The sequence below is a fragment of the Periplaneta americana genome, chromosome 1 (assembly GCF_040183065.1).
Source record: "Periplaneta americana isolate PAMFEO1 chromosome 1, P.americana_PAMFEO1_priV1, whole genome shotgun sequence".
Lineage (NCBI taxonomy): Eukaryota > Metazoa > Arthropoda > Insecta > Blattodea > Blattidae > Periplaneta > Periplaneta americana.
Genome location: NC_091117.1, coordinates 7,070,585 through 7,214,763, shown reverse-complemented (window position 1 = coordinate 7,214,763; position 144,179 = coordinate 7,070,585). Strand labels below are relative to the sequence as shown.

The following is a 144,179-nucleotide window of genomic DNA, read 5'->3' as shown; positions in this document are numbered from 1 at the left end:
CATTTGAAACTGTGCTGGTCTGGACGTCAAAAAAATATATATATAAAATTACAAACCACTCCAGTCGATGCACAGCAGTTTCAAATATGACTCGCATTGGTATTCAAGAACAAGAATTAATAAAAATCACTGATCATACCTATGCATCTTCTGAAATCCGATTTACGAATAAATGAAGAGCACCATTCGGAAATCCTGAATAAGTTGAATACACCATGTAGGCCTAAATCAACGAGTTCCACTTCTATTATGCACACGTCCAATATAACATCAGTTGAACCACCAACCACATTCAAATTTGAAAATTGTACATTCAATAATTATTCCTTTTAAAATTATTCATGTTTATTTTTTATGTCATCGTCGTTAATTAAAACTTTTCTAACACTTGTGTATATTAGTTAGGTTATGTTATAGCTTCTGCTCTGAGAGGATAAAAAGAAGTTCTGCTATATGATATTATGGATAGTCACGTATCAGAGATTGTTTAATATTAAGATTTATTGAATAGTAATCATTACAGTGTCTGTATAAAGACACTACTGCCATCTAGCATGCATCTAGCGTAATATTTGTAATGTTGAGATGGTACAATAATACATTTGAAGACAGTTGTATTTTCGTAAGTCAATTAATATTTATTGTATTGGAGTACTTCCTTACTTGTAATCTTTATATACTTTCTTCTAATCGTGTAATAGTCAATTAAATCCCATTCGAGTTTTGATTTTCTCTAGATAAATCAAAACCTCTAGTGAGATTACTGTTGATAATGCCGGTGAAATGAGTCCGGGGTCCAACACCGATAGTTACCCAGCATTTGTTCCTATTGGGTTGAGGGAAAACCCCGGAAAAAACCTCAACCAGATACCTTGCCACGACCAGGATTCGAACCCGGGCCACCTGGTTTCTCGACCAGATGCGCTAACCGTTACTACACAGGTGTGGACTTTTACATTCTAACATACACATCAGGATATTAGTGACGGTATTAAAATAATGTAAGAAAAAGTGGGGGCCTCATCTTTAAAAACGTTGAAATGAATTTATCTTAATTCAATTTAATTGAATTTCTGCAGGGGTGCAGTACGATCTATTGCGCTAACTCTCAAGTTAGGTACATTCCCAAATCCATACCGGTTGACTACACTAAGGTTTGCTGCGTACACGGGTTTCGAGGAGGCAACCTCCTCGTCCCTAGGCCAGCCGGCGTTCAGGGAGTGCTATGGAATGATGACGAAATGGAGAAATGACGACGGAATGATGTAGATGTCTATATGGGTAAACGGGAGAACCCCGACAAAAATCCCCAACTGCGACCTTGTCCGCTACAAATGACATTACGGATTTTTCAATGAAAAGAATCGAACCTGGACTACCTGCGTGAAAGGCTGAAGGTCTGACCACTCAGGGATTTTAAAAATGTTGAGAAATTCAGCTCTGGAACATCAAGATTGAGTTGAAGACGGTATCCATTGTTTTGTTGGGATATATCACACAAACTTATTCCTTATACTGACAAAACGCCTGCACCTGTGTTCTCTGCATCCCACCAGAGCTGGACTAGTTGCCTATCTTGACCTACTAACACTTTGCAAGGTCGTACATAACTGTCAGCCTCCATCACAATGCATGAATCATGCTGTTACGCCATTCACATGTAAGGCGCAAATACACATTAGTTTCATTACCAATGTCCAGGCAGCGGTTCAAATCCAGGGGAATGCAATATTCTGCAGCTCCTTACAATCAGTCGATTCCTTTTTATCACGGCTATGTTAACGTCCAGACAAATGTAAAACGAAATTTTGACATAAAACATCTTACATTTCAAACTTTTATTTCAAATCTCAAACATCCTTACAATATCAACCACGCTCACAATAACAATCACGAACAACATAAACGTTGCATGGAATTCGAAGAATTTCTGTCACTTTTAATTAAATTTTATTTAATGTATCAATTCATCGGCTATAACTTACTTACTTACTTACTTACTAGCTTTTAAGGAACCCGGAGGTTCATTGGTGCCACATAAGCCCGCCATCGGTCCCTATCCTGAGCAAGATTAATCCAGTCTCTATCATCATATCCCACCTTCCTCAAATATATTTTAATATTATCCTCCCATCTATGTCTCGGCCTCCCCAAAGGTCTTTTTCGGAGTACTTAGAACAATTTCATGTTGTCAGACAAAATACATTTTAATATTAGATCAATGAATGAATGAATGAATGAAGAAATAAATATTCAAATAAACAAGAAGTAAATAAATATATCAACAAATCAGTATATAAATAAATAAATAAAACAATAAACAAATAAATAAACAAATAAGTAAATGGATAAATAAATAAATAAATCAGTTAATATATAAATAAATAATAAATAAGATACAAATAAGTAAGTAAGCCAGTAATAAATAAATAAACAATTAAATAAATACATAAATAAATAAATAAAATAAATAATTAAATCTCTAAACAAATACATAAATAAATCAGTAAATAAAAGAATAATACTAATAATAACTAATTTAATTAATTACAATTGATAAATAAATAAATAAATGATAAATGGATCAATAAATAAATAAGTAAATAATTCATGAAATAAATAAATAAGTAAATACATAAGAGAATAAACAAATAAATACATAATAAATAAATAAATGGATAAATAAATAAATCAGTAGGTAAATAGCTAATAAATAAGTAAATAAATAAATAATAAATAAATAAGCAAATAAGCAAATAAGCCAGTAAATAAATAAGTAAGTAAACAAGCCAGTAAATAAATAAATAAACAAATAAATAAGTAAATAGATAAATACATAAATAAATAAACAAAATAAATAATTAAATAATTCTTTAAATAAATACATAAATAAATAAAGCAGTAAATGAATGAATAATACTAATAATAAATAATTAACTTCATTAACAATTGGTAAATAAATAAACAAATAATAAATGAATCAATAAATAAATAGATGAATAAGTAAAGAAATAAATAAGTCAGGAATTGGAAAGGTAGATAAATAAATAAATAAATAAGCCAGTAAATAAATACATAAATAAGCAAATACATAAATAAACCAGTTAATAAATAAATAAACAAATAATTAAATAAATCTCTAAATAAATACATATACATTTCAGGGTTAACCCATACGTGCTACACGCAAAAGTCTGGATTTAATGTTCCTAATTATGTCAGGTGAAGAATACAATGCGTGCAGTTCTGCGTTGTGTAACTTCCTCCATTCTCCTGTAACTTCATCCCTCTTAGCCCCAAATATGTTCCTAAGAACCTTATTCTCAAACACCCTTAACCTCTGTTCCTCTCTCAAAGTGAGAGTCCAAGTTTTATAACCATACAAATCAACCGGTAATATAACTGTTTTATAAATTCTAACTTTCACATTTTTCGAGAGCAGACTGGATGATAACATTTTCTCAACCTAATAATAACAGGCATTTCCCATATATATTCTGAATTTAATTTCCTCTCGAGTGTCATTTATATTTGTTACTGTTGCTCAAAGATATTTGATTTTTTTCACCTTTTCAAAGCATAAGTTTCCAATTTTTATATTTCCATTTCGTACAATATTCTCGTCACGAGACATAATCATATACTTTGTCTTTTCGGGATTTACTTCCAAACCTATCTCTTTACTTGCTTCAAGTAAAATTCCCGTGTTTTCCCTAATCGTTTGTGGATTTTCTCGTAGCATATTCACGTCATCCGCATAGACAAGAAGCTGATGTAACCCGTTCAATTCCAAACTCTCTCTGTTTTTCTAGACTTTCTCAATGGCATATTATTTATTTCTATATCAACGTACATAATTTTATCCTTTCAACGACTCTTTTAGTGTCAAAATTCGTGGCAATGGGTTACGAAAGAGGGATAACCTTGATAAATTCAGTACAACCTCATTAAACGTCACAAAATAGTAACTCAGGATTCGAACCGCGAACATCCGTGTCGAAACTAGTTCATCGTCCAATATGACCTTCAGTTCGTATGAGAGTCACGGTCATGAGTTGTAATCGTGTTTAGAATCGTCCATAACTCTCTACCGCCGTCCAATATGGCGTCCACGCCTCGACCTATAGCCGCACTTAAACCGCATTAAGAAATTTCTCCGCGGTCTGCGAGCTGATGAGAAGGCCGGCGTGGGCGATGCGATGTAAGGAGAGACGGCTTGTTTGCCTTGTTGCTATGACAACTGACGTGGCCTGCATCAATCAATTCCACGGCAAGCATTCATCTCTCTTACGTGCTATAATCTGAGACTTTCTGTGGCGACAAACTGAACGCAACAGGCGGATGTCTATCATACAGATTGATCAAAACTTCGCTATACCACCACCCAGAAAATTTTATGTCCGTCAATGTTGGTGCATCTGCCGAAGGAAAATTCTTGTATAGTGGCATAGTGAAGTTTTGCGCTAACACATTTATGACTTTGGTTCTGTGCTTTCCTGCGTCATGTACAACATATTAACAGATTTTCCTGGTGTTTGTGGATGTGTAGTGTTGGTGCGTGATTCCGCAGAGATGGAATACGTCACAGGTTCTAGAATTTGTAATTGGTTTAGAAACAAATATAACTGGTTATTAACAAGTTCAAAATTGAATGGTGCGCAATTTGTGGAATCTGTTTAAAGATTAATTATCTACCCACCTTCGTTTGTTTTCCGTCTTATAATTCTTTCCTCCTAACTTCATTCCATTAATATTCTTATTCTTCTTTTTCTGTTATCCTCCAGGTCACCTCGTACTACTAATATCTTTCTTTTCTTCACTTATTAATTAATTCATTTATTTATTTATTCATAACTGATTAACTAACTTACTTAATGACATACTTTTTACTTATTTTTTATTTATTTATGTTCTTATTTATGTACTTTATTTATTTATATATGTGTTTATCTATTTATTGATTCATCTATTTATTTATTGCTCCAATTATTATTTATTTGTTTTATTAATTTATTTATCAATTTGTTAATTAATTTACTTAGTCATTTACGTTGTACTTATCGGTCAATTGGTTCATTGGTTAGATTGTTGGTTATTAGTTATTATTAGTATTATTAATTTATTTACTGATTTATTTATGCATTTATTTAGAGATTTATTTAATTATTTATTTGTTTACTTACTAATTAAATCGTTTATTTATGCATTTATTTACTGGGTTATTTTCTTATTTATTTGTTTATTTATTTATTTATCTATTTACTGACTTATTTATTTATTTACTTATTTATTTATTTGTTTATTCACGTACTTATTTACTAGCTTATTTATTTATTTATTTAATGACTTATTTACTTATTTATTTATCTATTTATTTATTGATCAATTTACTATTTAATTATCAATTGTCAATTAAATTAGTTATTATTATTATTAATTTATTTACTGACATTTATTTATGTATTTGTTTACAGATTTATTTAATTATTTATTTTGTTTATGTATTTATTTATTTACTAATTTATTTAGTTGTTTATTTTATTATTTTATTTACTGGCTTATTCACTTATTTATTTTTACCTATCCATCCATCCATCCATCCATCCATCCATCTACCGACTTATTTATTCATTTACTATCTATTTGTTTAGACACTTATTTACTTATTTATTTATTTAATGACTTAATTTACTTATTTATTTATTCATTTATTTATTTATTGATCCATTTATTATTTATTTATTTATCAATTGTTAATTAATTAAATTGGTTATTATTAATATTATTCATTTATTTACTAATTTATTTATTTGTGTATTTCTTTAGAGATTTAATTAATTATTTATTTTTTTTATTTATTTATTTATTAACTGGCTTACTTATTTCTTTATCCATTTATTAACTGGTTTATTTATTTATTTTATTTTATTTATTTATCTATTTACTTATTTATTTGATTACTGATTTGTTTATTTATTTATTTATTTGTTTACTGATTTGTTTGTATATTTATTTACTTGTTTATTTATTTACTTCTTGTTTATTTAAGTATTTATTTCTTCATTCATTAATTCATTAATCTATGTGGGCCTATTTTGTCCGGCAACATGAAATTCATTGCTTTGACAGTTTACGATTCATGAGATCTAACCCAAAAATGTATTTTGTTTCACCACATGAAATGGTTGTAGGTACTCTAAAAACCGAATAACTTACCACTTTAAAATATATATTATTTATTAATTATTACTGCAGTATTTATTTACATTAATATAATTATTTATTCATTATTTCAAATTCCAAATAACACTATCGGTAACTAATAACATTCGTGTCATGCAGTTTCGTGAAAGGCAACCGAAATCCTGAACATAACAGAAATTAAACTGAAGACATGAAGTAGGAAGGCCTGGACTGTGATTTGATCCTTCTACAGTTCATTTTTCCGCTAGTCCTCTTAGCTTCTAAACTACAACCACACTGGATGCTCAATATGTATTATAAATCACTTACCTTGTTATCAGAAATTTCGCTTACATTATTTCGTTAGTTTGAATGTATTACTGAAATTAAATATCTTCTGTTCAAAACTCTCGAAAAGTAAGTAACAGAAGTTAATATTGTAACATTTTGTAGCGATTTCAGGATGATTTGCTACTTCAAAACTGGCTACATTACCTTCCCAAAGTCCTTCACAAGTAACAACAAACTTTGGAATTGAGTAGCTTCATTTCAAGTACAAACTGTTGCTATGATACCGCTTCCCTCCTCTCAGAGGCAGCTGTTCGAAGTTCCAGAAACTTGTGACTCGCTGTTGCTAGGGTTGAAGAAAGAAATAAACTTGCGAATTGTGAAGGCCTTTCGATAGGGAATTGTACCCTTAGAAAACACACGACAACCCACGAAACCAACGTTCCAATTTTCAAAGTTAACATAAATTTTATTTGAATTTATATTAATTAAAAATTGTGAAAAATTAACAACTAAAAGGATAAGTAAAGGATGCGTCAGAAAGAACGGATGGATTTCAAACTATCGATACGCAACGAGGAGAGAGATATAGTGAGGGGGACCACGACTGTTGGGTCAGCCATAGAATGCAGTTTCAGTTGAGAATATGGTGTTGGTCTGGTGTACAACGTGCTTTCATCGTAGAGACATTTTTGAAAAATGAAGAGTCTGTGATCGCCACTCAGGACTCATTTCGACATCGGACGTCACGCTAGGATTCCAACTCGGAATACAATTTTGCGGTGGGTGGCTTCATTTCGTATCACAGGTTCAACATTAAAGAAGAAATCACCTGGACGAAATTCTATTGCACTGAGATTGTCCGAGGCTACGGTAAGATCTCGCGCCCTGCGACTTCTTTGTTTGGGACCATTTGAAGGCGTAAGTTTGTAAACATCGATCACATACACTGGACGAACTGAAGACAGCGATTCGTAAAGAAATCATGGCAATTGCACCAGCTATGACTGTGAAAGTGATGGCGAACATCAGAAAACGCCTCGATGCCTGTATTGGAAGCCAAGGACATCATATGGATAATGTTGTTTTCCATAAATAAACTGCATGTATTGGTGAATATGTTGATAACAATAAATTTTTGATTTGATGACTCTTTACAATTTTCTTGTCATGTGAAATCCATCCGATCTTTCTAACGCACCCTGTATTTTTTCTCAAAAATTAATTGGAAAAATATGAAAAGCATGTGTCAAATTTTACGTACATCTATCTATATTTACTTTCTGATCACGACCTTCAGTAACCCTGAAGATGGCTGCAGAGTTTGCAGTCGAAAGTTTGGAACATTTCAATGGCTTAAGGCAGTGATGTCAAAGCAAGCGCATTTCTCTGACCTTGACGTCGTGCGCGGGCAGCAAGCGCTAAGTATGGAAAGAGGAAGGGTTGTGTATATGAATAAGCAACCTGTTGGATTAAGAAAACAGTGGTGCACAAACTTCAAACGGAACGTGAAATTTTATGTCGTTATTTTTATATGGCTTCTTTCTGTTAAATATTATCTATATTGTCTGTAAAACAAAAGTACTAACACTGATTTCTTAATATTGCACTTGTGTTTTAAATCTTAATAACATAATAGAGAGTTAAGAAGGAATATTCACTTAAATTCCATAGTAGTATAATATTATACTGTAATGTGGATGAAACACATCATTCATAAAGAAAGTGATATTCCAAAGAAAGAGATTGAGTATGACATGATAAGTTGGAATTTATATTGATGGTATCTTTAGCCTTACAAAAGTAATCAATAAACTAATCAAAACAATATTACAGTACAAAGCAAAGTTACCTAGGTGCTGTATCTGTTTTAAGTGTAACTAATATTACATAACAAAACTCTTATCGCATTATGCTTTTAAGGTGATATTTGTGAGCAACTTCCTATCATCAGAATATTAAATTATTTTCTCGAAATCTGCTGAAGCTATAGAGCTGACATTTTTACAACACATGGGCACGTATCTTTTGCTTATGTTGTAACAGTAGTTGCTTTGTTAATTCATTTCCTTACAAACAATTTCCATGCGAATATTTTCAAAAGTTTCAATACACTATCTTCAGTAATACGTATATACGGTATATTAGATTTACGAAAACATTCTGTAAGGCTACTAAATAAATAGGCCTATACCTGAAAATTTCACTTTTCTATACGAAAAGTTGAGAAAATATTTCTTTTGAAAAAAAAAAAATCAAACTTGTGAAAAATGAGCATTAAAATTGAAACTTACATTCTTATAATGCACTTATACTTCTCAGGCAAATCTAAAAATTACCATGGATACAGTTTTAATAAGTTCTCTTCCCTTTATCTATTGAATCAGTGCTGGCCATCCCTGAATATAGCTCGACCAAGCGGCATATACCATCTTTTTCCTCTGTCTCCTTTCCGCGGTAAAGCGCTCAGGCTCTCCTGGGCTCTAAAGCGCGCGCTTGCTCCTGTGGGCATCAATTGGCATGCCTGCCTTAAGGGGTTAGGTACAGCTTACAGCAATAAAAATTTTATTAATATTCAACATTTTTTTTTTCCTCCATTACTGTATCTTGTACAATAATTAAATTTGGTAGGTGTAAAACACTGTCCTTCTGCTATATGAAAAAAATTATGATTTAGAAAAATTATATATATATATATTTTTTTAAATTCAAAATGGTGGCAGTGCACTGTGCAGTGATGAAGCGTTTCCCTCATAACTCATAAACTTGTTAACTTTTAATGTTCTCTCTCTTTTATTTTATTGCTGAAACTCATGTTTATAATATCATGCTCTTTCAACTACTTTCCTTAATAAATAATATTTTTTTTTTATTTTGTGTTACAAGAAAGTGTTGATATTTGACAATTTTATATGAATTTATTTTTTATCAGACAATCTATCAAAGGTATAGAAGTGATCTTGCATCATATTGTAGATATGACATGCGTAAATACACACAAAAAATTAATCACAGAATGTTGGATAGTTTTTTAGTTATGTGGGAAAATCTTCGTCACTGGACAGTGAACTGAATTTTGAAAAAAAAAAATGTAAATATTTTTTTAAACGTAAAAATATTTTTTTATTCATATAGCAGAAGGACAGTGTTTTACACATACTAATTTTCATTATTGTACAAGATACAGTAATGGAGGAAAAAAAAGTTGAATATTTCCAAAATTTTACTGCTGTAAGCTGTACCTAACCCCTAACTCGACTGACAACCCGTAAACCATTATAGTGAATTATAATTTTGTCCCAATTTTCAAAGTTTACATAATATTTATTTAAATTTATATTCAATTTATTCCTGATATATGTATGTAAAAATATGACACATACTTTTCATATTTTTTCAATTACTTTTTGGGGAAAAAATATTTACCCTTTTAGTTGTTAATTCATCAATTTTTAAAATTTATCACATTCTCATCACATGGTGATATGAATACTTTCAATAGAAGAAGAAAACACATATGTCAGTTTACTTCACATGTTTTTGTGTACGTCTGTGCAAACTTTTACTGAGATTGAAGAATTTTGAATGTTACAATATGTTGAAAATCAAGAAAACTAGTATCAAAATACAGCATGTATATGATATATAATATCGATATATCCTTCCTTCCGTCCACACTTGTGGAGTAACGGTCAGCGCGTCTGGCTGCGAAACCAGGTGGCCCGGGTTCGAATCCCGGTCAGGGCAAGTTACCTGGTTGAGGTTTTTTCCGGGGTTTTCCCTCAACCCAAAACGAGCAAATGCTGGGTAACTTTCGGTGCTGGACCCCGGACTCATTTCACCGGCATTATCACCTTCATATCATTCAGACGCTAAATAACCTAGATGTTGATACAGCGTCGTAAAATAACGCAATAAAATAAATAAAAATAAATCCTTCCTTCCTATACAAGTCTACCACACACATTTTTCTCGTACATAGAAGCGCGAAATATGAACTGGATGAAAAGTAAAATCAGTTAGGATGAAGAACAAAATCTGTCAGATTGACAGCTGAATGTCAGTTTAAAGGGCTGCAACTCCACGCACATGCTGACCCTTAAATTCGCAAAGTATCCTATAGGATACAACAGGTTAATAGGTTGTATGCTATAATTTTAATAGAACAATAGAAAAAAACTGGTAAGAGAATTAAAATTTCACAATACTATAATACTGTACGACAGATAAAAATATGGACATTGCGATAGTTGTTTTCTTTACGGTCCGACACGGTTTAATAAACTAGTGTGAGAAATGAAGTTTTGACAATAAGGGTTAAATTTAAATTTCATATGACCAAAATAAGTACAAATTTAGAAAACTGAAACATTATTTTATTTTCAGTCATCATCATCATCATCATCATCATAATCATCATCATCATCATCATCATCATCAGGTATTAGGCCTCTCCAAGAAATTGATCTCTCCATCTCTTCGTAGGCCTTCCCCTGTCTTTCTTGCCTTTAGGTTTGTACTCTAGAATCTTTTTAGGAATACGGTATTCTGGCATTCTTTGTACGTGTTCATAATATTTATCTTGGTATTCAACACGCAAGTAAAGCGATCGGTTTGGAAGTAAATCCCGAAAAGACAAAGTATATGATTAAGTCTCGTGACCAGAATATTGTACGAAATGGAAATATAAAAATTGGAGATTTATCCTTCGAAGAGGTGGAAAAATTCAAATATCTTGGAGCAACAGTAACAAATATAAATGACACTCGGGAGGAAATTAAACTCAGAATAAATATGAGAAATGCCTGTTATTATTCGGTTGAGAAACTCTTATCATCCAGTCTGCTTTCCAAAAATCTGAAAGTTAGAATTTATAAAACAGTTACATTACCGGTTGTTCTGTATGGTTGTGAAACTTGGACTCTCACTCTGAGAGAGGAACAGAGGTTAAGGGTGTTTGAGAATAAGGTGCTTAGGAAAATATTTGGGGCTAAGAGGGCTGAAGTTACAGGAGAATGGAGAAAGTTACACAACACAGAACTGCACGCATTGTATACTTCACCTGACATAATTAGGAACATTAAGTCCAGACGTTTGAGATGGGCAGGGCATGTAGCACGCATGGGCGAATCCAGAAATGCATATAGAGTGTTAGTTGGGAGACCGGAGGGAAGAAGACCTTTGGGGAGGCCGAGACGTAGATGGGAGGATAATATTAAAATGGATTTGAGGGAGGTGGGATATGATGATAGAGACTGGAATGGTCTTGCACAAGATAGGGACCGATGGCGGGCTTATGTGAGGGCGGCAATGAAACTTCGGGTTCCTTAAAAGCCATTTGTAAGTAAGTAAGTATTCTTTTATTTTATTATTTAAGTTGACTATGTTCGGTTCGTCTCTTATCGTTTCATTATATTGTCTGTCTTTTCACAGTAAAAACAAAATTTCCATTTTTTAATGGATTTTTCGTTATTCTCACCGATCCATAGCCTTAAGTGAAATAGTGACCAGTACAATATCTGGGCTAGCCCACAGTTCCCCACTCCTCTTTATGCGGTTCGACCAACATTACAGCTCCCAGCTTGTATGCACTGCCCAGCTCTCCTACTGATTAAAGTTTGAATATCGCACACGCCGCTCATCTGTCAAACCAGGTTCTTCAACAGCACGCGAAGCTATAATTAGAGATGCCAAATGTTCGCGCTGCCCAGATCTTGCACACACACGGCGTGGAGGGGTAAAGAAGCCAAGGTGCATAGGTCAGAAACTCTGTGCTATTGTTACAGTTTTGAGTCCAATAATTCAGACAAGAAAATCAGCCAACAAACTAAATCACTACAATGAGAAAATCAGTCCAGCGATTCAAGGAAATACATCAATGTAGTTAATTGAATCAACGAACTAAATCAATACAGTGAGAAAGCTAGTTCAGTCAATCAACATACTAAATCAGTACAGTAAGAAAACCCACTCAATCAAGGAGGTAAATCAATACAGCAAGATAGTCTAGCCAATCAACAGACTAAATCAATACTGTGAGAAAATTCACTGAATCAACTAACTAAATCAATACAGTAAGAAAATTTGTCCAGTCAATCAACAGACTAAATCTGTACAGTAAGAAAATCCACTCAATCAACGAAGTAAATCAATACAGTGAGAATGTTGGTCCAGTCAATCTAGAGATTAAATCAATACTGTGAGAAAATTCACTGAATCGAAAAACTAAATCATCACAGTAGGAAAGTTGGTCAAGTGAATTAACAGATTAAATCAGTACTGTGAGAAAATTCAGACAAACAAGCTAAATCAATACAGTAACAAAGTTAGTCGAGTCAATTAACAGACTAAATCAGTACAGTAAGAAAATCCATTCAATCAACGAATTAAATCAATACGGTAAGAAAGTTACTCCAGCCTATCAAGAGACTAAATCAATACAGTAAGAAAATCCACTCAATGAACTAATTATATCAATACGGTAAGAAAGTTAGTTCAGTCAATCAACAGACTAAATCTGTACAGTAAGAAAATCCACTTAATCAACGAATTAAATCAATACGGTAAGAAAGTTAGTTCAGTCAATCAACAGACTAAATCTGTACAGTAAGAAAATACACTCAATCAACGAATTAAATCAATACGGTAAGAAAGTTAGTTCAGTCAATCAACAGACTAAATCTGTACAGTAAGAAAATACACTCAATCAACGAATTAAATCAATACGGTAAGAAAGTTAGTTCAGTCAATCAACAGACTAAATCTGTACAGTAAGAAAATACACTCAATCAAAGAATTAAATCAATACGGTAAGAAAGTTAGTTCAGTCAATCAACAGACTAAATCTGTACAGTAAGAAAATCCACTCAATGAACTAATTATATCAATACGGTAAGAAAGTTAGTTCAGTCAATCAACAGAATAAATCTGTACAGTAAGAAAATCCACTCAATCAACGAATTAAATCAATACGGTAAGAAAGTTAGTTCAGTCAATCAACAGACTAAATCTGTACAGTAAGAAAATACACTCAATCAACGAATTAAATCAATACGGTAAGAAAGTTAGTTCAGTCAATCAACAGACTAAATCTGTACAGTAAGAAAATCCACTCAATCAACGAATTAAATCAATACGGTAAGAAAGTTAGTTCAGTCAATCAACAGACTAAATCTGTACAGTAAGAAAATCCACTCAATTAACGAATTAAATCAATACGGTAAGAAAGTTAGTTCAGTCAATCAACAGACTAAATCAATACAGTAAGAAAATACACTAAATCAAATAAGTAAATCAATATAGTAAGAAAATACACTAAATCAACTAAGTAAATCAATATAGTGAGAAAGTTAGACGAGTCAGTCAACAGATTAAATCAATATAGTAAGAAAATCCATTCAATCAACGAATTAAATCAATACGGTAATAAAGTTAGTCCAGCCAATCAGCAGACTAAATCAATACTGTGAGAAAATTCACTCAATCAACAACTAAATCAACACAATAAGAAAGCCAGTGTAGGCCAGCAGACAAGTAAATTAACCCAATAGATGAATTAGTCAAATGGGCCAGTCTTTGTATTCAGTCTAGCAAGTCTCTTCGGTACAAGCAATATGCTCCAAGCTGTCAACGAAGACAGAGCTGTCCAAACAGAGATCCATTGCAGGTGCTACCGCGTTATTCTTCCTGTTTGTCGCTGCATATAAGACGCCCGATACTTTGAAGTTTCATAAATCGTCGTCTAAGCGAACCGCACGCGAGCATGTCTTATGTATTATGCATTGCACAACTAAAAAATACTCGGAGGTACTTCCCTTCCATTGCACAATGTAATGATAAATTATATTCTTGCATTTGCCTAGTAACTCACTTGCCACTGTGACAAGTTCAAGAGGGATTTACAAGGAAGAAAGAGTAACGGATTGTCTGCTATTGACCCCAAATAACGATTTTCTTTCTTCCTTCCTTTAATTCAGTGATTTCCGAAGTGTGCGTCCCGATCGTCTGGGGGGTTGTGTAAAGAGCGGAATGGATCAAGAGATGATTTACAATATAGCCCTACATCAAAGACACCTTACTGACATACAATTATTTCATATTTAAAAACTTAATATCCGTACTAATAATAAATCTGTAGCCAAATTTTTCTGGTAATTTTCGATTTTCCAAAAATTATTGGTGTTAACATGTATAATTAACCATCCTGAAACCGAAAATCGCTTTTTTGAAATTTTTGTTTGTCTGTCTGTCTGGATGTTTGTTACCTTTTCACACGATAATGGCTGAACCGATTTATATGAAAATTGGAATATAAATTAAGTATGTTATAACTTAGATTTTAAAACAGTTATATTACCGGTTCTTCTGTATGGTTGTGAAACTTGGACTCTCACTCTGAGAGAGGAACATAGGTTAAGGGTGTTTGAGAATAAGGTGCTTAGGAAAGTATTTGGGGCTGAGAGGGATGAAGTTACAGGAGAATGGAGAAAGTTACACAACGCAGAACTGCACGCATTGTGTTCTTCACCTGACATAATTAGGAGCATTAAATCCAGACGTTTGAGATGGGCAGGGCATGTAGCACGTATGGGCGAATCCAGAAATGCATATGGAGTGTTAGTTGGGAGACCGGAGGGAAAAAGACCTTTAGGGAGGCCGAGACGTAGATGGGAGAATAATATTAAAATGGATTTGAGGGAGGTGGGATATGATGATAGAGAATGGATTAATCTTGCTCAGGATAGGGACCAATGGCGGGCTTATGTGAGGGGGGCAATGAACCTCCGGGTTCCTTAAAAGCCATTTGTAAGTAAGTAACTTAGATTTTAGGCTATACGGCATTCAAAATACTTTATTTAAAAGGGGGGTTATAAGGGGGCCTGAATTAAATAAATCGAAATATCTCCCTTATTATTAATTTTCATGAAAAATGTTACATAGCAAAAGTTTCTTTAAAAACGATATCCGATAGGTTTGATTCTATACAAAATGTTGATAGGACTGATATTTAATGAGATAAATGAGTTTTAAAATTACTATAACAACGCCATCTAAGGCGCTGTATTGAAATAAAAACGAATGACTTCGTGTATAAGGGGCCTTGGACAACAACAATCGAAAGCTATTAAACTTAGCCTACAGAGAATGTTTCTGTGTTTGTATGAAGTAATATCGAAAGCTAATTAATTGTTTAATTATTATTTCACCTTTGGAAAGTGTAGTTTCTCTAGATGGACATAATGCTATAATGTTATTACAGTAACTTATGAGTGAAATTTAAGGATATACAAGACTTTTAAAATAACAATACAATACATTTTCACCGCCGCCTCAGATTGTAGCCTTATTGTTCCTGCAGTAACTCCTATGTGCAAAATATAAAATTTTTAAGTAGGAAGAAAGAACACATTTATTCATTCCATGGCAATGGTACATAGGAGATCGTGAATTCTTACATTTTCGAAAGAAAGAAATATAATTACATATCACTGTTTATGCTGTATCACTATTTAAGTTACTTGAAGGGTTCAGAACCATAGTGGGCCAAGCGCCATTTACTGAAGACGTAGAAAACAAGGGTTAAAATTAAGTTATTATCATAATTCAATGGAAACATATAGCAAGTAATATAAAGTATACACATTAAATCTAAATGATATGGCAATCTTCATTAAACTATGGTTGCATGTAATAACAATTAAGAAACATGTTAAAGGAATTGTCATTGCACCAAATGAGTGTCTCTGGATCAAAATGATCGCATTTTAATTATTTGGATGCAATTTAAATTAAGTAACATATTAAACGACTTATCCTTATATCAAACACGAATGTTCCCTGGATCAAACGTCCTATTTTAATTATGTAATTACTTTATATTTATTTCTAATGGGTGCAGCGGAGCGCACGGGTACGGCTAGTTGAACATAAAATTAAAAAAAAAAATCAGTGGATGACGTGAATATGCTAGAAGAAAATCCACAACTAGTTGCGAAAAAACAAGAATTTTAGTTGAAGATAGGTTTGGAGAGAGCTTTGTTAGTTGCCATGGTCGACATTAGCAACGGGCTGTTGCCCTATTGTTTGAATGGAGATCCGGGCTTCACAGGGACGCCGCTCTGACATATTATAATGAATCGATGCTTCTCGAAGGCCTGCGCACATTGGAGTGCATCGGGGTTGGATATGCATACATTGCAATGTGAACAGCTGTCAGGGGCTGTCTGCCGACTATGAAAAGAATGTGAGGAGGAAAGGGATAATGCAAGGAGGACAAGATGAATACAGAGAGAACGAGATGAATACAAGGACAGTAAATGCAAGGAGAACAAGGGGAAGACAAAAAGAAAAAGAGAAGACAAGGAGAAAAAGGGGAAGACAAGAAGAACATGGGGAACACAAAGACAAAAGAGAAAGTTAAGGAGAAAAGGGGAAGACAAGGAGAAAAAGGGGAAGACAAGAAGAAAAAGGGGAAGACAAAAAGAAAAAGAGAAGACAAGGAGAAAAAGGGGAAGACAAGAAGAACATGGGGAACACAAAGACAAAAGAGAAAGTTAAGGAGAAAAGGGGAAGACAAGGAGAAAAAGGGGAAGACAAGAAGAAAAAGGGGAAGACAAGAAGAAAAAGGGGAAGACAAGGAGAAAAAGGGGAAGACAAAAAGAAAAAGAGAAGACAATGAGAAAAAGGGGAAGACAAGGAGAAAAAGGGGAAGACAAAAAGAAAAAGAGAAGACAAGGAGAAAAAGGGGAAGACAAGAAGAACATGGGGAACACAAAGACAAAAGAGAAAGTTAAGGAGAAAAGGGGAAGACAAGGAGAAAAAGGGGAAGACAAGAAGAAAAAGGGAAAGACAAGGAGAAAAAGGGGAAGACAAGGAGAAAAAGGGGAAGACAAAAAGAAAAAGAGAAGACAAGGAGAAAAAGGGGAAGACAAGGAGAAAAAGTGGAAGACAAGGAGGAAAAGGGGAAGACAAGGAGAAAAAGGAGTAGACAAGGAGAAAAAGGGGTAGACAAGGAGAAAAAGTGGAAGACAAGGAGAAAAAGGGGAAGACAAGGAGAAAAGGGGGAAGACAATGAGAAAAGGGGAAGACAAGGAGAAAAGGGGGAAGACAAGGAGAAAAAGGGGAAGACAAGGAGAAAAGGGGAAGACAATGAGAAAAGGGGAAGACAATGAGAAAAGGGGGAAGACAAGGAGAAAAGGGGGAAGACCAGGAGAAAAGGGGGAAGACAATGAGAAAAGGGGAAAGACAAGGAGAAAAGGGGAAGACAAGGAGAAAAAGGGGAAGATAAGGAGAAAAGGGGGAAGACAATGAGAAAAGGGGAAGACAGTGAGAAAAGGGGGAAGACAAGGAGAAAAAGGGGAAGACAAGGAGAAAAGGGGGAAGACAATGAGAAAAGGGGGAAGACAAGGAGAAAAGGGGGAAGACAAGGAGAAAAGGGGGAAGACAAGGAGAAAAGGGGGAAGACAAGGAGAAAAGGGGGAAGACAATGAGAAAAGGGGAAGACAATGAGAAAAGGGGGAAGGCAAGGAGAAAAGGGGGAAGGCAAGGAGAAAAGGGGGAAGACAAGGAGAAAAAGGGGAAGACAAGGAGAAAAGGGGGAAGACAAGGAGAACATTGGGAACACAAGAAGAACAAAGTTAATACAATGAGAACGAGGGGAAGGCACGGAGAATAGGGGAATACAAGGAAGAGAGTGGGAATAAAGAAGAACAAGGGAAATACAAGAACAGTGAGGAATACAAAAAGAACAATGGGAATACATTGAGAACAAGGTAAATACAAGGAGAATAAGGATAATACAAAGAAAGCGAACTATCTACTACAGACCATAATGAAATACAATATAATAAACTAAAATAGATACATTGAAGTAATTTTATAAGACGGGATTTGAACTTCTTTCTTAGGCTTTCGAAACATATAGCCTACTTTTCTTTAAAATTTTCAACTATTGTATTTAATTTATCTCAAATTTTTGTTATTATAAGGTTGATAATATAATAGTAATGGCAAAAAAAAAGTTTCAAATATAACGTTTCACTTTATTATTTACTTATTTGTTTTGTTATTCACTTGCTTAATGACTTATCTGCCTACTTATTTTTACTTATTTACTTACTTTTTAAATAAGTTAATTATTTATTTTTTTAATTATTTAATTATTTACTTACTTAATTATTGACTAACTTAATTATTTATTTACTTAATTCTTTATTACTTATTTATTTAATTATTTACTTATTTATTCACTTGTTAGTTCTTTACTTAGGCCTACATATTTACTTACTAATGTATTAAATAACTGAGTAAGTATTATTTTTGCGAAAATAAATAAGCAAACATATAAGTAAATAAGTAAATAACTAAATAAATAAGTAAAAAAGTAAATAGGTATGTAAGTAAATAAGTGAATAACTAAGTAAATACATATTTAAGTAAAGAAGTAAGTAAATAAATAATAAGTAAATAAGTATGTAAATAACCAAGTGAATAAATAAGTAAATAACTAAGTAAATTAGTAAGTAAATAAGTAAGCAAACAGGTAAGTAAATATGTAAAAAGTAAATAAATAAGCAAATAACTCAATAAAGTCGCCCTCGGTAACGCAGTCGGCATAGCGCTGGCCTTCTATGTTCGAGGTTGCGAGTTCGATCCCGGCCAAGGTCGATGGTATTTAACTGTGTTTAAATGTGACAGGCCCATGTCAGTAGATTTATTGGCATGTAAAAGAACTCCTGCGGGACAAAATTCCGGCAGATCCGGCGACGCTGATATAACCTCTGCAGTTGCGAGCGTCGTTAAATAAAACATAATTTAATTTAACTCAATAAATAAGTATGGAACTAGATAAATAAGTACATAAGTAAATAAATATGTAAGTGAATAAATAACTAATTACGCAAATAAGTAAATAAATACATAATACACAATTTAAAAATAAATAAGCAAATAGGGAAATAAATGAAGAAACATGGGCATTATGACTAAGCGAATAGAAGCATTTGAAATGTGGATATGGAGAAGAATGGAGTGTGTGAAGTGGGCAGACAGAATAAGAAATGCAGCTGTGTTAGAAAGAGTGGGTGAAGAAAGAATGATGCTGAAACTGATCAGGAAGAGGAAAAGGAATTGATTGGGTCACTGACTGAGAAGAAACTGCCTACTGAAGGATGTACTGGAAGGAATGGTGAACGGGAGAAGAGTTCGGGGCAGGAGTAGATATCAGATGATAGAAAACATTAAGAAATATCGATCGTACGCGGAAACTATGAGGAAGGTGGAAAATAAGGAATTTAGGAGAATGCTGGGTTTGCAGTGAAAGAACACTGTAAATGAATGAATTACTCCAGTAATACTGAGGGATGATTCCCTCTCCTTAGCTGTCCGCACTTGTAAGTTATGAGCGTGAGGCAATGAGGGGGGAAAAAACTGAAAATTGAGTCAGAAATTGTAAATATGCTTTTCCCTTTATTTATAACACTTCCATCGCCATGTTGTAACATAAGCTCACAGAGTGGAAAAAAACACCATAAAGTGACAGCAACCCCAAGAAAATTGCAGCCATAACTCAATATAAAAGCTATACATAACACAGGTCAGCCGACTGAACCCCAATAATGTTTACTCTTTGTCCCTGCCGCCAACAGTCTTGATATCAAGATACAATAAACACAAAACATGTTATAGAGACAGTAACAATGCCTTAGAAATAAAACAATAATACTTTGTACTTAGTGACGATGTTATCTTACTACAAAATGCATTTAAAAATAATTTCTCATTGATAAAATTACATGAAGCATTTGTCTTTATATTATCTGAGCCCATTGCCGTACCGCTGTTGACTGTTGCCATGGAAATAAAAAAAATTGACTGCTTTACGTTGCAGAAAATAATTATACCGTAGCCTACGAAATATACGTAGAAAGCTGAGAAAGATAAGATAGTTTTAGCTAAAAAAACCGTTCCTACTGGGTTCGTACTATCGCCGCCAGATGTCAGGACATTGACCTACAGGGCGTGGTTCTGTTCCAACAAAGTTTGTACATTTGCCACCAGACTTCAGGATATCAACCTTTAGTCAGTGTTGCCAATACAGAGATTTTGTTGCTAAATCTTGCGATTTTGAACTTTTTTTAGCGACAATTTATTTTATCTTTTCTATAGCTTACATAGGGATTTAGCGAATTTTTCAACACCTTCTAAAATAATTTTTTCTCTATTGATAATAAGGAATCCAGTGGCTTTTGAAGTATTATTTGGCGATTTTCCGAACGTTTGTGTTGGCAACAACACTGCCTTTAGCGCGTTATTTACAATGTGTTAACATAGGGAACAGAAGTTTTCGTTGTTTATATATCAAATCTTCACACTACTGTTATCGTTTTAAATAAGATTTATGTACCTAATTCTCTACTTTTTTTTCGGAATTATAGGTATAGTTTATCAGATTCTAGCCAAAATGGAAAAAAAAAAGTGAATTTTAATTTGTTCCCCATAGATCCGGTTTTGAAATAAAAATCCAGAAATTGATATTCCCAATCAGTTTGAAAGGTTCCTTTTTGTTACCTTACGTAATAAACCCATTTATTGTTCGCAATTTACATTTTATAATATCTCATTTGATTTTTAAGCACAAAAAAACGCACAACGGCTTCCGAACAGAGTTTCTGATTGAGATACAAAATCGAATAGTACTACGCTATCCTTCAAGAATTTTTAGAGGGGGCATTTTAGATTTCGTGTGCTGATACTTAAATTGTTATGACGTGTACATCTAATTACGAAATTCAAAGTTAACCGAAACATTTAAATCTGACAACAGTTTTCAGTATATATTTACTGATATTAGAACAAAATAAAACCAATTCTTTATAAATAAACACGCAAAATTCGATGACTTCATAAACAATCTACAACGAAAACTCTAAGTAGGGGTACGTTAAAGATATGAATAATTTCAAAATTGATGTTAAGCTGTCTAAATTTTTCTATTCATAATAACACCGTGTTCAATTTTGAATGGAAGTTTCCGGCATTTATTTTTACGTTCATGACGTCATAGGTTTGTTTGCCGAGCCTAGCCAAAGGCAGACGATTTTACCGATTTAATAATTTTTGGTACTTTCGAATGTCTGAGCTCTTTGCACTTCGTATTTTTTAAAATTTTGTCCGTTTTTTAAAATATGTATTATTTTTTCTCGTGAACAAGAAAATATTGAATTTACCTTTAACAATTCTGAGAAGTTTTCGGCGACGAATTTGCCCGAATCGTGGCCAATTGGCCAGAAATTCATTCGCGCAAAGATCAACAACATGGCGATACTAAAACTTCAACAAAAACTCCTATGCAGAAGTAAGTTAAAAGAATAAATCTGTAATGCTCTGTAGTAACATTCATTTCGCCCTTTAGAAACATTTAAAAAAAACTAAATGAAGTTTGGTTTAACACTTATAACAGTAACATGAATAACATTTTATTTCTTGATTTTAATACACGCCTTCATTTGTTGACAAAACAAAAGAACGATACCCAATGTCAACAACAGACATGGCCTACACAGTTTATTATGCCTTGGTGTTTAGACTCGCTCCGTGATAGTGACCGCATGCATAATATTTATACAAACAAATTCCGAAAGCTCCCGAAACACGGAGTACAAAATTGAACTATAGAAGTTTCGCTTAATAAATTAACAAGTTCTATACTATTGTTTGATCTCAGCTTTTATTTTTTACGTGTTTTGAAACCAACAATTGTTATTTCCATGTATGTTGTCATATAGGCTACTGATTGATACATAATTTTGATAGCTCTTGCGGACTCTTATGTAACTACTTGGACCCTCAGATAAAATTGTTTCTTCCGGCCTTTCACAGACAACGGTATTCATACAATCACGAAACGCTTCATTTATATCTGTGCTCATTGTTGTAACGATATTGAATGTAGTAATGGGGAATAGTAAAAAAAGTGACTGCTTCATGCCACGTTAAATAAAAATAACCAAGAAATTATACACAAACAAATCACCAAACCCGCTGCCAACGTAACGGAAAAATAATAAAGCATTAAATACGTACCTATAAGAAGTATAATACAAAAATATGTTCCATCTGTTTACAAAAGGTGAGCAACCTCTCTCATTACATGATTATCTTTTCACGTATGTAATTATCATGTTAAAACTATGAATGTCATTTTCTTAACGCTTTAAGTGTAGACATTGTCCAGCCATGTTTATGTCACTTTCGTTTGTTTATTATTATTCTTCAGTTATTTATAGCAACATACAGAACCTATTTCCTCCAAAGAAAATCATATAACTCCATTTTTGTTTCTGAATGACTGCAGGTTACACTAGACTTTATACATATTTTGCCAATTTGTAAAAATAATTTACATCAATTAATATTATGTATGCTTATTGCGCATGCCCATATCTCCTAGCAACGTAATGTTTATTAGTCACAATCAACAAAATTGGATTCTTTCGATAATGGAATGTAACTATCAAATAATCTATTCGATAGTTATCAATCGATTTTCATTTCTTTATTTGCAAATCAAATTAATTCGATTATTTTCAGAGTATCGAAAAATTCGATAGTTTTAAATAATCAAATTTATTGCACCCTTTTTATATCATAGCGTTTGTTGTAGCACAAACGTTCATGTTCAAATATGCCAAAGACGATTTCTCTGCTGTGAGTTGAATTAAAGTCAGTTTATGTACATAATTAAAGTCAGTTTGTAAATGAAACTGAAGTCAATTTATAAGTATAGAAGTCAGTGCACAGATATATCAAGTTTATAAATTAAAATAAAGTCCGTTGTAACTTATAAGTAACACTCATAAGCGGAATTAAAGTCATTTAATAATATGAATTTAAGTATATTAGTAACTGAATTTTAAGTCAACATAATTTAACTGAGTAAGTAAGTAGACTTCAAATTACTTAGAAATTAAAATTTGTAACAATTTTTGTAGAATTCAAGTGAATTTGTAAGTATAATTCAATCATTTTGTAATCAGAATTTAAGTGATTTAATAAGTGGAATTTAAACCACTTTTATGTGTAATTTAAGTCAATTTGCATGTGCAACCCAAATCACTTTGAAATCAGATTAAATAATATACTGTTAAGGAAATATAAACCATTTTGTAAGTCAGATTTAAGTGAATAAATTCGTGAAATTTTAAACCAATTTGTAATTATAATTATTTAAGCTTATTCGTAAGTCAAATTTTATCTACTTTCAGGTATAATTTAGATGAAGAAGTAAATAAAACTGAAAACACTTTGTAAATAATATTTAAGTGAATAAATTTCTGGAAATTAAATGAATTAGCAATTAAAATTTATATGTATTAATAAGTGAAATTTAAGTGAACTTCTTAAACTGAATTTAAGTTAATTCCTAAATATGATTATGTAATAATTTTTAAATATATTGGTAATAAAATTTAAGTCACTTTTTAAATAGAATTTAAGACAATGAATTCGTTGAAATTAACCCAATTTATAATAATATAATTAATTTGAATCTAGTTTTAGGCATAATTTTAGAGAATTAGTAATTTAAGCAAGTCCTAAATTAGCAACTGGAACTTAAGCTATCTTGTAAGTAGAATGTAAGTTATTTAGTAAGTAGAATTTAAATCAGAAAGAATGTAATTTAAGTTAATTTGAGAATATAATTTAAGTGCATTAATAAGTAGAATTCAATGAAGTTTTATGTAGAAATGAAGTTAATGTGTGCGTACAACTGTATCAAAATTTAAGTAATTTTGTAAGTGAAATTTCAGTATACACATTAATGAAATTTAAGCCAGTTTGTAATTACAATTTAAATGCATTCATAAGTAACATTTCAACCAGTTTTAAGCAAAATGTAAATGAATTCGTAAGTGAAACTGAAGTTACTTCATAATCTAAATTCAAAAATATGTATGTGTAAGAGAATTAAAGTAATTTTGCATAGACATTCTAAGCGAATCAATTCGTGGAATTTAAGCCAGTTTGTAAATGTAATTTAAGTACATAAGTAAGTAAAATTTAAGACAGTGTTAAGTAGAATTTTAGTGAATTAATTAATAGAATTTAAGTAAATTAGCAACTGGAATTTAATTCATCTTGTAAATAGAATGTAAATTGCTTAATGAAATTTAAATCGGTTTTAGTACAATTTAAGCCAATTTATAATAATAATTTAAGTTGAATCCAGTTTTAGGCATAATTTCAGAGAATTAGTAATTTAAACAAGTCCTAAATAAATTAGCAACTGTAACTTCAGCTATCTTGTAAGTAGAATGTAAGTTATTTAGTAAGTAGAATTTAAATCAGAATGAATGTAATTTAAGTCAATTTTAAGAGTATAATTTAAATACATTAATAAGTACAATTTAATGCAGTTTTAGTTAGAAATGAAGTTAATGTGTGCGTACAATTGTACCAAAATTTAAGTAATTTTTTAAGTGAAATTTCATTATACACATTAATGAAATTTAAGCCAGTTTGTAATTATAACTTAAGTGCATTCATAAGTGACATTTCAACCAGTTTTAAGTAAAATGTAAATGAATTCGTAAGTGAAACTGAAGTTACTTCATAATATAAATTCGAATATGTGAAATTTCAACCAGTTTTAAGTAAAATGTAAGATAATTAAAGTAATTTTGCAAAGACATTCTAAGCGAATCAATTCGTGGAATTTAAGCCAGTTTGTAAATGTAATTTAAGTACATTAGTAGGTGAAATTTAAGACAGTGTTAAGTAGAATTTTAGTGAATTAATTAATAGGATTTAAGTAAATTAACTGGAACTTAATTCACCTTGTAAATAGAATGTAAATTGCTTAATGGAATTTAAATCAATTTTAGTAAAATTTAAGTCAATTTATGAGAATAATTTAAGTGAACTAATTAAGTATAACTGCAGTCAATAAGTAGTATTTGTAAATACGTCAGTATACGACAGTTCTAAGTCAATTTAAGTAGTATTTAAGTTACGGAGTATAAATAAAGTTCAGCAGTGGAATTTAAGTAGGATGGTCAGTCAGTTGAGGTAGCCGATGACGCCGCAGCAGACCATGGCCCCCGAGTTGCCCGTCACGATGCTCTCCTTGTCGTGGCCTCGCCCCAGATCGTCCTGGCCGGCGTGTACCACGAGCGTGCGCCCCACGATGCCCCTCGGACCCCCGGTCAGGCTGATGATGGGGTCCAGGAACTCCACCCTGGCTACCCCGTCGTCACCCGCCTTGATGTTTCCCAGGTCCCCCACGTGCCTCATAGGATCTTGAGGGGCGCCGTGTCGATGCTGTAACACGTTGCCATTGCTCATCATGGTTGTAACTTGTGTATGAGCTATTCCACATGAAATCACTCAGTAAAAAACCTCGCATTTTTTTAATACTCTAACTTCTTCCCTATTTATATAAGGTGCTGAGAACAGTGCATTTCCAAAAATATACTATCGAAAGTCAAACGGTTTTCGTACTATTGAGCGACAAAATTTACCGCATTTTATAAAAACAAGCCTCTTTCAGCGCTCAGAACTCTGGAACCATTTACTGCAGAACATTGAACGAGAGCTCATTTTGAAGCTGACATTTGGTAGGTTATGATAAGAAGTAATCCTTATTTTTATTGTATACAGAGAGACAGATAATCTGATTTTACTTACTTTTAACCTTTTAGGCCATTTGTAAAAATGTAAAAAAATATTGAGAAAAAACCTTGCATTATTAAGAGGGATTCGGCATTGTTTGCTTAGTGGCTCGGCAATAAGTTTCGAGGGTATTAAATAAATTATTTTCACACCCCTAGACTTGAACGGCGCAGTACCGAACGCACTGGCCGAGAGCTGAAGATAAGCGAGCATTGGGCGTAATTTTACTTCTGTGTTTATGAAAACTTGTGATAAAGCTAGCCCAGCTATGCGCTACTAGACGAAACATCACGTATTTATGTCTCCTGGCCTTGCTTGCCTCGGCTAGCTCCCGCCTCACAGTCAGCTGGTTACTTCACGCGCGTACTATTCATTTTCTTCATTTGATATTTTCAATACTTTCTTATCAACGGTGCACCAGTAAAAAAATGTGTGTTTATTTGTACTTTCAATGCGGAATCTAACCATATAATTTAAAAATATTTTTTCGTGGTCAAAGGCGTCTTAATGAAGAAAAATCTAAATTTCTATATTTCCATAAGAAGTAATAAAAACTGTTTACATGTCAATATAAACTTTAATTTCTCAGCATCAAAATAAACCATGATTTTGATCATTGGGTGAAAGGGTTTCGGAGCCACAACAGTTTAAAGTAGCTAATTTTATGAAAATACGATAAATTTAAATATTTTTAATTTAAACACTATGAAGTTCTGATGTCTCAAACTTTGCACAAAGCATTGTATCACAGTTGTCTACGGACAGAAAAAGTTTCATTGTATTTAAAAATTGCAAGGTCAATTTTCTCTATATTTCGGTCGATTTGAGATGGAATAGCCTGTATGTAGACAGTCTCGTATTACTGGGTCAGTATCATTGTATAACATGCTACATAGCCTGGATCCCACGCAATCCTGTGATTCTGTATTATCATATAATTTCATATGTCATCCATCTATCTCCCGCGACAAACGTGCCATCTATCCGAGAAATATCGCGGTAGTAATAGTACCAGTAGTAATTTAATAATAATAATAATAATAATAATAATAATAATAATAATAATAATAAGCTAACATAATAATAATAATAAAGAGATAGGTTTGGAAGTAAATCCCGAAAAGACAAAGTATATGATTATGTCTCGTGACGAGAATATTGTACGAAATGGAAATATAAAAATTGGAAATTTATCTTTTGAAGAGGTGGAAAAATTGAAATATCTTGGAGCAACAGTAACAAATATAAATGATACTCGGGAGGAAATTAAACACTGAATAAATACGAGAAATGCCTGTTATTATTCGGTTGAGAAGCTTTTATCATCCAGTCTGCTGTCAAAAAATAGGAAAGTTAGAATTTATAAAACAGTTATATCACCGGTTGTTCTTTATGGTTGTGAAACTTGGACTCTCACTTCGAGAGAGAAACATAGGTTAACGGTGTTTGAGAATAAGGTGCTTAGGAAAAAATTTGTGGCTAAGAGGGATGAAGTTACAGGAGAATGGAGAAAGTTACACAACACAGAACTGCACGCATTGTATTCTTCACCTGACATAATTAGGAACATTAAATCCAGACGTTTGAGATGGGCTGGGCATGTAGCATGTATGGGCGAATCCAGAAATGCATATAGAGTGTTAGTTGGGAGGCCGGAGGGAGAAAGACCTTTAGGGAGGCCGAGACGTAGATGGGAAGATAATATTAAAATGGATTTGAGGGAGGTGGGATATGATGATAGAGAATAGATTAATCTTGCTCAGGATAGGGACCAAGGCGGGCTTATGTGAGGGCGGCAATGAACCTCCGGGTTCCTTAAAAGCCAGTAAGTAATAATAATAATAATAATAATAATAATAATAATAATAATAATAATAATAATAATATAGTACCTAGAGAAGAAAAAAGAAATACATGTAGTATTTGCGGAGTTAGAAAAGGCTTTTGACAAAGTGGATTGGAATAAACTGATGGGAATCCTAAAGAAAATTGATGTAGATTGCAACGAGAGAAAGCTGTTCAATAATCTTTATATGAAACAACGAGTCAAAGTCAGGATAGAAGAAGAAATGCCAGAAAGAAGTGAAATAGGGAGAGAAGTACGTCAAGGATATTCTTTATCACTAACCCTGTTCAACATTTACTTGAAGGAATTAGTGAAGAACGGTTTTCAGAACATGGGAGGAGTGATAGTAGGAGGAAGAAGAATAAAGACTGTAATATTAGCTGATTGTGAAGTAATGGTTAGAATGCCTGGCCGTGAAACGAGCGGTCCCGGGTTCAAATCCTTGTTGGGACAATTACCTGATTGGGGTTTTTTCCCCTCAACTTATTAAGAGCAAATGCTGGGCGACTTTCGGCGCTGGACCCTGGCAATATCACCTTTATTTAGACGCTAATAATCACAGCAGTTGATAAAGCGCCGTAAAATAACTAATAAAAAATCTATCGCATAAGAGACGATATAGAGGGTTCAGGCATCTTTCCAACGACATGAAAACTCAATCAATGCTCCCACGGAAAGTAGGTCAGATCGCAAGGCAATTTAACTGCCAGCATCAAAACAAAGAAAGAGATGTAACAACAACCATGAGCTACATTAACAAGGAGTGCTGGGATAGAAACAATTGCAATACGAAACAACGGAAGATACGTATTCATTTTTTTTATGATCGTGTTTATTGTTCACGTCTATGCTTTCATTAAAAGAATTATTCCAGTCGCAGACAGTTTATGAGTTGCTATAGAAACGCAGTCTTAACAAATTAATTTAAAATAGTGTTTGTTGCACGTAAAATCGATGTTTCTGCGTAGCCTACATTATTATATTTGTGCTAGATCGTGCGTATTTGCTTGGTTTCCGCACAAAACCAATCCGCGGAAAGTCTAAAATTCCACATTCAGTATTCTCAACCTAACACACATAACAATTTCCCTCTTGCAAATCAAGATTTTCAGGTATAACTCCCTGTAAAGTTGATTTGAATAATTTCGAGGGAAAAATTGTTCCGGAGCCGGGTATCGAACCCGGGACCTTTGGTTTAACGTATCAAAGCTCTACCACTGAGCTACTCGGGAACTCTAACCGACACCGATCCAATTTTTCCCTCTATATCCACAGACCTCAAAGTGGGCTGACAACCGTCAAGCAACCAACTTCGAGTGCACACTAACTCCGTGTGACTTAAATTGTGGTTTTCTGTTAACGAACAGTGTCGTGTATTATGCAAATCGGTGTCGGTTAGAGTTCCCGAGTAGCTCAGTGGTAGAGCTTTGATACGTTAAACCAAAGGTCCCGTGTTCGATACCCGGCTCCGGAACAATTTTTCCCTCGAAATTATTCAAATCAACTTTACAGGGAGTTATACCTGAAAATCTTGATTTGCATAATACACGACACTGTTCGTTAACAGAAAACCACAATTTAAGTCACACGGAGTTAGTGTGCACTCGAAGTTGGTTGCTTGACGGTTGTCAGCCCACTTTGAGGTCTGTGGATATAGAGGGAAAAATTGGATCGGTGTCGGTTAGAGTTCCCGAGTAGCTCAGTGGTAGAGCTTTGATACGTTAAACCAAAGGACCCGGGTTCGATACCCGGCTCCGGAACAATTTTTCCCTCGAAATTATTCAATTTCCCTCTTCTTACCGCTTAAGTGACATATTCATTTTACTGCTTTAGGCTTTTAACATACTGTATTATTTTTAGAGACGTTCAATATAGTAATAATTATAAATTGGAAACTTACCACTGCAATTTCACCTAAATTGCAATGTTAATTATTGTTTTTAAATATTTGCAAAAATTAAGTAAACTCTACAACTCCACTAAAGTTACTGCATTCCTGATGCAAGTAACATTAAGGAAGCCGTGAAAAAATCAACAAGATTCCAGACTCATCATAGACTGGGGGGGAAAAAAAGACAGACGTACTGTATATCACGGCCTGCTGGAGTATAGTAAACACAGAAAACATTTTAAAGCAACAATGTTGAAGATAGATATTTTTGTTTTGCAAATTTGCCGTCATTGAACAGAAACCAAGATGGAGATTTCATTGCAATTAATTAGAAATTCCTCTTTCAGGTAAGTAATAAACGATCTTCGCACAAAATAATGTACGATACACGAGCGGTATGTTTGTTTTCATGTTCTCGGAAATTAAAAAAGCTCAACTACGTTTTGCTTTTTCAAACTTTTCCTCGAACATGAAAACTTCAACATACCGCTCTTGTAACGCATATTACTATTACAAGCAGAACTCTTATTAGATATTTTAGCTTTAAGTCAAGGAAACTTCGGCGGTTATAGAATATAGAAGGAATGGGAATAAAACGTAACAGATGTTATTTCATATAAAGCGTCAAAATGGCAACAGAACTTTTTTTATTCTCGTTGTACGGAGAATTAAGAGACAGTCTTGAGATGTTTAAAACGAATATTTCTAGACATTAATGACAATATAGAGTATCTATTTTTTAATTGAAGAGGAAATAATAATATATTATTATTACTATTATGACCACTCTAAGGGAAAGAAGACAGAGGACGGACAGTGGAAAGTTTTCTTTTCTCAATCGTACTATCAGGGACTGGAATGCTTTACCTGCAGACTTACTAAAGGCTTTACCAACAACCAAAAATTGTATTTAAAAATACTCTTAAGGACTTTACTAATAGACGGTAATTATACACAGTATTTAAAAGGTGTAAATGATATGTTGTTATTGAAGTGTTGTATCAGTGAAGAATTATGTTGTGTCAGTGAAGTGTGTTGTGTCAGTGAAGTGTGCTGTGTAAGTGAAACGTGTTCCTGTCAGTGAAGCTTTATAGTTTATTGTGACAGTGCGAAGTATTTGAACAGTGAAATGTTTTTGAAGTGTTAGTGAAATCAGGATAGAATCAGTGAAATGTGTCGTAGTTCCAGTGCAGTGAGTGAGTTGACAGCGAAATGAGTGTAGTGTTGAAAGGTACTTGTGCAGATGTGAACATATCATACTCGTGAGTCTTAGTTCGAACTTAGGTGTAAGATACAAATTAGATTTATTTTAAATGTTATTTTAACCGAGCGGGCTAGCGGAGTGGTAGAGGGCATTCGGGAGGTCCGGGGTTCGATCCCAGGGGCCGGCAATCCTAACTGAGGTTTTTCATGGTTTCCTCAGTTATTTCCAGGCAAATGACGGGATTGTACCTCTTGAAAGTCCGGCCATGGACGGCGATCCTTCCCTTAATCCTTTCATATGTGTGAGTGAATGCTGTGTAATGTCTTAAATGTTTGTGTTGTATCGGAGGTGGCCCTGGCATTGAGCTGATCCCTCATCCGGGGAGGCCCTCCATGTCCTTGTGTGGTCAAAAAAGTATGTATGTGATCCATAGATTAATTCCTCTCCCGACAGGTCGCGGCCCTGTAAGGCCCGGGTGGCGTGGGTCGTGTAAATGAACCTACAAGGGAGAGGTTAAACCGAGAGAAAGAAAGAAAGAAAGAAAGAAAGAAAGAAAGAAAGAAAGAAAGAACGTTATTTTAAGTGATCATGCTTCATTTAATTTAGGATATTCTCTGTTTCTGTTATTATTATTATTATTATTATTATTAATTATTAGTATTATTATTGTATTTTTAATTAATTAGTTTATTATTGTCATTATTGAGTGTAATTAGTTACCACTGCCACCGGGTATATACCCATTGCAGTGTGAATAAATACATACATACATACATATTATTATTATTATTATTATTATTATTATTATTATCAGTTGGTAGAGCAGCTGGGTACGGACTGAAGGTCCGGGGTTCGATCCCAGGTGGTGACGGGATTTTTTTCTCGTTGCCATACTTTCAGAACGGCCCCGAGGTTTACTCAGCCTCGTATAAAATTGAGTACCGGGTCTTTCCCGGGGGTAAAAGGCGGTCAGAGCGTGGTGCCGACCACACCACCTCATTCTAGTGCCGAGGTCATGGAAAGCATGGGGCTCTACCTCCATGCCCCCCAAATGCCTTCATGGCATGTTACGGGGATACCTTTACCTTTACCTTTTATTATTATTATTATTATTATTATTATTATTATTATTATTATTAAGCCATTTATCCTTACACTGAAAACAGATGCTCCCTGGACCAAATGATTTATGTGTAAACCATAATAATCAACATATTAAAGAAATTATCATTGCACTAAAATGTATGTTTCCTGGACCAAAATGATCGTATTTTAATTATTTAAATAAAATTGCAATCAAGACATGTTAAAAGAATTATTTTTGAACCAAAAACTAAAGCTCTCCCAACCAAATGAAGGTATTTTAATTATTTAATTATTTCATACTTTTCATCTGGTACATCATGAGGTTATGATTGTGATATCTACACTTAAATGTTGTTTTTGTTTATATAACAATAGACAGTGTTGCCAACCGTATGGCCTGATCGTACAAATGCGGTAATTTGGTATTATGTACGATCCAACCCGCGCATACTACGCAAAATGTACGATCCTGTCGACAAACAGGGTAAAACATGTCAAAATGAAAGGATTTTAAACATTTATTACAATTTACGGCATTTGAAATTTTATATACACACTTCTGCAGTATATACATTTTAATAGTTTCTGCATGAAGCACTTCTGCGTTACAAGTACTGTACAGTCGACTGTCGCAAAACATATTTCTACAAACATTGTCTCCAGCTCCAGGTGACATGACATTTTGGATCAAATTTCTGCATATTTAAAGGACAAAACTAAAATTCTTTCCATGACTTCTTATCAAAATACAGTGCCCTTTTAAACTGAATGAGTATACTGGGAATTGAATCAATAGATTTCCCACAACACGCTAGTGTAAAGTGTTCCATATTAGACAATTATTATCTCGAAAAGGAAGCAAAAACGAGCAAAACTGTACTCAATTTCTTTATTTGAAATATCTCCTAGAATAACTCCCTGAAATTAATTACATTGCTTACGGTTCATCTTGTACTATAATAAGGAAGTATATATCGATTTCGTTTCTCGTAATTTTTAAGATAATCAAATTCGCTGTTTTCATTACAAGAAATTCTTTCAACATAATATAACCTACTTACCCTTCTAAAAATGCAGTAAATCATCATCATCATCATCATCATCCTGTCAAGTACTAGTCCCAAAAGAACTGTTACGGCCTGAAAAAGCGATTTTCTTGCCATCTTTTCATAGGTCGACCAAGTGACCGTTTCCCGTTTGGACGATACTTCATTATTGCCTTAGGGCTATACTACACTAACGTTAAAAATGTTGCGTTGACAGGCGTTGGTAACGCATGAAAAATGTATAAACTATACATTGCGTTAGGGACGCTGTGTTTGGTTTCAGAACTGCAATGGATGCCATACAAGTTGCATAATGGTAGCTCTACTATGTGTTAAGTCTGTCTAAAAAAAATAAAAAAAAGAGGAAAAGGAGATGGCGAATTCATCCCGCAAACATTAAGAGACTTTCGACAGGAAAGTTTTATACTGTACTGCATTTGAAAATCACCGACAGTATCTCGACAAGTTTTTTCTCTATTACAGAATGTCAATAAAAAGTTTTGATGATCTTTTGAATTTAATTTCTCATAAAATTAGGAAAACTGATATTGTAATAAGGAAATCAGTTCATCTTGTCGAAAATCTGGTTGTAACATTAAGGTAAGTAATAAAATTTGCCTTAATTTGCAATGATTATATTTTTATTTGATGCAAAATATGTTGAAAATTAAGAACATTACAAGCCGCAGAAAATAATTATATTTTTATTTTATGCATAATATGTTGAAAATTAAGAACATTACAAGCTGCAGAAATCAGTATTGACTGAAATTAACAATGAATTCAGAATAATTTGAACCATCGGCAATAACACTCAACGGCGACATATCTGACGATTGGGACATTCTTGATGTTGCCCGTTGCTCCACAAGCAGGTTTCAGAAACTTTGAAACGGGCTTCAATTGGAAGCTCTGGATTTTGACAAAAGATAATAGGAAAGCTTTGTTTCCATCCTTGTCATTCTCTCTGTCTTGTCTTTGTATGACCACGCTCTCTGATAATATATTTGTAATATCCCTTGTTGCAGTTACTAGAATATTTTCATATTTTTCTTTTCTTCCTGTCCCTGTCGAGCGAAGAGATGGTCCCGATTTTGTTTGGGTATCGTTTACATTACTCTCATGACCCGAAGTAGCCTGAGAAATAACACCATCCGGTATGTCTTCTTGTTTAGGTGGAGGTATATTCGAAATGGTTTCATTCTCACCAAGAGTAGGTAGTAAAAACTGCATTTGCTTGACAACATCCAGTCTCTTGTTGAGGTTGCGTTGGTGACGCACATGTAGTATGAATACGTTTGCAAACGATGGCGTTGCCAACGCAGACCTATGCGTTGAAACTTCTCAACGTCGAAGCAACGCAACCAAATGCAGCACTTTTAACGCTTGTGTAGTATAGTCATGCAATTATACAAGAGATCATATTACCAAAAACTAAATTCCTATAAAAGAACGTTGTCAACGCAACGTTTTTAAAGTTCGTGTAGTATAGCCCTTAGGGATCCCGGATGAAACCATTCTTGAGACGTGTTCCTTCCAGTTTAACTGATATCTGGAGATATAGTCCAGTATTGATGACACATTAAGTTCTTGAAGGATATCTTCATTTTTCTTCCGATCCCATTTAGTGTAGCCAGCTGTTCTCATCTCGCAAGCTGTTAGTCTGCTTTCATCTTTTGTCCTTATAGTCCACCCTTCACTCCCATAACATAAGACTGGTCGAGCTATTATTTGATAAAGACGAATACGAGTTGAATTTTGTACTAATGAAGGTTTAAAAAGTCTATTAATTATACGATGAAAGAGTAATGGAACGGAGAAAAATTCTCTCCGGCGCCGGGATTTGAACCCGGGTTTTCAGCTCTACGTGCTGATGCTTTATGCACTAAGCCACACCGGATACCACCACGGCGTCGGACAGAATCGTCTCAATTTTAAGTTCCAACTCTTGGGTTCTGTCCGACGCCGGGGTGGTATCCGGTGTGGCTTAGTGGATAAAGCATCAGCACGTAGAGCTGAAAACCCGGGTTCAAATCCCGGCGCCGGAGAGAATTTTTCTCCGTTCCATTACTCTTTCAATCGTATGATGACGCAGAATATCTGCATGGAAATATCATATGTACTTCGGTACATTAAATAATATATATCTATTAATGATGCTCATTGATTTGTTGAATTTTACAATTTTCTCTGGTAAATCCAAATTTTCAACAAAAGAAAGTTTATACCCTAAATAATTAAACTCATTAACTCTTTCCAAAATTGTGTTATTTAAACAAATTTTGCTTGGTATTGGGTATTTACCACAAAAGGCGATTATTTTTGTTTTGTTAATGGATATTTCCATTGAATATCTTTGAGCTATTAAATTTAAATTATGTACTGACCATTGCAAATCATCTTCTGATGTGGCTAGTAAAACAAGATCATCTGCAAATATTATTATATCTAATTTTAAATTTCTGTTAATAGTGATATATCCGTGTTTTGTTTCTCTAAAATCTTTCACAGTGGCATTCGTATAAACGTTAAAAAGCAAAGGAGAAAGGCCACAGCCTTGTGTGACTCCTGAGTTTATTTCCGCCCAATGAGTTATTTTTTCTTTTATTTTTACTGCAATAAGGTTATAATTAATATTATATATGATCTGCTTTGGGATCTGATCCTATGTTAAAATTTCGAATGCAATAAATATGCCGTTAACTGTTAAAAAATATGACAAAAACTTTCTCTTATAGCATAACACTGTCTTGGATAAGGGAATAAAATAAAACGTTAAAAACAATTTAAAAACTAACAGCTATTCAACTCTTCTTCGACTACAAGTAAGACTCAACATATCACATCTAACTAAGCATAAAAATTCGAACATTCATTTGTCACATTATTGGTCGTTAAGTAGAGAGAGAGAGAAAAAGCTCATCCGGCCTTCATCAAGGATGACCACGAGGATCCGGAAATGAATAGCAAACAAATACAATTAATTAAATATGAATATTGTTATAAAAATAAATTGTAATAATTAAGCGCCATTGATTATCAATTGTAAAATAAAATCTTAGAAGATGACTAAATTATACTGATAAAAAAAACATTTTATTTAAAATTAGCATATCCTTAATTAAGGCCTTCTGAGTGATATAAATGAAATTGTATAATCTGCAGGGAATCTTTGAGAATTTGCGAGATGATTTTTTGAATTTCAAAAGATGATACTGATAATTGTTTTAAAAAATGATATGTAAATTTTGAGACCACGGTCTAATTAAAAAAAAAAATCGCAATGAAGTACGAAGTACACACACACAATAGCAGATGGCACTACGAAGCGTACTGGTGTCGCCATCTACATAGCGTTCCCACACTGCCATCTCGTATCTGTTTCTAAAACACGAAGGATTCTGCCAAGCTGGCGTATTTATTTATTATTTCGGTATATTTATACAAAATAACACGCTAAAACAAGCATTTTAAATGAATTTACGCTATTTTATACATCGTAAAGTATTAGTATCATTTAGTGAACTGATACTGTCATCACGGTTATTGTTCAGTTGTAAGTTGTAACCTATTTACGAGTATAAAACATTCGTAACCACTAATACTGAATTACGATACTCTAGATGGCTAAAAAGTGTTTCTTGTAACGTCTGTAGCCCATCTGTTATTAAAAATGTGTGCATTTATGTTATTATATCGTGCGAAAAAGACTTCCACATCATAAAACTTTGTTTATTTCACATGAATTATAAAAGCGCGACCATTACAGACGGTCCGAAGGTTCTGCCATCTTGTATGTGTTTGTGGTAACATGATATCATTCTGCCAAGCTGGCGTATTTATCTATTATTTCTATAAAATAACGCATAAAAGAAGCATTTTGAATACATTTACGCTATTTTATACACAACAGAGTATTAATAAAGTAACAAAATAAGCTTTATATGAATCGTAATGCAGATCCTAACTTTAGAAGACGAACATCAAGCGAAGTTTGATGGCTGGGAGTCGTGGCGTGCTCCTGTAATCCAGCTACCAGGAAGCCGGGTGTTGAGGATGATTTGAGGACGGGAGTTCTGGTGCGCAGTGACTCACGTTGACTGGGCGTCCGCACTAAGCTCGGCATCAATATGGGCACCCTGGGGGAGCCCGGGGCGGCCAGGTTGGCTAACGAGGGACGAAACGGGCCAGGGGGGAAACCCAGCAGCCAAAAGTCCCCGTGTTGAGCAGTAGTGGGATCGCGCCTGGGAGTGGGAGCTGTGTGACAGCCCGACCAATAAAGTTAGACCAGCATCTTTTTTTCTGTTTTAAATCCTCTATCAAAATTATCTTTTAAATCTTCCTCCACATTACAGTAAAATTAAACTCGTATCGATTTTAATAACTATACATAAATGTTTCATTATTTCCCAGACGATTGAATATACATACTGTAACTTTTAGCAGAGATATTGACGTCACTTCACTTAATATTTTACTTCTTACGTTGGTAAATATTGATACTACCTTTTTTATCTACAGGTTATAGTTATGTAAACTGGTTTAGAAACTATTTACCAAGATATAAAATTGTCTCTATGAAGTAAGGAGTGTCATCAGCTGCTAAACTTCAAGATTTCTAATTTATTATTATTATTATTATTATTATTATTTTGGCCACTGGGTGTTGCACAGCACATCTGGTAATGGAAATTACGGGAAAACGGCTGAACGGATTTTAATAAATGACGCCTCATTTTGAAGCTTGGAACTCAAAGATTTTCAGAAAAATAGTAGTTTTCAGTGAAATGTCAATTTTTCAACATAATTTTCGTATTTTTCAAAATCCATCTGTCGCAGGTTTTGAGAACTACGCATTTCAGAATAAAACAAAACACACACTACAGTAAACAATATTACACGAAGGCCATGATCTGCAAGAATGCTGACATATTAGAGCTCAAATTAAATTGGTTATTAAAAACTTAACTTACTGGTTCGATTCTATGGTGTGTAATTTTCTGGGTACAGCTGTGTATTGGATATTAAAAACTACAAAACTTGAGGTGGTTTGATGACATTATTACCATTAAAAATGAAATATTATTGTAATTAATGCCATGATATGACTATATTCTATTAATTACAGATATTAATGCTATATTGATGATATGAAAGTGAAACGTTTTGGGGTTATATAAGTAGATGTAGAGAATAACTTAATTAGATTTTGATTTCTATATTTTACTGAGTGGCGGCTATATAGTATATGTTACTGAAAGCTATAAAACTTACGTAAGATAATAATATTATTAAAAATCAAATATTTTTATAGTTATTAATCAAGTGGGGTTGGGTCTTTTTCATATATTTAATGGCGGTGTGGTGTAGATATTTATATGCGTGGTTCTCTTCAGTATTGGCTCGAGAGAGAGTATGTTTCATTATTACGGAAGCAAATAACTTTCAGAATGTCTGGTATTCTTCGTTGAAAATAAATCTGAAAAATGTTTATTTGAACGTCTAATGAACTTAGTTTGCAGCATTTGCTGCACAAGCCACTGGTTAAATATAAATATAAATAAATATAAATATATTACTACTACTACTACTACTACTACTACTCAGGGCCAGATTAGATATAATGCCGCCCCTAGGCAGTTCTAAAATTTGCGGCCCCCAACTCTCACAAACAGTTTATGAGCAGCTATTATACAGGCCATGTTTAGTTTAAATTAGTTTTGAATGAAATGTTACAATTCAGATAACAATACAGGAATCAAAATACATGCATCTTACTTACTTACTTAACTTACTGGCTTTTAAGGAACCCGGAGGTTCATTGCCGCCCTTACATAAGCCCGCCATCGGTCCCTATCCTGAACAAGATTAATCCAGTCCCTATCATCATATCCCACCGCCCTCAAATCCATTTTAATATTATCTTCCCATCTACGTCTCGGCCTCCCCAAAGGCCTTTTTCCCTCCGGCCTGCCAAATAACACTCTACATGAATTTCTGGATTCGCCCATACGTGCTACATGCCCTGCCCATCTCTGGATTTAATGTTCCTAATTATGTCAGGTGAAGAATACAATGCGTGCAGTTCTGTGTTTTGTAACTTTCTCCATTCTCCTGTAACTTCATCCCTCTTAGCCTCAAATATTTTCCTAAGCACCTTATTCTCAAACACCCTTAACCTATTTTCCTCTCTCAAAGTGAGAGTCCAAGTTCAACAACCATAAAGAACAACCGGTAATATAACTGTTTTGTAAATTCTAACTTTAAGATTTTTTGACAGCAGACTGGATCACAAAAGCTTCTCAACCGAATAATAACAGGCATTTCCCATATTTATTCTGTGTTTAATTTCCTCCCGAGTATCATTTATATTTGTTACTGTTGCTCCCAGTTATTTGAATTTTTCCACCTCTTCAAAGGATAAATTTCCAATTTTTATATGTCCATTTCGTACAATATTCTCGTCACTTGGATATATATAAAATTCAAATGAAAAGAAAATCCGAAAAAAAAAAAACTCAGAATATGAAATTCGCTATAAAACGACGCAATAGTAATAATTCGCGAATGTGTTCATATTTCGCTATTAGAACTCTATTTCGCGATTTTTCGCGATTGTTTTATCCGCATATTATTAATCAGAATCACTTAATACTTAAAAATTAGTAGAAATCTATTGTATATCTATTATGTCGTGATATTCGCGATCTCCAGAGATACCTGATCCTGTGCATGGACGATGACAATCTCCAAGGCATTCAAACAATAGCCTGCAATAGTTAATTTTTCTCTTCACGGCCAGCGTACTGTACCATCGTAGTTCAGTAAGGCGCCACTAGAATGTGCAGTATGTATCTTGGCGCGTTTCCCGCTGTTTGTCCTCACAGCTACTTCTCCTATCTTCCGACAGAGGTCACATGGCTCCAGTTCCGGCAAAACCAACGAGCACAGAATATTCGCATTTAACAATATTAAGAAAGCTTTTGACCTCATCGACAGGGGAATCCTGGTCAAAAAACTAGAGCAAATGTTGGGAGAAAATGATCACATCACAATATTTATCAGAAGCATCCTGGCAGAAAATAAAATCACAATAAACGACACAGTGGCAACATCCAAAGAAATAACACAGACAAATGGGGTGCTGCCCTCTCCTTTTCAATATTGCCACATCAGACACCGTATCTGCACTAAAAGACACACCCATCACCCTCTACATGTATGCCGATGACATGATACTGGGGTCAAAGGACCCCCACAAACTTCAGAAAGCTTTAAACAAACTTTCAAACTGGGCAGGTATAAACAGTCTAGAAATAAATTAAAACAAAACTGTACAAATGATTTTCAGAAAAAAGGAGGCAAAATAGCAGAAAAAGAACACATCATGCTCGACGGAAAGAAGTTACAGATTGCGAACCACTTCAAATATCTAGGAATGACTCTTCAAACCACCGGCACATCCTTGCATATGCACACAAGAGAAAGAGCAATTGCCGCTACAAAAGCAGTATATGACATCACACAACTACAGAGCTTATCCTTGGAAACTGCAATGGCCTTATTCACAGTAAAAATCTTACCAATCCTGACTTATGGAATAGCAATAACCTGGACGCACCTCTCCAAAAAGGCCCTAGAAATCATAGAAGCAACAAAGGCGAGATTCCTAAAGAAAACTCTAGGCCTATCTACACACACACCATCGCGCCTAGTATACGAGCTTGCAAGGGAAACCTTTCTCATTGAGGATCTACGTTCGAAACTACTCCTGCCATCAACAGAAAAATCAGAAGAAGTTCTACACGATCGACGGAGAAAGAGAGACGAGATCTGGGAAGACTTCAGATGCCATGGTCGATCGCAGCTGGACAGACCAAACCACAGTCTACTATATACAGTCGCGAAGCTCAATATGTAGTAAAAATGCAAACATGGGTAGTTGGCCACCACTAGGATCGCTACTATCGCCTCATCATCGCAGATCTCTCTCCTAGCAGCCGACAAAATATGTTACACTTTCGTTGTCGTGTTCTTTTGGAAAAATTAACACCTTCCTTCCATTATTGAAATATTAAATGCATAAAGTTAATTTATTATTTTAATGAAGTATATTAAATTCCACCATAAACTCGAAGATACCTGCAAGAAATAAGTTAATATAATTTTTGTTTGTGCAAAACGAACTGAAATTTACTATAATAGCTTCACTCATTCAAGATTATAGCGATAATTAACTATGAAACCAATAAATATTAATTTGCATTTCTCTTTACAACAATAATAATGGAAATATGAATTAATGGAGTAACTTACGTGTACCTGTACTTGTAGTGTAGGCTTACGTAGTTAACAAAGTGGGATGAGGTTAAGCAATAATAATCACACCAGAATTGGAAATAAAACGTGATCAATAAATTTTATTGTACCAGACTTTTTCTACGTCTCTAGTAAAGCAACAAATAAAAATAACAACAAAATTAACAGCTATAATTAAAAACATATCCTTTGAAGAAAAAGGTAGGACTAAGCAATAATAATCCCACCAGAATTGAAAATAAAACGTGATCAATAAATTTCATTAAAACAAACTTAATTTTTCTACGTCTTTAGTAAAATAACACATAAAAATAATAACAAAATTAACAGCTACAATTAAAAATATATCCTCTGAAAAAAAAAAGTAGACCTAACCTTTATTTCTCTGGAAATTTAGCAGCCTAAGTGACAGAACTTTAACCGGTATCTAATGTCCTTTCGGTTAGACTGAAACATTTCATTGTGAAATTTAAGGATATAATGTATTCTAACAGTCACAAAGAACTTCAAATTAACAGTTTTGTTTCTGCACAGCATTCTTGTGGAAACCCAGGAACCTTTCTGAATCTTTCGGAAATCGGAAAAAGGATAACTCTGGCCTCTTTCGCTTTCTGTTGCTACAATTTATAGCACTACAAACGTCTCCTCCTTGTCCCATATTATTATTCCAATTATTATATTTTAGCCATTAACATTTTCATTATAACCAATAACGAACATTTCACAAGCATCAATGTGAAATACGCAACGAGCTAGCACTCGATAGAAATACGACACAGTCCAAAGTCGACCATGGACAGTCTATTGTTTCTAGTTGCTAACCGCTTGGAGCGCTTTATCACGAGATTTGCAAAAAAACACCTCAAGCTTCGCGACTGTATATAGTAGACTGTGGACCAAACCAGGAATTACGCAGCGCCCCACAGTAAAGGCAGAAGAAATAGGCGGGTTTTTGGTCTTGTGCGGAAACGACTCACTCCACACTTTCTCTAGCGGTTTATTGCCTGAACAGAGAGACCTTCCTGTCGCTGCGTTCGAATGCTAGTTGTTGACAAGTGCTCGTCTGTGATACTATTATGTTATCGCTTGTTCTCAAATATATATATCATAATAAACAATATTTCTGAATACTAATCACTCATAATTTATTTTTATTTTTATTTTATACTAATCATCCAAGTAGTCGCTATCATGTCTCAGTCAATCCCTGATGTCAGAAGTCATACTAAAGGCGTTATTAACCCTTAAGTAGTCGCGTCGGGTCTATATGACCCGAGTGTTTTTTCTTTCCTCTGTTTTCTTTGCTGGAAGGTAATATGAAGAGTGCCGGTGGTGTGTAATTTCTTCTATTGTTGAAATCTTTGAAACCGTCTGGCTGTAGTCATTGTTGAGTTTATCATTTAGCGCCAACAGCTGTTTATATGTGATTTGTCCCGACGAGAGTGTGTGCGTTCTTCTGAAAGACAGGAAGATTTTGTGAATAACTGAGGAGATTTCTCTATTTACGCGTAAGTATTGTTTGATGTAAGCTTTGTATTATATTCTTCCCATTTTCCGCGTTCATTTCAGCTGTATATGCAGCTCTCCTTATTATTATTTTCAAAGAATGTCAAATAAAGTAATAACAGACGAAGAAATTGCAGAGAAGTCGAAGTCGAGGGAATTACTAGTAACAGACGAAGAAATTGCAAGGGAGTTGAATACGATTCTCAGTAATGCACTAATGATAATGGCGATGGTGAATCTGTGGGGGAACTTTCTGAGCTTGACGATGTCATAGATGAAGACACAAGTTCCTCCAAAAAGCCAGAAATTGTGACGTTTTATAACTGTACCAAGGGTGACGTTGATTCATGCGACCAATTGTGTAGTAACTATAGTGTTGGACGTAGAACAAGAAGGTGGCCACTGGCAATGTTCTTCCATTTCATAAATGTTTCAGCACTAAACTCATATGTTGTTTATTATAATATGAATACCAGAGAGAAGATACAAAGAAGAATATTTCTGAAGAAACTGGCTAAAGAACTTGTTATGGAAAACGTTGTCAGGAGAATGAGTAATCCTCATGTATCACGCAGTCTCAGGGCAAGAATAAAAATATTCCTAAAGGAGAGAGGCGATGAAGTGCCACCGAAAGAACAACAAAATCAAGAAACAAGAAGTGGACCAGCATCTCAGAAAAGGAAGAGATATCATATCTGCCCTAGCATAAATGATAATAAGCATTCAACACGACGTGCTGCTTGTTTCGGACACGTATGCAAAATTCACTGCAAAGTTGTTTGCACAATATGTGGAGCCAAGAAATGAAGCACTGTTTTGTTTTACAATGTCTGATTGAAAAGTTTTAAGACTGAAGCCAGCAGTGCTTATTGGTTTGCGGTGACATCTTAGGAATCGATGTAACAATTTAGAATGAACCCCTTTGAAGGGCATTCACTGCAGTAGCCTTTAGGTACAGTGATTTTTTATTACAAATCCAGTCAACATTTTTCAAGAATGTTTCCAAATCTAGGATAATAGTAGGAGTTTGTGTATTCCTCCAGAAGAGGACTGTGGTAGTCTTTAGGTACCATTATTATGAACCTAACCTTATTTTTTTTCAATCGCACCTCGTAAAGAAACAGTATGGTTACAAGATTTCAAAGTCATGTTTTCACTTTTCTTTAGTTGAGATTTACAAATTTCATTGTATTTGATTATGTTCAATATAAATAATCTACAGTTCAGAATAAAAATTCTTCATTTACTTCAGTTCAAATATTTTTATTTACCCCATAATTTTGCCATGAATCCACATCCACATCTTAATTTGTGTCAATGGGTCAAATTGACCCGACGCGAGTGTTTATGTAACTTTCTACCAGGCGAGTACTTAAGGGTTAATCACGTTTACTGTTTCTTAAAAGAACTTAAAGATTGTGAGGACTTCAAACGTGCCCTATCATCAATGCAGTCACTGTCAAGGCGTGTGGTGTTTCTCTACGATCAATTCAAAGAATTTGTGCAGAACGATTTTTAGTCATATTTATTGTGTTATTTGTTTTGTTAAGCTATGTCATTCTTAAGTACGCGTCTAATACGTAAATATTTTTATCCATGACCATAACGAAAAACATGCCTTTACTAAATACTTTTGCGTTTGTAAAGTAGGCTTTTATTCAACATTACTTTATTCCACTAGTGAGATAAAGACTTTACCTCACAGTTTGAACTTTATCTCACAGTTCATTAGTATTTTCCTAGTACCCGGATACACACGTATACTTTTCCATTCAACTATTACTCAAGAAGTTAATATATTAGTTACTAGATGTCACTACCTCTACTTCTTTATTACCATTTCTTAAATATACATACACTCAATCTCCTTCTCTTTTCTCTATCTGCTACGTCGTAATTTGTACATTACATCCATATCTAATATGCATCTTTTTAAAATTTTGTAATAATTTAACTTTTGGGATGCGAGGAGACTTCAACCTACGAAGTTTGGTTTATAAGATTTTAAAACAACACGCGTTAGCCAACTGAGTTAAACAGACACGATGAGTAATTAAGTTTTAATATTCCTCTTAAGTTTACAGAAGTAAAATGTGAAATTATTTTAATCACATTAGTTCCGTGAACACTTTTAAATAATCCCTGAAACTTCAAAAAGACGAAAAATACACGTTTAAAGTGAAAAAATATATATTAAAATTATATAATTAATTATAATTTGTTATTTATCCACCGCCTTAGATACCATTCTTCACTAATCATGGCCTCCTACATCATGACCTACCTAGTAACGTATCGATTCTAAAATCCATGCCATAGTATGTGATTACATGAGGACTTATTTTCAACATATTTTCTTTTATAAAACATAATTTTTCGTTATGGTCATGAATAAAATTACGTATGGTACTTGTGAGCGTGATCTTTATTGCGCTCGGCTCACGCCTCGTGCTTAAATCTTTCCACTCGTGCAATAAAGATGCACTTACCTCACAAGTACCATAAATAACTATTGTATTACGAAACTCGTTCATATTATAATAACGTGTATATTTTCTATACACAGTAAAATTATATTGTATAATTTTTTTGCACCTTAATTTTCTTAGGATTCACAAAGTTAATAGGCTAATTGTATAACAATTATTTAGTATTTACTATTTCAATACAATATTCTGAAAACACATAAAAATAATATACTTGTGTGTAATGCTAAATATTTAATTTCTCCTATTAGGTTTACATTACATTATAATAATTATTACATTTGTGAAATGGCTAACTTGCGAAATATTATAAACGATAATATCATCTAAAGCCTGATTAGTGTAATATGTTACTATTCAGCGATGTATGCAATGGAGGGGGAAAGAAAACTGGCCACCATAATCCATTATCTCCTGACTTAGTTACCTCATGAGTAATGCGTTATTGTTGTCATTTATGAATTTCAGATCTGTGTTCGGAAAGTTGAGTAAACAAAACAACAATATTCAGTAAGTCAGGTGTTTGTACTTATTAGAAATCACTACAGCAGTGCAAAGGGAGCAGTTTTTCGACACAACGGCAACAGGGCAAGGGTTGTAAATTCTCCTTGTGTACCCGCAGAGATCTGACTCTGCGGTACACAGGATAGCTGCAAGCAGTAGGTACAGCTTAGTAAAGCAAACGTCAATACTGAAGGAACATGAGAACAGTTCGGTTCTAGTGTTACGATGCCTGAGGGGGAGAAAATTCGTTCGGCGAAGTTTAAGAGACTTATTTCCGAATATGGTGATATTTTTTTGTTGCAGCGAAGATAAACTATTCTGCAAATTGTGTAAAATATCAGTTTCAGTAAATAGAGCATGTAATATTCTAAGACATGTAAATAGGGATGTACACAAACGTGCCCTCATGAAGTTGAAAAAAAAAAAGCGAAAAATGTGAGCAGGGTCATAGTTCTTCATCCGTGTTCCATGAAGAAATGCGTGATGCGTTTTGTTAAGCATTCAAGAAGATATGTCCTGGTGTATCTCTTCCTCCTTCTCCTATACTTACTCGATGGGATTCCTGATTGAAGGCCTGCATTTATTACTGTAAATATTTCGACCAGGTCCAGAATGTTATTCAATCATTTGATGTGAAAGATGCATTTGCAATACCACTAGCCCAACGTCTGTTGGTTGATTCAAGCATAAAACAACAATTGGAATACACTGAATCGAATTACGGGTTTATTCGTGATTGCATAACAGCTTTAGAAAAGTCTGGTACAAAACTGGTTGATCTGATTTCCCTACTGCGAAATATCTGGAAGGAAGTGACTCAAGTAGACGATAAAATTGTTAAAATAATATCTGCGAAAATAACAAATATGTTGAAAAAAATGGTGGATATTATAAACTTTGCAAGATTAGTGACAGTATTTCTGGAGATAAGGATTCCTTTGAAGAACTAACAGAAGTTTAAAAAGATGTTGCACAGGATTTTACGTATGCCCCAGTTGTTTCAACAGACGTAGAAAGAAGCTTCTCCACATATAAGGCCATGCTATCAGATAGACGAAAATCGTTTTCTGTTAATAACTTACAAATGTCATTTGTTGTGCACTGTAACAATATTTGGAAGAAACGTGATAACGTATAACAAGTGGATTAATAACTCACACTCATTGTAAGGAAAAGAAAAAGACAAAAAACAATAGTTCAAGTTCTTTTGCGAATAGAATATCATGAACCCGTTACAAATAAACAGTGATTTTGTTTGCGTTCTGTATGAAATCATACATGTAAAGTATATATTATTTGTTTAGGATGAAATGGTTAATTAGTTTTGCAATTTTGATATCTTATTAAAGTATCTGTAGAAAATTAATTGCAGAAACGTTAGGGAACTGTGTCATTTCTATTGTGTCGTCTGTACGTCAACACATCGTGTACATGACTTGCACACAGGGAACACGCCGAGTAACGTCGGAACCCTTGCTATGATGTCATTCTGTCTGTCATGTGCTCCGTCTGCACCGCTCTAGAAATCACGTTATTATTTTATTCTTTTAAGTTTTTCTATAGTGCAAAACATGTGAATGGAGGAGTAAGTTATTTGGGACAGGACCATACACCAAGCAGGTCCTGAGAGTATAGGAGTCGGGGTAGTGAATGAGGGGGTCGCCATACCCGCCTATTCCTTCTGTCCCTCGTATAACAAGACTGTCGGTACCAGCGTTGCCAACCGTGGCCGAATTCGGCTAAACGTAGCTTAATTTTTAGTCATGTAGCTTGTAGCATAATGGTCGTAGCCGAATGTCAAAATGTAGCCGAATTGAGATTCGATCGAGCGACCATCTGTGAATACTCAAATTTTATTTGTAAACACTTTCTTTTAACAAATGTATTTTCTCATACTAATACCCACCAGAATTTCCTCACTTCCTCATTAAAATTACGAAAACATACCGGTAGAAGCTTTGTGTCACAGACTGAATTCTGAACAATGTGACCGGCATTTATGGCAAGGATAGCATTGCTATTTTCAGTTTTATTCTCCTATTATGTGAATAGCGCCTATTACCTAACAGACAATTTCTGTACTCGTGAATTTGCAGACACCCGTCAGGCGGTTTATTAGGGGTCGCCAACCCAACAAAAGTAAACCAGTAACCTGACAGTTCCTCTGCTTGTGAACTTCCCGGCACACAGCAGAGTTTTTATTAGGGGTCGCCTACTCCGCAAAATTAACCGTACTCCGACTTCAAAATAACAATGAAACTTATGCCTCTTAGATTTTAAAAACTGGCCCTTCCCACGCAAATCTATCCCATTGTCCACTTGCTGGGACACGTTGTCGAAAACATTGTAAACATCATAACATTGATCGTCGATCCTATTTATTACTCAATAACTGTACCTATAAATACGTATACCTTATTTTATTTCAAGGAGTGCAGTTCGGTGGCTCCTTTGAACACCCACTTACAGATTTATGACTTCCTACACAAACAACTCTGACAATTCCGTCCTGTCCCCTCGTCCCAACATTGCACAGTTGCCATAATCCTGGTGACCTTCGAAATTATGCAGTGAAACTGACGGGATTCTTGGAATTCGGAAAAGATGCGGCAACTCTGCCTCCACGTGGATTTGACGGGCACCTGTCAATTCTTCTGAACGAGGGTTGTGATTGGTTACTAACAAGAGAAGACAAGATTTCCGTCACAGTAAGGAAGACATTTATTTATGACAACCAATTAGTAGGGGGCAGTAGAAGGTCTGTCGGCAAAGTCCTTTCTATGAAACTGCACTCCATGAAAAAAAAATAGAGTATAGACAAATATGTATAAACACATGGGCACTGTGACTTTTTTGTATACTTATGTTAGCAAGTGTTATCAGAAGGATCAACTAGATTTCATTAGGTGAGTTAATAAATACTTTCCCGTTTTTATATTGCTGCATGGTTTGTAGATTGGGTTGAGCAACGCTTTACCAAACCTATAGAAGTGTGTTGATGCTTAGGCCTATGTATTGATTTTTCGGTTTGTAAGAAATAATAATGATTATTATAAATATTAACATTAATAACCCCATTAATAATAATAATAATAATAATAATAATAATAATAATAATAATAATTGTATTCGTAGCTCTTTCGAATTATTTTTATTAAACTAATATAATGGGCAATGAAATCATCATTAAACGCAGCACATTGAACAACATATACGCAAATTCTTCAAGTTTTGAGCGTAGCTTAATTTCAGTCTTTGTAGCTGAATTTCGGGATGTTTGTAGCAGACTCGCTCGTGTTCAGGTTGGCAACGCTGGTCGGTACATGGTTTCCACCACAAGCTGTGCATCAAACAAGGATATCACGAGCCAGCGGACAATTGTGTGTATCCTGTGCGGGAAACAACGTGGACGATACCACTTCTCGATTTGCACCAAAAGAACACGATTCCTGACAGAGTATAGCAGGGAACAGTAGATAACCACCACATCAATGCACATTAGTTCGCTTTCATTCATTTATTTTATAATATTCGTATTTTGTATTCTGTGCTTCTTGGGCAAAACGGTCATTGTTAATGTTTTCCCACTAAATATATACTTATTTTTTTTAAGATAGGACATGACAGGAGCGTTGCGATCGGAAAAAAACTGAATGTCTCATAGCGTAGTAGGCCTGTTGCTATGGTAACAACGGTTGAGTTGCCAAACTTACAGTTCCCACGTGGCGAGTGCTCAATCGCTCTCTTGGCGACATTTATTGTAGTTGACTCCATACAAAATAGTCCATAGGATTAAGATCTCGTTTGAAACTCCAGCGGAAACCATCAGAGAATCTGAGAAATGCGATCTTTCACGCAATAATCTCTCAGGAGGGATATCATGTCCGTGTCTTGCTAATCAATCGTTGTACACTTGAAACAGACCATTCTCGCTGGGCGTAGTTCCTTACAATTTGACGGGCAGATAAATTATCATATTGGTGCAAATGTTTAATGAAAATCTTGTCTTCGTTCGTTAAGCGACCCATTATTCACTAAATGAGAACTCAAAACGGAAGAAAACAAATGACGATAGCACAACAAACGGCTTGGCCTGCTGAACTCGTCAGACCATAATGCTTAGTTCGGCATAAACGATCGATTTTGCACTGCCTTACAAAAAAATAAAAAAATAATCTATACTAATAATAAATCTGTAGCCAACATTTTTGTGGTAATTTTCGATTTTCCAAAAATAATTGGTGTTAGCATGTATAATTAACCATCCTGAAACCGAAAATCGCTTTTTTGAAATTTTTGTTTGTATGTCTGTCTGTCTGTCTGGATGTTTGTTACCTTTTCACGCGATAATGGCTGAACCGATTTGTATGAAAATTGGAATATAAATTAAGTTCGTTGTACTTACATTTTAGGCTCTATGGAATTCAAAATACTTTATTTAAAAGGGGGGTTATAAGGGGGCTTGAATTAAATAAATCGAAATATCTCCCTTATTATTAATTTTCATAAAAAATGTTATATAACAAAAGTTTCTGTAAAAATGATTTCCGATACGTTTCACTCCAAGCAAAATTTTGATGGGACCAATTGCACCAAAAACGGATGTTCTCTGAACCAAATGATCATATGTATTGTAATTATTTGCATGTAATAACAATTAAGAAACATGTTAAAGGAATTATCATTACACTAAATGAGTTGTCTCTGGACCAAAATGATCGCATTTTAATTATTTAAATACAATTTAAATTAAGTGACATATTAAACGATTTATCCTTCTATCAAACACGAATGTTCCCTGGACCAGATGTCCTATTTTAATTATGTAATTACTTTATCATTATTTCTAATAAGTGCAGCGGAGTGCACGGGTACGGCTAATATTTAATAAATGGTAAAAATTAAATATTAGAGTACTTTCTCGGTCTACAAGGAATGTGAAATTTGCGTGTGAAATAAACTTTCAAGTGAAATCATTAGCTAGTGAAATATAACTATTTAAATTTTGTGCCGTTTTTTTTGCCCACTATGTATATTTTATAAAGTTTTTAGGCCTATAAATAATGTGGCATATCTTTTGAATGGTTCAAGATAAATAATTTTGGTACCGGTATGTACATCATCCCTACGTAGGCGATTATTTTCGTAAAAGAAGGTTTATTTTTTTAGTAGGTTATTTTACGACGCTTTATCAACATCTTAGGTTATTTAGCGTCTGAATGAGATGAAGGTGATAATGCCAGTGAAATGAGTCCGGGGTCCAGCACCGAAAGTTACCCAGCATTTGCTCATACTGGATTGAGGGAAAACCCCGGAAAAAACCTCAACCAGATAACTTGCCCCGACCGGGAATCGAACCCGGGCCACCTGGTTTCGCGGCCAGACGCGCTGACCGTTACTCCAAAGGTGTGGACAAGAAGGTTTATCCTGGGTCAATTTCTCATGGAGTTAGGTCGGTCCAAAATTTTATTATTTTTTTTATATTTTTTCTTTGGGCCCCCAAATTCGATTTTCAAATTTTAATGATATAAATTGCTTACTTTACACCCAAGAATCATGTCACTAAAGTTTGAAAGACATGAATGAAAAAATATGGATTTTTGTCCTAAGAGTCAATTAATATCTTAACAGTTTCTTCGACCTATCTCGTAGAAATCACAATTTACATTTCTGACTATCCTGCCTGTAAGAAGAGAAACCGCTGTAACGATGAAGTATACAGCTAACATATATATCATACCGTTAACAGCAAGGTCGCCAGCGTCCTATGTAAGACATCTGGGATAGAATCATCTTGTTACGTAACACAATCATTCCAGTTTCATTACAAAACACTAGAAGTCCTTAGTTAGCATCTTCTTCGTTCTCAAAAAAAGAAAAAAAAATTATTTTGAGGTTTACAGAATTTCACTCTCTCACAATCACGGATTTTGAACTTGTAATAATTTCATTACAATTTTCAAGAAGAGGTAAAAGAAACTTTGGGAGTAGGAGTTGTTGGTTGACTGCGCAGAGTTGATAAAATATCATAATACTATATTCTTATTTCGCCGTTCTAACACGAACCGGATATCCGGATGAAAAAAGTGACAGAGGGTTCATAGAATCCCTGTAATTGCATGAAACTTTTATGCTGTTCGTGATTGTTATTATGAGTATGGTCCTCGTTGTCTTTTTCGTAATCATTATTGTGGGCCTTATTATGCCCCTTGTCTTTGTCGTGGTCCTTATAGTGATCCTTGATTTGTCCTTATCATGGCTCTTTTCTTGTCCTTCTCGTGGTTTTTGTTGTCTTGTAGTGGTCCTTATAGTACCGTGATCCTTATCGTAGATATTATTATGATCCTTGTTGTCTTTGTCGGGACCTTGTCGTAGGTCTTATTATGGTCCTTGTTGTCTTTGTTGTGGCTTATAGTACCGTGGTCCTTATCGTAGATATTATTATGATCCTTGTTGTCTTTGTCGGATCCTTCTCGTAGGTCTTATTATGGTCCTTGTTGTCTTTGTCGTGGTTCTTATAGTACCGTGGTCCTTATCGTAGATATTATTATGATCCTTGTTGTCTTTGTCGGATCCTTCTCGTAGGTCTTATTATGGTCCTTGTTGTCTTTGTCGTGGTTCTTATAGTACCGTGGTCCTTATCGTAGATATTATTATGATCCTTGTTGTCTTTGTCGGATCCTTGTCGTAAGTCTTATTACGGTCCTTGTTTTTGTCGTGGTCCTTATAGTACCGTGGTATTTATCGTAGGACCTCATTATGGTCCTTGTTGTCTTTTTCATGGTTCTTATAGTACCGTGGTCCTTACCGTAGATCTTATTATGATCCTTGTTGCCTTTATCGTGGTCCTTATAATATCGTGGTCCTTACAATATCGTGGTCCTTGCCGTAGGTCTTATTATGGTCCTTATTTTTATCGTGGTTCTTATAGTACCGTGGTCCTTAATGTAGATCTTATTATGATCCTTGTTGTCTTTGTCGTGGTCCTTATAGTGCTCCTTGTCTTTGTCGTGATCTTTATCGTGGTCCTTGTCGTTGTCTTGTCTTTCTCGTGGCCCTTAGTTTGGTCTTTGTCTTCGTCATAGCCCTATAGTACAAGCCACATGGCCTAACACTTATGTAGAAGAAAAAGAAGATGATAACAGGTTTGTACTTAAGTTTCCATGTGAAAGTAGCCTTGTAAACTGTTCTGCCAATTAGCAATAATCAGTAAAGCATATAAAAAACAGTCTATTCATGATAGTTTCAAGTAATAGTATCATCTTCAAGTCACACGTGCACCGTCTGTGTAAGGAGTGGACAGCTACGAAGAATTCGCGGAACATGCTACAATACAATTACGTTTGAACCGTTAGATTCAAGACGCACACCTGGACAATAATAGAAACACTCCTCTAGTTTCTACATAAATAACGTCACTGTGAGGGATTGCATTTTACATGACATGTTTGCAGTTATACTCCAACTTTATTAACTTATTATTATTATTATTATTATTATTATTATTATTATTATTATTAATTGGCCATTAGGAAAGTCCAGGATAACAGAGAGGGTTTGGAATTGAACGGGTTACATCAGCTGCTTGTCCATGCGGATGACGTGAATATGTTAGGAGAAAATCCACAAACGATTAAGAAAAACACGAAAATTTTACTTGAAGCAACTAAAGAGATTAGGTTTGGAAGTAAATCCCGAAAAGACAAAGTATATGATTATGTCTCGTGACCAGAATATTGTACGAAATGGAAATATAAAAATTGGAGATTTATCCTTCGAAGAGGTGCAAAAATTCAAATATCTTAGAGCAATAGTAACAAATATACATGACACTCGGGAGGAAGTTAAACGCAGAATAAATATGGGAAATGCGTGTTATTATTCGGTTGAGAAGCTTTTGTCATCCAGTCTGCTGTCAAAAAATCTGAAAGTTAGAATTTATAAAACAGTTATATTACCGGTTGTTCTGTATGGTTGTGAAACGTGGACTCTGACTTTGAGATAGGAACAGAGATTAAGGCTGTTTGAGAATAAGGTTCTTATAAAAATATTTGGGGCTAAGAGGGATGAAGTTACAGGAGAATGGAGAAAGTTACACAACGCAGAACTGCACGCATTGTATTCTTCAAATGACATAATTCATTCATTCATTCATTCATAGTGTTCTGCCCAAGGACAGGTCTTTCACTGCAAACTCAGCATTCTCCAGTCTTTCCTATTTTCTGCCTTCCTCTTTGTCTCCTCATATGATCCATATATCTCAATGTCGTCTATCATCTGATTTCTTCTGTCCCGAACTCTTCTCCCGTTCACCATTCCTTCCAGTTCATCCTTCAGTAGGCAGTTTCTTCTCAGCCAGTGACCCAGCCAATTCGTTTTCCTCTTCCTGATCAGCTTGAGCATCTCTTCGCTTCTCTTCACTTCGTCGTAATGCCCATGTTTCTGCCCCATATAATGCTACACTCCACACAAGCCACTTCACTAGTCTCTTTCTTAGTTCTAACTCCAGAGATCCGCAGAAAATGCTCCCGTTTCTATAGTACGTATGGACGTATCCAGAAATACATATAGTGTGTTACTTCAGGCCGAATGGAAAAGACCTTAGGGAAGGCCGAGACGTAGATGGGAGAATAATATTAAAATGGATCTGAGGGAGGTGGGATATGATGATAGAGACTGGATTAATCTTCACAGGATAGGGACCAATGACGGGCTTATGTGAGGGCGGCAATGAACCTGCGAGTTCCTTAAAAGCCATAAGAAAGTGTTAATTGGTTATTTTACGATGTTTTATCAACTGCTATGGTTGTCTAGCGTCTGAATGAGATGAAGGTGATAATGCGAGCGAAATGAAGTCCAGGACTCATCGCCGAAAATTACCCAGCATTTGCTCTTAAGGGTTGAGGGGAAACCCTGGATAAAACCTCAACTTTGGACCAGGGCCCGGTCGTTTCACGGTCAGGGAAGCTAAACGTAATTTTAAAGCATTTATTATAAGAATAAATTATTGTATTCAATGGCAGAATAGACTTATATCATTGCTTAGTCAAACGGTTGCGACAGTAAATATAGGCCTAATGAAATATGCCCCTGTCGCTTTATTTCTGAGATACCCTGTATAGCATCTGGAACATTCACTAAGACAATTGCGCCAAGTAATGAAGTATTGACAAGAACTCACCAAGTAGGGGTTGAAGTGAGGACCCGCGGACTCGCAGCCCATGCGCATGTCGCCGCGCAGGTGCACGTGGAAGCCGTGCATGCCTGCGGCGAGCCCCGTCACGTTGCCCATGACGAGCACGGGCGCCCCCGGGCTGGGTTGCGTGAAGACGATCTCCCCGCTGCACGCCGCACAATCAGCCTCCCCCCCGCCGCACCCCGCTGACAGCACCGACAGCGCCTGCAGTGGCTGAAGATCCTAATTACGGCAAACCAGTCGTTTAGTCAAGGCCTCGTTCCCAGAACTTGCTACAAATACGTGAGAAGTGAAACTGTATTACATCCTACCACTGTAACGTTTACAGATAACACTTAGACAAGATAAAAGGCTGGTTCACAATAAACCGGAAACGAGAATCGGAACGAAAACGAAAACGGCAAAATTGTTAAAATGTATACATTTAAATGTGAGCATTCACAATTAACGAAAAGCTTGCCGGAGCCCGGGATCGGGAACGGAGACTTGGCCAAGTTTCAACTTTGCCATCTAAAAGCTACTTTGTCGTCGTTGAGAGAGGAACATAGGTTAAGGGTGTTTGAGAATAAGGTGCTTAGGAAAATATTTGGGGCTAAGCGGGATGAAGTTACAGGAGGATGGAGAAGGTTACACAACACAGAACTGCACGCATTGTATTCTTCACCTGACATAATTAGGAACATTAAATCCAGACGTTTGAGATGGGCAGGGCATGTAGCACGTATGGGAGAATCCAGAAATGCATATAGAGTGTTAGTTGGAAGACCGGAGGGAAAAAGACCTTTAGGGAGGCCGAGACGTAGATGGGAGGATAATATTAAAATGGATTTGAGGGAGGTGGGATATGATGATAGAGACTGGATTAATCTTGCTCAGGATAGGGACCAATGGCGGGCTTATGTGAGGGCGGCAATGAACCTTCGGGTTCCTTAAAAGCCATTTGTAAGTAAGTAAGTAATATTTTGTAGCAAGAAGACCGTGACATAACCTATGCATTATTTTGTTCTGTGCTGTGCATCATGGAGCAAGTTTTATTTGATGAGATTCTAATATTGAGTGCTGAGGAAAATTCTCACTATTACGATTAGCGGCGGGCCTCGTATAAAGATGAGAACATGAAGGAGAATACGTGGCTTTCAATAGCTGCATCTTTGAACACCGATCGTAAGTGAATCATATTTTATTACTGTATTAGTTGTATTACACACTACATATTCATGCTTCAATTCAAGAACTACTGTTATGTTCATTTTTGTTCTATTACAAATGTTTCTTCTCTAATTATTTTGCGGTATGGTAGATTTAAAATAGGTTGTGATAATAAAGATGCATGGGCATATTTATAGTACCGTTGAAATTTTGAAGTTGGTTAACCTGTGTTTATGTTGGCTGTCTTGTACACATGAGAGAACGCCATTGGTCAATTATACACAAATAACATCAGAATGCGTAATATCGACTTTACATATCATTATTGACATGCATATCGATATGCATTGTCGTCTACGTTCTCGGTATATTGTGAATCAAAAATTTTCATATTCACGTCCTCTGCTTCTCGTGTTCACTCTGGTTCTCGTTCCTGGTTTATTGTGAACCAGCCTTAACTCTTAAAATTCAGTAGATAACTCTTTAGAAAAAAAATCTCTCCTATTATTTGGGTAAGAAAGAGGATAGATAATAAGACCCATTTATCCGTTTCGTAGGAATTTGGTGTACTTGTATATTCTAACATACGCACGTGACCGTCATATGAATCATAATTAAATGTGTAATCATTGACCTTGAGAAAGAGTATACAGGGTGATTCAAGAGCAAAGTGCCATGGTTTTTGGGGTGATAGTACGGATGATTCTAAAGTAAAATAATAATAATAATAATAATAATAATAATAATAATAATAATAATAATAATAATTTATTTTAGCTGGCAGAGTTAAGGCCGTAAGGCCTTCTCTTCCACTCAACCAGCAAAAAGTATATATACATATGCATGAACTTACAAAGAATTCAACAATTTGATTTAGATGAGAGTTACATGTATACAAGAGTTATTTACGAATTAAACAACAAAATACTATGAACTATTAATTAAACACTGAAATACAAACTATGTAGCAGAATTAAGCTAAAATACATAGAATGTTAATATGTTTCAAATAATGTTAGATAATAGAAAGAGATTATTATGAGACAATTTTGAAAATACAGCACAATCAGGATGATATCTAAAGGAAAGAAGTAACAATGTAGTCAGTAATATTTTAAATGAGTATGATTGGAGTGAAATGCTAATAAGGTTATGTTTTAAGCTGTTCTTAAAGGTGTTTGTTGTCTTGCAGCCCCTAATACTTTGTGACAAGGAATTCCATTGACGCGAGGTGGTTATTGTAAAAGATGATGAATAACAAGATGTTCTATGAAGAGGTATACTTAGCGTGCCACAGATAAGTGATCTGGTATTTACGTCGTGGTTAGAGTATAGATAAGAGAAACGAGACGAAAGGTAATTTGGTGTTGAGGTATGCAGAATTCGAAAGAGTAAAGACAAAGAGTGTAAAGTTCTACGTTCTTTAAGTCGGAGCCACGAAAGACTTGCGAAGGACGGTGATATGTGATCATATCGTCGGATGTTGCACACGTATCTGACGCACATATTCTGAGCTCACTGTAACTTGACTGACAGTTCAGAACTTAGGTCACTTAACAAAACGTCACAATAATCGAAGTGCGGCATTACTAGGGTTTGTACTAGGGTAAGTTTTAGTTGCTGGGGCAAGACAGGGTGATCGTTTGGGTATGGATAAAATAAAAACACCGTAAAACATTTACTACTTAACTTCATTTGTTGAAACTTTGTGCATACAACACTGAAAGATGGGAGATTCCTCAGAGCTCAACATGACCCCCATTGCGCACCCTGCACAACTCATAACGGTGATGCAATTCAGCCCATGTCCGTTGTAACATAAGAGGGGTGATTTATTGAAAAGCTTGAGTAATTTTTACTCTCAGATCATCAATGTTCCTGGGTTTCTGTGAATAGACAATGTCTTTAACAAAACCTCACATGAAGAAGTCTGAAGGGGTTAGATCTGGGGAGTTTGGGGACCAAGCCAAGAGATAGCTGCTTCTCGTACTGGGTTTCGCAAGAGACCTCCTGCATGTTTGTTTAACACAGAACAAATGTTCGATACCACAAAATTATGGAATCGTATTTAGGTACATTACGCACACCATACTCACGTCCTAATTCTCTTTGAACTCTTTTAACACTCTCAAATTTAGCATACCAAAGAACACATTGTGCCCGCTGTTGGTTTGTAGTAGCTATAGCAGCAATAGTAGTAGCTGTAGCAGTAGTAGTAGCAGTAGCAGTGGTAGTAGTAGCGGTAACAGTAGCAGTAGTAGTAGTAGCAGTAGTATTGGTAGTAGTAGCAGTAGTAGTAGTAGCAGTAGTAGTAGTAGCTGTAGCAGTAGTAGTAGTAATAGTAGTAGTAGCATTAGCAGTAGTAGTAGTAATAGTAGTAGTAGCATTAGCAGTAGTAGTAGTAGCAGTAGTAGTAGTAGCTGTAGCAGTAGTAGTAGTAATAGTAGTAGTAGCATTAGCAGCAGTAGTAGTAGCAGTAGCAGTGGTAGTAGTAGCGGTAACAGTAGCAGTAGTAGTAGTACCAGTAGTATTGGCAGTAGTAGTAGTAGCAGTAGTAGTAGTAGTAGCAGTAGCAGTGGTGGTAGTAGTAGTAGTAACAGTAGCAGTAGTAGTAGTAGCAGTAGTATTGGTAGTAGTAGTAGTAGTAGTAGCAGTAGTATTGGTAGTAGTAGCAGTAACAGTAGCAGTAGTAGTAGTAGCAGTAACAGTAGCAGTAGTAGTAGCAGTAGTAGTAGCAGCAGCAGTAATAGTAGCAGTAGCAGTAGTAGTGGTAGTGGTAGTAGTAGCATTAACAGTAGCAGTAGTAGTACCAGTAGCAGTAGTAGTACCAGTAGTAGCAGCAGCAGCAGTAGTAGTAGTAGCAGCAGTAACAGTAGTAGAAGTAGTAGTAGTAACAGTAGCAGTAGTAGTAATAGTAGCAGTAGTAGTAACAGTAGCAGTAGTAGTAACAGTAGCAGTAGTAGTAACAGTAACAGTAACAGTAGCAGTAGTAGTAACAGTAACAGTAGCAGTAGTAGTAACAGTAGCAGTAGTAGTAGTAGCAGTAGCAGTAGTAGCAGTAACAGTAGTAGTAGTAGTAACAGTAGCAGTAGTAGTAACAGTAGCAGTAGTAGTAACAGTAGCAGTAGTAGTAGTAACAGTAGTAGTAGTAGTAGTAACAGTAGCAGTAGTAGTAACAGTAGCAGTAGTAGTAACAGTAGCAGTAGTAGTAACAGTAGCAGTAGTAGTAGTAGCAGTAGCAGTAGTAGCAGTAACAGTAGTAGTAGTAGTAACAGTAGCAGTAGTAGTAACAGTAGCAGTAGTAGTAGTAGCAGTAGCAGTAGTAGCAGTAACAGTAGCAGTAGTAGTAACAGTAGCAGTAGTAGTAGTAACAGTAGTAGTAGTAGTAGTAACAGTAGCAGTAGTAGTAACAGTAGCAGTAGTAGTAGTAACAGTAGCAGTAGTAGTAGTAACAGTAGCAGTAGTAGTAACAGTAGCAGTAGTAGTAGTAACAGTAGCAGTAGTAGTAACAGTAGCAGTAGTAGTAGTAACAGTAGCAGTAGCAGTAGTAGTAGTAACAGTAGCAGTAGTAGTAACAGTAGCAGTAGTAGTAGTAACAGTAGTAGTAGTAGTAACAGTAGCAGTAGTAGTAACAGTAGCAGTAGTAGTAACAGTAGCAGTAGTAGTAGTAGCAGTAGTAATAGTAGCAGTAGTAGTAACAGTAGCAGTAGTAGTAACAGTAGCAGTAGTAGTAACAGTAGTAGTAGTAGTAACAGTAGCAGTAGTAGTAACAGTAGCAGTAGTAGTAGTAACAGTAGCAGTAGTAGTAACAGTAGCAGTAGTAGTAGTAACAGTAGCAGTAGTAGTAACAGTAGCAGTAGTAGTAGTAACAGTAGCAGTAGTAGTAACAGTAGCAGTAGTAGTAGCAGTAGTAGTAGTAACAGTAGCAGTAGTAGTAACAGTAGCAGTAGTAGTAGCAGTAGTAGTAGTAACAATAGCAGTGGTAGCAGTAGTAATAGTAACAGCAGCAGTAGTAGCAGCAGTAGTAGTAGTAGCAGTAACAGTAGCAGTAGTAATAGTAACAATAGCAGTAGCAGTAGTAGCAGCAGTAGTAGTAGTAGTAGTAGTAGTAGTAGTAGTAGCAGCAGATGGTGGTAGTAGTAGGTACTTTAAGGGACGTTTTCAACTGGCAACCGAACATGTTCGTAAATTAATCAGTAAAATCAAAAACTTTTTGCGGCATTATCTATGATTAAATAATTTTTATGTTCAAGAAATGAGTATATAATTATATGTTTATCACTTTGTAAACGTGAGATTGCAGTACGTGTACGAGATTTGACATCATGAGAATATTTGCTACAAACTTAACTTCATCCGCAGCCAATGCCTGTGACCAAACGTGCCAAGATTAACCGGAAATGAGAACAACTATACTAAGGCAATTATATGGTACACACTGTATAGTTATTAGGCGCAACTATTCAATATTCATGACGTCTCGCTGTTCATGGATGCAGAGTAATTCCGGGACTCGCGATTAAGACAGAAGCCTTGTCAGACGTCACGAATTATTCTAGACACATCCCTCGCATTCTTTGGGAGTGGAAAGTTGCATTTTAAAACCGAACGGTACTTGCGAATCTGACGACAAATAAGGACTGCGACAGACAGAAATCTGGGCGTAAATGTTTAATTGAATTCCACAAGTTGTGAAATATGGCGAAAGTAAGGTCACGTGAGCGTAAATGCGCACTGGAAAGTGATCAGAATCTGGGGCGACCTTGCCGATCAGATGCGGCCGATCTGCTCACGGCGCCCACCGGTAGCTTCCACATTGCTTCTGTCATTTATACAGGATGAGCCGTAAGTAATATCATTGATTTGAGGGGGTTATTCTTTGAGATATTTCAAACCAAAACGTTTAATACAGTTTTGCTCGTTTTTGCTTCCTTTCAGAGATAAAAATTGTTTTATATTAAACATTTCATAGCGTGTTTTGGGAAAGCCATTGATTTAATTCCCAATATGCTCAGTCAATTTAAGAGAGCAGTGTATTATGATGATGAATGATTGAAAGAATTTTAGTTTTAGCCTTTAAAAGTGCAGAAATTTGATTCGAACAAATGTAACATTGTAGAATTCCTTTTCAGAATAAAAAGGTAGCTACATTTGTTCAGATGAAATTTCCACTCATTATAAAATCAATGAGTCCATCCATCCGACAAACGATTTGCCCATTATAAAATTAATAAATTCATCCATCAATCCAACAATCGATCCACCAATTATATAATCAATAAATCAATCCATCCATGCGATAATCGATCCACCCACTATACAATCAAGAAATCCATTCATCCATTCATCCATCCATCCATCAATCCAAGAATCGATCCACTAATTACACAATCAATAAATCCATCCATCCGATAATCGATCCACCTAATATACAATCAGGAAATCCATCCATCCAACAATCGATCCACGCATTATACAATCAATAAATTCATTCATTCATCCATCCGTCCAACAATCGATCCAGCCATTATATAATCAAGAAATCCATCCATCCATCAATCCAACAATCGATCTACTCATTATATAATCAATAAATCCATTCATCCATCCATCTGACAATCGATCCAGCCATTATATAATCAAGAAATCCACCCATCCATCCATCAATCCAACAATCGATATACCAATTATACAATCAATAAATCCATCCAACCATCCGATAATCGATCCACCCATTATACAATCAAGAAATCCATCCATCCATCCAACAATCGATCTACTCATTATATAATCAATAAATTCATTCATCCATCCATCCATCCATCCATCCGACAATCGATCCAGCCATTATATAATCGATAAATCCATCCATCCTATAATCGACCCACCCATTATACAATTAAGAAATTCATTCATCGATCCATCCATCCATCCATCCAACAATCGATGCACCCATTATAAAATCAATAAATCCATCCATCCATTCATCCGTTCAAAGTGAAGCTGTTAAATCTTACACAACAGTAACAATGCAATTATTTAACAAGTTTAGACGTTCTGCCATTGGCTGTTTTCAAATTATTTAATTTTAAATGTTCCACAATTATATATGAACAAGGCTTATATGAATTGCTGTTAGTTTCGTAAATTGTTCTCCTAAATGAAATTTGCAGTTCGCGAGAAGAGAACAGCTGCTGAAGGAACCTATTCTGCGCCATGGGAGGATATATCTTATATTCTATCCGGTTTTTTTTCAAGCCCATAGACTGATCTTACTTCGATAATAATAATAATAATAATAATAATAATAATAATAATAATAATAATAATAATAATAATAATAATAACTTATTATGATGTAAAATTTGCGAGCAACTGAACGTCATACTGCGTTGAATTGATTTCTTCTGTTCGCCGCACATCACAACGATCTCGCGGCCTTCCACAACAGCACGTGTAAGGGGCAAGGTCAGGGCTAGCAGCTATAGTTGCATGCAAATGATTGTTACGGTGTTGTGAAACGCCACACAGGTGGGCACCGCTCAGACGCACGAAGCGACTGGAATGGACGCAGGGCTGAATAAGCTGTATTCATACAATCACCAACAGATTAGAATACGACTTTGCCTACATAAATGAACTCACTATGACGATGTAGGCTTTCGTTTATTCATTTAACGTACTGCAGACACTGCTGTTTCCATGGTGACATGAGACTGAACTAGAGATGTTGAAGCTGTCTGTTCAATCCCCATATACAGGGTGTTTCCGAGGTGGTGTTACAAACTTTCAGGAATGATGGCGAAGGGAACATGTATCAATTTGAGATAAGGAACCATGGTCCGGAAATGACCGAGTCGAAAGTTACAAGCAAAAATAGTTGTGTGGAAATGAAATAATTTTATTCCTCTGTACACCTTATTTATGTGTATTTGTCTGTACATCTTACACATACTGTATTCATCTGACGTTGTTTACGTTGTCTACTTACAGTATTCCATTCAGTGCGCTGTCTGAGAGATGGGGACAGGAAATTACACTAAATCAATGCAGATAGCGTAATGTGTAACGGACATGGTCGGTCCTGATATGCACGTCTGTAGACAGCAGTGTATGTGTACAAGTTGCAGTGTCCAGTCGATCAGTCCTAGTGAAATGGAGGAGTACACGAGAGAGGAATAAGCAGACCTGATTTTCGAAAACGGATGAGCCAATGGGAACAGTAGACAAGCTTACAGATTGTATCGGGGCAAGTACCCACGTAGGAGACATCCGGCCCATACTATTTCTCCACGACTGTTCCAAAGGTTAAGGGAAGGAGGGCACGTGGTGCCAAATGACAATTCCATTTCCACACAACTATTTTTGCTTATAACTTTCGACTCAGTCATTTCCGGACCAGGGTTCCTTATCTCAAATCGATACATGTGCCCTTCGCCATCATCCCTGAACGTTTGTAACACCACCTCGGAAACACCCTGTATTTACGAGTAGAGAACACAAACATAACGTCTTCCTTTTTTTTTTAATTGGGTTATTTCACGACGCTTTATCAACAGCTTAGGTTATTTAGCGTCTGAATGAGATGAAGATGATAATGCCGGTGAAATGAGTCCGGGGTCCAGCACCGAAAGTTACCCAGCATTTGCTCATCTTGGGTTGAGGGAAAACCCCGGAAAAAACCTCAATGCGTCTTCCTTCTAATTTAAAATAAGACTTAGCACCCTTCTCTACCAGACCAATACCCCATTTCAATTTTGAATAGGAGCTTCGGGCATTTGTTTTTAAATGTGTGTCCATGGCGTCATCATCACGGAAAGAGTTTAAAAATAATTAATACTAAAAGCATAGATAAACGATGTAGACCATGTCTGTTTTGTGAACAAATGAATGCAGCCGTATACTAGAAATAAATGTAATCCATGTTATTATTACAATAATTATTTATGTTTTACTTAAAGGCGAAATTGTAAATGGTTATTATAAGTCATAACTTACTTATAAACGGCTGAGCAAAGAATGGCGCTTTGTCACGATAATTTATGCACTCCCTGTACCCAGGACATGTAATTTCTCCCGACAGGCACTTAATACTTAATCCCCGTGCATTCATTACAGCGACTGTCAACACAATAAGAGCTAACGCCTGTTACATTATTTATAATTAATACACTGCGAAGGATTCCGCGCAGGTCTCCACATCGCATCCTGACAACTCGGATGAATCGCTCATTCATTACAGCTCGGCGCAGAATAGCCCAGTTAACGGACCACAAGGCCTTCTTACTTAAGCCTTACGATAGCTTTATGTTAATTGTGAGGTTCTTTTTCTTCTGTGATGAAATCGAGTTTGCTCTGCCCCCTGCCTGCTAGAGCTGCTACAATTGTGATACATTACTTCAAATCATTTACTTTTTTTAAATTCCACACATATTCGAGATATCTTTATAGCTGCTCTTCTGTTTACCTTCATCGTTCATTCCGTTTTTATCCTTGTATATCTTACCTCCTCTCTTCTTCATTTATTTTTTCTTCCTTTTCCCTTTCTTTCTTTATTTTTCCCTGTTTCTTTTCTTTCTTTTTCTCTCCTTTTTCGTTCCCTTCTTTTTACTTTCAGTTTGATTTCTTCCGTTTTTCTTGCTGTTCTCTTCCTTTCCTTGTCATTTCTCTTTTTCATTACTGTTTTCCTTTCTTTCTCATTCATATAATTTTTTTTTGCTTTTCCATTTCTTTTTTCTTCCCTTTTCCCTATCTTTATAACTTCCTTTTCTCTCTCTTTCATTTCTCTTTTTATTTTATCTTACCTTTCCTTTCCTTATTTTTTCCTCTTTGCTTTTCCTTCCTTTCTCCTTTCTTGCTTTTCCTTAACATTTTTCTTTCTTTATCTTTTTCCTTTCTCATTCTTTTCCCTTCCCTTTTACCTTCCTTTCTATTTTCATCGCTTTCCAATACCTTCTTGTTTCTTCCCTTTTCCTTAATTTCTTTTTTCCTTTTGCTTTTATTTTTCTTCCTTTCCTTTTTATTTCCTTTTTGCTTTTTTTCCTATTCCTTTCCTTTTTCTTTTTCTTTCCCTTTCTTTTCTTTTTTTCCTTTCTTTCCTTTTTCTTTTCTTTTTCATTTTTCCTTTTCTTTTTCTTCCTTCCCTTTTTAATTTTTATCTTCCTTTTTCCGTTTTCCTTTTTTTCTTTCTTTTTTCTTTTTTTTCTCCTCCCTTTTTCTTTTCTTTCTCATCTTTTTTCTTTTCTTTGTCTTCCTTCCCTTTTTAATTTTTATTTTCCTTTTTCCTTTTTCTTCTTCTTCTTCTTCTTCTTCTTCCCTTTTTGTTTTCTTTTTCATCTTTTTTTCGTTTCTTTTTCTTCCTTCCCTTTTTAATTTTTATTTTCCTTTTTCTCTTTTCCCTTTTCTTTTTTCTCTTTTTCTTTTCTTTTTATCTTTTTCGTTTCTTTTTCTTCCTTCCCTTTTCAATTTTTATTTTCCTTTTTCCGTTTTTCCTTTTTCTTTCCTTTTTCTTTTCTTTTTCATCTTTTTCATTTCTTTTTCTTCCTTCCCTTTTTAATTTTTATTTTCCTTTTTCCCTTTTTCTTTCTTTTCCTTTTCTTTTTTCCCCTTTTTCTTTTCTTTTTCATCTTTTTCTTTTCTTTTTCTTCCTTCCCTTTTCAATTTTTATTTTCTTTTTTCCGTTTTTCTTTTTTCTTTCTTTTTCTTTTCTTTTTCTTCCCTTTTTCTTTTCTTTCTCTCCCTTTTCTTTTTACTTTTTATTTCCTTTTTTCCTCTTTTTCCTTTTTCTTCCCTTTTTCTTTTCCCTTTTCCTTTTTCTTTTCTTTCTTTTATTTCTTTCCCTTTTCTTCCCTGCCATAAGAAATGCACAATCGTTTGTTTCAATAAAACCATATGAAAATGTATTTGTCATTCATTAAAACAAATTTGCAGATGTGGCAAAAACCATTGAGAGTTTAAACGAGAATTATTCAAATGTCTGATGCTCTTCGGCTTGTAAGAAGAACTTTATCATAAAAACTGATAGAGCAGCTCCTGGGCCGTTCTTGAGACAAATCCTGATCATGCCGTTTCTTAGTCTCACAAAACACTCTCTACTTTTGAACATGATCTACAATATTTCTGCAAATCTAGCTTTCAGATATAGCACCCTGTGAAGCTGATTTAAATAATTTCAAGAGAAAAATTGTTCCGGGGCCAAGTGTCGAACCCGGGACCTTTGGCCAAGGCTCTACCAACTGAACTACCCAGGAACTCTACCAGACTCGACCCAATTTCTCTCTTTATATCCCAGACCTCAAAGTGGGCTGACAACTGTCAAGCAACCAACATTGAGTGCACACAAACTATGTGGAAACTTCAGTGGAAGGTTACACCTGCTTTACTTGGCATCGTCGTTACTGGACGTAAAAGTCTTGTAGGTTTCTAAAATAAAATTAACAAGAACCATATACAGTTACTGTACGGCATACAAATATCAAATAAACTACACAGTATCATTTCTTTGCTGTGTTATCACGTGTACTCTACACACATTTAGGTTGCCTGCCGCTGGAGCGCTACTGTCGCGTCAGTTGTCAAATATTGGCATATTTTATACCAGGCATGTCAATTGATGCCCACAGGAGCAAGAGCGCTTTAGAGCCCAGGAGAGCCTGAGCGCTTTACAGCGGAAAGGAAAGAGACAGACGAAAGAGCTGGTATATGCCGCTTGGTCGAGCTATATTCAGGGATGGCCAGCACTGATTCAATAGATAAAGGGAAGAGAACTTATTAAAACTGTATCCATGGTGATTTTTAGATTTGCCTGAGAAGTATAAGTGCATTATAAGAATGTAAGTTTTAATTTTAATGCTCATTTTTCACAAGTTTGATTTTTTTTATTCAAAAGAAATATTTTCTCAACTTTTCGTATAGAAAAGTGAAATTTTCAGGTATAGGCCTATTTATTTAGTAGCCTTACAGAATGTTTTCGTAAATCTAATATACCGTATATACGTATTACTGAAGATAGTGTATTGAAATTTTTGAAAATATTCGCATGGAAATTGTTTGTAAGGAAATGAATTAACAAAGCAACTACTGTTACATCATAAGCAAAAGATACGTGCCCATGTGTTGTAAAAATGTCAGCTCTATAGCTTCAGCAGATTTCGAGAAAATAATTTAATATTCTGATGATAGGAAGTTGCTCACAAATATCACCTTAAAAGCATAATGCGATAAGAGTTTTGTTATGTAATATTAGTTACACTTAAAACAGATACAGTACCTAGGTAACTTTGCTTTGTACTGTAATATTGTTTTGATTAGTTTATTGATTACTTTTGTAAGGCTAAAGATACCATCAATATAAATTCCAACTTATCATGTCATACTCAATCTCTTTCTTTGGAATATCACTTTCTTTATGAATGATGTGTTTCATCCACTTAATACAGTATAATATTATACTACTATGGAATTTAAGTGAATATTCCTTCTTAACTCTCTATTATGTTATTAAGATTTAAAACACAAGTGCAATATTAAGAAATCAGTGTTAGTAGTTTTGTTTTACAGACAATATAGATAATATTAAACAGAAAGAAGCCATATAAAAATAACGACATAAAATTTCACGTTCCGTTTGAAGTTTGTGCACCACTGTTTTCTTAATCCAACAGGCTGCTTATTCATATACACAACCCTTCCTCTTTCCATACTTAGCGCTTGCTGCCCGTGCACGACGTCAAGGTCAGAAAAATGCGCTTGCTTTGACATCACTGTTTTATACGCATGAGTTGCGCGACTGTATGTATTAGACTGTGGTAGCATACTCACGAAATGGTAGGGGTGCATGGGTATCTCGTAGATGTTGCTGCTAAAGCCATTGATCCCGGGGATATTGCGGACGAAGAGCGACCTGTCCTTGGGTTCGAAGGTTTCCACGTCTTTAGATGGTGGGGCGTCGTCCGCAGCGGTCGCCAACGACGCCAGCGCCATCAGGACCAGGAGAAGCGCCATCTTGTCAACACAATCTGTAACAAACAAAAATAAAATGCTTCAAACTGTTGCCTTATACAGAAAAATTTGGAGAAAAAGAAGCAAAGTAAAGTTAACAGAAGCAGATAGACGAAGACAATATCAGATCACGCCGTCAGCTACATAGAAAGCAAAACTAGACACTTATATGATTATCAGAGAAAGTTTGTATTGAACTGTTACATTATATGAGCTTGGACTATACAGGACATAGGGTAAGGTTGCCTAATTCCGTGACATATTTAATAAAGACTATATTTATGCCAAACTTGTACTACAAATTTTCAAATAACACCGAAATCACGTTATTTGGACCTTGAGCTACAGTTTTTACAACATTCAGTGTCAACAGTTTCAGAAGTTTGGTATACAGGGTGTTTAAAAAATATGGGGCATAATTTCAGGTATGTATTTCCCACATGTAGACAATCAAAATAGTTCATTACAACATGTGTCCGGAAATGCTTCATTTCCGAGTTATGGCCTTCACAACATTGAAATTCACCGGAACGTTTTTCTTTCCGCAGGTCGTTGCCGTCAAAGCAGACATTAAGAGGGCACTCTGACAGTTCATTCCGAGGCGAAGGTTACATTCAGTGTTGTGTAGGCGTTAGACTGTGCGACATGTATTCAAATCAAGAGCTGGCAGAGATGCACTTCATGTACGGTAAGGCGGACGGCAATGCTGCGCTGGCTCGTCGTTTGTACCAGGAGAGGTACCCACAGCGACAATGTCCAGATCGGAAGACATTTGTACGTCTCCATTACCGTCTGTGCGAGTATGGAAAATTTAACTCTCCTGGTTTGGGAAGGGGACGACCAAGATCTACAACTCCAGAAGTACAGGAGGAGATTCTGGAGGCTGTGAACACGACTCCTTCTATCAGCACACGAAGGGTAGCGTTGCAAGTCAATGTTCGTCATACGACTGTCTGGAGACTGTTGAAAGAGTATCAATTGTATCCTTATCATTTGCAACGTGTACAGGCCCTGTCACCAGCAGATTACCCTGCAAGAGTTAGGTTCTGTCAGTGGTTCTTGCAGCAGTGTGGTGTAAATCCGAACTTTCCTGCCTTAGTATTATTTACAGATGAAGCACAGTTCACACGAGATGGCATAACAAATTTCCACAAACAGCATGTATGGGCGTATGAAAACCCACGTGCAACTGTTCCATCTCATCACCAGGTGCGGTTCTCCCTCAACATGTGGGCCGGTATCATTGGTGATCGATTAGTTGGACCCCATGTACTTGTAAACAGACTTACGGGGCAGGCGTACACAAACTTCCTGGAAAACACTATACCTCATGTTTTAGAAGACACTCCACTGATCAATCGTCAATACATTCACTTCTTGCATGATGGCGCTCCTGCACACTTCAGTCGTACGGCTCGCCGGTACTTGGATCGAAAGTTTCGTGATCGATGGATAGGTAGAGGTGGCCCAATTGCTTGGCCTCTACGCTCACCTGATCTGAACCCTCTCGATTTCTACTTGTGGGGCCATTTAAAATCATTGGTTTATTCGTCTCCGGTGCCTGATTTGGAATCCCTTCGGAATCGAATTGTGGCATGTTCTGAGGACATACGCAATACTCCTGGAGTTTGGGATCGTGTTCGCAGGTCAATGAGACATCGATGTGAGGTCTGTATTCAAGCAGGAGGTGGACATTTTGAACATCTTCTGTAATGACAACGACCTGCGGAAAGAAAAACGTTCCGGTGAATTTCAATGTTGTGAAGGCCATAACTCGGAAATAAAGCATTTCCGGACACATGTTGTAATGAACTATTTTGATTGTCTACATGTGGGAAATACATACCTGAAATTATGCCCCGTATTTTTGAAACACCCTGTATAATATATGATTGTTCATTGTTATACAGTGGCTCCTAAATCCGTGACAGGGATCCTAATTCCGTGATACTAAAATAATCCTCATTAACTGCTCAGAAAACAAACGCATATTTAGAAAAACACATTAAAGTCATGGTATACTGTTTTAATATGGATTAAGCAAGAAATAACAATATAGAAAAAGGGCCTAAGTGACAAATTTCATAGAAAATACTTGTGTAACTACAGGAATACATATTAATATTATAAACAAAATAAACTAAAAGTTAAATTCAATATAAAATTAAATTTGAATACATTGAATTATAACACATTTATTTCTCATTATTTATATTCCTAACAACAGCAGTAATAAAGTTAAATATATGCCCTATTATTTTATTATAATTACTAGCCGTACCCGTGCGCTCCGCTGCACCCGTTAGAAATAAATATAAAGTAATTACATAATTAAAATAGGACATTTGATCCAGGGAACATTCGTGTTTGATAGAAGGATAAATCGTTTAATATGTTACTTAATTTAAATTGCATCCAAATAATTAAAATGCGATCATTTTGGTCCAGAGACACTCATTTGGTGCAATGACAATTCCTTTAACATGTTTCTTAATTGTTATTACCAATTATTTTTGGAAAAGCGAAAATTAACAGACAAATTTTGGCTACAGATTTATTATGTTTATATTATATTATGTAAAAAGTGTGTTGATAACGGATGTACTCGAATTAGAAAGTTTTTAATTTGTTGTGGGAGCTCTTGAATCTCAGGAGGAACAACTTTTACAACAGCGCAACATAATCTGCTTGGCTCATTACCCAATGTTTTTGCATTGCATTTATTGCATATGTATTTTATGTATTTTAACACGATTCAATTGAGCATAGTTAAAATTTGAATTATAAAATAATGGATTGCTAAGCTAACGTACTATTACTGCATACTAAATCAATACACTCTCGTTGTTCGTTAATTCTCTGAGATAAAAATGAATATGTTCATAAACATTATTATAAGAAATACAGGAAATGAATATACAGAATAACCTATCAAGTTTTCTGTGCATAAGAAGCTATTTTAATCTTACCTGTCCTCAATTCACTCACAAGTTACTGTAATAACATTATAGCATTATGTCCATCCAGAGAAACTACACTTTCCAATGATGAAATAATAATTAATTATACAAATCGGTTAATTTAGCTTCCGATATTACTTCATACAAACACAGAAACATTGTCTGTAGGCTATGTTTCATAGCTTTCGATTGTTGTGTCCAAGGCCCCTTATAGACGAAGTCATTTGTTTTTTATTTCAATACACCGCCCTAGATGGCAGTTAATCGGTTAATTTAGCTTCCGATATTACTTCATACAAACACAGAAACATTCTCTGTAGGCTATGTTTCATAGCTTTCGATTGTTGTGTCCAAGGCCCCTTATAGACGAAGTCATTTGTTTTTTATTTCAATACACCGCCCTAGATGGCAGTTATTTTAATTTTAAAACTCATTTATCTCATTAAATATCAGTCCTATCAAAATTATTCAGGGAATAAAACTTATCAGAAATTATTTTTAAAGAAACTTTTGTTATGTAACATATTACACAAAAATCAATAATAAGCGAGATATTTCGATTTATTTAATTCAGGCCCCCTTATAACCCCCCTTTTAAATAAAGTATTTTGAATGCCATATAGCCTATAATCTAAGTTACAACGAACTTAATTTATATTCCAATTTTCATCGAAATCGGTTCAGCCATTATCGCGTGAAAAGGTAACAAACATACAGACCGACAGACAGACAGACAGACAAACAAAAACTAAAAAAAAGTGATTTTCGGTTCCAGGGTGGTTAATTATATATGTTAGGACCAATTATTTTTGGAAAATCGAAAATTACGAGAAAAATTTCGGCTACAGATTTATTATTAGTATAGATAATTGATGTTTTTCTATAACTTATTTCTATTAATAATTACACGAACTATTTCCTTTCATAAACATTAATTTTCACAATTTAGCGTTGGCATCACTGGTCGAGTGAGCCAGGAAGGACAGATATGAAAATAAATCCGAAAATGGGAAACCTCCTGTAGCATTGTTATTGTCTCACAATGTTTAAATAATCATACACATTGATTCAGCTGACTATAATCTACAGTAATATATCATTTTTATAATGCTATATTAATTCTCACCTCAAATATAAAATGTTTCTTCAAGAGCGGTCACAAGAGAAAGAAAAACTTACTGGTCAACCACCTTTCGCTGAACAAAAGTTTCTGCAGTCGATTGCTTTTATTCAAAAGGCGGGTAGTCAATAGAATTGAAAAGAAGACATCTCCTGGCATCTGTTACGTATTTCAAAAACTTAAAAGTCAGAGACCACAACTCCATGGCAGTCAATTGAAATTTTATCACGGGATTAGGGGTATCACGGAATTAGGCACCTTTACCCTACAGCTTGCGTATGCGTTTGTGAGAGGGATGGCGAAGACAACGGAAAATGTAAACGATAGATAAAAACATAACACAAACAACTGTATTTAAAGAAAGTTGTTTTCTTGTATGTAAGATTACCGGTGACTATCTTAAAAATCAAAGCGGGAGGGAATTATTTCTAAATTGGCTGAAGAAAGTGCTTGCAGTAGGTCGAAGGGAGTTTTTGAAATCATTAACTTGATTTTTATAACAAAAAAAAATATATAGTTTTTCTTATTGCCTGTGTTCATACTTTTCATTTCGTTCGTTTTACGTAAAATAAGCATATCGTATTTTCTGTTTTTCCCTGTGGAGTTTAATATGTTTTAAAATTTCCTTTATAACATGAATTAACCCTTAAATTTATTCACAAAGTATCCTAGAGGATATAACAGGTTAATAGGCTATATGCTATAGGCTAATTTTAATAAAACAATAGAAAAAAATTGGTAGGAAAATTAAAATTTCACAATGCTATAATATTGTACAAAATATAAAATATGAACATTGCGATAGTTGTTTTCTTTACGGTCCGACACGGTTTAATAAACTAGTATGAGAAATGAAGTTTTGCCAATCACTAGGTTTTCCTTCTCTAGATCATTCAATCGAAATTGAAGCATGGAAATATTTCTTAATCTTTTTCAATTTAGTCACAAACGAGCAGATCTTATTGTCTATGTTCTCTGAACATTTAAATAAAATTAAGTTGTGAAGATTATTATAAATTTTCGAAGTTCCTTTCTTCAACGTGAAATGAACACTCTTCAATTTCCGTCCTCTAACACAATTTAAACACAAACATTATAAGGTAATATCATCTGTATTTTTTTACGATTTTAAAAACAATATACACGGCAATGACCTTCCTACAGATGAAGGGATTGTCCATAGCAGCACAACAACCTACTGAGTATTCCGTACTGATTACAGCGTTGGACGATCGCACAATTCGTGACTTTTAAAATGCAACTGGAAAACTATTCGAAACACAGCAAAATATAGGCTACTATTTTACTTTTTTTATTTCTCTTTACTAAAGGAATCATACACCAGAAAAAATGACATTATTTACAGTTCACCCTGTATATCACTGAACTAATACAGTATTCGTTTTGTTAGATCATATTTTCACATTACATAATTTTGGGTTAAATTTTTGTTGATTTGTTGATATATGACTAGCAGAAAATCTTGAAATATTGCATTGAATTTCGTGTGATTGGAACACTCAAATTCTGTCATATTAAAAACCGCTCACTAAACTCCACAACTCCACTGCAGATGTTAGCACGTATTAAAATTGCTTCTCTACTACTTACTGTAGATGCTTTCATTACAATTTCTTATTGTCTTCTTGTCTCTCACGACAAAAATTTAAATATTTATTCAATAGAAAGGTACTGTGTTCCAGGAGTACTGGATCCTTGAATGATAGAGTTGAGACTCAAATGTCATTGGATCCTCTCCTTCAATGTCCCTCGACACACCTCGCCTGCCTCATGACTCCCCTTTAGAAAGGAAGAGCAATCCTTCTTCTTGTACGACGTTCTCAAGTTGGGTAATCATTTTCTGTCATGCATTTGTCATTATTCCAATCCGTGTCGATTAGAGGTGAGAGGCAAAAGGATTGCAGATTCAATAACAAACGTTCGTGACGTTAGTTACGGTGAACCACAACACACACCTAGAGTATCGACGTTCGTTTCTAGGTAACCTCCATAACTTTAAAAGAATCGTTTAGTAAAGATTTTCAATTCATATTACAATCTTTCCATTTACGAATAGATTCCAAAGTTTAAAAGGAACGTAAAATATAGATTTACAATTACAAATATCATCTTATCGTCTATGAATAGCCTCTGTAGTTTAAAAGGAACGTTAATAAAGAATTACAATCACAATTATCATCTTATCGTCTATGAATAGCCTCTGTAGTTTAAAAGAAACGTTAAATAAAGAATTACAATTATAATTATTAACTTATCGTCTATGAATAGCCTCTGTAGTGTAAAAGGAACGTTAAATAAAGAATTACAATTACAATTATCATCTTATCGTCTATGAATGGCCTGTGTAGTTTAAAAGGAACGTTAAATACAGAATTACAATTAAAATTATCATCTTATCGTCTATAAATAGCCTCTGTAGTTTAAAAGGAACGTTAAATAAACAATTACAATTAAAATTATCATCTTATCGTCTATGAATAGTCTCTGTAGTTTAAAGGAACGTTAAATAAACAATTACAATTACAATTATCATCTTATCGTCTATGAATAGCCTCTGTAGTTTAAAGGAACGTTAAATAAACAATTACAATTACAATTATCATCTTATCGTCTATGAATGGTCTGTGTAGCTTAAAAGGAACGTTAAATACAGAATTACAATTAAAATTATCATCTTATCGTCTATAAATAGCATCTGTAGTTTGAAAGGAACGTTAACTAAAGAATTACAATTACAATTATCATCTTATCGTCTATGAAAAGCATCTGTTGTTTAAAAGGAACGTTAAATAAGGAATTACAATTACAATTATCATCTTGTCGTCTATGAATAGCCTCTGTAGTTTAAGAGGAACGTTAAATAAACAATTACAATTATCATCTTGTCGTCTATGAATAGCCTCTGTAGTTTAAAAGAAACGTTAAATAAATAATTACAATTACAATTATCATCTTATCGTCTATGAATAGCCTCTGTAGTTTAAAAGGAACGTTAAATGAAGAATTACAATTACAATTATCATCTTGTCGTCTATGAATAGCCTCTGTAGTTTAAAAGAAACGTTAAATAAATAATTACAATTACAATTATCTTATGTTTCGAGAAAGCTTTTACGTATTATGATGAAAGTGTAATAAAGTTACAAGTTACTTAACAGAAGTGTGATGTTGCATGTGACGTTGAATCAATCCGTACTCGAAGTACGAAGGATTCCAGCTGCGACCTCAACCGCTAGAGTAATTTTTCACTGCTTCAAAGCCGTTAGGCATTCACTCCGGCATCAGCAGCCGACAGTCGTCTGTTAATTATTGTGTGTGGTTACTTAACACGGACAAATAATAAGCTATTAATAACCGGCGTGGATAAACTCTGCACGGGCATTTCCATCGATTAATCATTGGCTGTGGGATCCTTATTGCTACACAATGGCTGCATTAGCATACCAATACAGCGAGCTAACTGTTCACACTAAACTTTCAACAGACAAAAAATTACAAGACTTTCTCGATACAACGTAGTTTCTATTTTCAGAATGTTCCTACTTTGCTTATGAGCAATATGAGATACTTAGGTGAATAGGCTGAACGTTTATCGAGGGGGTCCGGGTTCAAATCCTGGTTAGGACAATTTACCTGATTAAGTTTTTTTCCAGGGGCTATCGCTCAACACATTAACAGCAAGTCCACACCTGTGGAGTAGCGGTTAGCGCGTCTGGCCGCGAAACCAGATGGCCCGGGTTCGATTCCCGGTCGCGGCAAGTTACCTGGTTGAGGTTTTTTCCGTGGTTTTCCCTCAACCCAATATGAGCAAATGCTGGGTAACTTTCGGTGCTGGACCCTGGACTCATTTCGCTGGCATTATGGCCTTCATATGAGCCATTCAGAGCAGGAGTGGTGTAAGTCAAAAATGGGTAATGAGGGTTAAAGTAAACATTCTGTAAAATACAGCGCAAAGTAGCAATTAATATTCAATTTATTTAAACTATTAGTAGTCAGTGGTTAGCACGAAGGACATATTAATTGCTACTTTGCACTAAATTTTACATAATTTTTACTTACACCACTTTTGCTCTGAACGGTTCATATAATTCAGATGCTAGATAAAGTTGATACAACATCGTAAAATAAACCACTTAAGGAGACACTCCACAAAAACTGACAACTTTTTCGTAATATTTCTTTTCAACCGCATTTTGAGAACATATTTACTATGTAGGCTAAACCACTACCAAAATCGAAGTTTTGAACACTCAAATGTTTTTGGATTTATTAATTTACTTATTTACTTATTTATTTACTTAATTATTTACTTATTTACTTAGTTATTTATTTACTTATTTACCTATTTATGTGTTTACTTATTTATTTATTTTATTTATTTATTTACTTATTTATTTATTTCCTAATTTATTTATTTATTTACTTATTTACTTATGTATTTATTTATTTACTTATGTATTTATTTATTTACTTATTTATTTATTTTACTTATTTATTTATTTACTTATTTACTTATGTATTTATTTATTTATTTTACTTGTTTATTTATTTACTTATTTATTTATTTAATTCATTTATTTATTTACTTATTTATTTACTCATTTATTTATTTTATTTATTTACTTATTTATTTATTTTATTTATTTACTTACTTATTTATTTATTTTATTTATTTACTTATTTATTTATTTTATTTATTTATGTACTTTATTTATTTATTTGTTTACTTATTTATTTATTTATTTACTTATTTACTTATGTATTTATTTATTTACTTATGTATTCATTTATTTACTTATTTATTTATTTTACTTATTTATTTATTTACTTATTTACTTATGTATTTATTTATTTACTTATTTATTTATTTATTTATTTTACTTATTTATTTATTTACTTATTTATTTATTTAATTCATTTATTTATTTACTTATTTATTTACTCATTTATTTATTTTATTTATTTACTTATTTATTTATTTTATTTATTTACTTACTTATTTATTTTATTTATTTACTTACTTATTTATTTTATTTATTTATGTACTTTATTTATTTATTTGTTTACTTATTTATTTATTTATTTATTTACTTATTTATTTATTTTATTTATTTACTTACTTATTTATTTATTTTATTTATTTATGTACTTTATTTATTTATTTGTTTACTTATTTATTTATTTATTTATTTATTTACTTATTTATTTATTTATTTACTTATTTATTTATTTACTTATTTATTTATTTATTTTATTTATTTAATTATGTACTAATTTATTTACTTATTTATTTATTTAATTCATTTATTTATTTACTTATTTATTTACTCATTTATTTATTTATTTTATTTATTTACTTATTTATTTATTTTATTTATTTATTTATTTATTTTATTTATTTACCTATTTATTTTATTTATTTAATTATTTATTTATTTACTTATTTATTTATATATTTTATTTATTTATTTATTTACTTATTTATTTATATATTTTATTTATTTATTTATTTATTTATTTATTTATTTATTTATTTATTTATTTATTTATTTATTTTATTTATTATTTATTTATGTATTTTATTTATTTATTTATTTATTTATTTATTTATTATAAATATTTCAAGTTTTTAGTAGAACATCTCAATTTTTAAGCTTCCCTTTTTTTGGTTACATTCAAAAGACATAGAGAAATATTTCTATGCATTCAATGTATGAAATACCTCATTTATTCAGTTTAAAAATGGAATTTTGAACGTGAAATTTTCCCTATAATTCATTAAAAAATATTAATAAACTATTAGCATTTCTCACAAAATAAATGTATAGAAACATGCAGCTACCTCATAAATACTTGCAGTAAAAATTTCATCCAGATTCATTAATATTTGGCATAAGAAAGTTGGTGTTGAACTAAGAAAAATAAACTTACGGAAAAAAGGATTTGAAAATAAAATAAATATTTATGTAAATCATACCTACTAAAATTCTCCTTCGCTACATTCATCTAGTAACTTCAGGGAGCCAACTTTAGAACAAAAAGTTAGATCTACTAGATTTGTAATCAGGAATTTCTAAAAAAAAGAATTTTTTGTTGAAAAAATAATTTAGACAGCTCTTTAATTGCCACGTCCCCTTAAGCCTTAATTTTAAAAACAATTTTGTACATATTTGTAATCAAAATTGAGCTAAGTCCATTTGGGGTATGAAAATACAGTATACATTCTAAAGACGTGAAATATTCAAAAACAAGTATTTCATAACTTAGAATTTATTTCTCTCCTAAATGACGTATTTGTCTGCCTTCGTCCTGGCTACAGTACACAGCCATTTAACCATCGACCTCATATCGAACACACACTATACAGGGTGATTCAGTATAAGCGTGCAAGAATGAAATATGAAATAGACTAACAGAGAAAGCTTTACAGGACATTTTGAGATATAGGGAGCATGGAGTCTGCAAAGTCAGATTAAGAAGATATGAGCTTAAACATGTCTATCGATATCGCTTACTGTTCTACACAGTATCTACATTTATTGTTTACATTTACTGTATTTACACTCATGATAAATGTTTGTTAGAGAATAAGGTGCCTTGGAAAAATATTTGGTGTTAAGAGAGATAGATTTCAAAAAGGCATATGACTCGGTTAAGAGAGAAGTTTTACATAGGCTAATATTCTTATTGAATTTGGTATTCCTAACAAACTAGTCCGATTAATTAAAATGTGTCTCAGTGAAACGCAAAGCAGATTTTTTTCCAATTCACTGTGGGCTAAAGCAAGGAGATGCATTATCACCTCTACTTTTTAACTTTGCTCTAGAATATGCCATTAGGAAAGTCCAGGATAACACAGAGGGTTTGGAATTGAACGGGTTACATGAGCTTCTTGTCTATGCGGATGACGTGAATATGTTAGGAGAAAATCCACAAACGATTAGGGAAAACACTGGAATTTTACTTGAACTAAGTAAATAGATAGGTTTGGAAGTAAATCCCGAAAAAAAACAAAGTAGGCCTATATGATTGTCTCTCGTGACCAGAAAATAGTACGAAATGGAAATATAAAAATTGGAAACTTATTCTTTGAAGAGGAGGAAAAGTTCAAATACCTTGAAGTAACAGTAACAAATATAAATGACACTCTGGAGGAAATTAAACGCAGAATAAATATGGGAAATGCCTGTTATTATTCGGTTGAGAAGCTTTTGTCGTCTAGTCTACTCTAAAAAATCTGAAAGTTAGAATTTATAAAACAGTTATATTACCGGTTGTTCTGTATGGTTGTGAAACTTGGACTCTCACTTTGAGAAAGAAACAGAGATTAAGAGTATTTGAGAATAAGGTGCTCAGGAAAATAATTTGGTGCTAAGAGAGATGAAGTTACAGGAGGATGGAGAAAGTTACACAACGCAGAACTGCACGCATTGTATTCTTCACCTGACATAATTAGGAACATTAAATCCAGACGTTTGAGATGGGCAGGGCATGTAGCACATATGAGCGAATCCAGAAATGCATATAGAGTGTTAGTTGGAAAAAGACCTTTCGGGAGCCTGAGACGTAGATGGGAGGATAATATTAAAATGGATTTGAGGAAGGTGGGATTTGATGGTAGGGATTGGATTAATCTTGCCCAGGATAGGGACCAATGGCTGGCTTATGTGAGGGCGGCAATGAACCTCCGATTTTTTTTAACCTGTAAGTAAGTACACCTCTAATACGCCACTGAATTCCGTGAAATTATATTCCCCGCAAACCTTCCTAACATCAAATAATGAGACAACTGAATTCTATTATAAATACACCCACACTCGAGTAATATTCCAACAAAAGTCAGGTGTTAAATGCATAGAATTCCAAACAAGTTTGGCGCTCAGAAATATAGACAACTGCCTGTCGGTTATTATATTAAATTGTGCGGTGCATACCGATCGCTAGCTGTTTATTGCGCCAGCTCTCATAAACCGATGCATTACACAACTGCGGATAGGTTGCTATGGAGACCATAAAACATATGACTTTGAAACTAGCATTAAAAATAAACGTGTACTGACTTCTAAAATTTGCATGACTCATTGAATCTACATAATTAATGTATCTGAAGATATTCAGGCGATTGCATTGGTATGCATATTGTTGCCTATTTACAAAAATAAGCTTTGTAAAAAGTACACTAGAGGTTTATTATGCCATTATGAGACCCCGACGAAATTCTTTCATTTTAATTTCAAACAGTTACTTGGAATTTAAATATTTCATCCTCGAGTAACAAATGTTTTTACAACAGATCTAAAAATATCTCCTATAAATAATGTACAAGGATATTACATACTTGGTCATCGCAGGAATTCAGAATAATTCGCAAAAAAAAAATTGCGATTAATTCATCACATGTCCATAACAATTTCGTCGGGACAAAGGTGTTTAATCCGTCCAATAGTTTAATAGAAATCGCTGTACACAGACAGACTAGTACTAAAATTATTATATTTCATGTACATCATTCCCTGATAAATTGACTCGTAGATACTGAATATGAACAAAATCCGTCCAATAGTTTAGTAGAAATCGCTGTACACAGACAGACTAGTACTAAAATTATTATATTTCATGTACATCATTCCCTGATAAATTGACTCGTAGATACTGAATATGAACAAAATCCGTCCAATAGTTTAGTAGAAATCGCTGTACACAGACAGACTAGTACTAAAATTATTATATTTCATGTACATCATTCCCTGATAAATTGACTCGTAGATACTGAATATGAACAAAATCCGTCCAATAGTTTAGTAGAAATCGCTGTACACAGACAGACTAGTACTAAAATTATTATATTTCATGTACATCATTCCTTGATAAATTGACTCGTAGATACTGAATATGAACAAAATCCGTCCAATAGTTTAGTAGAAATCGCTGTACACAGACAGACTAGTACTAAAATTATTATATTTCATGTACATCATTCCTTGATAAGACGACTAATATTACAGGATGATGTTTTCACAAAGGTCCGGAACGACGAATTAAATATTATGTAAGTTTTGGATGCGATATTATTATAATACGTGAGTATATAGATAACCCACTCTCCTTTACCTCGTAGTATATCTAATGATTCTCGACTCTAATGACGCGTTAAGATGGTTGAATATGAAACTTTGTTTTCTCGGAGTTGGGTCACGCGATGGAGCAGCTCTTTCGCACGTTATTTCCAGAAGCTCTTGAAACAAATTGATAGCTAGTCGATAGCTTTCATATTCAGATGGCTTTAAGATAGGAGCATAAAATTCCATTACCACTACAACAGGACACGCTATAAAGGCTGAGGTACAGGATTCAATTAGGCCTTCAATGAAAGAGATTCTTCTGTGTTTGACTTTCATTTCAGTCATGAAAGAATACATTACTTAATTAGCCCTAACGTTCGTTGCTCTTTTCTGTCATCATCGACAACTATCACTTTAGGGGGTTTTTTTGTATAGGATTTCGAGTTTTGAGCGAAAGAGGACTGTTAACGCTGATATCGCAACGGTACTGAAACTCTTTTGGGACAAAAACAGGGAACGTAGAGAATGGATTAAAGGTAAACGCTGGATTCTCTGTTCTTACCACAGCTTTAGTGAGATATGATGCTTTCAACTCCTTTCAGTTTAGACCAGAGGTCAAGAGCTCGACTATTTACCAGCGCCGGGTGGTTTAGAGAGCGGAGAAATGGTTTCAGCAGTATCACCACCTCCACCACCACCGAAACTACTACTACTGCCACCGGCATAGCTCTGCCGATAGCACGATTGTCTGCTGATCCGCAGTTGCGGTCGGGTGTGGGTTCGATTCCCGCTTGAGCTGATTACCTCGGTTGATTTTCCGAGGTTTTCCCCAACTGTAATACGAATGTCAGGTAATCTATGGCAAATCCTCGGTCTCACCTCGCCAAATACAATCTAGCTATCACCAATTCCATGGACGCTAAACGACACGGTAGTTGATACAGCGTCATTTAATAACCAAGCAAAAAATTATTACTATCACTACCACTACTTTGAGGAAGCTCTAGTAAATAAATAAATAAATAATTACAACTAATAATCTTTTACACATTTTTCTAAATTATTCATTGAAATGTGAGAAAACTGAATGGGACATGGAGTTGTTGAAAGAAAATTGTAACTTGTAATATCGTTCGTAACACGATAAAATAACTGAATTTCGCAAAACCCATTTTTGGGAAATAAATTATGTGGATGCAATTTACATGGTCTATTTTTAAGCCCCTAGATTTTGTCATTATTACTTACAAATGCCTTTTAAGGAACCGGATGTTCATCGCCGCCCTCACATAAGCCCGCCATCGGTCCCTATCCTGTGCAAGATTAATCCAGTCTCTATCATCATATCCCACCTCCCTCAAATACATTTTAATATTATCCTCCCACCTACGTCTCGGCCTACCCAAAGCTCCTTTTCCCTCCGGTCTCCAAACTAACACTCTATATGCATTTCTGGATTCGCCCATACGTGCTACATGCCCTGCCCATCTCAAACTTCTGGATTTAATGTTCCTAATTATGTCAGGTGAAGAATACAATGCGTGCAGTTCTGAGTTGTGTAACTTTCTCCATTCTCCTGTAACTTCATCCCTCTTAGCCCCAAATATTTTCCTAAGCACCTTATTCTCAAATACCCTTAACCTCTGTTCCTCTCTCAAAGTGAGAGTCCAAGTTTCACAACCATACAGAACAACCGGTAATATAACTGTTTTATAAATTCTAACTTTCAGATTTTTTGACAGCAGACTGGATGATAAAAGCTTCTCAACCGAATAATAACAGGCATTTCCCATATTTATTCTGCGTTTAATTTCCTCCCGGGTGTCATTTATATTTGTTACTGTTGCTCCAAGACATTTCAATTTTACCACCTCTTCAAAGGATAAATCTCCAAATTTTTATGTTTGCATTTCGTACAATATTCTGGTCACGAGACATAATCATAGACTTTGTCTTTTCGGGATTTACTTCCAAACCGATCTCTTTACTTGCTTCCAGTAAAATTTCCGTGTTTTCCCTAATCGTTTGTGTATTTTCTCCTAACATATTCACGTCATCCGCATAGACAAGCAGCTGATGTAACCCGTTCAATTCCAAACCCTGCCTTTTATCCTGAACTTTCCTAATGGCATATTCTAGAGCGAAGTTAAAAAGTAAAGGTGATAGTGCATCTCCCTGCTTTAGCCCGCAGTGAATTGCAAAAGCATCAGATAGAAACTGGCCTATACGGACTCTGCTGTAAGTTTCACTGAGACACATTTTAATTAATGGAACTAGTTTCTTGGGAATACCAAATTCAATAAGAATATTATATAAAACTTGTCTCTTAACCGAGTCATATGCTTTTTTGAAATCTATGAATAACTGATGTACTGTACCCTTATACTCCCATTTTTTCTCCAATATCTGTCGAATACAAAAAATCTGATCAATAATCTATCTATTACGCCTAAATCCGCACTGATGATCCCCAATTTTGTTATTATTATTAAGTCTTATTATTATTATTATTATTATTATTATTATTATTATTATTATTATTATTATCAGGGAAAGGATTTATATGTAAATACATATTTACTTATAAAGCTAATATAATTTATATTTTGCATTATCTTTATGTTTCACAATGTGTAGGGTTGAAAAATCCTACTTTTATTTTCCATATTTTTCCATATTTTAGAGTTTAGTACATATTTTCGTTAATTTCCATATATTTTCCATATTTCATATAAAACAGTCCATATTATATTAGGTTTAACAATAAAACAAAACAAAATTCCATTAACTTTTAAAAATACATTTCAACAATAGAGATTTAAACACATGTTCAGTAATCCCTTTAACATCAGAGTTATTTGAAAATTAGCAGTCCTATCAACAATGGGAAAGTAAGTTACAAAACTGTATTAATTTAATTTAAAATTTTTAACAGACTTCAGTTGTGCAGCTCAACAGTTAAATGCCAGTCAGAGTACACATAGGTTCAGTTTTGTAAATCATACTATAAAGACGGTAAATATGCCAAAAGTACGTCATTCAGTCAATTTAAAATCAAAACTAACAAGTTACATTTCAGAATTTAAAGAAGATGGTTTATCAACTGACAATAAAATATTATTTTGTAATTTGTGTCAGTGTGCAGTATCATCTACACAAAAGTTCCTGGTGCAACAACACATTACAACTAGTAAACATCAGGCCAACAAACAACTAAATTCCAAGCAGAGACAATTGTTTTTAACACAACCAACAACATCGAATGTAAGATCTGAGTTTAACATCGACCTGTGCCGTTCTCTCATCTCTGCTGATATTCCTCTCTACAAACTAAAGAATAAGGTCTTCAGGGAATTCCTTGAAAAATATACTCAACATACAATCCCGGATGAGTCAACACTTAGGAAGACGTATGCTCCATCCATCTACGATGAGACAATACAGAAGATAAGAGATGAAATTAAAGATAGTTCAATTTGGGTTTCCATTGATGAGACTCCCGACAAAGAAGGTAGACTTGTTGGTAATGTAGTTATCGGTTTGTTAAGTGAACAATATTCTGAACGAATTCTTTTACATTGTGATGTTCTAGAAAAGTGCAATAACAAAACTATAGTTAAACTGTTCAACGAAGCTATGGGTATCCTGTGGCCAAAGGGTATTATGTACGATAATGTGTTATTCTTTATTAGCGATGCTGCCCCTTATATGGTCAAAGCTGGACAAGCATTATCTGTTGTATATCCTAAATTGACTCATTTTACTTGTGTGGCGCATGCATTTCATCGTGTGGCAGAAGTGGTCAGAGACAATTTCCCTAAAGTAGATTTGTTGATTTCATCAGTGAAAAAAGTATTTCTCAAAGCTCCCAGTAGAGTTAACGTGTTGAAAGAAATGTACCCTGAAATTCCATTGCCACCAAAGCCAATTTTAACTAGATGGGGTACATGGCTAGAAGCAGTTGAATATTATGCCGAACATATAGACTCTATTAACAATGTTCTCCTTGCATTGGACTCTGAAGATGCAGTCTCAATTGATACTGCGAAAACAGTTACCTGTGACATAAGTGTGAAGAATGACTTAGCTCACATTCAGCATACATTTTCATGCATCATAAAAACGCTCAAAAGTCTCCAAAATAGGCACCTTTCACTATCTGAAAGTTTTGAAATTATAAATAGTACTGTGGAACAACTGAATCGTGGTAGAGGTAAAGTTGCAGATGCAGTAAGAGCTAAGGTGGACACTGTACTTTCAAAAAACCCTGGATATGAAGAACTACAAAAGGTTGTTGCTGTGATGAGTGGTGAATCAACAGTGAAGATTAACTTGGACTTATCCCCAGCAGACATTGTGAAATTGAATTATGTACCAGTTACTTCTTGTGACGTCGAACGCTCTTTTAGTCAGTATAAATCTATCCTCAGAGACAATAGAAGAAGATTCACTTTTCAGCACTTGAAAGAAATGTTTGTAACCTATTGTTATGGTAACAGACAATAAAAATTGTGTTTTGTTGAAACTACATTGGAAGATAAGGTACGTCCATTATATTTTTTGTTTAGTTTGATTAAAATGTACCAATATTTAACGTACATAGTCATTTTTTTATAATTTTAAGTCCATATTTAATTCCATATTTTGGTAAAAATCCATATTTAATTCCATATTTTAGCAAAAATAACTACATATATATTTACATATTTCATATATTTTTAGTCCATATAAATCCGTTCCCTGATTATTATTATTATTATTATTATTATTATTATTATCATTATTATTATTATTATTATTATATGTTAGAAAGCATTTTCCTTTACTTTTCACGCATATATGCAACATGATAAATTTGACTTACTGTAATTTGCAAAATTGTGGTTTTTATTGATGGAGTGGGACATCCCAGCAATTAAAACGCCAACATTTTGCCCGTTAGGTTACTAAAAACGTCTGTACACAATAGATATGTTACAATATAACCTGTAATTATAATGAGATCATGTTTCCAGACGTAATGTATAGGTTACAACTTAATCTGCAGGTTTACCAACATATTTGTCAGCCTGTCTTCTTCCTATGCAATTACTGTTGCACATCACGCCAGCTGAGTGAAATATGAGCCTTTCTCCAGTGATTACCTCAGATAAAAATCACAGGAAGCAATCGGAAGGTCTCTGACTCAAAGATCGTATCTCTCCCTTTGGAATTATTGTTATTTTATCATCATATTTTGGAGGAAGACCTGAAAGATGACATCAAAACTCTTAAAGTCTGTAATTGAGAAACTTACTGTTTATAAATGCAATGAGTGGCCAGTATAACTTAATAAAGCATGACGAAAATACCCTACAAAGCTTGTGCTTAATAACAGATTGACGTGTAGCATTTCTGTTTCCATGGCAATAAGGCTTGTAAGAAATTTGTTTGGCATTTGTTATTTTAATGTCACAGTATATTGTATTACTGAATACGTCTTGAATTTTTTCAATTCCTAAGAAAGTTTCTGTTAATTGTGGGCTGAAGAAAATGAAGTATGAAGTATAAAAACTGATATTTTCGAAATATTCTTTTGTTTGTGTTTAACCAAGAAGTGAAGGCATCCTTAGGCGCTAGAATCATTTGTGCCGTTTATGAGGAGAAAGCCATCGGGGAAAATACGGCACGAAGATTGTGTCCTTGCTTCAAAGGGTCATATAGCGACGAAGATAAAGATGGCGACGAAGATAAAGATGGCGACAAAGATAAAGATGGCGATGAAGATAAAGATGGCGATGAAGATAAAGATGGCGATGAAGATAAAGATGGCGATGAAGATAAAGATGGCGATGAAGATAAAGATGGCGAGGAAGATAAAGATGGCGATGAAGATAAAGATGGCGATGAAGATAAAGATGACGATGAAGATAAAGATGGCGATGAAGATAAAGATGGCGATGAAGATAAAGATGGCGACAAGGATAAAGATGGCGATGAAGATAAAGATGGCGACAAAGATAAAGATGACAACGAAGATAAAGATGGCGACGAAGATAAAGATGGCGACGAAGATAAAGATGGCGACGAAGATAAAGATGGCGACAAAGATAAAGATGGCGACAAAGATAAAGATGGCGACAAAGATAAAGATGGCGACAAAGATAAAGATGGCGATGAAGATAAAGATGGCGATGAAGATAAAGATGGCGATGAAGATAAAGATGGCGACGAAGATAAAGATGGCGACGAAGATAAAGATGGCGATGAAGATAAAGATGGCGACAAAGATAAAGACGACAACGAAGATAAAGATGGCGACGAAGATAAAGATGGCGACGAAGATAAAGATGGCGACGAAGATAAAGATGGCGACGAAGATAAAGATGGCGACGAAGATAAAGATGGCGACGAAGATAAAGATGGCGACAAGGATAAAGATGGCGATGAAGATAAAGATGGCGATGAAGATAAAGATGGCGACAAAGATAAAGATGGCGATGAAGATAAAGATGGCGACAAAGATAAAGATGACAACGAAGATAAAGATGGCGAGAGGAAGATAAAGATGGCGACGAAGATAAAGATGGCGACAAAGATAAAGATGACAACGAAGATAAAAATGGCGACAAAGATAAAGATGAGAACGTAGATAAAGATGGCGACAAAGGTAAAGATGGCGACGAAGATAAAGATGGCGACAAAGACAGAAGTGGCGACGGATGCAAAAATGACTACAAAGATAGAGATGGCAACGAAGATAAAAATGACAACGAAGATAAAGATGGCGACAAAGATAAAGATGGCGATGAAGATAAAGATGGCGACAAGGATAAAGATGGCGATGAAGATAAAGATGGCGATGAAGATAAAGATGGCGATGAAGATAAAGATTGCGACGAAGATAAAGATGGCGACAAAGATAAAGATGGCGACGAAGATAAAGATGGCGGTGAAGGTGAAGATGGCGACGAAGATAAAGATGGCGACAATGATAAAGATGGCGATGAAGATAAAGATGGCGACGAAGATAAAGATGGCGACAAAGATGAAGATGGCGACGAAGATAAAGATGGCGACAAAGATGAAGATGGCAACGAAGATAAAGATGGCGACAAAGATGAAGATGGCGACGAAGATAAAGATGGCGACAAAGATGAAGATGGCGACGAAGATAAAGATGGCGACAAAGATGAAGATGGCGACGAAGATAAAGATGGCGACAAAGATGAAGATGGCGACGAAGATAAAGATGGCGACAAAGATGAAGATGGCGACGAAGATAAAGATGGCGACAAAGATGAAGATGGCGACAAAGATAAAGATGGCGACAAAGATAAAGATGGCGATAAAGATAAAGATGGCGATGAAGATAAAGATGGCGATGAAGATAAAGATGGCGACGAAGATAAAGATGGCGACGAAGATAAAGATGGCGATGAAGATAAAGATGGCGACAAAGATAAAGATGACAACGAAGATAAAGATGGCGACGAAGATAAAGATGGCGACGAAGATAAAGATGGCGACGAAGATAAAGATGGCGACGAAGATAAAGATGGCGACAAAGATGAAGATGGCGACAAAGATAAAGATGGCGACGAAGATAAAAATGACGACGAAGGTTTAGACAGTCAATGGCGTTACTCAGGCGGTATCGCATTTGCCTGCTGATGGGGAATGTGTTCGATCCCCGTAGAAGGGCGACAATGAATCTCCGGGTTCTCTAAAAGCCATTTGTAAGTAAGTATACAGCTGAACAGAACAATATATTCCTCTGGCTTTGAAGATTATAATAAGATGATTTTTGTAAAACCAGGGTTGAACTTAAAGTAGGCTATACATAGTGCAAGTGACGTAACTGTGGATATTGAAGCGGCCAGTAGAAAGCATTGAAATAAACAGAAAACCTGTTACACGTTTCATAATTAAGTACATGGTTAAATACAAAATTAGGCTGAATGTCTGAATAGTTTGGCAACAGCGCAACGCTGGGTCGCATACGAATAGTAGCATTCCGTCCTATAGCCACTGCAGCAGGGTTGCCAGGCTTCCTAATGGCAAGAAATAACGTTATGTGTTAATTTTTTCATTTAATTTGCTACAAAACCGTCCATTTTATTTAAAAACTGCAAAGGGATAAATCATTTCTTGTCACTTTCTCTAATGATGAGAGTAAAAATCAGAATCGTACGGATAAACTTACTGAGTAAAACAGTGTTAACATTTAGGATCAGCGCGTCTGGCCGCGAAACCAGGTGGCCCGGGTTCGATTCCCGGTCGGGGCAAGTTACCTGGTTGAAGTTTTTTCCGGGGTTTTTCCTCAACCCAATATGAGCAAATGCTGGGTAACTTTCGGTGCTGGACCCCGGACTCATTTCACTGGCATTATCACCTTCATCTCATTCAGACGCTAAATAACCTAAGATGTTGATAAAGCGTCGTAAAATAACCTACTAAACATTTAGGAGAATTTTTGTTAGAAAAATATTCATTTGGGACTAACATGGTATTAGGTATTTTCTTTGTTGTATCACATCCAAAAAAATAACCTGTTAAAATCTGTACGATTACATTACATCCACCCTCTAGAGTCAACCATCACTTGTCTTTATGACTGTTACAATAAAAAAAAAAAGAGCATACTGGAATTTGTGAAGCGACCTATTAGTCTGTACGAATACGTGTATAAGAAACATTATCAAAACAATTATTGTCTTCGTAAAACATAAGTCAACACAGCTAAATGCTTAAAAACTTATTCTTAAATGCTAGCCAACAAATAACACAACAAGCACAACACCACAAACATGTACAACGGCACGTAAGCATATTACATGATCCAATCAGCTGTGACGAATTTACTCGTAGGTGTATTACAGCTAATTTACTGTCTTGCAGTAAAGACAAATATATGAGAAAAACATCCTGCATGTTGGCATGGCAACGCTACAGCGAGGCTCGCTTGGGAAACAAGTGAGCGTTCAAAACGACGTTTCAAGGAAAAGTAAAATATGTATAAGCCTACGTATTTCATAAGATATTTTATTTTTTGTTGTAAAATAAACAGCTGACTGCACAAAACACGTTTAGAGTTTTTTAAAGGGATATGTACAATAAACTGTGGACAAAGATCAAAGATTCCTAGTGTTCAGGTAAATCCTATGGCGCGTTTAACGTCCTTGTGGCCAAACACTTTGAAGTGACAGAAGCAATATTTGAAAATCTTTCAAATTTGACACTTAAGAGTCGTAGATACTGAATATGAACCAAATCCGTCCAATAGTTTAGTAGAAATCGCTGTACACAGGCAGATTAGTACTAATATTATATTTCATGTACATCATTCCCTGATAAATTGACTCGTAGATACTGAATATGAACAAAATCCGTCCAATAGTTTAGTAGAAATCGCTGTACACAGACAGACTAGTACTAAAATTATTATATTTCATGTACATCATTCCCTGATAAATTGACTCGTAGATACTCAATATGAACAAAATCCGTCCAATAGTTTAGTAGAAATCGCTGTACACAGACAGACTAGTACTAAAATTATTATATTTCATGTACATCATTCCCTGATAAATTGACTCGTAGATACTGAATATGAACAAAATCCGTCCAATAGTTTAGTAGAAATCGCTGTACACAGACAGACTAGTACTAAAATTATTATATTTCATGTACATCATTCCCTGATGAATTGACTCGTAGATACTGAATATGAACAAAATCCGTCCAATAGTTTAGTAGATATCGCTGTACACAGACAGACTAGTACTAAAATTATTATATTTCATGTACATCATTCCCTGATGAATTGACTCGTAGATACTGAATATGAACAAAATCCGTCCAATAGTTTAGTAGATATCGTTGTACACAGACAGACTAGTACTAAAATTATTATATTTCATGTACATCATTCCCTGATAAATTGACTCGTAGATACTGAATATGAACAAAATCCGTCCAACAGTTCAGTAGAAATCGCTGTACACAGACAGACTAGTACTAAAATTATTATATTTCATGTACATCATTCCCTGATAAATTGACTCGTAGATACTGAATATGAACAAAATCCGTCCAACAGTTCAGTAGAAATCGCTGTACACAGACAGACTAGTACTAAAATTATTATATTTCATGGTACATCATTCCCTGATAAATTGACTCGTAGATACTGAATATGAACAAAATCCGTCCAATAGTTTAGTAGATATCGTTGTACACAGACAGACTAGTACTAAAATTATTATATTTCATGTACATCATTCCCTGATAAATTGACTCGTAGATACTGAATATGAACAAAATCCGTCCAACAGTTCAGTAGAAATCGCTGTACACAGACAGACTAGTACTAAAATTATTATATTTCATGGTACATCATTCCCTGATAAATTGACTCGTAGATACTGAATATGAACAAAATCCGTCCAACAGTTCAGTAGAAATCGCTGTACACAGACAGACTAGTACTAAAATTATTATATTTCATGGTACATCATTCCCTGATAAATTGACTCGTAGATACTGAATATTAAATGCGATTATTTTGGTTAAGAGTATGTCTTCAGAACAATAGTTGAAGAAAATGATATCATTGACAGCATCATAAATGAACTGCATTGTTACGAAATACGCAAGATGTATTAAGACAGCAAGTATCACTTTCTTGACACACATTCTTGACAGTTGAACGCCTCACTTTCCGAAGCCTCCACAGGTATTCTCCATGTGGCCAGGCTCACAAGGACAGAGGGCCTTGAAAGAGACAACGACGTCTACCGGCAACCCTCATGTTACATCATGCCCATTACCAACACCAGCTTATAAATACGAACATATTTTTACGCCGATGACTCACAGGGGATTCTTTTCAGAATACGTGGGCAAAACTTTAAGTCATATGCCAGCAATTACTGTATGTCTTATGAAATGAAGGAGAAAGAATCCGTCATCACATACGTCATGCAGAGATTTTATAAACGCATACCACATAGTCTAATGCTTTTTATACAGTACAAAGGACAAAAAAAAAAAATGTTTTGTGCGAGATCGTGCGTATTTGCTAGCTTTCCGCACACAACCAATACGCGGTAAGTGTGAAATACCACATTCAGTATTCCCAACCTAACACACATAACAATTTCCCTCTTCTTACCGCTTAAGTGACATATTGATTTTACTGCTTTAGGCTTTTAACATATTATTTTTAAAGACGTTCAATATAGGAATAATTATAAATTGGAAACTTACCACTGCAATTTCACCTAAATTGCACTGTTAATTATTGTTTTTAAATATTTGCAAAAATTAAGTAAACTCTACAACACCACAAAAGTTACTGCATTTGTAATGCAAGTAACATTAAGGAAGCCGTGAAAAAATCTACAAGATTCCAGACTCATCATAGAATGGGGGAAAAAAAGACAGACGTATATCACGGCCTGCTGGAATATAGTAAACACAGAAAACATTTTATAGGAACAATATTGAAGATAGATATATTTGTTTTCCAAAGTTGCCGTCATTGAACAGAAACCAAGATGGAGATTTCATTGCAACTAATTAGAAATTCGTCTTTCAGATATGTAATAAACGATCTTCGCACAAAATAATGTACGATGCAAGAGCGGTATGTTTGTTTTCATGTTCTCGGAAATTAGAAAAGCTCAACTACGTTTCGCTTTTTCAAACTTTTCCTCGAACATGAAAACGTCAACATACCGCTCTTGTAACGCATATTACTATTGTGTTAATGAATAAAATTGAGGTTCTATTTGTTATGAAAAATTGAACTGAAACATTCTAGTTGCAAGCATCTTAATTAGATAGGCTACATTTCTAGAGGCTGTGGTTGTAAGTTTTAGTGGTTTCCATAGTAACATTTTACAAATGAAATGAAATGAAAATCGACTTTTATTTTGTAATTCTGTTAATTTTGTATGAAATTTTAAAGCAGTATTATAACTTCAGTTGTGCGTAACTCACTTGTATGTAATTCTGGTTTTTGCGCAATTATGCAGAAGTCCTGGAAAAAATTACACCCCCCCCCCCCGAGATTTCTGACTTTTTCAAAAACAAGTAAGGCCTACGTAATATGATTTACACAGAAGAATGATTATCTATTCATTTTTACAATGTTTTAAGTAAAAGTATTAACTTTTTTTTTAATTAATGTCTGTATTTTCGAAACCTACCCTGAGAATGAATTCACTCTCTTTCAGGGGAGTCCTAGAATTTTGTACATTTACAATTGTTTGTATATTTTTCTAGCAATATTCTTATTCTTATTATTATTATTATTATTATTATTATTATTATTATTATTATTATTATTATTATTATATTAACATTTAACCCTTAAATTCACAAAGTATCCTATAGGATACAACAGGTTAATATATGCTATAAGCCTAATTTTAATAGAACAAAAGAAAAAAATGGTAGGAAAATTAAATAACCAAAATTACACAATAGTCTAGTATAATACTTACTTACAAATGGCTTTTAAGGAACCCGAAGGTTCATTGCCGCCCTCACATAAGCCCGCAATCGGTCCCTATCCTGTGCAAGATTAATCCAGTCTCTATCATCATACCCCACCTCCCTCAAATCCATTTTAATATTATCCTCCCATCTACGTCTCGGCCTCCCTAAAGGTCTTTTTCCCTCCGGTCTCCCAGCTAACACTCTATATACATTTCTGGATTCGCCCATACGTGCTACATGCCCTGCCCATCTCAAACGTCTGGATTTAATGTTCCTAATTATGTCAGGTGAAGAATACAATGCGTGCAGTTCTGTGTTGTGTAACTTTCTCCATTCTCCTGTAACTTCATCCCTCTTAGCCCCAAATATTTTCCTAAGCACCTTATTCTCAAACACCCTTAACCTATGTTCCTCTCTCAGAGTGAGAGACCAAGTTTCACAACCATAAAGAACAACCGGTAATATAACTGTTTTATAAATTCTAACTTTCAGATTTTTGGACAGCAGACTGGATGATAAGAGCTTCTCAACCGAATAATAACAGGCATTTCCCATATTTATTCTGCGTTTAATTTCCTCCCGAGTGTCATTTATATTTGTTACTGTTGCTCCAAGTCTACTATAATATTGTACAATATATAAAATATGGACATTGCGATAGTTGTTTTCTTTACAGTCCGACACGGTTTAATAAATTAATGTGAGATCTTTCTCATTTAATGTGTAGCGTACCTGCTTGAGCACGGGTAGAAAGTTCACAAGAACAAAACTTCCACGAAGAAAGGAGAGAGGATGTCCGATCTTTAATGAAGCCATGGTCGAGAATATCCACAAGGCGAGGTGCTCCCCATCGGCAACATGAAGATCAACTCTATGTCTGAGTTACGACGGCTGGCCGGCGTCAAGAGCATGGGCGATGCGGAATGCCCCACGCGAGATCTGCAGCGAGCAGGACGACCCCAGGCAGCGCCCCAACTTCGGCGTCAAGTGCAAGATCTTCGAACTGGACGCTTGCCAAGGCATCGGAAAGGTGTGTCTGGTGTACCTTCACAAGAGCGAGTGCGAATCCGATCTAAAACGAGAGGACCCCAAGATCTGGCTGCTGGACAGAAGTTTCGAGTGGCACTACCTGGCTGCAGACTTCACGCAGTACTCCCCCAGTGGCAGTTCAAATTCACGCCCATGGACCATTATTATGAAATTAGTTTACAATGTTATACTTATCGCATGAGCTAATATATGATTAGCTAATATATAGTATCGAATTCGTTTAATATTTGTATATAATATTATATAGGTATATCGTTTTACTTCTCGTAAGAGTTTTGTTTTTCCATTTTCAGCGCTATCAAATCATTACATATTTTAATTGTTGTTGGGGTCAACGTCTCAACTCTCATTATGTGAGAAATTAAGTTTTGCCAATTTAAGGTAATAATATTTTCGATTGCTTGTAAGATTCATGTTCTGGGGATTATAAGTTAATTAAGTAGTAAAATATCGCTGCAATCGAAAAGTTTTGGGAATAAATTTGAATAAGGAACAAAAAAAAAGTTTCCTTCCCAGGCAGGATTCGAACCACGAAAGTCTTAGTTACCAGTCTATCGTGCTCTGAGTGAACAAGGCTCTGAAATCAGCTACAAGGGTCGGTCCGGTTTTTTTTTGCCACTACTGTACACATACATGCATATGAAATCGATCAGTAAAAAAAACTAGCATTTTTTTAATACTCTAATTTTTTCCCTATCTATACAAGGTGCTGAGGAGAGTGCATTTTCAAAAATATACTATCGAAAGTCAAACGGTTTTCGTACTATTGAGCGACAAATTTAGCGTATTTTAGAAAAACAAGCCTCTTTCAGCGCTCAGAACTCTGGAACCATTTACTGCAGAACATTGAACGAAAGCTCATTTTGAAGCTGACATTTGGTAGGTTATGTTAAGAAGTAATCCTTATTTTTATTGTGTACAGAGAGACAGATAATCTGATTTTACTTACTTTTAGGCTTTTTGGCCATTTGTAAAAATGTAAAAAAATATTGAGAAAAAACCTTGCATTATTAAGAGGGATTCGGCATTGTTTGCTTAGTGGCTCGGCAATAAGTTTCGAGGGTATTAAATAAATTATTTTCACACGCCTGGACTTGAACGGCGCAGTACCGCACGCACTGGCCGAAAGCTGAAGATAAGCTAGCGTTGGGCGTCATTTTACTCCTGCGTTTATGAAAACTTGTGATAAAGCTAGCCCAGCTATGCGCTACTAGACGAAACATCACGTGTTTGTCTCCTGGCCTTGCTTGTCTCGGCTAGCTCCCGCCTCACAGTCAGCTGGTTAGTTCACGCGCGTACTATTTATTTTCTTCATTTGATATTTTCAATACTTTCTTATCAACAGTGCACCAGTAAAAAATGTGTGTTTATTTGTACTTTCAATTCGGAATCAAACCATATATTTTAAAAAATTTTTTTTCGTGGTCAAAGACGTCTTAATGATTTTTTTTATTTTATTTTCATTTTATTGGGTTATTTTACGACGCTGTATCAACATCTAGGGTGTCTTAATGAAAATGTTATGTTTTATTTAACGACGCTCGCAACTGCAGAGGTTATATCAGCGTCGCCGGATGTGCCGGAATTTTGTCCCGCAGGAGTTCGTTTACATGCCAGTAAATCTACTGACATGAGCCTGTCGCATTTAAGCACATTTAAATGCCACCGACCTGGCCCGGGATCGAACCCGCAACCTTGGGCATTGAAGGCCAGCGCTATACCAACTCGCCAACCAGGTCAACGTCTTAATGAAGAAAAATCTAAATTTCTCCATTTCCATAAAAAGTAAGGAAAACTGTTTACATGTCAATATAAACTTTAATTTCTCAGCATCAAAATAAACCATGATTTTGATCATTGGGTGAAAGGGTTCCGGAGCCACAACAGTTTAAAGTTGCTAATTTTATGAAAATACGATAAATTTAAATATTTTAAATTTAAACACTCTGAAGTTCTGATGCCTCAAACTTTGCACAAAGCACTGTATCACAGTTGTCTACGGACAGAAAAAGTTTCATTGTATTTAAAAATTGCAAGGTCAATTTTCTCTATATTTCGGTCGATTTGAGATGGAATAGCCCACATACATACATACATACATACATACATACATACATACATACATACATACATACATACATACATACATACATACATACATAGCTACTGTATGTGCATTATAAACTCGTCTGTTACTTGGATATTCAGCCATGTAGAGCGTCTAGCAGCTCAGAATGAACAGATAGAGAGAGATCGTAACTGAGAGAGAAAGAGAGAGAATCTATTGTCTTCTCTCTTTCGCTCCACTGCCCCTATCAGCAAAACCATTCAGCAGAGGAGGATCTGTCGGATAACCCATGTTCATACTGTAGGTGTTTTGTACATGGCATAGAATGAGTCAGACGTTTTAAAGGCTCTATTAGAAGTTATATCACAGACAATACTGGTTACTCTTAGCACTTATTTAATACGAAGAACATCTACTATCTATGAATATAAACCGGTATTAACGAACGTTAACATCATGCGTAGGCTATTTTTAAATTTCGGCTCTTTTCTGTTTCATTTCGGTGATATTCTGAAACAAAATTTGTTGAAATTATAATTAATTGTAAATAATTTCTTGATATTAATTAATAATTGCTCCATGAAACCAACTCTACCTAAAAATCGGTGTTAAAAATGTGTTCTAAATTGAATTAATTACGTAAAATATGAGATCTAGATTTCATCACCCTTCTTATATTAAACAAACCTTGTCTTATTAAAATATTTAAGATAATCGATTTAATGTAATACTGCCATCTCTATTTGTTATTGTTTAATATTCATTTTTATATTTACATCTTCTATTATATCTCTATTTATTTCTTATTCATGTTTTTTCCGTCTCTTCCATTGTCTTCATTTCATGACAGAGGTGACAATAATTTTGTACTGTCTATTGTAATTGGGACTTTCCTCTGTTATAGACAAAAATAAATAAGTAAATAAATAACCAAAAAAAGTAAATAAGTAAATAAATAAAAAATTTAGATATGGTGGACTATGGCATTATTGTTAATCTGTATTGACTTTCGTTGTGTACAAAGAAGCCAATTCCACAAAAATAAATATAATATAATATAATATAATATAATATAATATAATATAATATAATATGAAATACAGTTAAGTCTAACGAAGTTATGAATTCGTGTTAAAAGTATTTAAACTCTAATTATGTGGCAGATAGCAAAAAAATAATAAAAATAATAATAATAATAATAATAATAATAATAATAATAATAATAATAAAGTTTATTTTATTCCATGAAACTAAAAGGCCAAACTACAAACTTTCATGTTTATGCTTACGTGATTTTGAAACAACACACAATCGTATATCGCTGAAGTATACAACAGAATACGATAAAATGACTTCGTTGTTATGTTTCCATAGTTACCAAGAATCTTTGAGCTTATGTTTATGTTCCCATCGTAAATGATTTGATATGAATTTTTAATTTTATGATAACGTTTGCATTCAGTTAACGCTAACGTTTTCATTGTGATAATAAAAATTGAACATAAACGTAACATAAACACAGAATTTTCTTTTTACTATTCATGTTTTGATTTTCAGATAAATCAGTTATTAAATACAATAATTAATGTTAAATGTTTAATATTATGACTTATCAATTTAATATAAACGTTTTCGCCTTTTACGACATCTTCAAATTGGTGTTATAATAATACGTAATAATGACCCACGACTTTTTTGTATTTTACTTGTTGGAAAAATTTTTAGGTTATCAATAAGCCTACAATGTATAAATAATTATATTCTATTTAGTATTGGAATACATAAAACTCATGTTACAATGGTTTCAGTTATGTGTGTATTTTAAATTGTCACAATTTTACATTCAAATACGTTTTCAAACTTTATGTTTAAATATAAGAACATTGTGTTTGTAATGTATAGCTCAGTTTATTTATGCAAAGCTTTATTGATGTAATTTACATCTTCATTTTATATTTGTCATACTTACTTACTTACAAATGGCTTTTAAGGAACCCGAAGGTTCATTGCCGCCCTCACATAGGCCCGCCAGCGGTCCCTATCCTGTGCAAGATTAATCCAGTCTCTATCATCATACCCCACCTCCCTCAAATCCATTTTAATATTATCCTCCCATCTACGTCTCGGCCTCCCTAAAGGTCTTTTTCCCTCCGGTCTCCCAACTAACACTCTATATGCATTTCTGGATTCGCCCATACGTGCTACATGCCCTGCCCATCTCAAACGTCTGGATTTAATGTTCCTAATTATGTCAGGTGAAGAATACAATGCGTGCAGTTCTGCGTTGTGTAACTTTCTCCATTCTCCTGTAACTTCATCCCGCTTAGCCCCAAATATTTTCCTTAGCACCTTATTCTCAAACACCCTGAACCTATGTTCCTCTCTCAGAGTGAGAGTCCAAGTTTCACAACCATACAGAACAACCGGTAATATAACTGTTTTATAAATTCTAACTTTCAGATTTTTGGACAGCAGACTGGATGATAAGAGCTTCTCAACCGAATAATAACAGGCATTTCCCATATTTATTCTGCGTTTAATTTCCTCCCGAGTGTCATTTATATTTGTTACTCTTGCTCCAAGATATTTGAATTTTTCCACCTCTTCGAAGGATAAATCTCCAATTTTTATATTTCCATTTCGTACAATATTCTGGTCACGAGACATAATCATATACTTTGTCTTTTCGGGATTTACTTCCAAACCGATCGCTCTACTTGCTTCAAGTAAAATTTCCGTGTTTTCCCTAATCGTTTGTGTATTTTCTCCTAACATATTCACGTCATCCGCATAGACAAGAAGCTGATGTAACCCGTTCAATTCCAAACCCTGCCTGTTATCCTGAACTTTCCTAATGGCATATTCTAGAGCGAAGTTAAAAGGTAAAGGTGATAGTGCATCTCCTTGCTTTAGCCCGCAGTGAATTGGAAAAGCATCAGATAGAAACTGACCTATACGGACTCTGCTGTATGTTTCACTGAGACACATTTTAATTAATCGAACTAGTTTCTTGGGAATACCAAATTCAATAAGAATATCATATAATACTTCCCTCTTAACCGAGTCATAAGCCTTTTTGAAATCTATATTTGTCATAATTCATAAAAATAATTCGTAATATTACGTTAATATCATGGTGTCTGTTGAGATGTGTAATGATTCTACGTAACATAAAATGAAATTTGTGCCTTCTGTTTGTTATTTTTAACTTTATTTTGTGCTTGATGAAATTAGTGTGCTATTTAGTCATTCTTGAATATCTGCAAAATATATACGTTTATTTTAAGTTGAAACAGATTAATTTAATAATATTTTGGTTATTTGGATTGAAATTATTTATATTTAACATTGTATAAACACAGAAGTTTGCTGTCGTCTTATTTAATGGAATCATTCACAATCACATATCGCTGAAATATACAACAGAATATGATGAAAAGACGTCGTTGTTTTATTTCCATGGTTACCAAATTATTTATTTATTTATTATTTTTTGCTAATAATTTTAACATAAAACATAAAATATACAAAGAAACTTTAGCTCGCCCCTGAAAGAGTAGAACTCGTGCTCAGGGGCGGATTTCTTAATTGAAATTAATAATTATACAATACAATTAAGGTCCGGGGTTCGATCCCAGGTGGTGACAGGATTTTTTCTCGTTGCCAAACTTTCAGAACGGCCCCGAGGTTCACTTAGCCTTCTATAAAATTGAGTACCGGGTCTTTCCCGGGGGTAAAAGGCGGTCAGAGCGTGGTGCCGACCACACCACCTCATTCTAGTGCCGAGGTCATGGAAAGCATGGGGCTCTACCTCCATGCCCCCCCAAGTGCCTTCATGGCATGTTACGGGGGATACCTTTACCTTTACAATACAATTATAATTAATAATTATACAATACAATTTGCAATTATAGTATATAAATTTAAATTTACAATTTTTCAATTTTTATAAAATCCATACATAACTTTTAAAATTTAATACTAGAACTATTCGAATTGACAAGATTAGGATATTTAAATATAAATTTTTTATATATTCTTGGGCCTAAATTACTACTATGATTAAATACTGTAACAGTGTTCCATTTTGGTTCAAACAATCTTAAAGAATTCACACCTTTTGTTTCATAACTATGAGAATACAATTCAAAATTATTTCGATTTTTATGTATGAATTTTATTAATACAATATAATAAATTTGTCTTACGTTAAGTACATTAAAGTTTAGAAACAAATTTTGAGATGGAAAATCAATAGGTTTATGAAGACATATTTTAATTATTTTCTTCTGTAATAAATAAAGTGGATTAAAATTTGATTTAAATGATCTACCCCATCCTATAATTCCATACATAATTACCGATTGAAATAAAGTTAAATATATTGTGCGTAATAAACTTATTGACAAGTAATTCCTCAATAAAACAAAATAATATACTATTTTACGTAATTTATTACAAAGGTAATTAATGTGTAATCTTTGAGGTTATGTTTCTGTTCACATCGTGAAAGATATGAATTTAGGATAACACTTAACGTTCTTATTGTGAGTGTGGCAATTCGTAGCAGTTGCTAGGTGATGTAGATGTTATGTTAAAATAATGCTTATAAAACTTTGAGTACAGTGGGCCATGATAAAACCAAAGTCCCCCTAAAACGCAGCAGATATTAATACAGGGACATCATTTTATTTTTACTTGCATTTTTATTGTACCTGCATTTCTGAATGTACTTCACTCCCACCCCTTCACTAATGTCCTTGCTCCCGTCAGACACACAAACTTACGGCCGCTGTTGCATTCGAAGTCTTCAAGCAGTGAAGTAAACACTGCAGTGTATAGTGTGTTTCATAAATATGGTTGCGTTTTCTATAGAAGAAAGAACCTATATTAATAATATCGTACTAAAAATTATATTGAAGAAACGATAAATTCAATTTCAGAGAATATGCTTCAAAATGTTTTTAATAATATGCGTAAAGAATTGAAGCCTGCATTGTAATGAACGGCAACCATTTTCAGCAACTTGTTTAAAAATTCAGATTAGCTTATTTTGAATTGAGGTGGCTAGAAGCAAAGGAATGCTAGTGACATTTGTAATAACATGAGTTACGTGCATCCAGTGTAAGCTAAAGTATCTAAAATTGTAGTGGCAAAGGGATATTTTAATCGCATCACACATTAAAATTTAAATAAAAATTTCACCGATTTTACGAAAGCTTAAATATTTAAACCCCATTTTCTCAAAAGTAACTTAAGTGCACTTACAGCCCTTTACTTATGACCCCCTCAATTTAAATGCACTCTCTATATTGTATGTTAGCACCAATAATTACTTACTTTTACTTTTGAGGGTTTTGGAATGGTCACCTCATGGTAGAAGGAAGCGGGGTAGGCCAAGAACAACCTGGAGAGGACAGATCCATAGATTGATGAGTGACAGGTCTCTGGAAGGAGATGAATGGCTTGACCGGGAAGATTGGCGAATGGGAATACAGGGTAACACCAATAATTAATATGCTAAATAAAGTAGACATTACATAACGGACATAGCCGCCTGAAAAGTTGAGTTTTTGAAAAAAAAAAAAAAATGTTACTACTCTACTGTATTTTGATAAATTCCGTAAAAGTGATAATCAAACTGAAAATCGTAATATCGTATTTTCCCACAACATAAATGGATACAATACTTTTCTCTCCTCCTATACCTAGTAAAATGATTTGTTTACATATTGCACTAGTAACATCAAACACCTGTAATGGAAGGGGGCAACTGAGTTTCCGAGTATAGCCAGGTTAATGTTAAAAATGTTGATAAAAATAAAGTGATGTCCTGTATAAGTAAACAAAAGAAGCCTCTTACCTCTTACTGCTTGTCAACTGTCGCCGGCTGAGTCGGGACGCACACTTGTGCCCGGTTTATGAAGTAATCAGACATGTTGGTCGATGTAGAGCGGGGATGTGCGTGTTCCTATCCAAGAGGAAACTTAACAAATAAAGAAAATTGCATCTCTACTCAACGTATACTTTGTTTTATAGTTATGTGTTCATCACATCTTCTCAGACCTTGAAAGCCGCTAGCACGACACACAGTACGCTACAAATTGCATAGGCGGTCCCGTCATAGACGCATCTAACTCTGTAATTACAGCTTCTCAGTCTATTGGCTGCTGCGGTGGGAGGGGAAATAGGGAGGGAACCTTCCTTAAATGATCAGGAATTACAAAACAAAAAAAAAATAATAATAAACAACATAGGGAACAAAAAAAAAAGAAGAAAACGGTGAATTTTTAGTCATCGTATTACTTCTTGTAATGGATTTAATGTACCTTCAAGGACACGAGAGTCGTCCCGTTTCTTACGATATAAAAACACCGACAATACGTCACACATCTTAAGTGCATGTGTATAATAAGTAATTCTATTACAAAATAAAACACTATGAAATTATAAATGATAGGAGAAGAAGAAGAAGAATCTTTCAGGGTCGCTGAATTTTATTGTTATTGCGCTTCTGAACTTCCGGCACAGTGTTTTGTTTTATAATCGTAATGTACAGTTTATTCAAGGTTAGGAGGATGCTACACTGTATACCTACGGGAGTCATGGAAGCACGAAGTCATTACAAATGCCATGTGACATTGTTTAACCTGGTTTCCACGGAAACTGTTGCAACATTGTTGTTTATAATAATAATAATAATAATAATAATAATAATAATAATAATAATAATAATAATAATAATGATTTATTTTAGCTGGCAGAGTTAAGGCCGTAAGGCCTTCTCTTCCACTCAACCAGCAAAAAGTGTATATACATATGCATGAACTTACAAAGAATTCAACAATTTGATTTAGATGAGAGTTACATGTATACAAGAGTTATTTACGAATTAAACAACAAAATACTATGAACTATTAATTAAACACTGAAATAAACTGTGTAGCAGAATTAAACTAAAATACATAGAATGTTAATATATTTCAAATAATATTAGATAATAGAAAGAGATTATTACGAGACAATTAAAATACAGCACTATCAGGATGATGTCTAAAGAAAAAAAGCAACAATGTAGTCAGTGATAGTTTAAATCAGTATGATTGGAGTGAAATGCTAATAAGGTTATCTTTTAAGCTGTTTATCAGTCGCTAGTGATTGGGAATGGGCTCTGATCGAGCGAGGTTCGATCACTGTGACGTCAGAATTCGTATTTATTTACATTTCATTGTCTGACTGGGCCATGAGAAGACTGACTCATATTTTTGTCTGTTCCCCAAAATAATATGAAATCTTCGTGTATTTTAGGACTGAGACTGGCCATCAGTGTTGCCAACTTAGTCAACTTACAACTAAATAACCTACTTTAAAATATCAGTACAGTTTTATTCCTCTGTACACCTTATTTATGTGTATTTATCTGTACATCTTACACATACTGTATTCATCTGACGTTGTTTACGTTGTCTACTTACAGTATTCCATTCAGTGCGCTGTCTGAGGGGTGGGGACAGGAAACTACACTAAAGCAATGCAGATAGCGTAATGTGTAACGGACATGGTCGGTCCTGATATGCACGTCTGTAGACAGCAGTGTATGTGTACAAGTTGCAGTGTCCAGTCGATCAGTCCTAGTGAAATGGAGGAGTACACGAGAGCGGAATAAGCAGACCTGATTTTCGAATACGGATGAGCCAATGGGAACAGTAGACAAGCTCACAGATTGTATCGGGACAAGTACCCACGTAGGAGACATCCGGCCCATACCATCTTTCCACGACTGTTCCAAAGGTTTAGGGAAAGAGGGCACATGGTGTCAAATTACAATTTCATTTCCACACAACTATTTTTGCTTATAACTTTCGACTCAGTCATTTCCGGACCAGGGTTCCTATCTCAAATTGATACATGTGCCCTTCGCCATCATCCCTGAAAGTTTGTAACACCATCTCGGAAACACCCTGTGTATATATAAGGGCCTAGACCGACCAGCCGGCTGCTGGCCTCACGCCCACATGCCGAAGCAGAGGTGTAAGATCATCCAACCAGAAGGAAGGTATCGTGTGGTTAGCTCGATGATCCCCTCAGCCGTTATAGCTGGCATTCGTAACCGGATTTCGCTACCTATCGTAGCTCCCCAAGTGCATCACGATGCTGGGTGGGCACCGGTCCCATACACTGGCCGAAATTTCATGAGAAAATCTCTTCCCCCATGAGGGCTAGAACCAATGTGCATTCCGTACCGCGAGTCCCAGACAGATGCCTTAGACCACGACGCCACGGCGCGGGACATTATATATTGGGAATATTCCCAATGACAATAATCCATCACTAATCGCAGACCCATTCTTTGTTTTTATACCTTCTGTCACGAGTTGAACTAGGCTACATAGATCATATTCCTAACTTGAAGCGACTATCTTGAACTCGTTGTACGAGTATATATCAACTCAATTTGAGGCAACAGAAGCAAAACCACAAAATCATTCAAAGTATTTTCTCAATTAAGCCCTCTCGGTTCTTAAGTAAGACGTCCGACACATGCGTGGGTTGCAACGCTTTGTCGTGTGAGAGCCTCCATTGCGAAACCCTGGAATCCCGCTAGCAGCAATTTTTCGGTAACGACGTCTGTAATAGCCCCGTGCAGGCTAGCCTTGGGCGCTGTCAGATTTTGGTAAGGCCGGCCTCCATAAGTCAGCGGTTTCGTGTTGCGACATTCCGAGAGCGTCTTCAAATGCTCTCAACATCCACAGGCCAGTCCACACCTGTGGAGTAACGGGCATCGCGTGTGACCGCGAAACCAGATGGCCCGGGTTCGAATCCCGGTCGGGACAAGTTACCTGGTTGAAGTTTTATCCGGGGTTTTCCCTCAACCCAATACGAGCAAATGCTGGGTAACATTCGGTGCTGTACCCCGAACTCATTTCACCGGCATTATCACCTTCATTTCATTCAGACGCTAAATAACCTGAGTTATTGATACAGCGTCGTAAAATAACCCAATAAAATAAAAAAATCCACAGGCCGTCCTCTGAAACTTATTGAGAAGGGGAAGAATAGATTCCAAACACACGTGGAATTCAGGCATTCTTTGTCAGGTGTTAAAGAATAACAGGGAATTCATGAAATCCCTATAAATTGCGTCGAACGTTTTATGTTCTTCGTGATTGTTATTGTGAGCATGGTTGGGATTGTAAGGATGTTTGGGATTTGAAATAAAAGTTTGATATTTCTTTTCATTTCTGTCTTCATACTCCCCGCATTTAAATTTAACAAGGCGGAGCCTTCTCGTTAACTACTTCATAATCGCTTCCTCATTCCAGGAGGCCTAGTCTGCAGACAACAATGCAATTGATAGTCGAAACGATTCACACATCAATATGACGCCAATGAGTTGTTTGAAATCTATAGGCTATACATAATTTGAACTGGTAATGGAAATTACGGGAAAACGGCTGAACGGATTTTAATAAATGACCCCTCATTTTGAAGCGTGGAACTCAAAGTTTTTTCAGAAAAATAGTAGTTTTCATTGAAATGTCAATTTTTCAACATAATTTTCCTATTTTCTAAAATCCATCTGTCGTCAGTTTTGAGAACTAGCTAATTGCATTTAAGAATAAAACAAAACACACACTACAGTAAATAATATTACACGAAGGCCATGATCTGCAAGAATGCTGACATATTTAGAGCTCAAATTAAATTGGTTATTAAAAACTTAACTTACTAAAAATAATATACAGGTTCGATTCTGTGATGTGTAATTTTCTGGGTACAGTTGTGTATTGGATATTAAAAACTACAAAACTTGAGGTGGTTTGATAACATTATTACCATTAGAAATAAAATATTATTGTAGTTAATGCCATTACTGTATGTGACTATTTTTCATTAATTATACATATTAATACTATATTGCTGATATGAAAGTGAAACGTTTTGGGGTTATATAAGTAGATGTAGAGAATAACTTAATTAGATTTTGATTTCTATATTTTACTGAGTGGCGGCTATATAGTATATATAGTATATGTTACTGAAAGTTATAAAACTTACGTAAGATAATAATATTATTAAAAATCAAATATTTTTATAGTTATTAATCAAGTGGGGTTGGGTCTTTTTCATATACTTAATGGCGGTGTGGTGTAGATATTTATATGCGTGGTTCTCTTCAGTATTGGCTCAAGAGAGAGTATCTTTCATTATTATGGAAGCAAATAACTTTCAGAATGTCTGGTATTCTTCATTGAAAATAAATCTGAAAAATTTTTATTTGAACGTCTAATGAACTTAGTTTGCAGCATTTGCTGCACAAGCCACTAGTTTTAATATAATTATAATATTTCATTATAGAGAATTGGATTCATTTGGAAAATTATTTCTGTCCCTATATTTCCCGCATTTATTTCTTACTCTATTTCGTACGAATAACAGATTTAGATGAATTTGAAATTCAGCGTAATATTTCGTTAAGCTTTGACACGTAATACTTAGACATCGGATTTTTAGGCACTAAAAATTGCAGTTTTAGGCGCCTAAAATAAGCTCAAAATTTGTAAAATTAGGCTCTATTTTAATGAAAATAGGCATTTTAGGCACATCAAGGTATCATACTTATTTCTTTCACTGAAATTTTTAGTTATACACTAAAATGCGCACAAAAAAGTATGTTTAAACATTAAAAAAGAATACTATATTATATTTATAAACAGAGCTGCACAAATTTAATATATTGAAACTAATGAAATAATGATTATTGATATCAAGATTACTCATTTTAAGTTACTGAAATTCAGTTCCATGCTCAGACTTTATTATAATTATCTGCACAGTACACCACCAGAATTTTTTTCTAAATTCTCCACAGTTAACCTTTGCCTTTTGTCACTGAGAATCATTTTGAAAGCAGGCGCAAAAATACAAAGTTCCACTTATTGTTGCATTTCCTGGTAGTGTTAACACTAGGAGGTCCATTCTTTTAAATATTTTGTAACGGTTTACCCTACTAATTCGCAGTTTTACGACTTTTCATAAATATTTCAAAAACACTCTTTCTCCAAAAATTGTGATTTTATGACACTCTGAAGGGCAGTACAGCTAATCGGTTTCAGACCGAAAACAGTCATTTTTATAGTATAGTATATCTCTGAATCGGTAGCAGCACATGTTGTGATTGTTGCCTGCTTCAAAACTAAGGTTGGTTCTTTGTCGGCATTTATGCCTCCAAACATGTTAAATTCGGTGAAATCTATTGCGAGTGTCGTGAGATTCAAAACATTTTGTTTCCTTTATCAATGGTTTCATGGCCGGTATGAAGCGAACTTTCCACTTTTTAAATGCCTTAAATTTCGCAGTGAATGCATGTATAAATTATAAAAAGTAAGAGTAAAATGCGAAACTTTACAGTGAGTTAGGCATTTTTAGGCGAATATTAACAAATTAGGCTCTAATAACCGTTTTAGGGCATTTTAGGGCACTATAAAACTCTTTGAATACCTTTCAATTTCCATGAAACACAAATATTAATAATTATTTTTACTTTTCTCCTAATGAAACAAAATAGGCATTTGCCCTAGAATCCGATGTCTGGTAATAACCTTTCATGTGAATCTTTTCCAAGTCCATCTGATACCGAAATTACAGATCTACAGCAACTGTTTTAACACGGCCCCCTTGTATAGAGATATAAATCACAGAAATAAAGAAGCATCAAAATACGTTATTCATTTATTAATTAATACGTCATCGTTATTGTTGGAATTGCCTATATAAAGAGAAGACATCCCGGATGGCTGGGTGGTTTCTTTCAGGAAATGCTGTGATACACATAACCTCTTAAAATGTAAAAACAAATGAGGATGGATCCGCTTACGTTAGTAGCAGTAGTAGTACTTTATACAGAATGTTTCAGAAATACCTTGACAAACGTTGGGGGACATGTTCCTCACACCAAAACAAGAAAAAAAGTTCATATAAACATATGTCCGAAAATCCTTAGCATTTTAGTTATTAATGAAAGAACATAGAGAAAAATCCACAAACAATTAGGGAAAACGCGGAAATTCTACTTGAAGCAAGTAAAGCGATAGGGTTAGAAGTAAATCCCGAAAAGACTAAGTATATGATTATGTCTCGTCACCAGAATATTGTACGAAATGGAAATATAAAAATTGGAAATTTATCTTTTGAAGAGGTGGAAAATTCAAATACCTGTGAGCAACAGTAACAAATATAAATGATACTCGGGAGGAAATTAAACGCAGAATAAATATGGAAAATGCCTGTTATTATTCGGTTGAGAAGCTTTTATCATCCAGTCTGCTGTCAAAAAATCTGAAAGTTAGAATTTATAAAACAGTTATATTACCGGTTGTTCTATATGGCTGTGAAACTTGGACTCTCAATTTGAGAGAGGAACAGAGATTAAGGATGTTTGAGAATAAGGTTCTTAGGAAAATATTTGGTGCTAAGAGGGATGAAGTTACAGGAGAATGGAGAAAGTTACACAACGCAGAGCTGCACGCATTGTATTCTTCACCTGACATAATTAGGAACATTAAATCCAGACGTTTGAGATGGGCAGGACATGTAGCACGTATGGGCAAATCCAGGAATGCATATAGAGTGTTAGTTGGGAGGCCGGAGGGAAAAAGACCTTTGGGGAGGCCGAGACGTAGATGGGAAGATAATATTAAAATGGATTTGAGGGAGGTGGAATATGATGATAGAGACTGGATTAATCTTGCTCAAAATAGGGACGAATGGCGGGCTTATGTGAGGGCGGCAATGAACCTCCGGGTTCCTTAATAGCCAGTAAGTAAGTAAGTAATGAAAAACATAATGAAACATGTGTTAGATATTGTCAGTTTGGTAAAAAGTGTTACAACGTTAATGCATCCAGAAACGCATAACAAATTTAATGTTCAAAATGCACATAAATGACAAATGACTGTAGTAAACAAGTCTCCTTGGCAATACATAGCCATCTAGGATACAATGGGTGCATCAGCAGACTTGTATCAATAGCATCATTCGATTATCTAACAAAATGAATATTATTATTATTATTATCGGTTACAAACTGAAGTTAAGTTGTTGGATTGTACCTCGAAACACGTTGAACGTAAACTTTCATTGTTATGAGTTTGAATTGATTAAAGTTGCAACACTTGCTGCCAAGCTGACAATATCTAACAGATGTTTCATTATGTTCTTTCATTAATAACTAAAAAGTAAGGATTTTCGGACATATGTTTATATGAACTTTTTTTCTTGTTTTGATGTGAGGAATATTATGTCCCCGAGGTTTGTCAAAATATTTCTGAAACACCCTGTATTATAACGACCCTTTCAGATGCAGAGCTTATCCAGTGTCGAAATTCAAAGTGAGTAAAAAATAGCCGACAAATTTTGACTGGAGCCCTCTATCCCAGGACAGGATTCTTTTACGAGCAGTAAGTCACGATGCAAGTAGAATTTAATCATTCAGTCATCAAGTTATTCTCTCGTCAGCCAATAATGCAGTCTGTAGATCAATCATTCGGTAAAGCAATGTAGCCAGTCTGTGACAAAGGAAGTACGAGACTTTCAGAAGATTCTCATTTCAAAATCTCCGTGTTGGGCTTGCCCTGTCCTTCCAGTTCTAAATTTAAACACAAGCTCCTTCCCGCCTGATGACATTATCTGGAAACAAAGAGACGGGGCGGATACGCCCTGCCGGCTATCAGATAGCGAGAGGGGCAGTCACGCAAACCCAGCGTACGTGCGCCTTGGCGTTCTACACTAGGCATTAATAACTGCACTTTGGAGTCTTACATTTCGGGGGAGGGGTTCGCTACGTCTTCATATTTATTTCTATTCAATTATTTAAGGGGTAACATACACCTTTAAGTAGTTTTAAGTACTAAAAAGTGGTAAAATTCAATATTTTTTTCCTCAGTAATGAATAAATCTGTTACCTTGAAATTCCACATGCTCAATATACGCCATTTCTGCTTGACCAAATATGATATAACAGAATTATTTTGGTTACATTATAATTTATAAGTAATTGTTTTAAGAGTTCTGTGTAGTATTAATCACATTCAACATGTCACACTTTAAGGCGTTCCAACCCCGCTGTGTGCCAATGATTTGAGAGAGAGAGAGAGAGACAGACAGACAGACAGACAGTCAGAGAGAGAGAGAGTACTAGGATTTTGTAAAATGATTTGAGGGTAGAGTATCAGGATTTGATGCAATAATTATTACAGGAAGAGTATCAGAAATTTATCGAATGATTTCAGAGAGAGTGTAGGGATTTTGCAGAATGATTTGAGGGACGAGAATCAGGATTTGATCGAATAATTACAGGAAGAGTATAAGAAATTTGTCGAATCATTTCAGAGAGGGTGTTAGGATTTTGTAGAATGATTTGAGGGAAGAGTATCAAGATTTGATCCCATAATTACAGGAAGAGTATCAGAAATTTATCCAATGATTTCAGAGAGTGTTAGGATTTTGTAGAATGATTTGAGGGAAGAGTATCAGGATTTGATCGAATAATTACAGGAAGAGTATCAGAAATTTATCGAATGATTTCAGAGAGGGTGTTAGGATTTTGTTGAATGATTTCAGGATGAGTACTAGGATTTTGTAGAATGATTTGAGGGAAGAGTATCAGGATTTGATCGAATAAATACAGGAAGAGTATCAGAAATTTATCGAATGATTTCAGAGAGTGTGTTAGGATTTTGTTGAATGATTTCAGGATGAGTACTAGGATTTTGTAGAATGATTTGAGGGGAGAGTATCAGGATTTGATCGAATAATTGCAGGAAGAGTATCAGAAATTTATCGAATGATTTCAGACAGTGTGTTAGGATTTTGTTCAATGATTTCAAGGAGAGTATTAGGATTTTGTTGAATGATTTCAAGGAGAGTACTAAAATTTTATTGAATGATTTCAGGGAAGTGACAGGATTTTGTTGAATGATTTCAAGAAGAGTAGTAGGATTTTGTTGACATGATTTCAAGGAAAGTACTAGAATTTTACTGAATGATTTCAGGGAAAGTGTTAGGATTTTGTTGATTGATTTCAGGGAAAGTGTTAGGATTTTGTTGATTGATTTCAGGGAAAGTGGTAGGATTTTGTTGATTGATTTCAGGGACAGTGTTAGGATTTTGTGAATGATATCATGGAGAGTACTAGGATTTCGTCGAATGATTTCAGGGTGAGTACTATGATATTGTGGGAAGACTTGAGGGAGGGCAGTAAGATTTCTCCAAAGAACTTGTAAGGTACTGACATTTTGTCGGATGAATTTGATAGAAACAGAAATTTTTTCAGAATACCTGTACTTCAGAATAGATTTCGGGCGAATTTATGAAGCTAATGGGGTAGTTTAGAAGGATCTAAAAGTTGATTGTACAAATAAAATAGCACACATATATTAAAATAAAACATAGACTATAAGTATGTACCGTACAGTACAGAAACATAATGTGGGTGTCATTTCAATATAAATTCTTACGTATTCAATTGGAAACGCACAAGAACACGGAAAACCAATTCTACTGCGCACATATTTCCTGACAATTGCGTAATATTAACATCATTCTGTAGCCAACCTGTCACGCGACAATAAATAAGCCGAGTATCGTCAGATGACGGTGCTTTCTATTGGCTGTACACTCGATAAACCTTTGAGTTATCAAGGACGTCTCCCAGTGATCAGTGGCGGTACTCAAGCACTGTATTCATACTTTTCTGCAAACAAAGAAATTTCATACATTTTGCAGTTAATTAATTGATTTATTGTTTTAATATATGCTCTCATGTTGGCTATTTTCCTAGCTGTTTAAAAACAGCCAAGGTAACTGCTGTTTATGAAAAGGGCGATAGAAATTCTACGAAAAGTTATAGTACGATTTTTGTAATTCTCATTTTCGCCAAAATTTTTTAAAGTGTTCTTTTAAATCCAGAGTGACTTTTATATATAAAACATTATGCATCTTTGTTCTAGTAATAAATTATTTATTATTAATAAAAAATTAACTTAAAATATTACTTTGATATAATCTCATGAGCATTTCACTGTATAGATTTTGTCCTAGTCGATATACTCTGAATTCAATTGATAATTTCGTATCCACCGTCTTAAAAATGTTTGAAGGAAAGGCTTTTACTGGGGCTATTCTGTTCGATCTAAGTAAAGCATTTGATTGTGTTCATCATGATATATTATTAATGAAGTTAATGTTTTATGTTATTTGTAATATCGTAAATTTAAATCTTATTTAATTGGTCGAAGCCAACAAGTTAAAGTTAATGATTTTTATTTGCCTAATGTGGCTTTGTAAATTACGGAGTACCCCAGGGCTCAATTTTGGGCTCCTGTTTTGCTTCTCATTATGATTAATGATTTATGTGATAAAGTTGAAGTTCAATCAATAATAATTTATGCTGATGATTAAACTTTTTTTATCAACTCTTAACGATTATAATGAACAATTTCAATTGCTTTCGAATGTCACCCATAGTATATACCGTAGATTCCAAGTTGAAATGGAGTAAATCTATTGCTAATTTTAGCAAAAGGTTATCCAGAATATTATTTTAATGAGAAGTCTAGGGAATAAAATTCCTATGAATTTTATGAGAGATATTTATTTTGCCTTATTTCAAAGTAATCTTCATTATGGGCTTTTTATTTAAATAATAATTTTTTCATAAATGAAATTATTTTATTGCAGAAGAAGTCTTTAAGAATATTAAGTAAGTCTTCTTGTATAGCATCGTGTAAACCTCTCTTCATAAAAAAGAGAGTTTTCAGCTTATGTATTTGTGAGATTTTAATATACATTAAGAATAATGAGTAATGTTATTCAATTGGCAATAATGTGCATAATATATTATGAAACAAGGACTGTCCTTTACTTGTAATGTGCACTTGCATAGACCAACGACGACTCATAATAGCTAACTGGTTTCTAGATTTGTAATATGCTGCCTGTACTATTAGACATTTGACTATACCAGCATTCAAGCATAAAATTTAACAATAGTTACTTTCTACATCATTTGGGATCCCTATAGAATATATCAGACAAATTCCTTAGAAAGAATCCAGTATAGGGCAGCGAAATTTGTTAAAGGTAAAAGAGAAGATGGAAACGATACGATAAAAGAAATTAAATGGGAAACTTTGGAAAACAGACGTAAGAAAACTACAATAACATCATTGTATAGAGCACATCTAGGTCAGAAAGCATGGGTAGACATAACGGCTCGGTTAGAAAAGCCAACGTACTATGGTAGGAACGATCATGATTTTAAAATCAAATGCAGGAAACAGAAAACGGATGTAGGTAAATTCTCATTTTTAAATAGAACTATAAATGATTGGAATGACCTACCTGCAGCGGTCTTTGAGGGCTGTCCTTCCTTAAGGAGATTCAAGAATAACTTAAAAAGTTGTGTATAAAGTGCAAATTAAAATTAAGGTGACATTCAACATTTAATTTTTTAAGGTGACATGTATTTATCTAGCCTGACGAGTTTACTTCCTTGGTTTGAATTGTAAATTATTTAAAAATAGCGTGTAAGAAGTCTTAGACTAGAAATGTTTAGTTTAAATGTAGTTCTGTTTATAAGTATGCATAAGGGTGTAATTATTTGACTTATTTGAACTGTTGTATCAGTGAAGCGAGGTGAGTCAGTGAAGTTATGGTTTTACAGTGCAGTGAATAGTTCGGATCAGTGATAATCTATAGCGTCAATGAAATGTGTTCTATAGTGTCAGTGAAATGTGTTATAGAGTGTCAGTGAAATGCGTCATAGTGCCACTACAGCGAGTGAGATGAGAGTAAAGTGAAAGACTATTGAAACTTATGTAGGACCTATACATAATTATGTAGGTTGTATTGTAAAATTAGGTATTTTATTTATGTTTTATTATTATTGGGTTAAATTGTATTGTGTATTCTTATTGTATTGTATATAATTGTATTGTGTATTGTAATTTTATTGTGTATTGTTTATATTGTGTATACCACTGCCACCAGGTGCTTGCCCACTTGCAGTGTAAATAAATACATATATTTTATTCTTAAAAAAAATGTTTTAATTCTTTTCATCTTTAATCTTCCATTGTTTCAATTGACGAAACCGAATGTATTATATTTAATATGTAAGAGTTAATAATAATAATTATTATTACCAGGGATATTATTATTAATATTATTATTAATTTATTTATTTAATGCAAAGCTTTTGAGCTTAAAATTAGCCACGATTAGAACAACTCTACAACAACAAAACTACAACAATACAACACAAATACAAATAAATAAATAATAATAATAATAAAAATAATAATAATAATAATAATAATTATTATTATTATTATTATTATTATTATCAAAGACCGAAACTTTGGCAGAATGCCTTTTTAAATGTGTTAAATCTATCTTCATTTTGAAAGTAAATCTTTACGAATTATACCTTTGTGATTGAAACGTCACAGTTTTATGTTACCCTTTTCTGCCTTTTTTTTTAATATAAATGCCTAATTTACAAAATAAATGCTTTTTTTGCATTTATTTGATCATTTATCTATTATTTATTAATTTATTATTAAAATTGCCTACAGGTATATTTTAATTTATTTCTATAACCGCTACAATGAAAGTGACTTCACCGAATGTATATTATTGTCTTTCAGTCAGTTCATATTCTCTTTGCAACAATGAATGCTGCCGTGCAAAAATGTATAACAGTAAGCGTTTTAATTATCGCTTGTGTTTATTTGACAAGGCAACAATGAGTGCGGGTCTAACGTTATTTTTCTTTCAGTTTTCATTGCGACGTTGTTGTAGCTAGCTAAATATTTCATATCGCAACATATCAGTACAACCAAACACAAAAATGCAGTTTCCAAGGCTACTGGGAAGAAGATTTCTTTGCTTCCAACAGTAATTGCAACATCGAGTCGAAAATCTCAATTTGAATTCGACTTATGTAAAGCTTTTCTTGCTGCCGAAATCCCTTTGTGGAAAGTGCAAAGTTGTGGGTCTAGTGCAAGGTTTTTGTAATTGCCTTTCATTGCGTATTTTAGCTATTTATGATGCCTTTTTGCCTGCCTATTTTAGCTATTTATGATGCCTTTTTGCCTGCCTATTTTAGCTATTTATGATGCCTTTTTGCCTGTATATTTTAGCTTTATGATGCCTTTTTGCCTGCCTATTTTAGCTATTTATGATGCCTTTTTGCCTGCCTATTTAAGCTATTTATGATGCCTTTTTTCTGCCTATTTTACCTATTTGTGATGCCTTTTGCCTGGATATTTTAGCTGTTTATGATGCCTTTTTGCCTGCTATTATTATTATTATTATTATTATTATTATTATTATTATTATTCTTTTTATTGCTTATAATAATTAGCCAAAACTATGATAACACGACAGTAATAAAACATAAATGCGAAACAATTAAATTATTATTATTATTATTATTATTATTATTATTATTATTATTATTATTATTATTATTATTATTATTATTAGTCTCCAACTATAATAATATTTTAGAGTTATACGGTTTTAGTATGACATCAAGACCAATCTAATAACCATTGTTTTGTTTATTCCAGTTTCAAGTCAAAGCCTTCTACGAGAACCACACGAACGAAAACAAAGGAAAACAGATGACAATCGTTGTCAAAGCCCACTAGAAGCTCAGGATTCCGAGATGTGTTCCGTGAGCAAGAATGCGACGGCCATTAACAGCATTCTTTCAGCTCTGCACTGATAGAAAAATCCGCAATTTGGAATCCGAGGAATCAAGGTCTGTGCAACCATCGCTTGGTCACGAGGATCATGACTCAGGCCTCCATCATGAGCGTGTGGTTACTAATTTATGTATATAAAGTACATAACCAACAATCAAACTAATTTATGAATAAAGCTGTGTAACCAACAATCTAACTCCATGTATTTACTTTTTATAGTTTATAAGGAAAACAAATCTTCTGAAAGTGAAAGGTTTTCAACAATATTTTCAAACTTAAGTGAGGGAAGAACATGTAAATAACAGAATGGTAACTCCTTCGAAGAACTACGTAAAACCGTTAAGGGGAGAGGACGGTATTTTTTATTTTTTTTTCTATTTGGTGTAAAATATTATTTTTTTGTATGTAGAGAGCTCATAGCTGTGGCAACTGAAACAAATAAAATATTTTGAGGAAAAAAATTATTTGGGGGCACAAATTTGAAAAAATAATGTACCTAATGCAGGATTGTACTAAAACCGATATATCTAAACCGTTTTAGAAGATACATTCAAACAGTTTTGTGCAATGTATTTGCAAAAGCATGTTCTACAAACTGTCTGTAACAGAATTTTGATATTAGTCCCTACGTTTGTAAAATAAACAATTAAAATTTAATAACAATTTTCTGATTTCCTTTCTTGCAAACAAACGGACGTTTTTTTAAAATGAAATCAATTAACAAAATTCTGTTACAGAGAAACGTTTCCTAATAGTCTAAAGAATGTGTTCTAAATTTCTGCATGTATCTTTAATAGTTCAGAAATTATATCCATTTTTGTCTGGCAATGTAGCAAAAAAAAAATGAAGTTACTGGAAACCGATAAAGGCGGGCGTGTGATTTAAAAATCCATAGCGCAGGAAGTTGAAAAATGACGTCTCAACATCCGATAAGGGCACAAATACCCACAAAATGTTATGCAATGCATTCCACACATATCAAAGGGTATTTCAAAGAAAAAAAAATTGAAAATTTAATTTACCGGAAACAACAATAAAAGTGGGCGAGTGATTTAAAAATCCATAACGCAGGAAGTTTAAAAATGACGACTCAACATCCGATAAGGGCACAAATACCCACAAAATGTTATGCAATGCATTCCACACATATCAAAGGGTATTTCAAAGAAAAAAAAAATTGAAAATTTAATTTACCGGAAACAACAATAAAAGTGGGCGAGTGATTTAAAAATCCATAACGCAGGAAGTTTAAAAATGACGACTCAACATCCGATAAGGGCACAAATACCCACAAAATGTTATGCAATGCATTCCACACATATCAAAGGGTATTTCAAAGAAAAAAAAATTGAAAATTTAATTTACCGGAAACAACAATAAAAGTGGGCGAGTGATTTAAAAATCCATAACGCAGGAAGTTCAAAAATGACGTCTCAACATCCGATAAGGGCACAAATACCCACAAAATGTTATGCAATGCATTCCACACATATCAAAGGGTATTTCAAAGAAAAAAAAATTGAAAATTTAATTTACCGGAAACAACAATAAAAGTGGGCGAGTGATTTAAAAATCCATAACGCAGGAAGTTCAAAAATGACGTCTCAACATCCGATAAGGGTACAAATATCCACAAAATGTTCTGCTATGCATTCCACACATATCAAAGTATTTTAAAGATTTTTTTTTTAATTTACTCATTTTTCACCAAAAAATACCATCCTCTCCCCTTAAGACAAGTTTACAATAAATCCCCATCTTGTTTCTTATGTTGTAGTGCTTCCAGTTTGATATGTTCGGGAAGACATAAAATAACAATAACAAAAGTCGACAACAAACATTCATTCAAAGTCTACAGAAAACAACAACAACAACAACAACAACAGCACAAACAAGCTGCATTCCGAACAATGGTACACAGACTACTCAACATACCAATGAACCAACAGGATTACAAAGAAGAGCTAAACACAATCAAATAATCCATCTTGAATTTTGCTTACACTGCTTTTAGCACTTAAATATAAATGACTGAATAAATGGCAAACTTACTAGTATTAAATTATATAACCACATGTGGCTTACAGCTGTTTCGGTGCTCCTTCACACCATCATCAGAGCCTACTAGATCCTACGGCGTCATCTCGACTTCGCTGCCTGTTGTAGGGGTGCGTTTGTGTGTTGAAAAGTGGAGTCGAATAGTGTGTGTGTTCTGAAATTGATCTGTGTGTTGAGGATTTGATTAGGGTGTGTTTTGGTCATACATCACACTAACATACGAAAACAAAAACACATCAGAACACACCTAATCAAATCCTCAACACACAGATCAATTTCACAACACACACACACACTATTCGACTCCACTTTTCAGCACACAAACGCACCCCTACAACATACAACGAAGTCGATATGACGCCGTAGGATCTAGTAGGCTCTGATGATGGTGTGAAGGAGCACCGAAACAGCTGTAAGCCATACGTGGTTATATAAATTAACACTAGTAAGTTTGCCATTTAATCAGTCATTTACAATCAAATACATAGCACAAGAAAACGGATACAACCACAACATAATAGACAACACAGTACGAAAGACAAAACATAATCACAAAAAACATAAGAATACAACACAAACACAAGAACACAAAAAATACATCACACTAACACACGAACACAAAAACACACACAAAATTGCAATCTCATTCAAGAAATTAAATTACAACATCGCATACAGAACAAATAACACTCTACAAAAACATCTCAACACACAAACAAATACAACCACACAGGCGTATACAAACTCAAATGTAACACTTCTACATAGGACAGACAGGCAGATCATTTCAAACACGTTGCAAAGAACACATCACAGCCATAACAAAATTACAAAACACCTTCACATATACAGAACACATCACAAATGCTAACCACATCTACAGAGACATCAACACAGACATGGAAATACTACACATCCAATCAAAAAGCCAGAAACTCAACATACTAGAAGAATACGAAATATACAGACACACGAAAACACATCCAAATGAAATTCTCAACACAACTCAATTTCAAAACACACACACTCTTTGACTCCACATTACACTACACAAACACACCCTCACAGGAAACAAGACAAAAGGCGCCAAGACCAGCACCGACCAGTTCTGAAGGAGGTCAATAACAGGCCGAAACATGTAAACCAGGTACGATAAAATTTAACACGAGAAAGACATGTAATACATATTCCGAAGTGATATAGTGTTAAAAGTTGTGTAATCAAGATGTGTAAAATAAATAGACTATAATAGTACATTATGCAACGAGCCTATAATGGTAGTAATTAAGATGCGAGTATGTTTATGAAACGAGCGCAAGCGAGTTTCATAATTTTCATACGAGCGTCTTAATTACTATTATAGTCAAGTTTCATACGAGTTTTTATGCTCGACCATATTTCTAACTTGAAATTATTCATAAGTATTCATGTTATTCTTATCTGACTGGGGAGCGGAACTGACCTTGTGCAATACCTCGTAAATTGTGACATGTGCGCAGACGCGAAAGTATTGATTTTTTCCGAGAAACAAATGTCGACATTGACCTTGATATAATCTAGAGAGTAAAATAAACATTAATCTTGATATAACCTTGAAATTGAATTAGACATTGAAAAACGAGATGACAAATTGAATTTATTTGAATATTATTTACAATTAATGCTAATTATTATAGTAACAGAACTGACTTTATTTCAAATATAGGTGATTTATTGTGCAATTGGTGAAATGAATTTGCGGGAATGTGCTTTGTGAAAGGCTGAAAGATGACGGTGAATTGATGTTAATTTGTGTGTTGTTTTTTTTCGACTGAGTTTAATATTGTATTTGAGATTTCAATTTTATTTTGGATGGATTCTTCAATATAACCTTCTGCGACAGTATTGGATTTCCAGCCTCCGTGGCATATCCGAGAATAATCGATACTTGCGCTTTCATATTGCTACAATGGTATTTTCTGATTGGTGGAACACCTGAACTTTAACGAATAGGTGTACTTTAATGAGGACCATTAAAGGGCTGCTACCAGGTGTATAATTACTACATTTCGGCATGGTCGAGCATAAAATTTATAATAATAATAATAATAATAATAATAATAATAATAATAATAATAATAATGATTTATTTTAGCTGGCAGAGTTAAGGCCGTAAGGCCTTCTCTTCCACTCAACCAGCAAAAAGTGTATATACATATGCATGAACTTACAAAGAATTCAACAATTTGATTTAGATGAGAGTTACATGTATACAAGAGTTATTTACGAATTAAACAACAAAATACTATGAACTATTAATTAAACACTGAAATAAACTGTGTAGCAGAATTAAACTAAAATACATAGAATGTTAATATATTTCAAATAATATTAGATAATAGAAAGAGATTATTACGAGACAATTAAAATACAGCACAATCAGGATGATGTCTAAAGAAAAAAGCAACAGTGTAGTCAGTGATAGTTTAAGTCAGTATGATTGGAGTGAAATGCTAATAAGGTTATCTTTTAAGCTGTTTTTAAAGGTGTTTATTGTCTTGCAGCCCCTAATACTTTGTGACAAGGAATTCCATTGACGCGAGGTGGATATTGTAAAAGATGATGAATAACAAGATGTTCTATGAAGAGGTATACTTAGCGTGCCACAGATAAGTGATATGGTATTTACATCGTGGTTAGAGTATAGATAAGAGAAACGAGACGAAAGGTAATTTGGTGTTGAAGTGTGCAGAATTCGAAAGAGTAAAGACAAAGAGTGTAAAGTTCTGCGTTCTTTAAGTCGGAGCCACGAGAGACTTGCGAAGGACGGTGATATGTGATCATACCGTCGGATGTTGCACACGTATCTGACGCACATATTCTGAGCTCGCTGTAACTTGACTGACAATTCAGAACTTAGGTCACTTAACAAAACGTCACAATAATCGAAGTGCGGCGTTACTAGGGTTTGCACTAGGGTAAGTTTTAGTTGCTGGGGCAAGAAGTTTCTCAAGCGACTCAAACAGTGAATGCAGGAACAGATTTTTTTTATCGTTTCTTTAACTTGAAAATTCCAACTTAGATTATTATCAAAAAAGAAGCCAAGATTTTTTACGAATAAGGGATTAGCGTGTTGTTAAGAGTAACAACTGAAAGATTACTGATATTGAGGGAGTTAACTAAACGCTTATGTCCAATAATTATGGCTTGAGTCTTACTTGGATTAAGTGCGAGTCCGAAATTGGCCGCCCAAGTGGAGACAGTGGCTAGGTCACAATTTAACTTGTCAATCGATTCATTGATCGTATTGGGTCTGGAATGTATGTAAAGTTGTAGGTCGTCGGCATAGAGGTGATATCGGCAATACTGTAAGTTCTTTGATACGTCATTAATGTAGATAGAGAAAAGTAGTGGACCTAATACGGAGCCCTGCGGCACTCCCGCCTTTGTGCATCTCCATTGGGAGAATTGATTATCAAGTGAAACACAATGTTGGCGGTCACGTAGGTAGGAGTCCATCCAGCTCAAGGTATTGTCTGACAGGTGCAAAGCCTTCATCTTTGCAAGAAGCAAGTCGATATCAACAGAACCAAAGGCATTGCTGAAATCGAGAAGAGTTAGTGCCGTTACTTCACCCCTATCCATAGCTTCACGGATGTCCTCAGTCACTTTAAGTAGGGCTGTAGAAGTGCTGTGTCCATGTCTAAAACCCGATTGATAGTCATCAAGGAGTTTGTGTTCGTCGAGATAGTTCATAAGTTGTCCATGTACAATATGTTCTAATGCTTTTCAAAGAGTGGGAAGAATTGATATCGGTCTGTATTGGTTTACTGTAGAAGGTGTGTTAGATTTAGGTAAAGGTTTCACTAATGCCATTTTCCAGAGTGAGGGGTAGGACCCAGTCATAATAGATGCATTGAATATATGTGTGATGGTCGGCAGGATCACATCTATTATTTTATACAGGAGAGTGATATTTATATTGTCTATACCTTGGGCTTTAGATTTCATACGTCGCAGCGTCTTCATTACGTCAGTCGGGTTAATGTATTTAAAGAAGAATTTATCCCACACAGGTTGGGGGTAAGATCTGAGAAATTCAAGAGTCTCTTGCTTATGTAATGGTTCAGGTGGAGCAGTGACGAAATGTTCATTTAGAATATTGAGTGACAAGTTGATGTTATCTACCCGAGGCTTTGCTTTTGTTAGACCCAGGTTATTAAGGTTACGCCACAATTCTTTCGCACTAACTAATGGGGGTGCTGTAGAATTAATTTCAGTTCCGATGTGATAGTGAAGCACGGGATATGAACTGCAACGAGTTAGTCCGGAAGTTAATTGTTTGGTGCGCGGAAAAGTCGCTATAATCTGTATGGGCCGTGGATATTAACGCCAGCAATATATGGGTGATAACGCCATATACATAAATATATCAAAAGATAACATATATCAGCTTTACAGAATAATTTTTATTCAAATACAGTATTTTCGTATTTCCTTTCGCAGAAGAAACAGTTCGATCAGGACCATATCTAGATATGCTGAAAAACTTTTGTGCGAGATCGTGCGTATTTGCTTGTTTTCCGCACAGAACCAATACGCGGTAAGTGTGAAATACCACATTCAGTATTCCCAACGTAACACGCATAACAATTTCCCTCTTCTTACCGCTTAAGCGCCACATTCATTTTACTGCTTTAGGCTTTTAACATATTATTTTTAGAGACGTTTAACATAGTAATAATTATAAATTGGAAACTTACCACTGCAATTTCACCTAAATTGCACTGTTAATTATTGTTTTTAAATATTTGCAAAAATTAAGTAAAGTCTACTACTCCACGATACTTATTGCATTCCTGATACAAGTAACATTAAGGAAGCCATGAAAAAATCGACAAGATTCCAGATGCCGATGTTATTACTGCAATATGTTATATAAATAATATTGTTAAAATATTAAAATGAAAAATAAATCATTACATAACCTTACCGTTTGTTTTAAGTTCGCATTTATAGACTGGGGGAAAAAAAAGACAGACGTATATCACGGCCTGCTGGAGTATAGTAAACACAGAAAACATTTTATAGCAACAATGTTGAAGAAAGATATTTTGATTTTCCGAAGTTGCTGTCATTAAACAGAAACCAACATGGAGATTTCATTGCAACTAATTAGAAATTCGTGTTTCAGGTATGTAATAAACGATCTTCGCACAAAATAATGTACGATACACGAGCGGTATGTTTGTTTTCATGTTCTCGGAAATTAAAAAAGCTCAACTACGTTTCGTTTTTTCAATCTTTTCCTCGACCATGAAAACGTCAACATACCGCTCTTGTAACGCATATTGCTATTTCGAACCACAACTGCAACAGGAAAACAACATGGGTATCGTCTTCCAACAGGACGGTGCATCACCTCATTGGGCAACAGACGTCTGTGATTATCCATGTTGAATCTTTCGTACACTACTTTTAACACTTGAATATAAATGATTGATTAAATGGCGATCTTATTCGTGTTAATTGTGTAAGCATGTGTGGCTTACAGCTGTTTCTGTGCTTCTTCACACCATCCTCAGAGCCCACTAGATCTCGGCGTCATCTCGAACTTCGTTGCCTGTTGTGTGGGTGCGTTCGATTGTTGAAAAGTTTTGAAATGTGGTGTCAAATAGTGTGTGTGTTCTGAAATTGATCTGTGTGTTGACAATTTGATTAGGGTGTGTTTTAGTATGTCTGTATATTTCATATTGTTCTAGTGTTTGAGTTTTTGGTTTTTGGGTTGTATGTATAGGATTTCCATGTCTGTATTTATGTTATTGTATGTATGGTTAGCATTAAATATTGGTTCTGCATATGTAGATGTATTGTGTCCTCTGGTTATTGCTATAATGTGATTATCTTTTTCCATCATATTCATGAGTCGGATTTCGACAAGTGTTTTCCACACTATGCTGGGGTTTGAACTGGGTCTGGCCAGTGTTTCCCAGCAGTATACACAAAGATACAATTCCAGTTTGCGTGTGTGTGTAATGTACTAGGCAATTACATGAATGTTCAGTGAAGGGAAGGCAATCCATCAGATCTTGTTTGGCAGAATCTCCAGCTGAGAACATTGCTGTATTTGAATAATATACAACATTAAAGAATCTACCGGTATGACGTAACAAACTATTTTAGGCGGGCTTTCCGCTTATTGTGTCAGTGCTTACGTTTTAGCAATAACTGTTCTGCATGGCTTTATTTTTAATGGCTATAATTTTAATGCTTGTTCAGGATAACAGAGAAGGTTTGCAATTGAACGGGTTACATCAGCTCCTTGTCTATGCGGATGACGTGAATATTTTACGAGAAAATCCACAAACGATTAGGGAAAACACGGAAATTTTACTGGAAGCAAGTAAAGAGATAGGTTTGGAAGTAAATCCCGAAAAGACAAAGTGTGTGATTATATCTCGTGACCAAAGTATTGTACGAAATGGAAATATAAAAATTGGACATTTATCCTTTGAGATTACTTACTTACTTACTGGCTTTTAAGGAAACCGGAGGTTCATTGCCGCCCTCACATAAGCCCGGCATTGGTCCCTATCCTTAGCAAGATTAATCCAGTCTCTATCATCATATCCCACATCCCTCAAATCCATTTTAATATTATCTTCCCATCTACGTCTCGGCCTCCCCAAAGGTCTTTTTCCCTCCGGCCTCCCAACTAACACTCTATATGCGTTTCTGGATTCGCCCATACGTGCTACATGCCCTGCCCATCTCAAACGTCTGAATTTAATGTTCCTGATTATGTCAGGTGAGGAACACAATGCGTGCAGTTCTGTGTTGTGTAACTTTCTCCATTCTCCTGTAACTTCATCCCTCTTAGCACCAAATATTTTCCTAAGAACCTTATTCTCAAACACCCTTAACCTATTTTCCTCTCTAAAAGTGAGAGTCCAAGTTTCACAACCATAAAGAACAACCGGTAATATAATTGTTTTATAAATTCCAACTTTCAGCAGACTGGATGATAAAAGCTTCTCAACCGAATAATAACAGGCATTTCCCATATTTATTCTGTGTTTAATTTCCTCCCGAGTATCATTGATATTTTTTACTGTTGCTCCCAGGTATTTGAAATTTTCCACCTCTTCAAAAAATAAATTCCCAATTTTTATATTTCCATTCCGTACAATATTCTGGTCACGAGACATAATCATATATTTTGTCTTTTCCGGATTTACTTCCAAAGCTATCGCTTTAATTGCTTCAAGTAAAATTCCCGTATTTTCCCTAATCGTTTGTGGATTTTCTACTAATATATTCACGTCATCCGCATAGACAAGCAGCTGATGTAACCCGTTCAATTCCAAATCCTCTGTGTTAGCCTGGACTTTCCTAATGGCATACTTTAGAGCTAAGTTAAAAAGTAAAGGCGATAGTGCATCTCCTTGCTTTTTTATCGTTTTAACAAGTCGAAAAATTCAAATATCTGGGAGCAACAGTAACAAATATAAATGGCACTCGGGAGGAAATTAAACGTAGAATAAATATTTGAAATGCGTGTTATTATTCGGTTCAGAAACTTTTGTCATCTAGTCTGCTGTGAAATAATCTGAAAGTCAGAATTTATAAAACAGTTATATTACCGGTTGTTCTTTATGGTTGTGAAACTTGGACTCCCACTTTGAGAGAGGAACAGAGATTAAGGATGATTGAGAATAAAGTTCTTAGGAAAATATTTGGGGCTAAAAGGGATGAAGTTACAGGAGAATGGAGAAAGTTGCACAACACAGAACTGCACGCATTGTATTCTTCACCTGACATAATTAGGAACTTTAAATCCAGACGTTTGATATGGGCAGGTCATGTAGCACGTATGGGCTAATACAGAAATGCATATAGAGTATTAGTTGGGAAACCGGAGGGAAAAAGACCTATGGGGAGACCGAGACGTAGATGGGAGGATAATATTAATTTCGAAAATGTAAGAAATCACAATCCCCTATGTACCACTGCCATAGAATGAATAAATTTTTTTTTTTTCTTTTTTCTAATGAAAAATTTTATATTTTGTACATACGAGTTATTGCAGGAACAATGACGATTTATCAGGAGAATTGTCATATGTGATGAAAAATGGGTACGTTACCGCAACCCTGACACCTCAAAACAGTGGATCGATCCCCGTCAGTCTGCTAAAGTTGTCGTCGAACAAAATCTGTTCGGTCCCAAAGTAATGTTATGTGTCTGGTGGCATTTTGAAGGTGTGATTCACTGGGACTTTGTTCCAAACGGACGTGTAGTCGATGCGGATCTTTATTCTCAACAGCTAGGACGAGTTCATGAAGTTTTGGAGAGAGGTACCCGGCATTAGTAAATCGAAATAGAGTTCACTAGCAGCAGGAAATTCGAGATCCCATACCTCTTCAACAACCATGGAAAATATCCAGGAATTGGGAGGAATCGAACTGATGTCACACTCGGCATATAACCCTGATCTTATGCTTTTAGATTACCATCTGTTTCGATCCATGACCAACTTCCTGAATGGAAGAAATTTCCAAAATCTGAAAGCAGTTGAAATGGGTGTCACCGAATTCTTCGCATCGAAAACCAGAAACTGGTATCGTTGCAGGATAAGAAAACTCGGTGAAAGATAGCTTAAGACCATAGAATCCAATGACGAGGGACATGTATTTATGGAGATTAATTTTACCATTTGTGTTGTTTAATACTGGTGTCAGCGGAGATTGTTAGAGATTCATTTGTACTATTGGCGGAGATTAATGGGAATTTTGGAAAATATAACTATTTTGGAATTGGAGTATTAACTCAGTATAAATATTACTTTCCAAACAATTAACATTAAAGATTCGTTGGATTCTGGTAAAGGTGCGGTATGGCCAATGGACAATATTTGTTGGATTGAGACTGTATTTAACATTCATTAAAAACGAAAAAAAAAAAAAAACTCGTAGCCCTCAAATTAACACTTTCAAATTATTAGTGAAATGTTGAATTCTCCGTCTTTTGAATTCACTAATGTAATCAGAACACCTGGAATACCATGTAATGTAGCCTACTGGGATATATAACACATTCAAGTGAAAAAAATAAATCCGAAAAAAAAAATCAGAATATGAAATTCACTATAGAAGGTCGCAATAGTAATAATTCGCGAATGTGTTCATATTTCGCTATTAGAACTCTATTTCGCGATTTGTCGCGATTGTTTATCCGCATATTATTAATCAGAATCACTTAATTCGTAAAGTATAGTAAAAATCTATTGTATATCTATTATGTCGTGATTTTCGCGATCTCCTTAAATACCCGGCCTTTACTTTGGAAAATAGATTAATTTCTTATCCCAACACATTGCAACTAAAATTTTGCTCCAAAACTGACACTACTTATGAAACAATATCTGTAGTAAAGTTACAATTATAGAACTTCGTTAATAGTAATATGCGTTACAAGAGCGGTATGTCGAAGTTTTCATGTTCGAGGAAAAGATTGAAAAAGCGAAACGTAGTTCAGCTTTTTTAATTTCCGAGAATTGAAAGAAAACATACCGCTCGTGTATCGTACATTACTTTGTGCGAAGATCGTTTATTACATACCTGAAAGAGGGATTTCTAATTAGTTGCAATGAAATCTCCATCTTGGTTTCTGTTCAATGACGGCAAATTTGCAAAACAAAAATATCTATCTTCAACACTGTTGCTTTAAAATGTTTTCTGTGTTTACTATACTCCAGCAGGCCGTGAAATACGTCTGTCTTTTTTTTCCCCCAGTCTATGATGAGTCTGGAATCTTGTTTTTTTCACGGCTTCCTTAATGTTACTTGCATCACGAATGCAGTAACTTTAGTGGAGTTGTAGACTTTACTTAATTTTTGCAAATATTTAAAAACAATAATTAACAGTGCAATTTAGGTGAAATTGCAGTGGTAAGTTTCCAATTTATAATTATTACTATATTGAACGTCTCTAAAAATAATATGTTAGAAGCCTAAAGCAGTAAAATCAGTATGTTACTTAAGCGGTAAAAAGAGGGAAATTGTTATGTGTGTTAGGTTGGGAATACTGGATGTGGAATTTTAGACTTACCGCGGATTGGTTTTGTGCGGAAACCAAGCATATACGCACGATCTCGCACAAAATCTATTGTAGCCTATATCTATTATGTCGTGATTTTCGCGATCTCCATAAATACCTGGCTTTTACTTTGGAAATTAGATTAATTTCTTGTCCCAACGCAATGCAACTAAAATTTTGTTCCAAAACTGGCACTACTTATGATACAATATCTGTAGTAAAGTTACAATTATAGAACTTCGTTAAGGGTTTTTTTAAAGCAGTAGCAGCAGTACAAGACATTATTATTGTGTAATATCCTGGTCGGAACTTGGTTTGTAGCTCCTGTTGTTGCGTGTTGCCAAGTTCCCCCTGAAATAGCCCAACACCTGTAGCTAGCCTGTTAATAGCTGTACACCAGCCAGCGGAACATGGCTAATTCACGCTATCCGCTGACTCCGTGAAGCTCAAGGTCAAGATGTGATGAGCGTTATGATGCGAGGTCACTATTTCGACGACCACCTATGATTTCACACTATTAAGGATATAGCCGAGCTGTTCCATAAACGGTTGAATCTGTGTGAAGTGTTGCATCATCTGATATGTTTTGTGCTGTTATGTGGCTGGGATATCGCAAATCCAGGCCTTGATGCTTCCTGAACATCGATGATACCAGGGAAGCACAAGATACATGTTTTAAGGAAAGAACAGAAGAAAAAATTTGAAGAGAATGATCAGAAAAAAAATGATATAAACTGAACAAATGAACACAAACACTGACAAAATTAGAAATGATTAAAACTGGAGAAATTAAAAATGATTAGAGCTGAAGAAATTTGAAACAATATAAACTAAAAAAATGAAAAAAGATTAAAACTGAAGAAATGAAAAATTATTAAAAACTGAAGAAGTGAAAAATGATTAAATCAGAAGTAATGAAAAATAAATAAAACTCAAGAAGTGGAATATGATCACGACTAAAGAAATGGAAAATGATTTTTAAAAATTGAAAAAAAGTGAAACATGATTCAAAGTGAAAAAATGAGAAACGATTTAAAAAGAAGAATTAAAAAATTATATAAACTGAAGAAATGAAGAAGATTAAAACTGAAGAAATTTAAAATGAATAAAACTGGAGAAATTTGAAATGAATAAAACTGAAGAAATTAAAAATGAACAAAACTGAAGAAATTTAAAATGAATAAAACTGAAGAAATTAAAAATGAGTAAAACTGGAGAAATTTAAAATGAATAAAACTGAAGAAATTAAAAATGAATAAAACTGAAGAAATTAAAACTGGAGAAATTTAAAATGAATAAAACTGAAGAAATTAAAAATGAATAAAACCGAAGAAATTAAAAATGAATAAAACCAAAGAAATTAAAAATGAATAAAATTGAAGAAATTAAAAATGAATAAAACCGAAGAAATTAAAAATGAATAAAAATGATTAAAACTGAAGAAATTTAAAATGATAAAAACTAAATGAATTTAAAATAATATAATCTGAAAATAAAAATAAAATGATATAAACTGGAGAAATGAAAACGATTAAACTGAATAAATTAAAAATGAATAAAACCGAAGAACTAAAAAAAATCATTAAACTGAAGGAATTGAACATTATTGAAACCGAAGAAATTAAAAATGATATAAACTGAAGAAATAAATACTACAACTGAAGAAAGTAAAAATGGTTGGAACTGAAGAAATTAAAAATGATAAAACTTAATAAATTTAAAATAATGAACTGTAGAAATGAAAAAAATTGAACCTGAAGAATTTAGAAGTGATTAGAACTGAAGAAATTAAAATGATTAAAACTGAAGAATAAAAAATGATTTAAAACTGAAGAAATTAAAAATGATTAAACTGAAGGAATTAAAAGTGATTAAAACTGAAGAACTTGAAAATGATTAAGACCGAAGAAATTGAAATTGATTAAAACTGAAGAACTTGAAAATGATTAAGACCGAAGAAATTGAAATTGATTAAAACTGAAGAATTTAAAAATGACAAACTGATTAAATTAAAGAGACTAAAACTGAATAAATTAAAAATGATCAAAACTGAAGAACTAAAAAAAAAGTTTAAAACTGAAGAATTTAAAAATGATACAAATTGAAGAAGTGAAAAAAGTTTAAAACTGTAGAAATTAAAAATGATTAAACTGAAGAAATTAAAAGTGACTGAAACGAAGAAATTAAAAATAATTACAATTGAAAAAAATAAAAATACTTAGAACTGAAAAAATTAAAAATGATTAAAGCTGAAGGATAGGAAGGAGATTCAAACCCAAGAAATGGAGGATGAAATATTTGTAACATATTGATGATGAAGAAGATGATCATGATTTTGAGAACCGAAGAGAGAAAAATTGATCAAAACTGAAGAAAAGGTTGTGAAAACTGATGGTGGTGATGGCTGAAGAAAATAGCAGAAACATAAGACTATACTACTGATGATGACAATGATGACAACTACGATGATAGTTATTAAAACGCTAGACTTAATGTTAACATACAGCTGGCTTTTGAATTGAAGGCATTCCCACCACCAAACTTTGTGGAGGATTTCTTTTACCTGCGATATTGCAGTACATTATTTTTCACGAGAAGTACATAAATTGGGTGGGCTATTAAAACTGAGAATTTTCTACTTAAAGCCACAAGGATGTTCGCCCAGAGGTGAAGGCGGAAACGAATTCGTGTGTGTGTGGAATGCGGTACAAGGTCAGAATTTTAAGGATTTGTGGGCGAAGTCCAGATAATTGGAAGCTACGGCTTGTGTAGAGGAATGCATGTCTTCTGCAGAGAAGCTCTAAGTTTGCTATCAAAACATTCCAATGTTCTTTCGTTGCCTTTGCACAACACTATTATTTGAAGAATCTATTGTTGAACTCCCTCAGAAGATACAAGGACCAAGTAAAAACACAAATATTAATAGAGAAAGTTGTTTCAGTGATTAATTTTCTGGTATAGAGAAGTTACGTTCTGCACCTTGTGTCACAAAAAGCATAGAATAAAACTTTATAAATTACAAGTTTTAATTATTATAAAATATTGACTTATACAGAGTGTATGTAAATTCAACCGACAAACTGTGTTCAGTGATTAGGGTTATCATTTAAAGTAGGCCTATTTTGAGGTAATAAATCACATGTCGAAAACCCTTTGTTTCTTAGCAACGGGACGCGAAAGTGTCCAGAGAAGAATCCGATAATAAAATTACTTTCCTGTAGGCCGTATACACTCACACTGTACATCAAGTTAGACTACAATATACGGCACTCTGTTTATGAGTCGTCTACCCAAACAGTGCAATAGCTTTGAATACCCTGACAGAAATTTTCGTGATAGATGGATTGGGCGTGGTGGTCCAGTATCCTGGCCTGCTAGGTCACCAGACCTAAACTCGTTAGACTTTTTTGTGCGAGGATCGAAGTTTATCGCACTCTAGTTGCTTCAGCCGAAGATCTTGTGGTACGGGTTTTTGTTGTAGCCCAGGAGTTAAGAGAAATTTCTGATATGTTTACGATGGTCAGGAGGTCAACGGTTATGAGTTGCAGAGCCTGTATCGAGTCAGGAAGACTATACTTTGAAAAAATCTGTAGTAATTATTTTCAAGATAATTTTGCAATCACATCCGTATGCTAATATTTTACTTTTGTATGTAAAATTCTGCAGTATTAATTTTATTTTTTGTTAAAAAATTATGGTTTGTTAAAATGATAAATTATAACTGTATTATAAGTTAAAACCTGGTCATAAACCACAAATAGTTTACACATAAAAATAATTAACATCCTGTATCTTGTGAACAATTGGCTTCTGCCCATTGGATTTCTATCTCTAATTATATATTTGTGTATACTCTGTAACTCCTGGAAGTTTGTAGGTTGAATTCAGAATCATCCTGTATTTTACTGTTCCACAAAGTGAAACATTCCTCTAACGAGCATTGCTTATAGTGTGACGTCAAAAAATTACAAATGACTGTTTCACTTAATCGTTAGTCATTTGATGTAGACCAATCGTATACAACAAAATATTAGATATCGACCAATCATGACAATCGACATCGATAAATTGTGGATCGTACTACATTATTGGTCAACAATCATTGCCTCGCCTCAGGAATTCGTTACCTAGTGACGTCAAGGATTGCCGGACACTGCCACAGTTTAAAAGTAAAGTTTCATCTCACGAAACCCGTTTCTGAGAAGTTGCTGAAGTTTTTAGCTTCAGTATTTTGGAATAATTTCCTTCTGTTAAATTAACCTTTTCTCTTGTATTTGTGCCAGAATACTAGAACAGATTTTCGCACCATTTAATATGTTAGACTAATTTTTATTATTTTCAATTTCTACTTGTATGTTCCGTTGTTTTTATGTCATATTCATTCTGTCACACGTTTTTACATTATATTAATTGCAACATTATGTGTAATTTTTCTTGTAGTTGTACTGCATTTCTGGTGGCGTGGAAAAGAAGGACTGGTGGGCTTAATTCCAACAGAGTAAATAAATAAATAAATAAATAAATAAATAAATAAATAAATAAATGAGTAAGTAAGGAAGTAAGTAAATAAATAAGTGAATGAATAAGTGAATAAATAAATAAAGAAAGAAATATATACATAAATTAATTAATTAAATAAATTAAATAAATAAATGAAATAAATAAATAAAATTAATTAAATTGATTAATTAAATTAATAAATTCATTAAATAAATAAATAACTTAATTCATTAAATTAAATAAATAACTAAATAAAATAACTTAATAAATAAATTAAATTAAATTAATAAAATAGATTAAATAAATTAAATAAATAAATAAATAAATAAGGTAAATAAGTAAATAAATAAGTGAATAAGTAAGTGAGTGAGTAAGTAAGTAAATAAATAAGTGAATGAATAAGTGAATAAATAAATAAATACATAAATATATATATATAAATGAATAAATAAATGAATGAATAAATAAATAAAATAAATTACATGAATAAAATAAATTAATTAAATAAATGAATTAATTAAATAAATTCATTAAACAAATTAAATAAATAAATAACTAAATAAAATTAATTAATAAATAAAATAAATTAAATAAATAAAATAAAATAAATAAAATAAATCAAATAAATAAAATGAATTAAATGGATAAATAAATAAAATGAATTTACGAATAAATAAATAAAATGAATGAATGAATGAATAAATAAATAAAATAAATAAAAACATAAATATACAAATAAATAAATTAATTAAATTAAAATAATAAAATAAATAAAATAAATAAAATGAATTAAATGAATAAATAAATATAATGAATGAACGAATAAATAAATTAAATGAATGAATGAATTAATGAATGAATTAATTAATTCATTAAATTAATTAATTAAATACAGAAAAATAGAAACAAACAAATAAATAAAACGAGATCAATGAGATTCGGAGTACATTATTAAAGTGTACAAAATTGTAATGTTGTTAGTAGTATTTTAGTTTTTTATAGTCCTGCATTTTCAGATTTCACTTATAAAATTATAGCGTTATGGTGTCGAATATCGAAGGTCTAAAACAGATACCGGAATGAAGTATCAAACATTGTGAAAATCTGGACTGACACGTCCCAAGTTTATAAGTTTTCTGTAAAACTACCAAAAACAGTCTGCGATATCAGAAATGTCGTAACTTCTAAATAACCTCGTATTTTCAACAATTTATTTGATCTTCTTTATTCTACTCGTAATTACCGCCAAATATCTCCCACATTATTATGACTGACAGGTTTTCTTTAATGGAAACTTCTCTCTCATGAGATGGCCTTCGCTTTGACAGAACTAAAATTTTACCAGTCAACACAACGAACGTTTAATTTCTCATATAAGGAATATGAAAGCGTTATGCAGGCACATTAAAAGCTTCTAAGTTATGAAATCCATTAAAGATAACGTCACGTTTTGTCATTAAACAAAATTACTGGCGATTTCTAATGCCCTCCTTTCACCCTTACACAAAATATAAGAAGAATTCTTTGTTTAAGTGTGCAATGACGCAACATTTTGAAAATTTCTGCGACCAATTAACACATTAAACATTACACATATTGAACACATGGTTCCATAGAGTACTATCTAGTGGAATTTGTGGAAGAAAAAGCGTTGGGCAGATTATCTCTCGATTTATATTGTCATCATTTCGTAATATATCAGGAATTCTCAATCATCTGTTCATCACTGGAGAAAACAACAAGGAACTCCCTTCCGTGTCGGCGGAGTGCCGTCAAAGAAAACAGAGAGATGGCGCAACATCTGGGATAATGATATTGTCTATTATTTACGGACAACTTACTTACTGGCTTTTAAGGAACCCGGAGGTTCATTGCAGCCCTCACATAAGCCCGCCATCGGTCCCTATCCTGTGCAAGATTAATCCAGTCTCTACCATCATATCCCATCTCCCTCAAATCCATTTTAATATTACCCTCCCATCTTCGTCTCGGCCTCCCAACTAACACTCAGTATGCATTTCTGGATTCGCCCATATGTGCTACATGCCCTTCCCATCTCAAACGTCTGGATTTAATGTTCCTAATTATGTCAGGTGAAGAATACAATGCGTGTAGTTCTGCGTTGTGTAACTTTCTCCATTCTCCTGTAACTTCATCCCTCTTAGCCCCAAATATTTTCCTAAGCACCTTATTCTCAAACACTCTTAATCTCTGTTCCTCTCTCAAAGTGAGAGTCCAAGTTTCACAACCATACAGAACAACCGGTAATATAACTGTTTTATAAATTCTAACTTTCAGATTTTTGGACAGCAGACTGGATGATAAGAGCTTCTCAACCGAATAATAACAGGCATTTCCCATATTTATTCTGCGTTTAATTTCCTCCCGAGTGTCATTTATATTTGTTACTGTTGCTCCAAGATATTTGAATTTTTCCACCTCTTCGAAGGATAAATCTCCAATTTTTATATTTCCATTTCGTGCAATATTCTGGTCACGAGACATATTCATATAGTTAGTCTTTTCGGGATTTACTTCCGACCCTATCGCTTTACTTGCTTCAACTAGAATTTCCGTGTTTTCCCTAATCGTTTGTGGATTTTCTCCTCACATATTCACGTCATCCGCATAGACAAGCAGCTGATGTAACCCGTTCAATTCCAAACCCTGCCTGTTATCCTGAACTTTCCTAATGGCATACTCTAGAGCAAAGTTAAAAAGTAAAGGTGATAGTGCATCTCCCTGCTTTAGCCCGCAGTGAATTGGAAAAGCATCAGATAGAAACTGACCTATACGGACTCTGCTGTAGGTTTCACTGAGACACATTTTAATTAATCGAACTAGTTTCTTGGGAATACCAAATTCAATAAGAATGTTATATAAAACTTCTCTCTTAACCGAGTCATATGCCTTTTTGAAATCTATGACTAACTGATGTACTGTACTCTTATACTCTCATTTTTTTCTCCATTATCTGTCGAATACAAAAAATCTGATCAATAGTCGATCTATTACGTCTAAAACCACACTGATGAACCCCAATAGTTTCATCTACATAAATGGAGTTAACCTTCTTGAAAGAATATTGGACAAAATGTTGTACGACGTCAACAAAAGTGAAATTCCTCGAAAATTGCTACAATATGATATAGTCTTCACCCCCCCCCCTCTTAAAGATAGGTACGATTATGGACTCCTTCCATTGTTCTGGTACAAATTCCTTTTCCCAAATAGCAAGTACAAGCTTATAAATTTTACTAGATAATGCGCTTCCACCCTCTTGTATTAATTCTGCTGGAATTAAACAATTATAGCCTAATAATAATAATAATAATAATAATAATAATAATAAATTAAATCAAACAAATTAAACAAATTAATTAAATTAAATTAATAAAATAGATTAAATAAATTAAATAAACAAAATAAATTAAATGAATAAATTAATAAAATGAATGCATGAATAAATAAATACATAAATAAACAAAGAAATAAATAAAGTAAATGAGTAAATAAATAAGTAAGTAAATAAGTAAATAAATAAGTAAATATGTAAGTAAGTAAATAAATATATATATACATATAAATAAATGAATAAATGAAGAAATAAATAAATTTAATCAATTAATTAATTAATTAAATTAAATTAATAAATAAAATGAATGAATGAATTAAGTAATTAATTAAATAAATAAACAACTAAATAAAATAAATTATTATTATTATTATTATTATTATTATTATTATATCGGAGACCAAGAGGAAGGCGGAAAATAGAAAAGATTGAATTATGCTGGGTTTGTAGCGAAAAACCTGGCCTTGGACAGGAGACTATAAATGAAAATAAATGAATGAGTTATTATTATTATTATTATTATTATTATTATTATTATTATTATTATTATTATTATTATTTGCCTTTGGAAAACCTACTGACGGATCGTAGTTTTTACATCCACAGCTCAGTTCTCCATGTTTTCCAAGCCCTTTCAAATATCAGACAATTAGTTTACAAAGCTGTTAAGGCATTGGAAGTAAAATCACTACTTGCGTTACTACATTTGGTACTATTTACCGTATCCCTGGTCCAGGCTTGCAACCTAGTAATTTCACACCTTAATTTCAGTGTGCGAGTTCCCAAATTACCCTTTTAACGCGCCTTTATTATACTGTACATTAGGCTCTCACTCTTATTTCGTGTTACGTAAAGATAACATCCTTGTACTTTATAAAGGCGTTACATAAACGTAAACAAAGCCTCCGCTACTTCAGCGCTTGTATATACAGACCGGCTACTCAAAGCCGATGTCATTTGTTTTTAAATTGCCATGGAAATAAAGAGGCGGACAGAAACGATAGCATATAATGAAACTTGACAGGAGAGCTTTTGTGCCTTTGGAATCCTTTCTTCTCTTTTTGTTATTTTTCCTGCTCTTTCTTTTTTCTTTGGTCTTACTTCTTACCCTTCATTCCTTCCTCTTTCCCCTTCTCACGCTCTCTTCTTTCTTGCATTCTCCCGTCTCTCTTATCCTCTTCGTCCTCATTCTACTGTCACTTAATTGTTATTTCTTTATTCGTCCTTGTCTATCTAGTCCTTCTCTTCTTTCTCCTGCTATTTCTTATTTTCGTCACTGCCCCTCTTTTCGAACTGGTCCCTCTCTCTTTATTCGTCTTACCTCCTAACTTCCCTCTCCTCACCTTTTTTATACTACTCGTCATTATCCCATTTTCCTTACTAGTCCCTCTCTTTATTCGTCATTGTATCCTAACTCGTCCTCTGGTTGTCTTTTTTTGCTAATCGTCATTCTCTTCATAGGCCCTTCTTCCTTTCTCGTCCCTCTCTCTTTATTCGTCCTTCTCTGCTTATCTTTTCCTACTGCTCGTCATTATCTTCACCGTCCGTCATTTCTTACTCGTTCTCTCTTTATTCGTCTTTGTCTTCTAACTTGTCATGTTCTTGTCCCTTTTCCTGTTCTTTATTTTCTCTGTCGTTCCTCTCCCCTTACTCGTCCTTATCTCCTAGCTCGTCATCTTCTTGTCCCTTTTCTTTTTTTCGTCATTCTCTTCCTCGCCCCCTTTTCCTTACTCGTCCCTACCTTTTTATTCGTTCTTCTCTGCTTATCTTTTCCTAGTGTTAGTCATCTTCATCGTCCATTTGTTACTCATTCTCTCTTTATTCTTCTTTGTCTTCTAACTCGTCATGTTCTTGTCTCTTTTCCTATTCTTGTTTTTCTCTCTCGTTCCTCTCCCCTTATTCGTCCGTCTCTTAACTCGTCATCTTCTTATCCCTTTTCTTCTGTTCGTCATTCTCTTCATCGTCCCTTTTCCTTACTCGTCCCACTCTTTATTCGTCCTTCTCTGCTTATCTTTTCCTACTGCTCGTCATCTTCATCGTCCGTCATTTGTTACTCGTTCTCCCTTTTTTCTTACTCAACCCTCTCTCTTTATTCGTCCTTCTCTAGTTATCTTTTCGTACTGTTCGTAAATATCTTCATCGTCCGTCATTTCTTACTCGTTCTCTCTTTTATTCGTCTTTGTCTTCTAACTCGTCATATTTTTGTCCCCTTTCCTGTTCTTGATTTTCTGTCTCGTTTCTCTCCTCTTATTCGTCCTTGTCTCCTAACTCGTCATCTTCTTGTCCCTTTCCTTCTGTTCATCATTCTCTTCCTCGTCCCTTTTTCTTGCTCGTGTTGTCCGTTTTCTTTCTCGTCCTCATTATATTTCCTCTATTTCTATCGTCCTCTGTCTTTCTCGTCACTTTCCTCTCTCTTCCGGCTCTTTGTAATCTCCCATTTATCTTCTTCTTCTTCTTTAAATGGACTGTTAGTTGTACACAATAACTAACGAAAGGAAATAAGCAGTAAGCAATGAATGGTAACACATCTGTATTGGTACAAGTTCCCTTCTTATTAAATGGGACTCGTACAGACGTAGTCTCTCCTTTCAGCTGTACAACAGAGGCGAGGCACAACCAGCAGGAAGGTAAACGTTCCAGCTACACAGGATATCTATCACAGCGGTGTTGTTTCATTCCCTGTCCTGAGGCGACGACACATGTTAATTATTTTAGTGCCCGCCGTCCTAGCGGATCTTAGCGAGCTACCGTACTCTGGCCAAGGACGCGCAGTCGACAATGATGGATGTCCAGCCGTCTTCCTCTCTGTAGGCGCTAGATCGTATCTGCACTCGCCATTTTTGGCATGCAAGCCATTTAAAATATAATGAGCGAGGGAAATTGCCAGCTGGTGCAGTAATTGAGTATGGCCACTCAACGCGCTATAAACTATGCGAGGCGGTGATGACACGGGAAGCAATTGAGCTACCACGGCGATTACCTCAGATTCGTGAAAACACATTTTTTTTTGTAATGACTGCGCAAGCTCAGGAGAAACAAGCAAGGCCTGCTGGTAATGAACTGAAATTCTTTGTCAACGTAACTTTTTAATCTACAAAGTCTTATTCATTGAACATAAGGTGACAATTGAGGGGTGTTTAGCAAAAACGTAAGTTGTCCAAAATCTGGTAATTTTAGTTAGAGCGGCCATCTGATGCTCCCCTGACGATCTGTATTCAGTTCTTTGAAAACGTTAATAGTACAGTGTCTTTTTTTTTTTTAGTTGGTTATTTAACGACGCTGTATCAACTACAAGGAAAACACGGAAATTTTACTTGAAGCAAGTAAAGCGATCGGTTTGGAAGTAAATCCCGAAAAGACAAAGTATATGATTATGTCTCGTGACCAGAATATTGTACGAAATGGAAATATAAAAATGGGAGATATATCCTTCCAAGACGTGGAAAAATTCAAATATCTTGGAGCAACAGTAACAAATATAAATGACACTCGGGAGGAAATTAAACGCAGAATAAATATGGGAAATGCCTGTTATTATTCGGTTGAGAAGCTCTTATCATCCAGTCTGCTCTCAAAAAATCTCAAAGTTAGAATTTATAAAACAGTTATATTACCGGTTGTTCTGTATGGTTGTGAAACTTGGACTCTCACTTTGAGAGAGGAACAGAGATTAAGGGTATTTGAGAATAAGGTTCTTAGGAAAATATTTGGGGCTAAGAGGGATGAAGTTACAGGAGAATGGAGAAAGTTACACAACACAGAACTGCACGCATTGTATTCTTTACCTGACATAATTAGGAACATTAAATCCAGACGTTTGAGATGGGCAGGGCATGTAGCACATATGAGCGAATCCAGAAATGCATATAGTGTTAGTTGGGAGGCCGGAGGGAAAAAACCTTTAGGGAATCCGAGACGTAGGTGGGAGGATAATATTAAAATGGATTTGAGGGAGATGGGATATGATGATAGAGAATGGATTGATCTTGCTCAGGATAGGGACCAATGGCGGGCTTATGTGAGGGCGGCAATGAACCTCCGGGTTCCTTAAAAGCCAGTAAGTAAGTAAGTGGACATCTGGAGAGAATACCAAAAGAACCATGGCTAAAACAAATTCTGCAATATTCTTCGAAAGGAAGCCTACAAGAAGAAGAAGACACACAGTTAAATGGAAATCCCATATCTTAAATGCAATGGAAGACGGATGTCTACAAACGGAAGATTGGAACGACGTACAACTTTGAAAATGAAAGACAAAATTCTAAAGGGGAAAATTCTAATTCAAAGAAGAAGAATAATTCCCATCTCTTTGTCGGGAATCGCACCTGGGTCCACTGGATTTGTAAGTAGAACTCTACCTACCGCTTCAGATAGAGACATGAAGGTTACAGAATGCAATTTAATATCTTAGAAAGAATTGAAATTGTGGATGAAAACGAGCCGATAGAATTTTTTTGTAAGAAATGTCAACTAGATAGAACTGGCTGGCGATACATTCCAGTCGAAGATTTATGACTGAAACATTACATTGTAAGAGAAGCGATTTGCAGAGGAGTTGTTTATCGGTCACATCAAGAAGGCTAACTACTATCTGCAATACATTGTAGCTTTATAGCTTGCAGTAATTAGTGTCCTGGCTTTGAAGTATGGGAGTGCAAACATGTACGACACAAAAACTGTCTACAACTACGCACAATGGAAGGTTATCTAAAAGTAAGTTCAGACTTTAAAAAACCTTATAAAATTGCATCTACTAGCTCCCTTCTGGCATCACAATTCTCTATCTTCATATACAGGGTGATTCACGAGGAAAGGTAAAAAATGTAGGATACGATATCTTAGGCCATTTTGAGTAAAAAAGTTCACATGAACACAGGTCCGTTTTCGAACGATGGCGGAGCTAGATGCATATTTTTGGTAAAACGTCTCGCTCCAATGTGAATCAGACGTTACCATATGCTGCTGACGTGAGACAAGATCACCGATGAATGACGTAACATTGGAATCTGCATTGTGAGCGATTTAGATAAGAGAAGAGAAACAAACCGAGTGGTGGGGCATTACAAATGTCACAACAAATACGCTATCACTTATCGGTTCACAGCAGTACAGTCAGCTACCTACAGTACAGTAGTTATACAGGTACAGTTATCGGAAGTGTTAAGTTGTGTTTTTCAAGATGCCTTATAAATTTTCGACTGCATAATACGCCGATATTGTGTGTGTTTATGGTTTGTGCGATGGAAGTACCTTGCGTGCCGTCGCTGAATATGAACGACGCTTTCCGAACAGAAGGGTACCATATCGAAGAGTATTTACTGTCTATGGGGTTGGGTGAAAAACTTGGTATAGCATAGGAACGGGGAAACGAGAGAAGCGCTAATCGACCGTATTTTGAATGCGGCATAAAGACAGCCACGTGCAACTCTCCCGAGCGACCAGCGCGATTCACGCCCGAGCGCAACAGTGCATTGAGGCAGAAGGAAGTACCTTCAAAAATGTGCGAAAACATCGACCCCGACTTCTAGAATATTAGGTATGTATGCATACATGAATATAAACTTTAAATTTGTCCGTTCTCTGTCTCTAAGTGCGAGTTAGTACAATGGAATCTCAGAAGTTTTTGTGAAATCAAAGAGCCATATCTCCGTAACCGTTCGAAAACGGACCTATAGGCCTATTCATATGAACTTTTTCACTCAGAATGACTTCAGAATTCACATCCTATTTTTTTTTTTTTTTTTTTTTTTTTTTTTTTTTTTTTTTTTTTTTTTTTTTGCTCGTGAATCACCCTGTATAAATTTCAGTGTTTGATCACCTATCGAATGGAAACATGCTCTGAGTAGGAAGTATAGCATAACACCACGCTGCAGGTTTGGTACAGTCAGTTTCTATTAATAACTGGGCTCGGATTTTTATGTGCTAAAAATCTGGAAAATATGTCACAAAAAATGAAAAATATTTAATTATGTTTCAATTATTTTATGTGAATATAAACAATTTGTAGTACTAGCCAGTATAAATTATACTACTCGTATTTCGACAACTGCTGACCTTGACATCGCTGACGTAGATCAAGCATAAATTATTATTATTCTCATCACTGACAATATCAGCGATTTGGAGCCAAACCCAGTGTTGTGCTACAATCAGCAAAGGAGGATGAAATATTGAATTTTACAATGCGGGTAATTTATGTACGATTGGCAACACTTACTATTATCTTCGACATCAATTTTTTATTTTATTTTATTGGGTTATTTTACGACGCTGTATCAACGCGAATTCGATTATGCGCACTGTTCAAAACATACAGAGGTGAGCCTGCCTGGAAAGAAATAAAAAATAGGTTGCAGCCGCCAAATTACTCTTCAAGGAACGACCACTCTTATAAATTGAGGAAAAGAAGGCAGAGGACGGACACTGGAAAGTTTTCTTTTCTCAATCGTACTATCAGGGACTGGAATGCTTTACCTACAAACTTACTAAAGGCTTTACCAACAACCAAAAATGCATTTAAAAATAGGCTTAAGGACTTTACTAATAGACGGTAATTATACACAGTATTTAAAGGGTGTAAATAATATTTTGTTATGGAAGTGTTGTATCAGTGAAGAATTATGTTGTGTCAGTGAAGTGTGTAGTGTCAGTGAAGTGTGTAGTGTCAGTGAAGTGTGTTGTGTAAGTGAAGTGTGTTGAGTAAGTGAAACGTGTTCCTGTCAGGGAAGCTTTATAGTTTATAGTGGCAGTGCAAAGTATTTGAACAGTGAAATGTTTTTGAAGTGTTAGTGAAATCAGAATAGAATCAGTGAAATGTGTCGTAGTTCCAATGCAGTGAGTGAGTTGACAGCAAAATGAGTGTAATTTGAAAGGTACTTGTGCAGATATGAACATATCATACTCGTGAGTTTTAGTTCGAACTTAGGTTAAAGATACAAATTAGATTTATTTCAAATGTTATTTTAAGTGATCGTCCTTCATTTAATTTAGGATATTCCCTGTTATTGTTGTTGTTATTATTATTATTATTATTATTATTATTATTATTACTATTATAAATTATTTTAGTAGTAATTATTAGTATTATTAATTGTAGTTTTAATTAATAAGTTTATTATTGTCATTATTGAGTGTAATTAGTTACCACTGCCACCGGATATATACCCATTGCAGTGTGAATAAATACATACATACAACATCTAGGTTATTTAGGGTCTGAATGATATGAAGGTGATAATGCCGGTGAAATGAGTCCGGGGTCCAGCACCGAAAG

General features: G+C 34.4%; 1 protein-coding gene across 1 annotated transcript; it reads right to left on the bottom strand.

Annotated features, from left to right (window-relative positions):
- Positions 1-25,394: 25,394 nt before the first annotated feature.
- LOC138703241 (superoxide dismutase [Cu-Zn]-like) lies at positions 25,395-103,222 on the bottom strand. The gene is made up of 4 exons (XM_069831000.1): positions 103,006-103,222; positions 68,196-68,392; positions 55,212-55,448; positions 25,395-25,791 (listed from the first exon to the last, which is right to left on the bottom strand). Exons 2-4 carry the CDS (start codon positions 68,376-68,378, stop codon positions 25,531-25,533), a joined length of 681 nt encoding a protein of 226 aa, XP_069687101.1. The 5' UTR covers positions 68,379-68,392; positions 103,006-103,222; the 3' UTR covers positions 25,395-25,530.
- Between the last annotated feature and the right edge of the window lie 40,957 nt (positions 103,223-144,179).

Bases quoted from the DNA above. Each gene is read 5' to 3' on its own strand.
- LOC138703241 (XM_069831000.1), bottom strand. From the start codon at position 68,378: ATGGCGCTTCTCCTGGTCCTGATGGCGCTGGCGTCGTTGGCGACCGCT. The intron at 55,449-68,195 runs GTGAGTATGCTA...TGCCGTAATTAG, and splicing joins CCATGCACCCCTACCATTTC to GATCTTCAGCCACTGCAGGC. The intron at 25,792-55,211 runs GTGAGTTCTTGT...AACGTGTTACAG, and splicing joins CTCACTTCAACCCCTACTTG to CATCGACACGGCGCCCCTCA.